The sequence below is a fragment of the Lichenostomus cassidix genome, chromosome 9, assembly GCF_008360975.1.
Source record: "Lichenostomus cassidix isolate B80296 chromosome 9, HeHo_3.0, whole genome shotgun sequence".
Lineage (NCBI taxonomy): Eukaryota > Metazoa > Chordata > Aves > Passeriformes > Meliphagidae > Lichenostomus > Lichenostomus cassidix.
This window is the reverse complement of record NC_139490.1, coordinates 8,288,267-8,409,162: the sequence shown is the minus strand read 5'-3', so window position 1 is coordinate 8,409,162 and position 120,896 is coordinate 8,288,267. Positions and strand designations below refer to the sequence as shown.

General features: G+C 61.8%; 15 protein-coding genes, 1 long non-coding RNA gene and 2 other non-coding genes across 54 annotated transcripts in view; 11 read left to right on the top strand and 7 right to left on the bottom strand.

The window, feature by feature from the left end:
• The first annotated feature begins 1,426 nt into the window (after positions 1–1,426).
• Positions 1,427–5,628, top strand: LOC146433184 (PHD finger protein 13-like). Its single transcript, XM_085069220.1, has 5 exons — positions 1,427–1,680; positions 3,223–3,315; positions 3,621–4,230; positions 4,538–4,576; positions 4,683–5,628. Exons 1-5 carry the CDS (start codon positions 1,579–1,581, stop codon positions 4,907–4,909), a joined length of 1,071 nt encoding a protein of 356 aa, XP_084925346.1. The 5' UTR covers positions 1,427–1,578; the 3' UTR covers positions 4,910–5,628.
• Positions 5,629–5,800: 172 nt separating this feature from the next.
• Positions 5,801–9,337, bottom strand: LOC146433183 (uncharacterized). Of its 4 annotated transcripts, none has more exons than XM_085069219.1 (2): positions 9,216–9,337; positions 5,801–7,662 (listed from the first exon to the last, which is right to left on the bottom strand). In XM_085069219.1, the coding sequence occupies exon 2, from the start codon at positions 7,636–7,638 to the stop codon at positions 6,511–6,513; it is 1,128 nt and encodes a 375-aa protein (XP_084925345.1). In that variant the 5' UTR covers positions 7,639–7,662; positions 9,216–9,337; the 3' UTR covers positions 5,801–6,510. The 4 variants fall into 4 exon arrangements, with proteins under 4 accessions (XP_084925345.1, XP_084925341.1, XP_084925343.1 ...); XM_085069215.1 differs by lacking the exon at positions 9,216–9,337 and adding an exon at positions 8,545–8,696; XM_085069217.1 differs by lacking the exon at positions 9,216–9,337 and adding an exon at positions 8,102–8,185.
• A 106-nt stretch (positions 9,338–9,443) lies between these two features.
• Positions 9,444–23,632, top strand: VWA5B2 (von Willebrand factor A domain containing 5B2). 4 transcript variants are annotated; one of them, XM_085069204.1, is made up of 22 exons: positions 9,444–11,832; positions 15,157–15,312; positions 15,715–15,876; positions 16,207–16,432; positions 16,537–16,691; positions 17,111–17,242; positions 17,348–17,472; positions 17,608–17,784; positions 17,866–17,976; positions 18,101–18,303; positions 18,604–18,718; positions 18,793–18,978; positions 19,081–19,240; positions 19,317–19,606; positions 20,711–20,936; positions 21,022–21,366; positions 21,438–21,575; positions 21,650–21,769; positions 22,015–22,092; positions 22,293–22,362; positions 22,587–22,695; positions 22,986–23,632. In XM_085069204.1, exons 2-22 carry the CDS (start codon positions 15,174–15,176, stop codon positions 23,592–23,594), a joined length of 3,876 nt encoding a protein of 1,291 aa, XP_084925330.1. In that variant the 5' UTR covers positions 9,444–11,832; positions 15,157–15,173; the 3' UTR covers positions 23,595–23,632. The 4 variants fall into 4 exon arrangements, with proteins under 4 accessions (XP_084925330.1, XP_084925328.1, XP_084925327.1 ...); XM_085069202.1 differs by having other exon boundaries at positions 16,207–16,420; positions 17,348–17,784; XM_085069201.1 differs by having other exon boundaries at positions 17,348–17,784.
• Positions 23,633–24,006: 374 nt separating this feature from the next.
• On the bottom strand, positions 24,007–27,123 carry ALG3 (ALG3 alpha-1,3- mannosyltransferase). The gene is made up of 9 exons (XM_085069213.1): positions 26,973–27,123; positions 26,451–26,550; positions 26,216–26,363; positions 25,882–26,042; positions 25,624–25,744; positions 25,153–25,358; positions 24,840–24,916; positions 24,498–24,642; positions 24,007–24,394 (listed from the first exon to the last, which is right to left on the bottom strand). Exons 1-9 carry the CDS (start codon positions 27,121–27,123, stop codon positions 24,205–24,207), a joined length of 1,299 nt encoding a protein of 432 aa, XP_084925339.1. The 3' UTR covers positions 24,007–24,204.
• Positions 27,124–27,127: 4 nt separating this feature from the next.
• On the top strand, positions 27,128–32,476 carry EEF1AKMT4 (EEF1A lysine methyltransferase 4). The gene is made up of 3 exons (XM_085069221.1): positions 27,128–27,410; positions 28,301–28,584; positions 30,986–32,476. The coding sequence occupies exons 1-3, from the start codon at positions 27,239–27,241 to the stop codon at positions 31,286–31,288; spliced, it is 759 nt and encodes a 252-aa protein (XP_084925347.1). The 5' UTR covers positions 27,128–27,238; the 3' UTR covers positions 31,289–32,476.
• Positions 32,343–36,432, bottom strand: CAMK2N2 (calcium/calmodulin dependent protein kinase II inhibitor 2). The gene is made up of 2 exons (XM_085069222.1): positions 36,168–36,432; positions 32,343–33,664 (listed from the first exon to the last, which is right to left on the bottom strand). Exons 1-2 carry the CDS (start codon positions 36,334–36,336, stop codon positions 33,594–33,596), a joined length of 240 nt encoding a protein of 79 aa, XP_084925348.1. The 5' UTR covers positions 36,337–36,432; the 3' UTR covers positions 32,343–33,593.
• Positions 36,433–41,746: 5,314 nt separating this feature from the next.
• On the bottom strand, positions 41,747–45,204 carry LOC146433178 (mitochondrial ubiquitin ligase activator of nfkb 1-A-like). The gene is made up of 5 exons (XM_085069214.1): positions 45,076–45,204; positions 44,495–44,632; positions 44,184–44,271; positions 43,983–44,103; positions 41,747–43,211 (listed from the first exon to the last, which is right to left on the bottom strand). The coding sequence occupies exons 1-5, from the start codon at positions 45,196–45,198 to the stop codon at positions 42,515–42,517; spliced, it is 1,167 nt and encodes a 388-aa protein (XP_084925340.1). The 5' UTR covers positions 45,199–45,204; the 3' UTR covers positions 41,747–42,514.
• Positions 44,179–45,719, top strand: LOC146433177 (uncharacterized). The gene is made up of 2 exons (XR_014854013.1): positions 44,179–44,292; positions 44,534–45,719. It is a non-coding gene; the product is annotated as an uncharacterized LOC146433177 (long non-coding RNA).
• ECE2 (endothelin converting enzyme 2) lies at positions 45,674–55,207 on the bottom strand. 6 transcript variants are annotated; one of them, XM_085069205.1, is made up of 19 exons: positions 53,890–55,199; positions 52,139–52,228; positions 51,614–51,758; positions 51,210–51,425; positions 51,011–51,135; positions 50,720–50,866; positions 50,521–50,643; positions 50,217–50,405; positions 49,671–49,813; positions 49,441–49,555; positions 49,078–49,188; positions 48,788–48,886; positions 48,614–48,691; positions 48,331–48,434; positions 47,906–48,016; positions 47,533–47,600; positions 46,693–46,883; positions 46,524–46,619; positions 45,674–46,411 (listed from the first exon to the last, which is right to left on the bottom strand). In XM_085069205.1, exons 1-19 carry the CDS (start codon positions 54,742–54,744, stop codon positions 46,235–46,237), a joined length of 3,183 nt encoding a protein of 1,060 aa, XP_084925331.1. In that variant the 5' UTR covers positions 54,745–55,199; the 3' UTR covers positions 45,674–46,234. The 6 variants fall into 6 exon arrangements, 5 of the variants coding, with proteins under 5 accessions (XP_084925331.1, XP_084925332.1, XP_084925333.1 ...); XM_085069206.1 differs by having other exon boundaries at positions 52,139–52,225; XM_085069207.1 differs by having other exon boundaries at positions 50,578–50,643; positions 53,890–55,197.
• Positions 55,208–55,307: 100 nt separating this feature from the next.
• PSMD2 (proteasome 26S subunit ubiquitin receptor, non-ATPase 2) lies at positions 55,308–62,563 on the top strand. Of its 2 annotated transcripts, none has more exons than XM_085069199.1 (21): positions 55,308–55,486; positions 56,250–56,306; positions 56,639–56,803; positions 57,019–57,140; positions 57,518–57,742; positions 57,846–58,004; positions 58,274–58,418; positions 58,557–58,617; positions 58,881–59,027; positions 59,201–59,307; positions 59,669–59,796; positions 59,876–59,963; positions 60,304–60,466; positions 60,562–60,663; positions 60,751–60,896; positions 61,113–61,196; positions 61,335–61,503; positions 61,600–61,694; positions 61,861–61,987; positions 62,074–62,192; positions 62,274–62,563. In XM_085069199.1, exons 1-21 carry the CDS (start codon positions 55,352–55,354, stop codon positions 62,454–62,456), a joined length of 2,727 nt encoding a protein of 908 aa, XP_084925325.1. In that variant the 5' UTR covers positions 55,308–55,351; the 3' UTR covers positions 62,457–62,563. The 2 variants fall into 2 exon arrangements, with proteins under 2 accessions (XP_084925325.1, XP_084925326.1); XM_085069200.1 differs by having other exon boundaries at positions 60,304–60,471; positions 60,567–60,663.
• A 1,144-nt stretch (positions 62,564–63,707) lies between these two features.
• EIF4G1 (eukaryotic translation initiation factor 4 gamma 1) lies at positions 63,708–82,338 on the top strand. Of its 19 annotated transcripts, none has more exons than XM_085069181.1 (35): positions 63,708–63,825; positions 64,899–64,959; positions 66,240–66,344; positions 66,441–66,527; positions 66,827–66,859; positions 67,459–67,479; positions 68,011–68,184; positions 68,538–68,637; positions 70,377–70,489; positions 71,532–71,624; positions 71,705–71,771; positions 72,135–73,022; positions 74,141–74,229; positions 74,433–74,619; positions 74,987–75,120; positions 75,374–75,511; positions 75,704–75,877; positions 75,958–76,155; positions 76,417–76,563; positions 76,658–76,894; positions 76,981–77,085; positions 77,495–77,648; positions 77,756–77,853; positions 77,953–78,055; positions 78,177–78,279; positions 78,896–79,152; positions 79,245–79,360; positions 79,538–79,710; positions 79,844–79,969; positions 80,053–80,134; positions 80,352–80,450; positions 80,567–80,701; positions 80,790–80,871; positions 80,949–81,089; positions 81,203–82,338. In XM_085069181.1, exons 3-35 carry the CDS (start codon positions 66,270–66,272, stop codon positions 81,382–81,384), a joined length of 4,911 nt encoding a protein of 1,636 aa, XP_084925307.1. In that variant the 5' UTR covers positions 63,708–63,825; positions 64,899–64,959; positions 66,240–66,269; the 3' UTR covers positions 81,385–82,338. The 19 variants fall into 19 exon arrangements, with proteins under 19 accessions (XP_084925307.1, XP_084925309.1, XP_084925311.1 ...); XM_085069183.1 differs by having other exon boundaries at positions 66,236–66,344; positions 70,380–70,489; XM_085069185.1 differs by having other exon boundaries at positions 66,236–66,344; positions 75,392–75,511.
• LOC146433174 (small nucleolar RNA SNORD66) lies at positions 74,275–74,351 on the top strand. The gene has a single exon (XR_014854161.1). It is a non-coding gene; the product is annotated as a small nucleolar RNA SNORD66 (small nucleolar RNA).
• On the top strand, positions 75,554–75,628 carry LOC146433173 (small nucleolar RNA SNORD66). The gene has a single exon (XR_014854162.1). It is a non-coding gene; the product is annotated as a small nucleolar RNA SNORD66 (small nucleolar RNA).
• A 1,268-nt stretch (positions 82,339–83,606) lies between the features above and the next one.
• On the top strand, positions 83,607–89,915 carry FAM131A (family with sequence similarity 131 member A). Its single transcript, XM_085069177.1, has 6 exons — positions 83,607–84,087; positions 85,708–85,832; positions 86,607–86,700; positions 86,964–87,146; positions 87,389–87,517; positions 87,890–89,915. Exons 1-6 carry the CDS (start codon positions 84,057–84,059, stop codon positions 88,330–88,332), a joined length of 1,005 nt encoding a protein of 334 aa, XP_084925303.1. The 5' UTR covers positions 83,607–84,056; the 3' UTR covers positions 88,333–89,915.
• Positions 89,916–90,108: 193 nt separating this feature from the next.
• On the top strand, positions 90,109–92,109 carry LOC146433170 (heat shock protein beta-7-like). Its single transcript, XM_085069176.1, has 3 exons — positions 90,109–90,296; positions 91,092–91,243; positions 91,762–92,109. Exons 1-3 carry the CDS (start codon positions 90,155–90,157, stop codon positions 91,948–91,950), a joined length of 483 nt encoding a protein of 160 aa, XP_084925302.1. The 5' UTR covers positions 90,109–90,154; the 3' UTR covers positions 91,951–92,109.
• Positions 92,072–104,508, bottom strand: CLCN2 (chloride voltage-gated channel 2). 3 transcript variants are annotated; one of them, XM_085069172.1, is made up of 24 exons: positions 104,349–104,508; positions 99,726–99,870; positions 99,132–99,263; positions 98,889–99,017; positions 98,246–98,379; positions 98,083–98,160; positions 97,896–97,974; positions 97,165–97,290; positions 97,013–97,097; positions 96,796–96,897; positions 96,627–96,711; positions 96,394–96,549; positions 95,887–95,956; positions 95,592–95,702; positions 95,144–95,357; positions 94,913–95,046; positions 94,643–94,794; positions 94,441–94,546; positions 94,299–94,372; positions 93,876–93,926; positions 93,318–93,356; positions 93,001–93,105; positions 92,842–92,928; positions 92,072–92,763 (listed from the first exon to the last, which is right to left on the bottom strand). In XM_085069172.1, exons 1-24 carry the CDS (start codon positions 104,397–104,399, stop codon positions 92,557–92,559), a joined length of 2,652 nt encoding a protein of 883 aa, XP_084925298.1. In that variant the 5' UTR covers positions 104,400–104,508; the 3' UTR covers positions 92,072–92,556. The 3 variants fall into 3 exon arrangements, with proteins under 3 accessions (XP_084925298.1, XP_084925300.1, XP_084925301.1); XM_085069174.1 differs by lacking the exon at positions 93,876–93,926; XM_085069175.1 differs by lacking the exons at positions 92,072–92,763; positions 92,842–92,928; positions 93,876–93,926 and having other exon boundaries at positions 93,000–93,105; positions 94,299–94,546.
• A 2,142-nt stretch (positions 104,509–106,650) lies between these two features.
• On the bottom strand, positions 106,651–116,893 carry CHRD (chordin). Of its 4 annotated transcripts, none has more exons than XM_085069168.1 (25): positions 116,634–116,763; positions 115,664–115,950; positions 114,269–114,551; positions 113,830–113,933; positions 113,192–113,318; positions 112,655–112,792; positions 112,461–112,578; positions 111,480–111,576; positions 111,234–111,375; positions 111,019–111,159; positions 110,432–110,514; positions 110,196–110,343; positions 109,992–110,098; positions 109,792–109,908; positions 109,548–109,704; positions 109,214–109,455; positions 109,014–109,127; positions 108,565–108,777; positions 108,389–108,482; positions 108,209–108,265; positions 108,021–108,124; positions 107,796–107,898; positions 107,523–107,677; positions 107,295–107,388; positions 106,651–107,133 (listed from the first exon to the last, which is right to left on the bottom strand). In XM_085069168.1, exons 2-25 carry the CDS (start codon positions 115,910–115,912, stop codon positions 107,066–107,068), a joined length of 3,255 nt encoding a protein of 1,084 aa, XP_084925294.1. In that variant the 5' UTR covers positions 115,913–115,950; positions 116,634–116,763; the 3' UTR covers positions 106,651–107,065. The 4 variants fall into 4 exon arrangements, with proteins under 4 accessions (XP_084925294.1, XP_084925295.1, XP_084925297.1 ...); XM_085069169.1 differs by having other exon boundaries at positions 113,192–113,315; XM_085069171.1 differs by lacking the exon at positions 115,664–115,950 and having other exon boundaries at positions 116,634–116,893.
• Positions 116,894–120,412: 3,519 nt separating this feature from the next.
• THPO (thrombopoietin) overlaps positions 120,413–120,896 on the top strand; it is a 3,541-nt gene continuing 3,057 nt past the window's right edge. The window contains exon 1 of one of the 2 annotated variants that reach the window (XM_085069164.1): positions 120,413–120,640. The gene's annotated coding sequence lies outside the window, so the exon portion shown is untranslated. The remainder of the gene's footprint in view (positions 120,641–120,896) is intronic. The other variant, XM_085069166.1, reaches the window with a different exon arrangement.

Sequence of the window (120,896 nt, the reverse complement as noted above, 5' to 3'; positions counted from 1 at the left end):
AAAAATCAAGTACAGGACCAGCAAAAGATGATCTGTGTTTGGGGCCTATGACAGTCCGCCTGGTCAGGGTGGTCTGGTGACACAGCTGCCTTGCTTCAGATACGTTAGCAGACTTAGTGTACCTTTGAGTCCTGCATCCAAGTTGTTTATGAAGATTTGAAGAGCATTGGCCTTAAACTTCAGCCCTGCAGAACCTCACTAGTGACCAGACTGATGACACCCCATTCACTATAACCTGACCCCTGAGCCAGTTGCTCACCCATTGCATGACATCTTTATCCTTCTGTGTGCTGGGTGTTTTGTCCAGAACAATCCTGGGAGAGACAGTATTGAAGGCTTTACTGAACTCCAAATTTTTTTATGAAGGCTTCCCTTGATCAACTACTTGAGTCACCTTGTCCTTGAAGGAAATTAAGTTTCTCCAGCAGGATTTTCCCCTCATGAACTCATACTGGCTGTGACTGATGCCTGCATTGTCCTTCAGGTATTTTTCAATAACTCTCATAATAATCTTCTCCATAATTTTACCAGGCACTGAAATGTGACTGACAGTGCCCAGGATCATCCCTTTTGCCCTTCTAGAAGACTGGGACAACATTTGCCAGTTTCCAGTCAACTGGGATGTCTCCAGATTCCCGTGGCAGTTCAAAAATAATTGAGAGAGGTCTCCTGATGACATCCGCCAGCTCTTTGAGTACTCTTGGATGAATTCCATAGGGCCCCATATACCACCCCTATAAAGAGATTCAGCTGGAGCAGCAGATCCTGCACAAGTTTGGGGTTGACTGGGAGTTTAGCATTCTCACAGCCATGGTCCTCCAGCTCAGGGACCCCTAGAGCCCATCACTGGTGTTGAAGGCTGAAGTGAAGAAAGCATTAAACATCTCTGCCTTGTCTATCTACCTGCTTGCTTGTGGGGTGCCCATTCTCATCCAGTAACAAGAAAATGTGATTTCTGGGACGGCTTTTGCTGTTGACATATTTTAAAAAGAGGGAGAGTGACTTTTTACACAGGCGGATAGGGATAAAACAAGGGGCAGTGGCTTTAAACTGAAAGAGGGGACACTGGACGTTGTTAGGATGAAATTCTTCCCTGGGAGTGCGGAGAGGCAGCGGCACGGGTTGGCCAGAGCATGCCCCATCCCTGGGGTTGTGGCAGGCCAGGTCGAACGGAGCTCCCCGGTGTGGTGGGTGTCGCCCCGCCCCCGGCGCGCGGGGACCGTTCGAACGCGGTGTTCCCCCCGAGCCCCGACATTCCATGAGCCGCGACCCCGCGCGGGCGGTGGGCGGTGCCTCGGCGTTGCCGTTGGCGGCGGCGGCGGGTCCGGGCGAGTCCAGCCGGGCTGCGCTCCCGTGTTCGGTACCGGGAGGGGCGGACGCTCACCGGCACCCCCCCGCACCGGGACGATCGGCGCGAGGCCCCGCCCCTGCCTTCCCCGCCACCAGGTGGTCCCGCCCCTGCGGCCGGGGCGGCGCTCGAGCCTCGCTCCCACCGGCGGCGGGCACCGCACCGCACCGCACCGCACCGGGACTGCTACCGGCACCGGGACTGCTACCGGCACCGCCACCGGCACCGGCATGAGCGCCGGCGGGCAGCCGGCGGAGCCCTGCCCCCGCGGCGGGCCGTGCTCGGCGGGGAGCAGCCCCGTGCCCAGCCCCGCGTCCCCGGCGCCCGAGGAGGTGAGCGGGGCGGTGGGGAGCGGATCGGGGTGGGGGGCGGCTGCCTGCTGGGCATCGGGGTGCGGGGCGGCCGCGGGGTGCGGGGTGCCCTCGGGAGGGGGGGGGTCGTCTGTGCTTGTGCGCGGAGGGGGGTGGTGGGCTCGTGTGGCTGTGTGTGTGTGTGCGGGGGGGTCCCCCCTGTGTGTGTGCGGGGGGAGTCTCTGTGTATGTGTGTAAGGGGGGGTCCCCTCTGTGTGTGTGTCCGGGGGGGTCCTCTCTCTATGGCTCTGTGTGTGTACGGGGGGGTTCACTCTGTGTGTGTGTACGGAGGGGGGGTGCCCTCTATGTGGCTGTGTGTGTATCCGGGGGGTCCCTCGGTGTGGCCGTACGGGGGGGCTCCCTCTGTGTGGCCATGTGTGTGCGGGAGGGGGTTGTGGGTCCCTCCGTGTGTGTCTGTGTGTGCTGCGGGGGGGTCGTGTGTCGCGGAGGGCCTCGTGCGGGAGCGCTCTGTGCGGGGGGGTTGTTCTGGAAGGGGAGGCTGGGTTGGGGGGGCTGGGGGGCTCTGTGTGTGTGTGAGTGTGTGTGAGTGTCTGTGTGTGTGCGGCGGGGGGGTGGGGGGGCGGCTCCGTGTGTGCCCGCGGGGGCTGTGCGTGGGAGAAGAGCCCTCGGGGGGCGGCTGTGGGCACGGGTGGGGGATGCTGCCCCGGGGGGGCGGTGGCGGCGCTCGGGGTCCCCACGGGGGGCGGCGAGGCGGCCGGGTGGGCAGGGGGCTGCGGGGGTGCCGGGGTGCGCGCGTGTGTGCGAAGGGGAGCGGGGGTGCTGCGCGCCGGCCCGGGGGGAGCGGGGGGTCCCGCGGCGGCGCGGTTGCCGCGGGCGCGGGGGTGTCGGTTTGGGGGGCGGGGTTCCCCCCGGCCGGTCGGCCGGGGCAGGACCGGCAGCGCGGCGCCATCTTGGGAGCCATCAGGTGCCCGGCGCGGGGACGGGCGGCGGGGGGGCAGCCCCGACACCCCTCCATCCCCGGCCGCCGCACCGGGGGCAGCGCTGCGGCCCGGCCCGGCTCCCCGATCGGTGCGGGGTGCGGGGCTGCCCCGGGGGGCGCTGCTGCTGCCCGCGGCGCCTGGCCCTCCCGCCGCTCCCCCCGCGGGACCGAGCCCCGAGCGCGCCGGGCGCTGCCCCGGGAGCGTCCCCCGGCCCGGAGTCACCGCCCGTGGGCGGACAGCCCGGCACCGGGGCCCCGAGCCTCTGATTCAGGCTCCGCCGGCGGCTGCCGGGCTCTGGGTGTCCCGGCATGTCGTCACGGTGTCGTCGCGTGTGTCCGGCCCTCCCTGCCCCCCCGCCCAGCCCCGCCGCCACCCCGCCCGGCATCTGGGTTTAAAGGGAAGGGTTGCATCTGCCTCGGCGGATGATGAGGAAGAGTTACGGGAAGGATGGATGTGTGGGTGACCTCGATATTCTGTGCTTGTGAAACTGCCGGGTGGTCCAGGGCTGCCGCCAGGGCCGGCTGTGATAGCGGCTCGGTTGGGATATCCCGGGACTTTAATCCACTCGTGGTGTTTGTTGCAGCCACTTCAGAAACGGCGGAGAACTGTGGAGGATTTCAACCAGTTCTGCACCTTCGTTCTGGCCTATGCAGGCTACATCCCGTACCCTGAAGAGGTAAGGGGGCTTGCATGGTGCTCCTCTACAAAGGCACTGGTTTCTGGTCTCCCTGCCATGTGCAGGTCCAGATCCTAATCCTAAAGAATCACGGATTGCTTTGGGTTGGAAGGCACCTTAGCAATCATCTAGTTTCAATCCTGTGCCATGGGCAGGGGTGCCACCTACTAGATCAGGTTGCTCATGGCCCATCTAGCCTGGCCTTGAAGTTTGGGTAGACACTGCTGGAGAGTCATTCTCTCCTTTCCCTGAATATCTGCTCTGGTCTCCCATGCTAATCCTTCATCTTCCCCTCTTGCCACTAGTATGTGCCCTGGACCCACGGAGGCAGCATGAGCCCCCAGAACAGCACGGGGAGCACTCAGGACAGCGATAGCTCGACCTCGTCTCACTCCTCCGATGGCCACATCCCAATGGACAATAGGAAGAGCAGGAATGCTGTGGCCAGGGGGGCTGTGGACAATGGCTTGCTCATGAGCAGCCCTGCCTTTTCCACCGCCTTCTACAGCGTACGGCCCCAGCCAATCAAACGGAAGAAACCACCAGCAAAGAAACGCATTTTGGAGCAGGAGGTGAAGAAGAGGGTACCGCTGACTGCTTGGAAGGACTTTGGGGTGGAGCAGGATGGGGTAAAGCAGCTGGCTGCACTGGCAGGACAGCTGTCTCCTGTGAAAGAGGAGCTATTGGAGCCTCCCCTCAACCTGTCTGGTGACCCCCAGCCCAGCTCCCTCCTAGAGGAGCCGATGACAGAGAAGGACTTGATGTACGGAGCACAGGGAACTGAGAAGCCAGCAGATGATCCTCAGCTTAAGGAGCATGATCCCTTCCCTGGAGAGAGGAAAAGCCCTAGTCCCTGTAATACCTTGGACCAAAGCACAGGGGAAGATACAAGCAGAGAGACCTCCCAGCTCAGTGGTAAGTCTCTGGGGGAGTGCAGAGGGCCCTGTTGTGCTGCAGCCAGTGCCAAACATTGTCCCTCCCTCAGCTGGAGCCACCCTTGCAGGCTACAGGGAGAGCCTGTTGGTAACCCAAACCACTCCCAGCAAGAGCAATACTTTTGGAACCTGGGGGACTAAAGAGCGGAGGGTGGGTGCCCTATGGCAGCTCTGTTCTGCAGAGCAAATGGTGCAGACCTGAAACAGGTCTGAAATGGAGTGTAGGGCTGCTTTGCTCATGTGGTCTTTTTTTTTTTTCTCTTTTTTCCCCCCTTTTGCAACTTTAGCAGCTGAATTTGCAGAAGTTCCGAACACCAAAGCAGAAGGTGAGTGGGGGGCTGTCCCATTTAACACCAGTGGAACTGGCTGGTCTGGTCACAACCTGCAGTTGGTAAGGTGGTGTCTGACCAGTGTCTCTCTCTCCCTGAGCAGACGATGATGCCTGGGATTTGATCACCTGCTTCTGCATGAAGCCCTTTGCAGGGAGGCCCATGATCGAATGTAATGAATGCGCTACCTGGATCCACCTCTCTTGTGCCAAGATCCGCAAATCCAATGTGCCTGACATTTTCATCTGCCAGCGGTGCCGGGATGCCAAGCAGGAGATTCGCCGCTCGAACCGAGCTCGGACAGTGCCCCGCAAACGCCTCGTTGACTGAAGCTCCTGCAGAGCAGGAAGGCTGGGGGTCCCTTTTTATCCTGAAGACTTAGACAATCAATGCACTGGCAGGGGAGGGGCTGGGACACAGGGCCCAACTGTCCCCCCTCACACTTCTGGCCCCTGAAAGCTGCCCTGCGTATCCTCCCTGAGGATCATACTGGCCATAGTGCTCGGTTATCCCAGAAGTGTGTGGGGATGGGAGGGCGGTCCAGATGCGCATCCCTGTGGGTGGTGTGTTAGTGTTTGTGATCTCCTGGGGCCCCACATGCACTAACTGTTGGATCCCACCTCCTCCTCACAGCCCCTCCAAAGAGCCCTGCCCATGTGCCTTCTGCACTTTCCCTGGGGGATGCAGGTCCTGCTCCTTGTCCTGGTGACACTCAGCTCAGCCCCCACCTGCCAGTCCCCATGACTATAATTCTTAACTGGGTTCTTTCCTACTTGCACATCCGGTTACTGTGGGACCACAGCTGGGGGCAAGGTGTGGGACAGCCCCATCACACAGCAGCCCCCAGGCTCGTCCCTGTGCCTCTCTCCTCCTGTGGAAAGCCTGGGCCCCAAAAGTGCTTTATGTTTTTATAGTTAATTTGTATTATAGGTAATTTGTATTATAGTTACTTTGTATTATAGTTAATTTGTATTATAGCGAATTCTGGTCCTTGCCCTGTGGAGTGTGACTGGAGTCTTATGTATATAATAAATACTTTTGCCATAACAGTGGTGCCTTTGGCATAGGTCAGTGACCTTGGTTCTCATGTCCCTCGGGGCCCCAAGTGCTCTCCTGTTTCCCTTCTGCTGTGGCTGGGAGGGAACCTGGTGTAGGGACCCCTCTCAGCCCTGCTACTCCCCTACATAAATCCCATGCTGCAAAAACAACAGGAAACAAGCAGACCAGTGCATCTGTATTTAATTTGGCAATGACCACCACTACTGCAGTTTACAGGGATGCTCCATAGGTAGGTCCTCAGGAGATACATGGCCTGGGGGACAACCTCTACAGTGGGAATCATGTTCCAGAGCCTGCAGGCATCACATGGGGAATGTTGTGGGTTATTCTGCAGAAGCGGCAGGTCCGATGGCTCAGGGAGGAAGGGTTTCCATGGGCCCTTGCTCTGATAATTAAGGCACATCACTGGCTCAAAAGATGAATTTTGTTCTTGGGCTCTGACTAACTTTCCTTGTCTCTGTCTCCACTCTGGAGTGCAGTTAAAATTAGTCCTAACAGCAACTGAGGTGCCAAAGGTTCCAGTTTTCTCCACAAAATAAGCCTCTAATTCCAATAGAGAGATATCATTGGCTTCACTTGCAGATTCAGAGGTGTTCCAGTTTCCATGAGACATGCTGTTGGGACAGGTGGGGGATGCAGTGAGGGTGACAGGACAAGAAGGCTATGAGGGCTGAGTGCTGACCTGGCTGGGGCAGCAAAAAGGCACTGTTTGGGGACCCTTGCCAAGCAGGGTCCTGCTGGTACAACTTTTCAGTCCCAAGACTGTGAACAGTTCAGGAACAGAAACTAACCTGGGTGTAACTTCTATACTAGGGGACAAAACTGGAGTAACGCACTCAACAAGTATCCAGTCGAGATAGGCAGGCAGTGGTCTATTCCTCCTTGGCCCAGACAGAGCTGCTTGCCTTCTCCTCCAGGTGGGGAATCACTGCCTCTGTGTAAAACTTCTCCAGCTTGGGCACCGTCTTCCCCCAGAACTCCCCATCAAACTCCACAGGGACCACAGCAGTCTCCTTGTTGGTGTGCACCACGAAGTCGGCCCGCTGGAAGCCCGTGGTTGCCAGCTGGCATTGAACCTGGGTGAAGTAGGGATGATTCTTCTTCAGGGCATAGGAATCCCCATCCACCTCCAGGCAGAAGTCCTTGTCCTTGCAGGCCTCGCGCACCGTCCTGTTCCTGTGCTTGTAGGGACACTTCACCTCCAGCAGCCCCAGGTCCTTCCCTGTGGCTGCCTCCTTGATGATCCCATCTGGGCTGGCAGCAAGCCAATTCTTCTCTGGGTGAATGAAGAGGCCACAGTCCTCCACTTGCACCGGCTTGCCCCCCTTCTGTGACTTCTGCTTGTAGGCCTCCACAGCCACCTTCTCATTGCGGATTCCCCAGGACATGGCTGGGGTCTGCACCTTGGAGCCAGAGCCCACCACTTCTTTTAGGTAGGACTTGGGCACCTCATCTGTCTTGCTATTGGCAAACTTGCTGTTGGCGATTTTGGGGGCCACGGAGGCAGTGATGCGGTTCTCCCGCCACTCGTACCACTTGGGGTTTTCTCGCTGGCCTCGGGTCTCCTTCTCCACCCTTGGGATGTCCTGGCCCTTTACAGGGGGCAGGAAGCGATCACAGGCCTTGCTCAGATCAGCCCCAGACTGCTTCTTCTGTGGACATGGGTCACTTCTGGCAGGACCAGCAGCTCCCTTGGCATCAGGCGCTTTCTTCTGGGTTGTAGAACTCCTGGCGGGTGCTCTGCTCTTGTCCCCAGCATCTCCTTGGGCTCCGCGGGATGCTGTGGATCTTGGCTGAGCAGAGTCTGCCTTTGTCCCCCGGCCCTGCGTGGGGGTGGCAGCCTTGGCAGCCGGAGTGCTTCGGGATTGGCTGCCTGCAGCGGTGGCCTTGGCTCTGGTGGCTGAAGTGGAAGGCGGGGGAGCAGCGGGAGCACTTTTGGAGGCGGTTGTGGCCGGGCGGGGGGATGATGTTCCAGCAGACTCCTTCCTGGGTCTCCCCATTGCTACAAGTCAGAGGATCTTACACTGTGGACATGGAATAAAGTTTAATGCAGATCTCCAAAACACTTCCTTTTCCTTGGCCCTCCCTGCGACTGCCCCAGGGCACTGTATCTCTGCCAGAGCTGCTGCTCGCACACCTTCCCTCGCCCCACGTGTCACGGTGGAATGGCAGCTGGCCCAGGTGGGGTGCTTGTTCTCATCCCGCTTCCCCGCACCCCAGCCCGGGCCCCACGAGGACACGGCGGGGGCGCAGCGGCTCCCCGGAGCCACCTCCGCCGGGACGCGGCAGCGATGCCCGCGGGAGCCACTTTTGCCCGGGGACCAGGCGCGTTCCCCGCGGGCCCATCCGCTCGGCCGGCGGGGGTGGAGGGAATCCCCAGCACCACCCCGGGCATCCCACGCGCGCTCCGGGACCGCGGTGCGGAGCTGCCCCGGCCGCCCCGCCCGCTGCCGCCGCTCTCACCGCTCCGCCGCCGCCGCTCCGGAAGCGCGGCCCGCCTTCACCACGTGCCGCAGGGGCGGCGGCGGGCGGCGGGCGGCGGGAGGGAGGGAGGGAGGTGCGGGGCTGGGCGCAGCCCTGGCCGAGCCCCCCGCTCCCCGCTAGAGGGAAGCAGCCGCTCGGCCATTCGCGCCGCGGGATCGGCCCGGGCATGTCCGCTCCGCTCCCGCCCGACATCGCTCTGCCTTCCCCCGCAGCACGCCGACCCCGGGGCATCCTAACAACATTTTACTCCGGGATGGGGACAAAACCCTCTGCCCCGGCCCGTGGGCAGAGTCTGAGCCCGGCCCCCGCGTACCCCATCCCCGCCCGAGGGCAGAGTCTGAGCTCGGCCCCCGCGTACCCCATCCCCGCCCGTGGGCAGAGGGCTGAGCCTCTCGGGCTCCACTGTGAAGGGACAGGCTGACCTGAGGGGACCCCGCCGAGCGCCGGTGGCCCAAGTCGATCTGAATCGCCACGTCCCACCGCGAGCAGACTCTCGGGAGATGGGCGGCAGCAGGAAGCTGGAGCGGCAATAGCCACCCTTAGCACCCGCTGTCCGGCTGCGCTGCCGAGTGAGGAGAGTCCCGCCGCAGCGACACACAGCAGTGCCGAGGCAGCCCCACCTCCGAGCCTCGCGATGGAGGAAGCAGCGGCAGGCGTCACCGGCACGGGAGTTTCGGGTTCCTCAAATCCAGGCAGTTTCGTTTTCTCCAGCCAGCCTGGCGCCGCCGAGCGAGCCCCGGCGGGGTGGCTGCTGCGAGATGCCCCACGGGCCCGCCCCAGGGCTGTGAGCCCCCGTTATTCTCGGCTGCCGAAAGCAAACCCAGCAGCCACCAGTGTGTGGCCTGGGTCTGTGTCAGAACCAGCCTCACAGGAGCTTCCAACCCCATCTGCCTGCGCCAGCATCCTGGGAAGATTTCAGCTGGGCAGGCTGAAGTGCTGGCAGCATTCCCAGCCCCTCTCCCCAAGGATCCCAGATGTCTCCACCAGCCATCTCTATCTCTGCTGATGTGTTGTTTCATTTTCTCCCTTCAGGCCCTCTGGAGCTCCCTGCAGCTGGGCAGACCAATATTACACAGGTTGAGCCAAAGTGTACCTGATTTTGACTGGACACATCATTGGCATTCCCATCCTCCTCCATGGCTACCCATCCTCAGGATTTGGTTTAGGAACAGCTAAACAGGACGTCCCTGCCACTCTCCCTGCAGGCAGACCCTCTGCCTGTGCAATCTCCAGTGGGGTCTGAGGAGCTGTAGCTGTGCTGAGTGCAGTTGTTGCCAGCCTGGTACTCCTTGGGCTATTTGGGTCATTTCCCAAATAACTAAACTCACACTAAATTTACAGGCCTTATCAGCAAATTGGGAACTGAGAACATCTGTAAGATCTCTGTGCCCCCTCCAGCCAGCCCTGTCAATGGGTGATAATTCAGCTCAAGGTACAGGTGATTTGGGGATAAATACCCAGATCCTGATTGATCTCTTGGGTTGTGCTGTAGCTGCTGTTGAGAGGTTAGTGGGGTGTGAGGATGCTGAATGGAGCCATTGGGCTGAGCTGGGCCTCTGTTTGCAGGGTTTAATGCATGCCTTAGCTCAGCACTCTGCTGAAAAGCAATGCCAAGCTCTCCAAGTCTGTTTGTGTCTGTGAAGAGCTGCTGTAGGGAAGCTGCAACAGTGCAAAGCAGGGACACAAACACCTGATGCCTGATGCTGCTGGGAGCAGATTGGGATGGAGCCCTTCTGTGTCTCCCTAGGGCTGCTGAAGGTTGCCAGCATGCTGGGGCAGACTCAGCTGTGTCCCCAGCACTGCACATGCCGCTGTTATTCACCTGCTGTCAGGCCAGGGCTGACGTCTGATGCTGTGGGCTGGCCAAGCTCCATCACCCCGGCTGGTGGCACTGAACCAGCACTCACATTTGGATGCTTTTCTTCGCCTCAGCTGGCCTAGAAATGATATATCAGAGAAAAATCAAAGCTTGTGGGTTTTTTCTGGGGCTGGAGTGGCTGCAGCACTTGCTGTGACGATGGGAGTTGGAGTCCCGTGTACATCACAGGCTGTGTGGATGTGTTGTGGCGTGTGCTGGGCCTCCAGCAGCTCCCAGAGCTGGCTGCTGTCACAGGGGAATAACACATGGATTAGCATCCTTCTCCTGTGGTCTTAAAGGAGAGGGAAGGGGAGCAGCTGCACTCTTCATCTCTCCTCTCTGCACAGGGAGGGGAAGTACCATGCTGTGGGGCATCTCACATGGGGGAGAGAATGGCTCAGAGTGCTCTAGCAAGGGCCCTAGGGATGCACAGAGTGCCTCTTGGCCAGATAATTGTTGACTAAAGCTCAGGGTGAGGGGTCAGGAAGGGGGAGTGTGTCTCATGCAACTGTGTGCAGCAAAGAGCGTTTTCCACCAAGATTTCTTTCCCTTGCTCCAGCTGTCTCCTGTGAAACCTGTGTCAAGGAGCTGAAGCTGTAGAGGCATATGGGCCAGCTCAGAGGTGAGATCTAAAAATACCTGCTGAGGACTGGGGATTGCTCCCCTCGTGGTGCTGCTGGATTTTTCTGCCCCAGTTTGTGCCTGGAGTGGCTCCAGGTTCGGCGTGGCTGTGACGGTGGGTTCTGTGGTGCAGGAGGTGGGGGAGACTCCTCTCTGTGTGCTCTATAAAAAGAGCTGCAGCAGCACAGTCCTATCTATCTATAGCACAGGGAGCTGCCTGGGAAAGGCAGGGCAGGGATTAGCCCAAATCTGATGGATTTCTCTGGTCCTGCTTGGGAACGTGGGGCTGTCAGAGGCTGAGGGATTCCCAGTGCGCCCTGGGCTGTGAGATCTCCCTGCCAGGAGACATGTCCTGACTTTGCTGGGATTTCCTGACTCTCTGCACCTTCCCCAGGGGGGCTTCTTGTCACACTTGTCACCCAAAAGCTGGGTTGTCCCTGAATTCCCTCTCTTTCCTGCTCCTCAGGGCTGTGATTTCCCTGCAGCACAAGGAGGCTGATGAGGACAGCCCAGTGGAACCCCAGGGCATCTGGGTTTGGGGTCGATGTTCAGCACCTGCCTGTGCCTGGTCATTTTGTGGTGGTCTCAGGGCAGCTGAGACCTTTCGTAGTGAAGCTGGTTGTGACACTTGTGGCCCACATTATATGTACTGGAGAGTTTGGCTGGCTGATGGGGGCTATTTTGCCTCATGATTTATTTGAGGGGCACACAGGGGGTGGTTACACGTCCCAGTCAGACAAACCCTGTGGTTTTCACTGCTGCAGCATCACCAGGGGTCTCACCAGTACCCAAGTTTGCCTGGACATTGCTATTCTGTGGGTCCAGAGCATCCCACAGCCGTGGACTCTGCTCTTGACTAGTGCCTGTCACCTTCTGGGGGTGTTGGCTGTCCCCTGAGACCCCCAATGCTCCCCGTGAGAGCATTCCCCCACCCCCCCGGGGTGCCGGTTCTAGGGAGTGTGTCTCTTTAATGAGGCTGGGCTTGGAGCAGCTCTGCCGCTGGCACAGGGAGTGAGGGATGGAGCGAGGGCGGTGAAGGAGCCAGTGCCAGAGAGGGAGCCTGCAGCAGGGAGAGGCGGGGAAGGACCGCTCATCCCCCGGGTACCGCAGCCACCCAGACAGAGGGACAGGGAAACCCATCCCCAGGGAAGAGGGCTCTGCAGAAGGCAGGGACCCAGCGGTGCTGAAAGGAGCCTGCAGCCTCTGTGTCATCCTCATCTTCCTCCTCCAGGTAAGGGCCAGGGGCAGGGAGGGCAGGCACCACGGTGGCCTGGGACCCTGAGGGTGTCCCGCAATTCCTCTGTGTCCCGGGGTCGAGCATCCACTGTCGGGGCAGCCCTGGGTCATAGGAGGGGTGAGAGGTGGAGATGAGACAGCAGGGCCACAAAAGTGCTGAAATCACCATCCGGGCAGGGACCGGACAGGGCTGGCTCCAGTAACTGCTGGGAACATACTCCAGGTTATCAGCAGCCACTCCCTGGCCCACACCACAGCTGTCCCGTGCTGGAGGACACTGGGACCCTTCTGTGGGGCTGCCCTACCAGGATTTGCCCTTGTCAGGGGAAATCTATGGGGCTGAGACTTTTCTTTTGAGGGGTGCCTGTGTTAGGGTGCATTGAGGGCAAGTAACTCCTGTTCCCTGGCACTGGGATGTGGTTTTCCAGTGGTTTTAATGGCTCTGGGGAGGCGAGGGCAGCAGTGCAGGTGCTGGAGGTGGTGGTCCTGGATGCGGGGTCGGAGTCAGGGTGTGAGTGCCAGCTTGCACGCGCGTGTGCAGTGGACTGTGCTCTCTGTCCCCACTCCCCAGCAGACAAAGCAGGAGGCACCACAGGCTGGAGACAGTCCTTTGCCCCATCCAGCAATTCCTTTCCGCTTCACTCCTCTTTGGGCTCTGCAAAGTGGTGTGTCCCATGGCTGGACAGCAGTACCGTCACCTCCTGGCTCCATGGCCTTCTCCATGCTCCAGGAGTTGGGATGGGCCCTGCTCTCCTGCCTTTGTGCCCCATGGGATGTCTTGCAGGGAGGGGAGGTGAGGGAAGCAGGGGGTAACTCAGGTGAGCAGAAGGGGCAGCAATGTCTCCTCACTCCAGGCACTCTTGCAGAGGCTTGGGCTCCTCTCCTTCCATCCTTTCTCTTGAACCTGACTGTGTATGTCACCAGTGGAAATTTCCGCTGGGTTTGTCTGTGTCAGGTTTGGCCTCTTCTTTCCCCTGGACCATACTGAACCCCAGTGCATACAGCTGTTGCTGTAGCAGGTGAAACTCTCAACAAATCCCCAGGCAGCAAAGAAGGGTCCACTGTGCTCAGGCACCTGCCTCCCTGCAGCAGCCTTGCTGGGAAACTCAGCCTGCCCACAGGCAAGAAGAGAAACACTGATTTGTTCTGACCTAGGGAAGAGTCAGCTCCTTCTTGCCTTCACAGACGGTTTTTAGCTGCCGGCACAGAGCTGCCCCCAGCCTGCTGTGGCCCTTTCATATCGGGGGTGTTGCTGTTAAACCAGCTCCTGCAGGCAGTAGGTGGAGGGGAGGCAGAAGAGGGGGCTGTGAAGGCACTGGAAATCATGCTGGGGGTGGGGAGAGGGCCGGGGACCTGTTGGTGATGCCACGCTGGCATCTGGGGACAGGTTGCTGCCCCAGGGAAAGAGGATGAAGAGGCTGAGGTGAGGACCATCAGGTCTGGTTTTATTCATTACCACTGGGCTTAGAGCAGCCAGCACGAAGCGTGGCAGGGCCAGATGGGGCCTGTTTACTCTGTGAGGGTAAATGTAAAGAGAAGTGATAAAAAGCAGCCGGGACGGCTTCTCCAGTAAGTCCCTGGTAAACAAGCTGGCAGTGACCTGGCTGGCAGGCGGCACGGCAAATAGCGGGCATGTTGCTGAGCATTAAACTGGGTGCCTTGGGAACAAATTAAACAGCTTTGGGGAGAAATGTGTCTTTAATGGCTCAGTGTGGCTGGGTTGGATGTGTCCTGGTCTCCAGCTCCTGTCTGGGTGCTGTGGTCAGGGCAGGAACCAGCTGTTGATGTTCCCAACTGTGGAGCAGCCAGTGTGGAGGAGCAGCAGGCTGTGCAGGGACCCTGTGCCACCTCGTGTGCTGGGAGCATAGTTTGGGGGGCTCAGCAGTGCATGCAGCATCCTGCACAGAGGGTGGAGGGTTGGTGATGATGGGGTGTGGCTCAGTGGCCAGGATCTGCCAGCATAACCCTGCAATGCCAGTTGAGCAGGTAAATGGCTCTCCTCTAGTGTAATGGACTGATTTTCTTGGGATGCAGCCACATTGCTAATGCACTTTTGTGCTTCTCCAAGGCTCCCTGCTTTGTGCCAGCTGTGAGTTTGGTCCCGGTGCTGCCTCCAAGGATGTAGCCCTGCTCTGCTTTCAAGGATGCTCTGTGAGAGGCACTCCATGACCACACGCTGAGGGCACCCCGAGCTCCCCATTACTGATGTTCTTATGAGCTGTTCCCAGGATGAAGGCCACTGGAGTGGGGGCACCAGATGGCTCAGTTGTACCTGGCCTTGTCCTTGCCCCGGGCACATTGTGTGCTGGAGCACCAGCACACGGTGTTGGGCAGGGGCCTCGCTGCTGCTGGGTCACAGGGGCTTTGGGGTAGGCAGGGGATACAGAGCAGAGGTGCAGACCCACACATCTGGAGCAGACCCCGTGCACACTGTCCGCAGATCCACACAGCCAGGGCTAAGGCTGACAAAAATATTTTACACAAATATTTGGTGGCACAGGGTGGGCTGATGTTGGAGACATGCCTTGACTCCAGACAATTATTTGTGATGGCACTCCTGGGTGTTTTTCCCAAGGGGAAGAGAGGTGTGGAGTGGGTTGGTGCCCTAGCTGGAAGGGATCCCCAGTCTCCTCTCTTCCCGCCAAAGGGTGGGACCCCAGACACAATATTTTCTGGGCAAAGAAGGTGATGATCATCCACTTGTCGGGCTCCACCCTGCAGTGCCTTCCCCTCTGTGCTGTTCTTCCGTGCAGCACTGACCTTGTTGTTAATTATTAAACCCCCAGCAAACACTGCTCGCTGCTTTGTCCTAGTTACACTGTGGGCTTCTCACCCTTCTGGTTGGCTTTTCTTTTTAAACAAATTACCCTGGTAACCTCTGTGGATGAATGGAGATGGGAGCAACAGACACTCCTCTCCCAGCCAGTGCAGGAGATGGCCTGGGGAGGCTCTGGAGCTGCTCTGGGGTGGCTGAGAGATGGGCTACATGTGGCTGGCCATTATCCGTTCTGTCCAGCAGTCCCTGCTTGTCTGCCAGGGCTCGAGGCTTTCATGTAACCACTGCCTACAGGAGTTTTGTAGCCCTCTCTGTGGGCTCTTGTGGCTCCAGACCTGGTGTGCAGGTGGGCTGGGGTCCAAGCAGAGATCTGGGTCCAGGTCCATGTGTTCTGTGGATGCTGAAGAGCACCATGGGATGGGGGAGGGCTGGAGACCTGCTCCCCCTTGCAGGATGGGCAGATGGAAATGGCTTGTGGGCAGAAGCCCCTTCCAGCAGACCCTGTCCCTGAGCATCCAGTGCCTGCCTTCCCTCTGCTCACAGCTGCCCACTGAGGGACCATGCCAGGCCTCTACACCCTCTCGTCCTGGGAAGCTCTGCCCCTGAAGAGCTCCACAGTGAAGGCTTGTGCCAACGGATACTCCCTGAGCATCACTGCTCACCTCGTATACATCAACTCCCACAAGGAGCCTGTGGAAGGTAAGGGGGCATATCAGGTCTAGCAGGGATCCAGGCTGCCTGCAAGGCCCCCTAAAAGCCTCTGTGCTGAAGAGCATCCTGTCTCCAGCCCACCCATGTCCTGCCCCCAAACCTTGCCCAGTTTGGGGAGAAAAGGTGGAAGCTAGCAGAGGTGGGGACACTGCCATGCACTGCAGGCAGGAGGAGAGTGAGACTGAGCAAACAGATTCCCATCAGAGAGGAAAAGGGGGATTTCATCCTCCATCTGGGTTAGTGAGGCTCTGGGTCGCTCCTGTGTCTCACTCGCGTACATCTCAGTCGTGCTGCGAGTCGCGCAGGTTCTCAGCGGGGCTCCCGTGGGCTGTTCCGTGCCACAGCAATGGCTGTGCCAGGATCTGCCTCGGGGCTCTCTCCTGCCTGCAGGCATCTTCATCTACCCGCTGGAGGAGTCGGAGGTGGTGGCTGGCTTTGAGGCAGCAGTGGGCAGCCGGCGGGTGACATTCCAGGTCCAGAACCGGCACAGGGTGCAGGATTGCTGCCTCCAGTGCAGCCCCAGCCCCGGCCGGCTGCGCCACTGTGCCAGTGGTAAGTGCTGTGGCACGGGTGATGCTGTTGGGTGTTCCCTGGGCAGGAGGCTCAGAGAGGGCAGGGGTGAAGTTGGGGGAATACGAGGGGCTGAGAGCCGCTGCCAGGCCATCCCAGTGCCTGGGCGGGGGGGGTCTCTGGGGCTGGAGATTTCAATGTCTCCTTTCCCCTCCCTCCTCCTCTTCTGGGGCTCTGCCATCATTCCAATGGCCCTTGTGACACCTGTGCTCTGCTGTCACCTTTTGGAGCAGTTAAGGCCATTAATGACCTCCTTCACAACCCCACATGCCTCGCTGACCTCCCCCCATCCCTCATCCCTCTCCTGCCCAGGCCACCTTGTCCTGGACGAGGATGTGGAGCGCTCCACCTTCATCATTGTCACCGGCACACTGTGCCCATCAGAGAGCCTGGCTGTCACCCTGAACACGGTGCAGGAGCTGCCCACCCTGCTGGACGGGGCCCTGCGCCTCCTCCTGCCCCCCGTCCTCACGCCCCACGTCCCCGCCGACCCCGAGAGCGAGCCGGCAAGCTTGTGTGACGACAGGTTGGCCCTATGGTGATTTTCATGGCTTCCTCAGTCTCTGCCATCCTGGGGGGGGGATGACAATGCTGGGTGAGCAGGGCACGGGGCAGGAGCCATCACCCCCTCTCCCCTTGCAGCCCCACCAGCTGTTTTGGGGGGCCAGGTACCCGGAGCCAGTCACCCACCGTAGTGCCCGTGGAGAATGTGGACATTTTTCGGGGACGACCCTACAACCCTTTTCCTTATGAGTTTGCCTTCGAGCTGCTGGTGAAAGGCCCCTGCTTGCTGGCAGGTAGGGGTGTTATCAGTTAGTTGTGTAAAACCTCCTCAAAATGTGGGTGATGTCCCTGGTCCCTCCATGCTTCTAGGAGGATGTGAGCCCCTGTCCCCAAGCATCCTCTTGCACTCCCTACAAGTGAAGAAACCCTTTCCCCATTCAATGCCTGGGGCTGGGACCCCTCAAAGTCACCCTGCCTGTGCCTTTGGGCAGCTCTAAGTCAGCAGCCTCCTTCCTGGGAGAGATGTGATGGATGGGGAAGAGGATGGGTGGGGAAGGGATGATGGTTGGTTGGTGGGGAAGTGCTCCTGGCTGCTGGCCCAGTCAATCCCATTAGCTCTGTCAGGAATGAACCACAGCTGTGGGGCCTGGTGGGTGGGGGGTCGAGGAGGGGGTTTGTGAGGGGCTTCCCTGCTGCCTTCCCTTCTCTGCAGGGCTGGAGAGCCCATCCCATGCCCTGAGAGCCGATGCTGACCCCTGGGCCAGCTCTGCCACCACCACCTGTGTCACCCTGGCCGAGCCCCACCGCTACGACAGGGACCTGGAGATCATCCTCTACCCTTGCGGTGAGGGCAGATGGTGCCCTTGGTGGGTTTGGGGCATCACCCCAAAAACATCCAGAGCATCTCCTAGCAGCACAGGGTAGCTCCAAACTCTCCTGTGCTCCCCAGAGCCTCACAGCCCCCACCTGGTGATTGAGGATGGCACCATGACGTACCCTGAGTATGAGGCACATATCAGGAGCCGCCGGGATTACATACGGATTGCCAGGAAGGACAGCAGTGGCGAGAGACAGGTGACAGGGCATAGCTACTGCTGGCCCAGCCAGGAGGAGGAGGAGGAGGAAGGGGGAGGTGATGGGATGTGGGTGAGGAAGACCTTGGCATGGTCTGGGGGGTGTGAGAAAGCCCCTGACCTGGCTGGCTCGCAGGTGGCTTTTGTGCAGAAGCGTTTCCACAAAGACATCTTCTCCAACCCTGTGCTGATGCTGAACTTCTGCCCGGTGGTGGAGAGTGCTCCTGGGGACCTGCAGAGCGTCACCCGCGAGATCCTCTTCCTCATCGACCGCAGCAGCACCATGAGTGGCCCTGACCTTGACAAGGTCAAGGTGAGGCATGGCCATGGGTCCGGGGTGCTCCCTGAGTGGCCAGTCCTTAGCAGCTGTCCCTGGTCCTTGCTGTCACCCCAGGAAGCTTTGTTGGTGGCCCTGAAGAGCCTCCCGGCAGGAACACTGCTCAACATTGCCAGCTTCGGTGCTGACATCAAGGCTCTCTTCCCATCCAGTCGCCTCTGCAGCAACGTGAGTATCACAGGAAAATCCTGCGAATCTGCTAGCCCTGCTCTGTCCCCCTCCGAGCTCCTTGACTTGGGGTGGTGGCTGCTGAGCCGGGGAGCACTGCAAGGCTGGCTTTCCGTGTGGACAGGAGACGCTGCGGCGTGCCTGCGAGCACCTCGGCGGGCTGCGGGCAGATCCCGGCGGCACCAACCTGCTGGCAGCCCTGGGCTGGGCGCTGGCACAGCCACTCCACCACGGCTACCCTCGCCAGCTCTTCCTCTTCACTGGTGCAGCGGCAGGCAACGTGAGCAGGATCCTCCGGCTGGTGCGCAGGCAGGCCAGCACCGTCAGGTATAGCTCTGGCACCGCGGCAGGTCTCGGTGTTCTCCAAATCCCCTGCGCTGCTCCCACTGATTTCTCCTTATGCAGTCTCAAATCTTAACCTGCGCCTGCCCCAAGGGTGTCCTTCACCCATCACATCCCTCATCCTGTTGGCTTGGCTCTTCCCAGGGGCCCCAGCCCAGCATGCAGCCAGAGCAGCACTCTAGCTGTCAGACACCCCTGCCCATTCCTGCTAAAGGGCTCTCCCCCAGGTTTTCCAGCCCTTTGCCCCAGCTCAGCTATGGCTTTCATCCCCTGGCTCTCCTGCAGGTGCTTCAGCTTCGGCATGGGCCCGCGGGCGTGCCGACGGCTGCTGAAGGGCATGGCCAAGGTGAGCCGGGGCCGTGCTGAGTTCCTGAGCCCGGCTGAGAGGCTGCAGCCCAAGGTAACGCCCGGGCAGGGGCATGGGGGCACTGGGGACACTGCCATGTCTGACACTGTCTCCTCTCCCCACCCCAGCTGATCAAGTCCCTGAAGAAGGCGATCGAGCCGGCTGTCAGTGACATCACCATCGACTGGTATGTCCCTGACAGCATGGAGGCTCTGCTCTCGCCCACCGAGCTCCCAGCCCTCTACCCCGGTGACCGCCTCGTCAGCTACTGTGTCCTCTACAGCATCGCCCGCTTCGGTGACAGGCGCCCAGCGGTATGACTGGCACTGCCCTGGGAGAGGGAGGATGGCATGGTGCTGGTGCTACCGGCTTCTCCCCAGCCTGGGGGGCTGATGGTGGCGTCCTCTCTCTCCTAGGGTCGAGAAGGGGCTCGCCAGGGCTCCAGGGGCTCAGCCTTTCTCTCTCAGGAGGACGTGCCCAGTCCTGGGGAGACCCACCAGCCACCCCAGAGCAACCCAGGAACTGGGGATGCCTCCCTGGAACTTTTTCCTGGGAGTACAGAGGTGTCAGAGCGGAGTGAGTGGGGTCCAGAGCTGGGGTGGGCGGCAGTCGTGGGAGCCATGGGCTGACAGGGTATGTGCTCACTGGGCAGGCATTGATCCCGTTTCCGGGGGAGACATCTGGAAGCGGATTTACCAGCCCTCCTACATCCAGGAGCAGTACGTCCTGACACACTGCTCCGTCAGCACCGACCGCAGCCAGGGGCTGCTCTCCCGCAGCTCCACCAGCAGCGAGTCCACTGGCTCCCGGGATGTGGCCCCTGAGGGTGGCTCCTCAGCCCCTGGTGCTGATGTCACCTCCCAGCAGGGCCAGAAGAGCCTGTCGCTCTGTGAGTCCTCCACCAAATCTGCCCCGCTGCCCTCTGCCCCAGCTGGCACCAAGGTAAGGATGCCAACGGGGTGCAGGGGGTCATGGTGTGGGGGTTGTTCCTGGCTTAGCTGGGGTCTCGCTGCCCTGTTGTGCCCAGGCATCTGGTCACTGGACTGGGAACCGGAGTGCTGTAGCCTGGATTTTAAGCAAGGAACAGTGATGGATGCCATTAGGAGGTTCCTTGGGTGATTTTGTCCTACTGAAGTGGGACAGCTGGGGATCAAGTAGCTGATCCCCCAGTGTCCCTGCAATGTCCCCAGTCAGCTGCATGTCTAACAGACCCCTGAGCCAGCTCAGTGACTCCTTGATGCTGCAGAAACCAAATGAAAATAGCTGGGCTGGCGTCACATAACAAATCTGCCAAGCCAGAGAGGAAGGGCTGGCTGGCTGGGTTCCTGCCTGGCCCCTTCAGCCCTCAGCCAATGCTGCCAGACACTTCATTAGCAGTGAGCCACATCCCTGCTGCTTCTTACCTGGGTTTAAAACTCAGCTGGGTCGCTGGGATGGGGAAAGGCAGCTGCCCTGGTGACGATGGCCCCAAGGCTGGGTGAGGCCAGCTGTCACCCAGCACCAGGACATGCTCCTTCCCGATGGCACAGCTTAGGTAACCCGCTCCTGTTGCACAGCAGCACAGCTGGTGACCTTTGCTGCTGAAATGTCAAGCGTAAGTGATTTCCCTGCAGGATAAATGATCCTCCCAGCTCCCTGCTGCCAGGCGAGAGGTGGCATGGGTGCCACTGCCCTGACATGGCTTTTAGGGGAAGCATCTCAATGCAGGGACACCACTCTGCATTGGGGAATGCATCCCATTGTAACATCATCCAGCCTGAGTATCCTAGTTAACCCCACTTCCTGCACACACACAAATCACTGGCAACTCCAGCGTCAGCCTGAGTCAGTCCCCAGGGATGTTTGCAAACTCCTGTGTGGGTGCTTCCCGTGTCTGTGGTGCCAGGCGAGCATCCCTGGGAGGCAGCTGGTGCCAGCCTGCAGCGCGCTGGGGCTGACGACAGCCAAGGCTCCAGCCAGCAGCTGGAGGGGCGCAGGTGGCCCATTGGAGCTCAGTGCAATGTGGGCTCTGTGCTGGCCTTGCCAACAGCCTTGTCCCCACTGCAGGTGACGGTGGCCCTGAGCACGGAGGAGCTGGCGCGGCAGAAGAAGGTGCTGGCACGTGCTGCCCTGACTGGGCGCAGCTTTTCCACGCCACACGGGGAGCTGGATGCCCATCGGCTCTGCCAGGCCCTGGAAAAGGTGTCGCAGAAGAGGAACCAGTCCCTGGAGGGGCAGCTGGATGAGCTGGTACCCCAGACACGGCAAATGCAGCCCGGTGCAGTGGAGTCAAGTGTGTGCTGGCTCTGGGGATGAGGGCAGTGGGGACGGAGCCAGGTACCCCTGTCTTGCTGAGCCCACACTTTGCCGTTGCCCAGATAACCTCCTCTCGCCCACCCACCTGGACTGGGACATGCTGGTGGAGCCCTCCTACCTCTTCAGTGCCTCTCCAGCGCCCGAGCCAGGGCAGCCCAGCCCGGGTGATGCCAGCCTGCCTCTGCGCTGCCAGGTGGTGATCCATGCGCTGCAAGCCGGCAAGCCGGTGTCCTGGGAAGTGACAGCCTCGCTGGAGTCACTGCTGCAGCCCCGGGAGGGGCCGGGCAGGGATGACCCGCCGCGGCGGGTGGCCAAAGCCTGGGACAAGCCACTGCACCGCCTGGCAGCGCGCTCTGTCGTCCGGGACAACGAGAGCGTGGCACAGCGGGAAGCCAAGCTGGAGCAGGGTGGGTGCTGGTGCGTCACCCCCAGCAGCTCCGGCATCCCCCCTTGGCTCTAACCGCCTTGCTCTGGGCAGGTTTTGCCCGCCGGTTCCGCCTGAAAGCCGTGCAAACCAGCAAAGCCTGCAACGTGCCTTCCCTCTACACCCGCCTGGTGCCCGTGGATGGTGCCACGCAGGCAGCTCTGCCCGCAGTCCCCGAGGTGTGGGGCATAGGTACGGACAAGGGGCTGGTGGGATGGGAGGGGCAGCAAGGTGACAGAGGGTTGAGGTGGCATCATCCCTTGCAGCTGGCTCAGCCAACCGGACACGAGCTGCTGTGGCGGGGAACTTGCACCACCGGAGCTCCTCAGCGGGACAGGGCCAGCAGCAGGATGCAAAGGAGCAGGATGAGGCCCCTGGCACTGCAGGTACTGACTCAGACCTTTATATCAACTTATGCTCCCCAGGGACCTGCACTGGGGTCTCTGGGGACCCTCAGTGGGTGGATGTGTGGGGCTGGCCCTGCCTGGAGTGCTGTGGATATCTGGAAAGAGGCATCTGCTCTGTAGTGGGGAGAGGGGAATGGGAGGACAGCATAGCAGCCCCTGACAGCAGCTGTGAGCCATGAGGGTCCCTGGAGACCAGGGCCCCTCAAGACTTTGCTCTTTTGCAGAGCGAGATGAGATTGCCAGGTCCCCAGGCAGCACCTCCTCCCCTACCTTTGGCTGGGAAAAGCAGAACTACTCAAACGGTGTGTCCAGGCTGGAGGGGACCAAGAGCTGGATGAGCAAGGGAGATGGGATACCCCTGATGCCCTGCCACAGCTGGAGCATCCACTGTGCCCTCACTACCCTAGGCACATGGGCTGAGCTGCCCTCCTAGGTGCTGGGCAGTGGGACACACCTTTGGGTGCATCATGTTCCCACTGTGCTTAACTCTTTCCCCTTGCAGGGCCTCCATCCAGTCCCTCCACCACCTCCATGGGCTCCCAGAAATCCACAGAGAGCATTGCAGGCTCCAGGTGACACTGTGGGATGGAGGGATGCGAGGGACCAAAAAATGGCATGTTGTGGGGAGAGGGGGAAGGTGCCACCTTTTGGGAGCTGCTGGTCCCATGTTCCCTGCCAGCTCCTGCAGCATAACTGGCGGGGTTTGGTGCTCCAGCCCCTTCCCTGCAGCAGTCTGGTGTCCAGCTGCCCTTCAGGAATTCTCCCCAATCCTGTTATCTTCCCTGTCATCCCACAGGTTTAGCCTGAGCAGGCGCAGAGGGCCCAGCCTGGTGCTGCGCCCACAGTGCCTCAGCCCGGAAAGCGAGCGCTCCAGCAACCATGCAAGCCACGACTACCTCCCGCTGGTAAGGACCCACTCCCTGTCCCTGTCCCCATCCCAGCGGGGATCCTGCCCTGCTGGGTGCCAGCTGAGCCACCCAGGTCATGCCCGGCAGCACGAACTGTGAGGATGCTCCCAAGTAGGTGCCTGCTCAGCCCTGCCATGTCCTTAAATGTCTCTGGGGATCTTGGCTGGCTTTTTGTGGGGGTATTAGACTGTCTCTGTGTCCCAGGGACACTCCTGCAGCCCCCAGTTTGGGGCTACGGTGGGTCTGCACCCCTGCCTGCCCCAACTCGCCTGCCCCCCTCATTGCAGGTGCAGCTGCAGCAAGCCCGGGGGCCATTCCAGCTCACCGAGAGCTTCTCAGAAGTGGTGCAGATCCCCCTGGACCGCCTGCGCCGGGCATCCCCCTATGCCTCCCACCGTGCCAGCCTCAGCCCCGTGTCCCCGGGGGCCAGGAGCAGCCCTGAGGCAGGACCCGGGGTTGAGGAGGGCGAGGAGCCCATCACAGCCCCGCAGCCCAGCTCGCCCCCATCCCGGAGCACTTGCTCCGAGGTGCCCAGCGCAGCCGTGTGGGCACAGGCAGACAGCGGGCACGGCTCTGAGTCTGACACCGGGCCCCACTCGGCTGCCCCCTCTGAGGCTGGCGTGAGCTGTCAGGACGTGGGGCCAGAGGACCTGGAGAGCGCCAGCTGGGCCACGGCGGTGGCCTTGGCGTGGCTGGAGCATCGCTGTGCTGGCTTCTTTGAGGAGTGGGAGCTGGTGGCGGCCAAGGCGGACGCGTGGCTGCAGGCGCAGCGCCTGCCCGAGGGCGTGGATGTGGGCTGCCTCAAAGGGGCAGCCAGGCACTTGTTCCTGCTGCTGCGTCACTGGGACGAGAACATCAAGCTGAACATGCTGTGCTACAACCCCAACAATGTCTGACGGCAGCCCGAGGGGCCAATAAAGACACCTGGCTCCAAGCCACCTGCACTGGTGTCTCTGATGAGCAGAGAGCTGCCGGCTCCTTTCAGGCCATGCCAGGGCTCACCAGAATCCTAGGAGGAGGTCACGCCTTCCCAGCCATCTCTGGTGGGAGGGAGCAGACAGGGGAATAGGAAAAGCTGTGCTGGAGGGATTCCTGCGCTACATCAAAGCAATTCAAATCTTGAGGCACAGCAGTTTTGCAGATCCTCTGTTTTAACCTCACCCCAGAGGCTGCTGCCCAGCCCTGCTGGGCACTCTTCTCCCAGGGCTGGGAAGTGAGAGTGCCCATGGCTCCAGAGGCTGCTCTGCCTTCCCCCAGGTGGGGCAAGTCCAGGGACAGCTGTTCTAACACCATCACAGCACAAGGATATTGGGGAAGGGCACACAAAGCCCCCTTTATTCAGGAAGTCCTGCCTTTTGGGGGTCACCATGCCTGCCCCCTTTGCACAGTTCCAGAGCTCATGGCCCTCATGGGATTTCTGTGGGCAGTTTCAGAGTCAAGTGGAAAAAGAGCAGGCAGATGGGGCAGTTCCAGAGGCCAGTTCTCACTGGCCAGCCATCCCCACATTCACTGGGCTTTCTTGGACACGGCTGTGGGTTTCCTGCTCGGTGGAGGGGTGTGTGACACTGGCGGAGGGGCTGTGCCGTACCAGAGTTGGAGCAGGATGAGTCCATGGCAGATGTGGAGGGAGAGGGAACTGCAGACTGTGGAGGGATAGGTGTTCCAGCAGAGCTCGATCACACCCAGCAGCAGCACCCTGTAGAGGGGGAAAGCTGGGGGTCAGCATGGGAGAAACACACCAGCCCCACTTGCTCCCAGACCTCAGCAGATGGGTGTTCCCCCTCCCTGGCAGCACATACTTGGGCATGTGGGCGAGCTTGGTGGTCGGGGTGCACCAGAGTAAGTAGGGCAGTGTGTGGAAATACCAGACATAAAACTGGTAGTGCAGGGAGCGGCTGCAGCAGACACCCAGGAAGTTGGAGGAGAAGAGGATGAAGATGATCCATGCACTGGCATTAAGGGGGCAAACATGGGAAGCTGGAAGTGTGATCCCACAACAGCTCCCCAGCTGTCCAGCACAGCACCTTTCCCCAGAGCAGGTTGGTACAATGGAACTGCAGGGCCCAGAACCTAACCAAGGTGCTTCCTTCCCTGCCCTGCCTTTTCCCTGTCTCCTTGCTGCCCACCCTGCCAAAGGATATTGTTGACGGTCAAGCGAGGGGATGCAGGTTTCCTTTTGGCAGGATCCTTCAGCAGAGTCAGGATGTTCTCTTTGGAACTGAGGGGGAAGCACAAACATTGATCCCAGCTCCTGAAAGTCTCTCCCACCCCAACTTTCTCCTGTGAGCCGCAATACCTGGGCAGAACACTCCCCAAAAGAGAACAGTAATTCCCCTCCAACTCACACCTGCAATCCCAGGACAGCAGTACTGCAGGGGCAGGGGAGTCACAGATCTGCATCCTGCACATGGGGGCTGAAAGGGACCAGCACCCATGGGAAACCCCAGGTCTCACCTGTGCCACCGGTGCAGTGCAAAGAGCCCCAGGCCAGCCAGGTGAGCCAGGAGCAGAGCAGCATGGAAAACTCGATTCTGGAAAACCTCTTCTGGGAGGAAGCGCCAGTTCACTGTCCACTTGAACTGGAACTGGCGGCCCAGGTCAAAGGAGCGGGTCAGGTACCCCACAGGGTTCACCAGCAGGAAGGGCAGGCCCAGAACCACCTGCCAGGGACACACCAGGACCATCACACAGCCCTACACCAGGTCACTGTCACCCCAGCCACCTCCCGACAAACCCAATGCCACGTGGGGTGACAGGAACAGTCAGCCAAAGATGAAAGTCCTGTTAATTAGATTATTTATCAACACCCAGCTCACTATGAAGGGCCACAGATGCTGGTGCCACTGTCTCCACCCACAGCTCTCCAGCCTGGCAGGGCAGCCCCACTATTCCCAGCTCCTGCAGCCAGTGCAAGCAGGGACCCACCTGGAGCACGGCACAGATGCAGAGCTTGGGGATACAGCCCAGGAGACCGAACCGTTGCAGGAGGAGGAAGAGGAGTCCAGGGGCGAAGAGCAGGATGTTCATCTTCACAGACACAGCCAGGCTGAGCAGGAAGCTGCATTACCACTGTGGACCCCCCACGGGAGCCCAGGCAGCCCCTGAGCCGAGCGCAGCATCCTCCTGGGGCCGAGCTGGCTCACACAGCCAGCACCCCATGGAGAGTAGCCCCCAGCCCCTCACCTGAAGAGGAGGCAGCCCCAGGACCAGCGCTCCTCCAGGAAGAGGTTGATGGCGAGGAAGAGGATGGCCATGGCCACAGGGTCATTAAAGAGCCGCAGGACAAAGATGGAGTGGATGCGGTATGAGGCGCAGCACATGAAGAAGAAGACATATGGGGGGACCTTGCAGGGGACAGAGACACACAGGGGTTATCAGCAGTCTGTCCTGGACTCCCTGCTGCCACGGAGCCCCTCCAAACCTCAGCCCTGACCCTTGTCCCGTTTCACCGGGGCGAGGGCTCAGCAGAGCAGGGGAGGTCCCGAGGCGGCCGGCACGGACCCTGGGCTCAGGGTACCTTGCTGGTTCTGCAGTAGATGCGGAAGACGAGGAGCAGGTTGAGGAGGTAGAGGCCGGCGAAGAGGTACTGTGCCAGGCGGATGTCAGAGCCGCGGCCCGTGATGTAGTACAGCCCCAGGAAGATGTAAACGAAGCCAGCGGGGTAACTGAGGGGAGACGGGAGTGAGGCGCTGGGCCCTGCAGCCCCTGTGGGAGCTGCTAGTCACGGAGAGCTGGGTGTCCCTGTCACTCACACCAGCGGCCCGGTGTCACCCTGCAGCTGGGTGTAGTCGAGGGTGCCGTTGACGAAACCCTCCACCTCCTGCATGTAGGCCTTCCAGTCGATCTCGGTGTCTGCCGGACGGCGGGGTCAGCTGGGGCTCGGAGGGCACTGCAGGGGCTGTGGGGACTTCCCCACCTCCAAACCCGCCAGCCTGACCCTGTGCCTCCCTGCCATGCTGTCAGCCCAGGTTCTGCCCCGCCGGCCACATCCAGGACCCCCAGCGCAGCCCTGTCCCTCCCTGGCCCCATCCAGGCGCCCCTGCCCGCCCCTATCCCCTGCCCGGGGGATGCTGTCACGCCAGGAGCAGGGGCAGGTCTGCCACCCTGCCCGCACATCCCCACTCCCCGCGCTGCCCCAGGACGAGCTCCCCCATCACCGCCCACCCCGGGGCCGAGCTGTCCCTGCCCCCCGGACCGCCCCGCGCTGTCCCGCACCGGCCCCGCCATCCCCGGGGGCAGCGCCGGGCCGGGCCAGGCCGGGCCCCGCCACTCACAGGGAACCCTGCGGATGACCCAGAGGTTGACGCCGCCCTCGGCCAGGCAGAGGCAGGCGGCCACCAGCGGGGTGTAGCGAGGCTCCAGCAGCGCCGCCCGCCGCTCCCGCCATGCCCGCCGCAGCACCGCCGCCCCCCGCCCGGCCGCCATTCCGCTCCGTGTTTCTGCCCGGAGCGCTTAGCGCGGCGCACCCGCCCGGACCGGAAGCCGCACGTGGGGGCGCGGGCGGCACGTGGCGCCCGGTGCTCCCGCCCCGCTCCCGGGCATGCAGCGGCGGCGCGCGCCCGCCAACCCCCCCCGGTACGGGCGGCGCCGGTTCTGGGACGCGCTGTACCAGCGGGAGGGCGCCGAGACCCGCGAGTGGCTGGGGGGGCTCTCCCGGTTCCTCCCGCAGCTGGAGCCCGAGCTGCGCCCCGGTGACCGCATCCTCGTCCTCGGTACGTGCCCCGTGCCCGGCGTGCCCGGTGGAGGGCGGGCGGGCGGGGCTCGGGGTCCCGCCGGTGGATTCGCTGGCGCTAGCCGCCAGGGGGCGGTGTGGTACCGGGCCGGTACTGGGAGCGGCGCCCGGTCCGGCCTGGCCTGACCCGGTCCGGAGGGGTGGCCCCGGTGCCGGGGGTGCGGGCAGGCGGCGGGGCGGGTATAACCGCCCGTAATCCCACCTGCGGTCTGATCTGCCGCCGGGATTAGGCGGGTGTAATCACCGATCCTGTTAGTGGATCAGCGGCTGCCAGCTGCGCTTAATAGCCCCCAAATCCGCCCCCCTCCCCGGATCCCTCTTGCCCCCCCGGTGAGCTGCCGAGCCCCGGCGGAGCTGCTCCGAGGGGAGTGCATGGGAGCGGGGCTCTCCGCGTGTCTCCCCGTATCTCCCTCTATCTCCCCGTGTCCTGCTGAAACAGCAGTTGTTCATCCCTCTCTCCACCCTCGTTAAACCCCCCGCCAAGGTTGCACTCTTCCCTAATTTTCCACTGGAGTTATCCAGCAGGCTCTTGGGGACCACGGGCGGCTCCTGCCCCACAGCACTGCGGGAGGGAGGACTGGGTGTGCCTCCTGCCCCTCCTCTGCCTTCAGCCTCCCCACGCATCCCACCCCAAGGTGAGGGGATCAGGTGTGCAGAGCTGCTCCAGTGTAGGAGCCCAAAGCTCCCACCTTGCAGGACAGGGGTAATTAATAACTACCCCAACACTCACAAACTGGCATCAAAGCGATGAGCTGCCCCTCTCCAGCAGCCCCACCCGCCCCATAACCTCCCCTGGTCCAGAGGAACAGGGCTGGGGTGCCTGCAGCTGCATGGGCACCCCGAGCCCTGTGTGAGCTGTGCCCCACACAGGCTGTGGCAACAGTGCCTTGAGCTATGACCTGCACGAGCTGGGCTACACCGACGTCACCAGCATCGACTTCTCCCCCGCCTGCATCGCGGCCATGCGCTCCCGCTACGCCTGCTGCCCCGGCCTGCGCTGGGCTGTCATGGACATCCGCGCCCTCACCTTCCCCGACGCCTCCTTCGACGTGGTGCTGGAGAAGGGCACCCTCGATGTGCTCATGGTGGAGGAAACCGATCCCTGGGACGTCTCGCCCCAAGCAGCCGCTGCGATGCATCGGGTGCTGGCGGAGGTACGGGGTGGGGGGAGCTGAGTAAGGGGGCAGAGGATGGACCCCATCCCTGTTTGGGGTGGGGGAAGGTGCAGAGTGCCTCCTCACAATCCTGCTTCCCTGTGGGAGCCCCAGCTGGTGTTTCTGTCCTCCCAGCTGGTGCCACCCCTTCAGCTATGCTGCAAGGGGGTACCTGGGGAACTCTTGGCCCTTCTGGGAGAGGGAGACCACCCCTCTTACACCGCATCATTCCCTCCTCAGGGAGCTGGATGGAGCAGGATGTGTCCCTGGGTCCTGCTGGGGGACTGGATGGCCCCTCTCTTTATTTGCATCCTAAATATGAAGAGTTGGCAGGAAAAATGGGCCCCATCCTAGCGTGGGTGGGGGCCTAGGGGGACACGCTGAGATGGCCCTGCCTGCCCAGGGCAAGGTGATGACCGTGGGGCTGTGAGAGCTCTTGACCTCCCATTCCACCACCCCTCCCCGCCCTAGCTTCGATCACCTTAGCCGGGGTCCCCATCATCTGGTCCGGTGTTGCCATGGCAACTCCCGTCAGCATCGACAGGGCCATGGCGTTGCCACGGGGACGGGCGATGCCTCGGGGCCCCGTTAATTGGCGGCGGTGGGACTGGATTGAACCTGTCCCGGCACAGGGGTACAGGTCCTGGCAGCCTCTCCCACCCCGCGGGAATAACTGCCAGTATAATTAATTGCTGCGCCTCCCTGGCACCCCGGGGTGCAGGCACGGGGTGCTGGAAGGGTGCTGGTCGCTGTTGACAACCCTCCCAATCCTCTCTTGCCTCGCTGAGCCTGTGAAGAAGTGCAACCCCCGGCAGAGCAGTGGGGCTGTGCTCGCTATCCATGCCCTGCCCTCCTTGCCAGCGCTGCTGCCTGTCCTTGTCATTTTGCCAAACGGCAGGGATTTAATTTTCCCTTTTTTTTTCCCTTTTTAATCCTCTGCTCAATCCCTGCCCTCCCCCAGCATCACTGGGTACCAACCGCTGTCCTCATCCCCAGGGGGATTCACTGAGTGTTCCCACTTGCTCACTGCTTTGGTGGTCCCTTCAGAGGGGTCTGGTCTCTCCCTTTCCACCCCCATCCCCTTTCATTAGGGGATTCACAGCCTTTGTCTTGCTCTCCCGGGGGCATGTAAGGACCTGAAAATCCACCCTGCCTGTAGGGACACCCCAGGGACACCCTGTCCCAGCGAACTGGGGACAGTGGGTGTGGCGGGCGCCAGAGCGGGAAGCAGCCCCCCTTGTCCCCCCCTGCTCCAGCTGACGGATAGGAAGGTTTCCTGCGCTCGTCTCCAAGCAACGGCCATTATTGCTCTATTAACGAGGGATGGGATGCGGACATGCGGGATGCCTTGCTCAGTTCCAGCCGGAGATCCCTGCCTGCCCCCAGCTCTGGGGACCCCCAGCGCCCCTAGGTTGAGAAGCTGTGGGGTCTTCCCAGGGCACGTTTTCAGGCGCTTAACAGGAGGGATACTGAGCCAGGTGCCCAGAGAGGGATGCAGGGACCTGCCTTCCCCTTTTCCTGGCCAAAACCAGTAAGATTTGATTTTAAAGCCACCGCTGCATCAGGGGAGGACACACAGGCTGCCTGTCCCCTCCACTGGCCCCAGCCAGAGCTCCCCAGCTGGAGCTTCCCAGCAGGATTAAACCAGAGCTTGGGAAACCCCCCACTTGGCCCCCAGCCCTGTCCCCTGCAGCGGTGACTCTCTGCCCTTGCCGGGGGGGTCTGGGGGTGTCCCCGCCTGGGGCAGGGTGCCGGGGAGGGGGCTGGACGTCTGCCCGCCCCAGGCACTGCCTTTGCATGCTGAGCACGCGGGCGCTGGCCGTAAAAGCCTTTTGACATTGGATAAAGCCAAGCAAGAAAATTGATGTTCTTTTCCATCCTGTTAGCGGGGCTTAATTCCAGCAGGGAGAAAATGGTGATTAAAAGGGTTGAGTCTTTTCCCATCAAACACCCCCCGCACCCCCCTCGGATTCTGGGTGTTGGTGGTGGGATACTGCTGGGTGGTCCAGGGAGGGGTGGGTGGGATGGGCGTCCTATGCTCTGCCTGGGGGGGTGGGGTGCTCTGTGCTTAGAAGGGTAAAGCTTTCCCCCATGCCAGGGCTGGGTTTCCATGCCATCTGCTGTAGGTGGGAGTGAAGAATTTTGGGGTGCAGGGAGAGGTGGGACATGGGGACCCCTGTTCCTGAATGCCACTGGGCTGTGGGTGGGTGGTGTGACCACTGCAGACAGGTCAGAACGAGAGTATATCTGTCTCTTGGGGGGTCAAGGTTAGGACAAGGGATTTGAGGATGCGATGGGAAAGGCTGGGAGGACAGATGGTGAAGGGGTCCCTGGGAACGGAGCCAAAGTAGTGAACCTCACTGTGTTCCCCCACCCCATCCTGGGGGTTCTCCCAACACAGGTGAGCCGGGTTCTGCGCCCAGGGGGCTGCTTCATCTCCATCACCTTTGCCCAGCCCCACTTCCGCAAGCCCCACTACGCCCAGGAAGCCTTCGGCTGGTCCCTGCGCCACGCTGCCTGTGGGGATGGGGATGCCGGTGCCTTCCACTACTTCCTCTACGTCATGCGCAAGGGGCAGCCCCTGGACCCCCGGGACGTGGCCTTGGGGCGCCGGCTGCACCAGCCCCCCCAACCCCCCGCCCCACCACTGCCCCCTGCCCCCCTGGATGATGATGAGGACTATCTCCTTGCCATCCAGCTGTGACCCAGGGGGCTTTCCTGACCTCCTCCACCGAATAAAGCCTTAAAATGCTCCATCCTCGCAGGTGGGGGATAAGGAACCAGTGCATCCTCCTGCAAGCTACCCAGTGATGTGAGTATGGGAGGAAAGAGGGGGATACTTGGTCTCCTCCGGGGGGCAGCAGGATGCTCTGGTGATTCTGTGCCCCCTCCCTGGCCTTTCCTTGCTGAGCTGGAGAGCAGCCAGGACTCCAGGCTTTGCAGCCAGTAATGAAACCAAATCGGGTTTAATTTCACCCATCCATCTTGTGGGGAGTGGCTCCCTGCCCCCCATCCCTTCCCCTTGGCACAGGCAGCCGTGCTGAGGACAGAATGGGGCTGCTGGCACTTGGGTATGGGGGCAGGATCAGGGGTGCCCACTGCTCCACCTCCTCCCCCCCATCCTGCACCAGGACCCCTGCCCCAGCCTCCCTGGCCATGGGGGGTGCAAGGGCAACGTGTCCTTGTCATCCCCAGCCAGGCAGTGGGGGTTCCAGGCTGGGATGTGCCAGCATGGGGCAGGGAATGCCACAGGGCAGAAGGAGCAGCACATCTGTCTCTGTCCCTGTCCATCCCCACTCCTGGCTGGGGTGACATCATGGGTGTGCCGCACACACCTGGCCCATGTTCCCCTGTGCCTGGGGCCAGCAGTGTGGTGACATGCGTGTGCCAGGGTGGGTGACGGTCGTGCCACCGCATGCTGCTGGGACTGGCTGCACATAGGTGCCAGTGTGGCAGGTGCATGGGTGCCACTGGCAGTGTCCCCAGGGGCTCTTTGGGAACCAGCTCCTCCTGGGGTGGGCAACACTGCGGGGCAGAGGGGACTCCTGGGTGGGACGGCAGTGACACCACAGAGGCGCGAGCTGCTGGGCTGCTATTTCAGGCGAAAGGCGTAAGTGGGTCAGCCAGTGGCTCCCCCTGCACCGGGAGCCAGCCAAGGGCTCTGGGGTTAGCCCCCACCCTGGCCATGCCACCCCATCCCACAGGCACCCCAAAAACCAGCTGGCGCAAGGAAGGGACAGAAAGGAGCAGGCAGCTGCTGGCTTCACCTGGGTACATGAATGTATTTTATTCATTGCATTTTGTTCACCAGTACAGTGAAAAATGGCATTTAAATTTACAATGGATCATTCGTTGAACATCATGACACAAGTATCTTTTTTTTCTTTTTGGTTTTTTTTTGTGTTTTTTTTCTCAGTTTTTTGTTTGTTTTTTTTTGTTGTGGTTTTGTTTTTTTTGCGTCGTTGTCTCCATAAATGCCACTCGTAGGTTATTGAAAAAGATGACAAGTTTCTCATGCACATCAGAACCCCCCGAGAAGCTTCTTAAAAAATAAAATTAAATTAAAGTATAAAATTAAAAACAACGACTCAGGCCGGTCCCTGCCCTCCCCACTCTCCCCCGGCACCACCACCCTCAAGCAAGGGGCAGGGTCGGGACCCCCGCCGGCACCCGCAGCTGGCCCCGGTGGGCTCTGCTCCAGTGCTGCCGGGAGGGAGCTGCAGCGGCCGGTGATGCTGCCAAACCCTCCGGTGCTCCTGCTGCCTGCCAGTGGGGGGTCGGGCCAGGGGTCCCTGCTCCCCTCCCTCCTCCTTTGGCTTTCCTTGTGCTCCCTCCATCACTCTTGCCCCCACCCTTTAATTTTTCCCCTCGTTTTTTTCTTCTTTTTTTGTCTTTTTTTTTCTTATGGAAAAAAATATGAACCTTTTTTTGTCGGTCGGTCGGTTGGTTGTTTTCGTTTGTTTTCTTGATGCAGTTACTTCGACATCTCAACGTCAGCAGATCGTTTTTAACAAAGATTCGGATATAAAAATACAAATATGAGGAGTTTCTGTTTAAAAAGAAGCGTGCCGGAGTGGTGGGGCTGACCCTCGGCCCCCGGGCCGGCCGCCCGGGCCACCAAGCTCATGCAAAAAACGATGGAGCAAAAAATGTCTCTGGACAGCAGCGCTCCCCCCGTGCTCATGGGGCCGGGTCGCCCCGGAATTCGGGGACCCTCCGCCAAGGAGGATGGGGGGGACGCGCCGCGGAGCAGGGGGCTGGACCCCTTCCCCGGGGAGGGGGGTCTTCGCCCAGGGTGGGGGGCTCGGCGGGTTGTCCCGGCCCCGGGGGAGGCGGAGGGGTAAAGTGCATGGCTCGGGGGGGGGTGGTGGTGGCTGCAGGGCCCCCCCCCGGGCCGGGGAGGGGGGCAGCGGGCATGGCCTCCCCCTCCTCGTCGGCGGTCCAGCCAGCGTGCGGGGCGGCAGGCTGGAGCGGGGCTCGGCCGGCGGGTCCTGGCGGCGGGTCCCGGCTTACACCCCCGGCGGCGACTTCTCCGTCATGCCCTTGAGCACCTCGTCTATCCGGTCATCCTCGATCACCACTGCGGGGACAGGCGGGGGGCGCGTGGGCGAGGGAACGCGACAGCCTCTGCCCCTCTACCCCGGCTCTCACCCCGTTGGGGCTCCAGGTGTGCCCCCCAGGTGCTGGGCAGCGGGACTAAGGGGGTTCAGGTGGGTGCAATCGGGATGAAGGGTAGGGGATCCTCCCCCTGCCCGGCCTGGGTAGGGGCAGCATCCCCTCTGCAGCCAGCCGGCTGCCTCTGGATGGGTGATTAAGGAAGGGGGGGGCAGGAATAGACCAGGAAGGACCCCCCCTCCTCTCTGCGGCAGGCGCTGATGAGAGCAACAGGACTGGAATGGGTAATGACCCAGCGGGGGGGGCACCGCCTGCTCGGCGGGGGTGGCAGCCAGACCCCCATCAGCATCACCCGCTGCGCAGGACACCCACCCTCACCATCGGCATCGCCGCTGGGGGAGCCGGACAGACCCCCATCAGCATCACCATGGGGGGCCGGACAGTCCCCGCCATCACTATCACCTTCCAGAGAGACCCCCTTCAGCATCACCCACTGGGCAGCCCCCACTCCACCATCAGCATCAGCGGTGGGAGGCTGGGCAGACCCCCATTAGCATGACCAGGGAGCTACACACACACCTTCCCCCCACCCCACAACATGACCAGCTGGGCAGGTGCCCCTCATCAGTATCGCTCTGGGGGGTGGAGGACAGACCCCCCCACCCCAACATCCCTACCGGGGTGGTCAGTAATCCCCCCATCACCATCCTAGGGGTGGATTAAGCAAATCTCCACCCCCCCATCACCAGAATCACAGGGAGAGCAGATGGACCCCCCAACACCCCGGGGGTGCTGCTAGACCCAGCCTCCACCACTGCAAAAGGGGGCAGTGGAGCAAGCAGCAGCTCACCCCCTGTGGGGCTGGGGTGTATTTATGCTGGGGGGAGCTCTTCCCCCCCACCCTTGTCCCTGCAGCTCAAGGGGGGGTGTTTGCCTATGGAGGACCCCCAAGCAGGTGGGATGGAGGCTGCAGGAAAAGCGGGGGCCATTTTTGAGGGTCCCCAAGGCATTGGGGAGGATCAGCAGTGAGAGAACAGGGTGCAGGCAGGAGAGGGGGGCAGTTATTTGGGTTCTGATGGAAGCAGGGGAAACACTGATTGGGGTCTCTGCGGCAAGGGGTAAAGTAGCGGGGGGACAAGACACAGGTTCATGGAGTCCTGGAGGGACATTAAGTGGTGATGGGGGATTTGCTGATCGGCATGGCCAGAGGCTGCCAATGAGGGTCTCTGCGGCAGGCAGAAATGAGAAGGGAGAGAGGTTTAGGGGCCCGGGGGGGCTGTTCCTGGTGATGCTGGGGCAGAGGCTCGTTTATAGGGAATGAGAGGGGCACAGTCCCAGGGGTGATGAGGAGCAGTTCCCAGGGGTCCCAGGGGCACTCATGGAGGTGCTGGGGGATAGTCCCACGGGCAGCCCCAGGGATGCTGCAGGGTAATCCCAGGGGTAGTCCTGGGATGAGGCTGTTGCAAGGCAGCACTGGGGGAGCAGCGCGGGTGTCTGGAGCAGAGGATGGGGGGGCCCGTGGTTTTGGGGGCGGGTGTCAGTCACAGAGCTGGGGAGTGTCAGGGTTGCCGGGGGACAGTGCTGGCGCGGATGTAGGGCAGAGATGGGGATTCTGGGGATGCTGGGGGCAATTTTGGGGTTACTGGGGTAGTAACGCTGGGGATGCTGTGGGGCAGTGCCAGTGGCAGGGGAAAGTGCTGAGGATGGAAGGCAGAGCCGGGAGCCGCAGGGATGCTGGGGTGCAGTGCTGAGGATGTAAAAGCCACTACTGGGGGGACCGGAGATGCTGTGGGGCAGTGCTGGGGATGTTGCAGGGCAGAGACAGGGGTTGCCATGGGGCAGAACGCGGAATACAAAGGCAGAATGGTGAGTCTGGGGATGTCGTGGGGTGATGTTGGGGGTCCCAGGAATGCACTGCCCAGTGCCGGGAATGCCGAGGAATAAAGGCAGAATCGTGAATCCTGGAGATGCTATGGGATGGCGCTGGAGATACAAGGGCCGGTGCCGGGGATGCCGAGGGGCAGAGCCAGGGATGCTGCAGGGCAGAGCCAGGGATGCTGCAGGGCAGAGCCGGGAATTCCAGGGCAGAGCCGGGGATTCCAGGGCAGAGCAGGGAATACAAGGACAGATGCGGGGGTCCCGGGGATGCCGGGGGGCAGCGTCAGGGATGCAGGAGGCAGTGCCAGGGATGTCGCAGGACAGATGTGGGAGTTCCGAGGATTCCATGGGGCAGTGCCGGGGATGAAGGAGTCAGCACCAGGGATAAAAGGACAGATCCGGGGGTCTCGGGGATGCCGTGGGGCAGCGCCGGGGATGCAGAAGCCAGTGTCAGGAACGCCGGGGATGCTGCAGGGCAGATCCGAGGGTCTCGGCACAACCCGGGGATGCCGAAGGGCAGATGCGGGGGTCCCGGGGATGCCGCGGGGCTGAGGCGGGATTGGGGGGGCAGAGGCGGGGGTCGGCGGTACCTCTCTTGGCGCGGCCGATCTGTCCCAGCTTGGGGGGCCGCTTGCCCTGGTTGCCCCCGAAGAAGGCGTTGGTGTCCTGCAGGCGGCAGCTGAAGGGCAGCTCCCCTGCCTCGGGCTCGGCGCCGTAGCGGCCCACCTTGTCCTCGCCGTAGGGCAGCACCTGCGACATGGCGGGGCCGAGCGGGCCGAGCCGCGCCGCGCCGAGCCGGGAGCCGGTCTGCGGCGGCGGCGGCGGCGGCGGGGAGGAAACCCGGGCGGAAGGATGAAGTCATGCATCCGGGGGGAGCGGGGACCCCCCCGGCGGGGGGCGGCTCCGGAGCGCCGCGGCCCGGCCCGGCCCGGCCAGGACAGAGCCGGGGGACCCCCGCGGCCGGTGCCCGGTGACAGCCCGGGTGACATGGGGACCCTGCCGCACCGCCGCCCCAGCCCCTGCCCCGTACCCAGAGCAGGGTGGTCCCCCCCGGCACAACCTTGCCGAGGCGGTCGCCTCGACTTGGGGGTGCCCCCAGCCACGGGGTACCCCTATAGGGAGGGAAGCCCTTGGCACAGCCGGATGCCCCTCGGTCAGACTGCTGAGACCACCAGACACAGCTGGGCCCTCCCCTGGCACGTAGAGGTGATGCCAAACAAACCCCCAACGCCCTGCTCCAGTCCCCCAGCACCCCACCGCCCAGAAAACTCAACTCCTCCGAATCCCAGGCCAGCTCCCACCCTGAGTCTCCTCCAGCACCCCCGCTTGTGTTGCTTCCCCAACATCCAGTCAGGCACCCACTCTTGCAAACCCCCTCAGTGTTGGGATTTCCCCCCTGGAGCCACACCAGTCCTGCCTCAAACCTTGCCAATCGTCTTGGCCCCCACGTGTGCATGTGTTTGTACACATCCTCCCATTCCATATCTCTGGAGGAATGCAGGGGAGCACAGGTGTGATTCTGCAGGTGCCTGTAAGCATGATCACATAGAGACTGTGCCCTGGGATGCCCCTTGCTCCACTGACCCTTCCCTGGGGGGCTCTCTGTGGACAAGGGGAAGAGCTCTCTCCTGTGGGGACCTGCCATGGGGCATCAAGGGGTGACCCCAGTGTCCCCTCAGAGCCCCATTTGTATCTATACACCTCTACCCCAGACCCATCCTGGATCTTTCGTCCTACATTGTTCACTGCCAGGGCAGTGATTGCATTAATTGACATCGGTGGTTCTGAGCACTCTCATTCAGGACCTCCCCCATTCAGGTCATCTGGGACTGCTGGGGGCTATTTAAGCTCAGGCTAAAGTTGGTGCTTCTTGCTTGAACTGTGGGTACAGTCATGACTCCTGGATCTGGGAAGGATGGTGACAGCAGCAGTGGCTATGGCTGGTTGGAAGGACCATCCTGTCTCGGAGCAGCCATGTTCCTGCTGATCCCTCACATCCAGGTCCTGCTGCTCATGTGGGGGTCCTGGGTTGCAGCTAAATCAGAGCCCTGAATGGAAGTGGCACTTCCATTCATGCCAGCCTACAGCCCTATGAGAATATCTTGAGGGGGTAAGAGCAGAGTTTTACAGACAGCTCTGTGGTCCTTCTTGCTATTCCAGCATCTCCATAGCCTGAGATCCTGTTGAAAGGTGCTGTAGAAGTGCATCAGCCTGGCTGGTCCATGAGGGCAGGCAGGTTCTTCTATTCTGGGAAGGCTCAGCCATGCTTTTACCTTTGTGTCTAGCTCTGCAGAATATTGGTCCCTGCTGTCCCCTACCAGAGCCAGGTCGGGGCAGTGATGCCTGCTCTCCTGGCAAGGCAATGCCTTTATTCATGCATTTGCTGGGGAACCAGCTTGAACTTTTTCATGTGAAGGCTTCTGCTCCTGTGAAAAGTGCCTGGGAAAATAGGCAAGAGGCCCACGCTGAGATGTGGCCTGCTTTTCCCATTGCTGAGCCCACGTGCCACTGCCCGTGGGCAGGGACAGGCAGACCGTGGCACGCGCGGGGCCGGGGGTGAGTGAGAAGAGGAGCAGATGGGCTGTGTGGGATGTGAGTGTCACCGGTGCAGTGCTCCAGGAGGGTTTCCAGCCTGGCAGGCTGCTGGGGAAAGGCTGGAAAGGGGTCACCCTGGAATGGCCCCACTTATCCCACACCTATCTATCTGTATCTATCTGTACAGTGCCTCACACCCGGGTGAGATGCTTGACTTGGCTATGGGGTGGGGGGAGCTCTGTGGGTCTGCCTGGGATTTGGGGTGTGGGAAGGACTGTATGCCCATCCCAGGCAGGAGGAGGGCTGGATTTGTGCCAGCACAGCTGGGCTGTGGGTGGGACAGGGTAACTCTGTGGCTCTGGGCTCTGCATCTCCTTGTGACAGCTCTAGTCTCCGGTTCCCCAAGGATGCTGCTTGTCACACATCCCTGAGTGGCAGGGGAGGTACAAGGGACCTGAATGTGAGTGGGTTGGCAGTGGGGCGAATCAGAGACCCCCCTCATCCCCTGCCATTGCACGTCACATCCCTCCTGGTGAGCCAGATGAGCACCCTCCTTCCCCTGGCTCTCATCCCACCTTCCTTATCCGTCTTTTAGCAGCCACGTAATCTCCTTTCTCGCTTCCTTTGCAGCCTTTTGTCCAACACAAAGCCAACTCCATCAGAAGGAAAGGGCTGTGGGAGTGGGAAGCAGGTGGTTCTTCCTGCCCTAGCTCCTTAAACCTGGGCAGCAACCCCTGAGCTGGGACACCTTGGGGATGATGCAAGGGCCAGCCGTGCCCCCCCAGGCAGATATGGGGCTGGGTAGGGGGCACAGTGTCAGGCCCCCAGCCGCAGTGGGGCTGGCAGTGGAGGTTGTGCTATTGGGCGATGCTCTGGGAGCTCACCAGTGCCTGCCATGCCCTAGTTCCACACCTGGATACTGCCCCTGAGCCCTGTACCTTTGGTAGGAATTTGGGTGCCTAGTCCAGGTGCTGTGATGGAGGTGAGGGGTTTTCCTGCAGTCACTGATGCTTCAAGTGGTTTTATGCTGGAAAGTCATCCTGTGCATGTGCAAGTGGTTTGTGGTGGGGCATGTTCTGCCCATGATCTGCAGGGACCCCAGGCAGCTGGAACTGGGGACCACCAGGTGCTCCCATCCAGTCCAACGCCTGGCAAGAACGGGGTCAGTAACCTGGCAGGCAGTGACTGGATGTCAGGGAGCTGAAAGGAGGCAGGAGATATCAGACACAGGACCCAGGGCTTTCTCTGCTGCAGGTCGGGAAAGCAGTACTGTCACCTGGGGCTGGTGCCACAGGGCTGGGGGCTGCCAAAGCATGCCAGGAGGCCAGTGCGGGTGCCTCCATCTGTGTTGCTTCCAGCCCTGCCAAGAAACGTGAAATGGCACTTCTGTTCCACAGCAGTGGCAGCCACAGCCTGAGGGAGCCTCACTGAGCGCCTGCTATTGGCACTGATGCTCTCCCCGAGTCCTGATCCCAGCACGAGGGACTAGGTCACTGGTAAGGTTGGGGATGTGCTCATCCCTGGCTGTTGCTGCTGGCTCTCAGTAACCAAAGCCCAGGTGGGGATGCTGCTTTGTGTGCTGCTTGTGCCATGGTCCAGGCATTTTGGGGGAGCAGAGACACACTGGGGCTGGGTAAGGCAATGGGGATCTCCCTGTGGGATGATAGTTGTGGTGAACATTGTCACCATAGTGCAGAGATACTGGGGGACAGGCATCCTGCTTGACAGCTGTCCTGTGGGTGAGCCCAGGGCAAGTGTGAGAGAGTGGCACGCTCTTCATCTTCTGCTGCTCCTGCAGCTGCTGCTGTGGCAAGATGAGGCTGTGCCCGCAGGGATAGCGTCTTTCCCAGGGAAGGAAGACAGACTGTCATTACTGAGATGAGTTTGTCTGTGTCTGTGCACAGCCTGGCTTTGGGAAGGGGGTGCCCTGTCAGGGCAGGCGGAAGGAGGATGGCATTGTCCCCATTCCTCACATGAGCCCTCTGGGACACAGCTGCGATCCTGGCATCTGAGCAGGTGGAGCACGCCCAGCACACTGCCTGGGGCAGGGGCTTCACTAAGGGTCCCCTGCCCAGACCCGGGGGTGACAGGGGAAGAGCAGGAGGATGAGAGGGTAGCCGCCCCTGCTGGCCAAACAGCCCTGCTGGGGTGTGAGGCTCCATCCTCGCCTGTCACCACATCTCTGGTCACCATGACAACAGACAGGGAGGCAGGCGGAGCGGGCTGGCAGCCCTGGGGGGAGCAGGTGGAGGCCAGGGGCATGGGCTGGCACACAGGGGCACCCTGCGGGTGAGAGGGGGCATCTGTCAGGATGCCTCGCCTGCGTGGTGGGGAGGGCGGCTGGGCTGCTCAGCCCAGGCACTGCGAGCTGCTCAGCGTCTTGCTCCTGACCAAATGCCCACAGGAGGCGCACAGCGGGTTTGTCTGGGGATGCGGGCACTGCAGCGTGGCCGGGCAGCCCCTGTGCCAGCCCCTGTGCCGCGGGTTTGGCGCGGCAAGCTCTGGCTGTCGGTGAGCAGAGCGGGTGAGTCATGCTGCTCCCCGGAGCCATGCCAGGAGGGGCTGGCAGTGGGGTCTGCAGCCAGGCCACTGCTGGGCTGGTGGCCTCCTGGGAGTGGCAGAGACCCGGGTGGGGACAGGCTAGGGCTGTGCCCCAGCACGGGGGGTGGCACCCTCCTTCCGTGTCGTCAGCACAAGGGATATATTCCCTGCCATGGGCACCTTTGGGGGCAGAGGAGAGTGGGGGGCCCCACTCTAATTGTCCCATCCCTGGCTGGCTGTTGGGCTCCAGGGAACGAGGTGAGCAGTCTATGGGAGCAGGGGCACACCCCGCCCTCCCCGGCCCACGCGCCCACTCGTGCCAAAAGCTCTTGGCATGCAGGGAGTGTGTTCCTGGCAGCCCGGCCTTCTCCCATCTGGTATTTATCTCCTTCCCGAAATCCCTCCTGCTGCGGGGGGGATGCCCAGTGCCGGGGGGGCGCTGGGGGAGGCCTGGGCCCCACTGCTCACTCTGCAGCCCAGGGAAGAGGCTGGGCTGAGAAAAAGGGGGGTGGAAGAGAACTCCCCCACACATCTACATCCCCAAAATGAATGTGGGTCCCAGGAAGCCTTATTGGGTCCTCTGGGGTGTCATTTCTGTCTGTGAGTCCTGGGACAACCCTGCAAAGGTACCTTTGCCCCAAGCAAGCACTGAGCCCAGCAGCAATGGTGGCCACTGCCCTGGGGAGGGGCATATCATCCCCTTCCAATCCCAGCTGCCTGGCTGACAGTGGCCTGCCAGCACTGTCCCCCACCCCCAAAGCCTGGGTGCCCCAAAGCTGCAGGAGCCAGGAGAGCCCGTGGGTTGCCTGGGCAACTGCAGCCAGGCAGTGATGGGGAGCAGTCCAGGGGAGCAGTTGCCATGGAGACCTGAGGAGCACAATCACCTTGGCAACAGTCCTGTGTGTCCTGCCACCCCCAATCCAGGGCTGCATCCTGAGGAGATGCACCTGGGGTCCATAGTGAACCAGGACCAGCTCCCTGGATGAGGAAGAAGGGGAGGCAGTGGTGCCCACCCCTCCAAGGGGAGAGCCCTGGCTCCCAACACCCACCCAGCCCCCAGCTTAACGGCGCAAAGGAAGAGGTGAGGCCGAGCTCAGCTCCTTGCCTTTATCACTCCACCACTGCAAGCCATTCCCACACCTGATCTTGTCCGGGAGGTGAGCAGGAAAGCGGGGTGCAGTGGGGCTGGACAAGAGGGCAGGCTCCAGGGCACTCTAAAGCTGTTCTCCCTGCAGGGAGTAACAGAGGGACGTAGCCCCCCTCCCCGGGTGGTAGAGCAGCTGGCAAAGGGACTCATCACTGCCAGACAATGGGTGCCCCCAGTGTAATCTGGGCAGTGGCGGTAGGCACATGGATTGGGGTGGCAGGACAACGGTGGCACCAAGGTATGCCTCTGTAGTGGCTTGGCGGGGTTGGGTTTTTGCCACTCCACTGTGCCTGCTGTATTCCACCAGCCCTGGTCTTGCCTGCATAATCCTCCCCATAAATCCCCACACTGGAAGAAAACCACAAGGGAGAAGTCCTGCGTAGCTCTGGGGGCATCATGGCTTGAAAAGGGACACAAGTCCAACAGCTGGCAGCCGAAGTAATGCCCCAGCATGGGGCTGGGGTCTCACCTCCTCAGCTCAGGCATTGTGTAGATTTCCCCCAAGCCTTGGTGTTTAGAGGGGTCCTTCTGGCAGACAAAGGGAAGATGAGGAGGCTGTAACTCCACACCCCCCAAAACAGATGGAATGGCACACCAAGACCCCTCCTTCCCAACAGGAATTGCACAGCTGCACGTGAGAAGACAGCTGAGATTTCTGCAGGCTCCAGCTTGGCTCAGTTTGTGCTGCCCCTCCCTGGGCATGCCCAGGTGCTCTCAGGCCTGGTAGAGGGGTACCACGCGGTCAATGGGCGCCCGGCAGATGGGGCAGAGGCGGGTGGGCAAGGCCTGGAAGCAGCGGAAGCAGCAGCAGATGTGGCCACAGCCCAGGAAGACACACTCGCGGGGCCGTGCTAGACAGACCACGCAGGAGTCTTCGGGTACTCCATCCCCAGCTTCCTCCCCATCCAGCTCCTTGTCCTCCTGCTGCTGTTTGGGGCGGGAGCGGCGGTAGGCGCGGCACAGGGCGTGCAGGAGGATGGCCAGCCCCGCTGCCGCGCACAGCAACGCTGCCCCCTTCCAGAGCCCGCTGGCTGACTCCAGCTCCGACACCACCGTCTGCCAGTCCCCCAGGCACAGGAAAAACTCGCCTCCCCGGGAAGGAGGCTGGAGGTGCAAGGAGCCATCGGGCTGCAGGGACAGCTCCCCGATGCCCGTCAGCCCAGCCCCCACCCGCAGCATCTCCTCGGTCTCCAGGATACCCTTGGGCTTCTCCCCGATCAGGTACTGGCCCAGCAAGTCACGGAAGCTGTGGGTTGGCTGCTGGAATCGCTCGTACACCATCTCCAGGGGCAGGCAGACGGCTTGGAGTGGGCTGTCCACACTCACCTGTGTCACTGCCTCAGGGCCTGGTGAGGCCAGCAGGAAGGGGACGGTGTAGATCTGCTCTGAGAGCACCCGCTCGCTCTCACTCCTGCAAGTGGAGGGGGTTGGGGTGTGGAGAATCACAGAATGAGTTAGGTTGACTTCTGAGATCATCAAGTCCAACCTATGACTGAACACCAGCTTGTCAACTAGACCATGGCACTAACTGCCATGTCCAGTCTTTCCTTAAACACCCCCAGGGATGTCAATTCCACCACCTCCCTGGTGGTGGAGCCTCCTGCTCCCTGGACAGCTCATTCCAATGTCTAATCATCCTTTCTGTGAAGAAGTTCTTACTAATCTCTAACCTAAAGCTGCCCTGGCACAGCTGCCCTGGCAGAGCTGTCACTGGTTGCCTGGGACTAGAGGTTGACTCCCACCTGGCTACAACCTCCTTGCAGTGGGTAGTAGAGAGTGATAAGGTCACCCCAGAATCTCTTCTCCAGGCTAAACATCCCCAGCTCCTTCAGCTGCTCCTCATCAGACTTGTGCTTCAGCCTTTCACCAGCTCTGCTCCCCTTCTCTGGACTTGCTCCAGCAGCTCAATGTCCTTCCTGAGTTGAGGGACCCAGAACTGGACTCTAGAACTGGCTCTCCAGGACTCAAGGTGTGCCTTCACCAGTACCGAGTACAGGAGGATGATCACTGCCCTGTTCCTGCTGGCCACACTGTGAAGAAGCTCTGGGTTCTTGGGGCTGAGCTAAGCATAGGTACTGAAGCCTTTAACCAAGTTACTTTCTGCCTCTCAAACAGCCCCAGAGGATGGGGGTTTGGACTCACTTGTGCAAGCCCACCCCTGCAGTCCCTTCCCATCACTCACCAGCTTCGGGCCAAGCTGTTCCAGATCAGCCGATGCTCCTTCAGAAGCAGTTTCTGGATCACACCCTGCAGCCCCTCATGGTAGTGGCTGGTCAATGCAGCCTGGGCTGGCAGCACTATGCCTAAGGACAAGGGATGTGTCACGACCAAAAGAGGAGATTCTGGCTCTTGTCCCTCGTGCAGGGCCACAGTGTGTCCTTACCTTCCAGAGCAACATAAGGCAGGCACCTCCCCTCAGCTGCAGACACCAGGGCTGGTAAATCGTCATCGACCTGGAGCTTTGGGGCCTCCTGGAAGAGCATGGACTGAGTGTGAGCATGGGCAAGAGCAGGCAGAGGGTAGGCCAAGAATGGCTCTGTGAAGATCTCTAGCAGTTTGTGGCCTGCTCAGTTCCTGTGTGTCACCAGAGGATGGAGCAGGCTGCAGGCATCAGTGTGTGCACCCAAATCAGACGGTGGAGGGCAGTGGGGAAGGGAAAGTGGGAAAGAAAGAGCATCTGAGAGACAGGGCTACCTGTATGCGTGCCACCACTCTGGCTTTCCTTCTGTACAGGTAGTAGAAGAGGCCAGAGAAAGCGAGGCTGGAGCCCAGACACAGCAGTTCCCCAGGAGTGATGGGTTTGTCCATGGTGCCAGGCTTGGGCGGCAATGCCTGCAAGGTGAGCATGTTGTCTGGGAAATGGGGCCGTGCCACCCATCACAGGAACATCCTCCTGTTCTGAAGGCAGGGGTGTCCCTGCATCCCCGTCCCCACGTCGGAGCTGTCTCACTGCCCCAGACCCCAAGGCACAGATGTCTCTCCGCCCCTGTTCCCAGGCTCTGCCGCCCCAGGGCCAAGCTTGCCCGCGGCCCCAGCGTGGGTAGTTCAGCTCGAGCACCCACAGGCGCCCGGTACCCGGCTCGATTCAGCAACCCCGGCCCAGCCAGGGCCCAGTCCCGCACCCGGGATCGGGCCGAGGCCCAGCACCCGTGACCCAGCCCGGGGCCAGGCCCAGGGTCCCACGCAGGTCCGGCCCCGCCGATCCCTCCCGGCCCAGCCCCCGGTTCGGTCCCGGCCCAGTCCCGCCGCCGCGCCCGGCCCCGACGCCCCCGTACCCCCGAGGAGCCCAGGCCCGGACCCTGGCCCTTGCCGCGCTTCCTGCTGGGGAGTGTAGTCCAGCCCTCACGACGCGGCGGCGGACCGGCAGTGACCGAACTACCAGGCCCAGCATCCCTCATGCCGAACTACAGCTCCCGTCGTGCCCTGCGCCATCCGCGCGTAGAACTACAATTCCCAGCAGCCTTTGCAAGCCCATACGGCCGTGGCCGCAGAGTCCCGCGGGGTCCCGGTACCGGGGAGTCCAGAAGACCCCGGGGCGGGGCTGGGGCCGCGCTGTGCGGGGCGGGACCGGCCGGGGCGGGCCCCGGGGACTCGGAGTGGAGGGTTGGGGCAGGTTGGGTTCACCCGCGCTGGGGTAGCGGGACCCCCGGGCGGGGCTTTACCGGGGACACCCGTGCCTGTGACTTGTCCCCATCAGCCCTGCTGTTCTTCCCTCATTCACGGAATGTCCATCCAGACATCTCACTGCCCGCTCCCCTCTCTCGGGATGTCTCATCTCACACGCGGTCCCCAGCCTTGGAGTCACATCCCCACCGCTCCCGATCCCACCTCTCCCCCCGCCCCGACACCGCGAAGGACCCGCAGCTGCTGGAGTAAGTGGAAACTGCTTTTAATCGTTAAATAAACTCGGCGACAGCCACCCACAGCTGAAGGCACCAGAGTCCCCGCTGCCGCCCGCTGGTCCCAGCAGAGGTGGATGGGGAAGCCAAGCTGGATTGGGAGGGGACAAGGGAAGCGGGGAGCTGGGTGGCCCCCAGCCTCCATCTCCGGCAGGTTGGGGACAGGAGCAGGGGGATCTTGGCTCTAGTGCTTTCCCTGGGACCCCTTTGACCTGTCCGCCTGAGGGGGGGCGCGGCGCGGGGGACACTGAGCTGGGCCCGACTCAAGCACATCAGGGTTGGGGGGCAGAGCTGCGTTTTGGGGGTGCTACAGCCTCTCTGCCGGCCGTGTCCAGCCCCAGGCTGTGGATGGGGCTGCGGTGGGTGCCTGGTGTGGGGCCGTGTGTGCCGGGGAGGGTGCAGAGGTGGGGTGTGCAGTGTGAGCACAGGAGGGGGACTGCTCTCTGCCCATGGCCAGCTCCGGGAGCCACTGAGGTCTGGGGAGGGGGGGCACAGCAGACCATCGTCCCCTCTGTCCCCAGCATCCTCCCCGTCCCTACCACACCTCACAGTGCTTGCCGGGGTTCATGGGGGAGCCCAGGGGGCAGCCGAAGTGTTCGACAAAGTCCCTGGAGTTGCTGAGGGTGCCGATGACACGGTACTTGTCGGGGCTGTGGGGGTCGGTCACCAACCCTTCGTGGGAGCTCTCGGGCGTCCGGACGGAGCACCACACCTGACGGAGCGGGAGCAGCCTCAGGGTTGGGGACAGAGCACCCCCGCTGCACGATGGGGAGCTGCGAGGAGCCAGGGCGGGACGGGAAGCCCATCATCTCGCTCCTCCCTACCTGCGCAAAGCCCACGAAGAAGAGCTGGTGGTTGGTGAGCCCCAGGGCTGGCAGGCGCTTTTCCTCCCCGTTCTTCTGCAGCCAGGACTTGTAAGCCTGCGGGAGAGCTGGCCTGAAGCTCCGGGGAGGGACAGACAGGTCCGTGTCCCCTCCGGATGGCGGCACTCACGTTGTAGGCTGCCTTGAGTCCGCCGTTGTCGGCGATGTTCTCGCCCAGCGTCTGCCGCCCGTTGACCTTCTCGCTGTGGACGGTGTAGCGGCCGTACTGCTCCGTCATGCACGCCGTCCGGTTCTTAAAGGCCTCCAGGGAGGAGTTCTGCCACCATGGCCGCAGATTTCCCTCTTTGTCGTACTCCCGTCCTGCAGGAGCGAGCCGTGGGTTGGGGTGGGACCAGGGGAAGCCGTCCCCCTGCAGCCCCCCCGCTGCAGGGGGGTCCCGAAGCAGAGTGGGGTGTAGTGAAGGAATGAGCTCCGGGAGGTGCCGGGGGACCTGGCACCTTGGGTCCACACCCGGGGGAAAAGATGTGCCCCAGCCCCTGCTGTTGGCAGGCTCTGCCTGGGGCTCAGCCATGTGCTTGGGTCCCCAGGCAGCCCCTAGTGCATTTCTGCTATCCCAACCCAGATCTGTGACCCCAAATTCCCTCATTGACCCCATGTCGGCTCCGGGGTTGTGGTGAAGGCACAAAGCAGAGTGTATAGAAGAGGGACCCATCTCGTGCCCCTGAGGAAGGATGATGAGAAGGGGGCTGGGGCTGCAGACACTGTGTCCTCACCAAGCAGATGGAGCGAAAGCTGCACAGAGAAGCCGGGGGAAGGTATCGGCAGGTGCCACCTGGGGAGACAGGATGATAGAAGGGGGGTGGCCAGGGGGGCATGAGCACACATGATGCAATGGATGGCAAAGCGGGACCCCTGTGCACGCAGGGCACCCCTTCCCCACGCCAAGGGCAGGGGCTGGGGGGGACAGGAAGGTGACAGGACAAGGCTGGCACTGCCTGTAGGCTCTCACCTTGGTCATCAAATGCATGGGTCAGCTCGTGCCCCATCACCACGCCGATGCCACCGAAATTAAGGGCTCTGTGGGGCCATGGGAAAGAACCAGGTAAGTACAGGATGTGTTGGTGATGCTGTTGAAGCCCACCCTGTCTGTGTCTGGGTACCCAATGAAACTCTGCTCCAGATGGGACCCAGCTGGGAATGAGTCCTGTTGGCGACACTGGTGGCCCTAAGGGGGCTTTGCAAGCTGTCTTGGTTGCAGGATGTAAAGTTTTGAAGGACACTCAAGCCTCCAGGACATTCCTTTGTGACTGTGGGGGACTCTGTGGCATGCTGGCCCTAATCCCACCCATGCCTCCAGGAGGTGCCCCCAATGCCAGACTCACTTGGGGTGGTTGCGGGCGTAGAAGGGGGCCTGGAGGATCCCAGCAGGAAAGACAATCCCGTTCTTGGTGGGCAGGTAATAGGCATTGACAGTCTGTGGGGTCATGCTCCACCTAGGGCAGGGAGGTGGGACAGGGGACAGTCAGGGGCATATCCCCTCTCACTCCAACCCCAGCACCCTTCTGTTCCATTGCCCACCACAGGCACTCCTGTGCTGCCTTGCCCAGGGCTGGCATTTTTGCCCCCATGCTGTCACCAAGGAACCTTGTCCTGGGGACAAGCTACAGCTACCACAGGTGACCTGTGCTACCACAGGTGACCTACAGTGCTGTGCTACGTCATGTGGGGGATCCCCTCCCCACTTAACCAGTGCTATCCAGGCACCCAGGATGAGAATTTCTCTCTCCTCTCCAAGCCCTCCGCTTACTGGTCGCGGTTGGGGGGTTTCCGGAGCTGGTCGGCCATCACTTTGGCAGAGAAGTTGTAGAAGTTGAGCATGTTTTGGAAGAAGGAGTCCTCAGAGACCTCATACTGGTGAGGAAGAGGAGGGATGAGGAGGGGTCCACCAGGGTGGTTCCCCACACCCTGGCCAGGATGAACTCAGTACTGGGATGGCTTTGCATAACATCCCAAATAGGGACATCGTTCTACCATGAATCTCCCTAGAGCTTGGCATGCAAGCCTCTGCCCACAATCCAGGTGCCCCCTACCCCATCATAGACATCGTCCAGCTCCTTGTTGTCCAGGATGAAGTCAGGGAAGCCAATCATGTCGTAGATGGCATCCGCCTGTATGGGGAGAGGCCCCAGCAGTGAGATGGGGGGGCTTATCTGGATAGGATGAGTAGGATGAGGTTTCCCATCCACTTCCCTCCCTGGGGTCACCTTCTCCTTTGCAGCCTGCCTGGTCTTCTCATCCATCCAGTCCAGCTGGTCCAGGGACACCTCGAAGGCTGCACGGATCTCACTGATCATCTCCTCAGCCTGGGAAGTGGAGGGAATAATGACCCCCTACTCCCCACAATGCCTTGGTGAGGACAGGGTGGACAGGATACAACCTCCCAGGGGTAGGGGTCCCATTTCCCAGCTCCCCGCCTTCCAGCCTTGGGGCTTGGGTGGGATCAGGATTCCCATGGATGGTGATGGAGAGGGGATGGGGACAGAAATATTCTCACGATAGCCTTGCTGTCCCGGTCAAATGTGGCTTTGACGAAGAGGGAGCCCAGCGCAAAGCCCAGTGTGTCATCTGTGTTGGAGATGCAGGTTTGCCAGCGGGGTGTGCAGGACTGTGGGAGCGAAATGAGGGTCTGTGAGGCCCCCAGCCCACTCCCCAGCTCCCCTGCCTTCACCCAGCTTGGCTCTGCCTCCTCATCAGAGGAGAGATGTGCAGCAGCTAAACCCTCATCCCAGAATATAATCCTTGCATTCCCTCTGCAGCATCCAGGGTTCAGTATCCCAAGGGCATCTCAAAGACAGAAGAGGTTCTTGCTGCTTCCAGGCTGGGGGCAGAGGAGTCTGGTCCCAGGGCCCTCCATTACCTTCCTGGTGCCATAGAGTGTCTCCAGCAGCCTCTCCTGGGCTGTCTCAAAGCGCTGATCCAGGCTGGAGGCTGTCTTCTGCACTAGGTTCCAGATCAGGTAGTTGTTTAGGATACTGCAGGGGCAGAGAGATGCTGCAGCTCACCACAGTCTATGACTCCAAGACTCTGATGAGTTGAGAATGTGACCCTGCCATGGGGGCCACAGCCAGGGACATGCAGGAGCCTCACCTCTTGTCAGTGTCATTGATGAGGTCAGAGACCTGCTGGAGGTAGGTATCACCATACACCACCACGGGCTCTGTGTCTGCCAGCTCCAGTGGGGCCAGGGCGTAGGACAGGTAATCCAGCCAATCAATGGCAGGGGCCAGCACCTGGAGGGGACACAGGGATGTGGCACCAGGGGCTTGGCATGGCTCTGCTGCATACTGCTCAGCATGGAGGGGATCTCCTGGGGCAGGATCTGTGCTTTCTGGGAAGGACCCAAAGTCCCTCACTGCTCCAGATCCTTCTCTGCACCCAAGCACCCCTCCTGCTGCTTTTAATGCTGCAGGACAAGGAGGGGACCCCCAGACCCCACAGTGCAAGGTGGCAGCTTCCCCCAAATGGTAACAGCTGGGGGGATAGGCACTATTCTTCAATACCCACTGCGTGTCCCACAGCAAATGGAGCTACCCAGAGTAGGGACAGCAATGGACATGGACCCCTCGGTGCCCTCTGCACAATTCCCCATATGTCCCAGAAGGGTCTCACCAGACTGCACTGGGCTGTGCCCACCTGCAGCTCAGCGATGCTCATCTTGTGGTAGATCTTCTCATCATCCCGCCGCTCAGCCTGGGGCACGGTGATGTTGGCCAGCTGGGTTTCAAAGTCCAGCACCTGCTGCATCTGGAGGCGGGTGGGCTCTGGTGTGCCCCCCAGCAGTGTGCCCAGCTCCACCATGTAGTCCAGGTATGCTGCCAGAACCTGTGGGACCAAAAGCCCTGCCTCAGTGCCGACCACGGCTCATCCTGCCTCCCTGGGCTGGGCACCCAGTAGGCAGGATGGAAGTGCCAGTGGTGTCCCAGTGCTGCTCGCACACCATTGCCATGGGTTTCCCCTGATTGCTGTTGGCAGCATGCCCAGCGCCTAGTCTCACCCTCTCGTTGGCAGTCTTGTTCAGATAGTAATCCCGGGATGGGAGGAAAAGCCCCGACTGGTCCACCTGGGGGGAGAGAGGGGCTGCATAGACATCCCAATGCCCCACGGTGTCTGCCACCCTTTGGTGTCAAGGTGCCAACCTGGATGACGTTGCTGTTGGAGCTCTTGGAGTCTGCACCCACATACACCGTGAAGAAGGGGGTTGCCCGATATGTGCCTGACACACTCTTGAGTACCTCCATGAAGCTGGTTTGGTTCCAGGAGCCAGTGATGTTCCATCCCCCAATCTGCCAGCAGACAGACCTGGCACCTCAAGCAGGGATGGGGTGCATCCCCGAGGGCTGCACCCTCCCCAGTTACATGAAGAGCGGGGCAGGAGGCATGCTGGGCTGAGCCCTGACAGCTCAGCTAACGTGTGGGTGTCTGCCCACCTTGTCGATGAGCTCCATGAGGGGCTGGGAGCCCAGCTCCTCTATCCTCTGCTCCTTGAGGCAGGACAGGTAGTACCGCTGTGTCTTCCTCTCTGCCTCGCTGCTGGAGTTGAAGGTGGCATTTTCTGTGGGAGGCTGTGGGTCAGCCCCAGTGGCACAGGGGTCACCCCTTCAGTGTCCGTGACCCCTCAGTGCCCACCTAGGAGATGTTTCATGATGGCCTGGTTCTGGTCCCAGATGCTGTTGAAGGTGCTCCACTTGGAGCGCCCATTGGGCAGTGGGTTCCTCTTAATCCAGCCCCCGCATGAGTACTGGTAGAAGTCCTGGCATGGGTCCGTCTCTGTATCCAGGGCCTCCAGGATCTTGCTGGCCACCCGGACACAGGCATCCGTCAGGCACGTACTGTGAGAGGGATCTGGCAGGGAAGGCATGCCTGGGGCTGGGCGAGTGTACTGGGGGAAACCGAGGCACAGGGCGGGGCCAAGCCCTGTCTGTACCCCAGGATGGGCAAAGCACCTGGAACAGGCACCCTGGGCTGACCCATCAGTCCTCATCCTCCCATGTCCTCCCAGGTGTGGGGACACCACTGCCAAGGGTTCCTACCTCTGCGGTACTGGATGGCCAGAGTGATGATGGCAACGCTGAGAAGCAGGGCCAGAGAGACGGCAATGGCGCAGAGCACCAGCTCCAGCTGGCTGCGTGAGGCCAGGCGGCTTAGCAGAGTTCCCGGCCCCTTCCGAAACCCCACCTGGGCAGGAGCAGGACCTGTCATCGCACCATGGAGGGCCAAACATCACTGCCCCCCCTTCCCTCCCCACCGGTCCCCGGTGCCTGGTGCAGCTGCATGAAGAGGTGGGGACCAGGACATCCCTCCCCACCAGCCCTGGCAAGCCGGTGGTGGGTGCTGGCAGCCTCCCCCCGCCGAGCCACAAGGAAGGATGATTGTCTAGGCACACTCTGTGCCGCATTTTGGCTGACTCCCAGCACATCCCTGGGGACAGTCAGGTCTGGCTTGGCTCCCAACGCTGCTCCCAGTGCCCACCTGGTTGCAGACAGGCATCAGAGGGTGAAGAAAGGGGCTAGAGAGGACGGAGAGGGGAAGGATGGAGGAGCCGGGGCAGACCTCACCTCCACGGTGTCAGGAGAGGCGCTACCATCTCCCGCTGGCTCCGGCCCCTCCTCGTCCTGCAGCGTGGCACGCTTGTAGTTGGGCATCTGCTAAGGAGGGAGCGGGCTGGGACAAGGGCGTGGGGGTGGCTGTTCCCCACCCTGCCACACCCTCTGGCTCTTACGGCAGGGGCCACTGCCTGCTCAGTGAGTACACAATGGGGCTGAGGCAGCCCCTGACCCCCCTCAGTGTGCCCAGTGTGCCCCCGAGGTTGTCCCCAGCCCTGTGAGGCCCTGGGAAGCACGGGGAGACCTGCTAATGAGGGGCTTGGGGCCTGTCACCGGAGCATCCCTCTGTGTAGCCATGGCAGCTGTGGCATCAGTCCTGCCGACAGGTGACACATCGCCACAGAGAAATGGTCCCCGTCACCAAGCAACTGTTTCCTAGTACTGCTGCCTCACCCCTCCTCCCCTGACTGGAACTTTCCATGCAGATGTGCAGTGGTCTGAAACATCTGGAAGTGCTTCCAGCCCCATCCTGGCTCCGGGGGTGACCAGGATGCGGGACAGAGTGTGTGAGGGGAGAAGGGGCACTACAGTGGGTACCAGCCAGGAGGGGAGGGTCCCCCTTACTCCTGGCCTCACAAGGCAGCTTGCACAGATGCAGCCGAGAGGGCTGCTGAGGACTCAGCCAAGAGGGAGATGGTGGAGTTGTGCCAGCAGCATTGGAGGGGGGATAATCTAGTATAAAATGCTGGAGGTTTTGGTGCGAGAGAATCAGCAATGATGCTGGTTGTGAGCTATCCTTAGGCTTCAGAGGTAATGCCTGGGTGGGTCGCGGCTCACCCTCCAGTCTGTGCTGCACACTAAAGTGAATGCCCAGGGCTTCCTGCAGGGCTGGTGTCAGGGGCCAGGAATGATGGGCAGAGGGTAAGGCAGAGAGAGTGCCTCGTGGCCAGCTCTGCCCACTGCCACACTGCTGGGATGGGGAGGGGGCATCACCAAGGGCTGCAGCAGGAGGTTAGGATTGACAGTTGGCAGGAGCACCCCATTGAAAAGGGCTCCCAGAAGATGCTGGCATTAGGAGGGATTGCTCAGCATCCTGTAGGAGCTTGGCCAGCCGGGCCTCCCCCACCACCACTCCAGCTCCCTTCAACATGCTCCTTTCCACTCCAGGGTGGTCCTCATCCTGGGCAATAGCCGGCACCCCCTCTCCAGCACCTCCCGTGGCGTCCTCAAGGCAGGAGCCTATTTCTGGGGCTCCTCCTACCCTCTCTATAGGGCTGAGACCCCTGGGGACAGGGCCCCTTGCCCCCTCCAGGGGTGCTCTCTTGGGGGTCACCCTATGAGGAACATCACTGTACCCCAAGTATGCTTTATGTCTCGGTGGAGCAGGGTTTGTGGGGCCATGTCTGAACCACCCCAGTTCCCTCTGTCTAGCCCCAGGCAGTGATCTGGGGGAGTTTTCTTCCCCCACCATGGGGAACAGGGACCCTCTAGCCACTTAGTTCCCTTAGCTCCGGCCCCACACAGCCCCTGCATCCTGCATCCCATAGGTTCTCGCCGCCCCCCGTAATCAGCCAGTCCCCCCCGCCCTCCCTCCCGCACGTTCCCGAAGCCCCTGCAGCCCTTCCAGCTCCTTGAGCTCTCCAGCCCCGGGGTCTCCTGTGCCCCGACCCCCTCCTGCCCCCCTCGCCGCGCCCCTCGCTGGTGCCCCCCATCCCCCCTCCTCTTGCCCCCCGCCCTGCCACACCACTGCCCCGGGCACTCACGGCGTGTCCAAGCTCCTGTAGGGCCACGTTCATCCTGGCCATCCCGGGCCGCCTCCCGCCTAGCTCCGCTCCCCGCCCGGGCCGCGCCGGGCCCCCGCCGCCGCCGCAGCGCCGCCTGCCTCCGCCGCCGCCATGGCCCTCACCGGGCGCCGCGCTGCCGCCAAGATCGGCACCGGCACCGGGACCGGGTCCGGCAGTGATGGGGCTGGGCAGAGATGGGGCCGCGCCGAGGGATGAAGCCGCAAGGGCTGAGACCGGCGGCGTGCGGACCGCAAGCACCGGGGGGGGGCGATGGGCGCCGGCGGCCCGGGAGGGGCTGAAGCAGGGACCCCGGCGCCCAGCCCGGTCGCACCGCTCCTCTGCACTCGACCTGGCCCCGCCACCAAGGTGACCGCCGTGCGCACGGGAGGAGCTCCGCACCGGCACCCGCACTGGTATCTGCACCGGCACCGCCGCTTGCACCCCCACAGAGCCGCACTGGCACCGGGACGGTGAGCAGCAAAGGCACCCGCAGCCTCCCTCACCGACACTGACGCTCGGACCGGCGCCCGCACCGGCACGGGCAGCAGAACTCGGGTTCTCAACCGGCTGCCCGCGACAGGCAGCGGCACACGGACACAAGGACCGACCCCTGTCTCCAGCACTCGGGGGGGCACACGAGCGCCCAGGTACCGGACACTGACACCGGCAGCGAGTAGTAACGGTACACTGCCGCAGCAGCACCTCCTGCTCCGGTACCCGGGCACACACTCCAGTGCACCAGTACCCTGACAGGCGGATGGATGCGCACAAGCACACTGACACCGCATCCCTGGTACCTAGACGAGGGCATCCCGGTGTCACCCTCAGGCCCATGCCACAGCACACGCAGCCGGGGGTGCACAGCCATGGTCAGCGCCTTGGTAGTGAGCGAGGGGAAGGCCATGACTGTGCACAGCCACACACCTCGCCTTGACCTCCCAGTTCTGTGTGACCACCTGTCCGGGACAGGTCACCCAGCCCGGGGTGCTGCGGCACAGAGGGTGACATTTTCCCTGGGGTGCCTGGTGGGACTGCGTGAGGCAGTACCACCTGCCCAAACTGTGGAGCTCGGGACACAGCGTGGCACATGTGAGCAGGAAGGGTGTGTGTGCACACAGGTGGTGGGGCGTCAGGGTGCTCACGGGTGTCTGCGACATGTGGGGGCCACGGCAAACCTGCCAGCAATGCTACTTCACTCGCCCAGCTCGGGTGGCAGCGTGGCCCGTGCCAGGGCGGTGGAGCCCCGAGTGTCCAGCTGCTAGTGCCGCTGCCGGTGTCAGCGTTGCTGCCGGGGCTGCTGTCGGTGCCGGTGTCGGTGTCACTGTCGGTGCCGATGCCCCGGCACGTGTGGCCGCCCCGCCCCTGGCCCCGCCCCCGGCGCGCGGCGGTGCCGTCACGGCGTTGCGCAGGCGCGGTGCGGCGGAAGCGCGGCGGGGCGAACATGGACGCGGGCGGCGGCGGCGGGCAGAGCCGGGTACAGGGTGGCCCCGGGGCGGGCGGCGACGAGAAGCCCACGCCGCCTTGGGGCCGGGACCGCCGGGACCCGCCCGCCGGGCCCGAGAAGGAGCAGGAGCTGGTGAGCGCCGCCGCGCCGCGGGCCGCAGCTGAGTCACGGCCCGTTCGGGCCGGCGTCACCGGCGGGGCAGGACGTCATTCCGCGTCACGGGGTTGGCCGGCATCCCTCCGGGAACGGGACGTCATCCCACGTCACGGGGGCGGCCAGCATCCCTCCGGGGACTCCCTCCAGCGGGGGCGCGTGACGGCAGCGGCGCGGGGGGTTCCCTTCGGCGAGGCGGCGGGACGTCATGGGGTGCCCGCGTGACGCAACCCAGGGGTCCCGTTCCTGGGCGGGGGGCTCGGGGGGCTCAGTGGAGTATTGGCGAGGGAAGCTGTGATGGAACCAGGGTGCGTGTGTGACAGTGGGCGATATGGAGGAGTCCCCACTTTGCCCAGCATGGGAGTGATCTTGGCTTTGGGGGTCCCCATGGGCTGGGGGACCCAGCCTTTGGGTGAAGGGGTGCTGTCACTGGGGTGTCCCCATGTGGGGCTGTGTCTTGACGTGCCCCTCTCTGTGGGGCGGTTTTCATACAGCACAAGGTTGATTATGGGGGTGGTGCATCTCATGCCCTGGGGATGGGGTGATTTCTTTGGGAGGGTAGCCCCAGGAGTGTGAGAATTGCTCCACTCTGGTAGCACTCGGGCAGGATGGCATCCTGAGTGACAAGTGTGTCACTCTGTCCTGGTCCACCCGCGGCTACGGGTGACAACCTTGCCTCTGTTACACTGAGAGGCACTGTGCTTGCACTCTTAACTCTGCTTTCTCCTGTGCATTTCCGCAGTCAGAGGAGGACAAGCAGCTGCAGGATGAGTTGGAGATGCTGGTGGAGCGCCTGGGGGTAAGTCTGTGCTGTGCCCCTCAGCAAGGAGTCCTGGTTACGATTTGAGTCCATCTGTCTCTCACTTATGGCTGTTCCTTGTGCAGTGGAGGTGGGGGGTTTTAGCTTGAGTGGGGCCCCTCCTTGTCTGCTGTGATGTCTTCCAGCCTTGCTGCCTGTCTGACCTGTGCCTGGGGGACCTCTGTGTCCCTGGTATGTGGGAGACTTTCTGCCCTGCTGTGCCCTCCTTCCCCAGCTCTTGGGGTGACCAGTGCAGCCCAGGGTGAGGGGCTGGCAAGGTGGTGGCTCAGGAACAAGCCCCTTGCTACCTGACAGGCATCTTCTCTCTGCAGGAGAAAGACACATCACTCTACCGCCCAGCCCTGGAGGAGCTGCGGAGGCAGATCCGCTCTTCCACCACCTCTATGACTTCTGTTCCCAAACCCCTCAAGTTCCTACGTCCCCATTATGGCAAGCTGAAGGAGATCTATGAGAACATGGCTCCAGGAGAGAACAAGGTAGAAATTCTTGGCCCCACCATCCCATGTGACTGAGGGGACAGTGCTGAGGCAGGCAATCACAGAACCCTCCAGACCCTGTGACTTGCTCCAGAGGATTATTATTTGTTTTGCCACCTGTGGTGGTTTGTGGGCACAGGGAGGGTGTTGCATCCCTGGCTGCCCCTGCTTCCCTGTGCCTGGCCTGTGTCTGGAGCTCTGCACTCTTTCTGCAGCGCTTTGCAGCAGACATCATTTCTGTCCTGGCCATGACCATGAGTGGGGAGCGTGAGTGTCTGAAGTACCGGCTGCTGGGCTCCCAAGAGGAGCTGGCATCTTGGGGGCATGAATATGTCAGGTAAGCCTGAGCCTCTGGGACCAGAGCTTGGGGGAGGGTAAGGGCTTGGAGGAATTTCCTGGAGTGCTTTGGCTCTTGCCTGTCTGAGATGTGCCTTTACTTGCTGATCATGCATTCAGTTGCCTCTGTCACACCTGCATATGTGTCACTTCATTGTCTATCCACAGTGATTTTCTAGCTGCAGAGATCTTGCTGCTATGGCCTCTGAAATCTCTGCTCTTAACCCTGTTCCTCCTCTGGGCTTGTCCCACATAAGCTCTGCAGAATGTAGAGTCTCTGTAAACAGCACACAGCCCTGGCTAACTGGGAGCAGCTGCTCCCCATTCTCATGGCTCAGTGAAACTTTCTGTCGTGGTGATGCTCCTTTGTTCCTGCAGGCACTTGGCAGGAGAGGTGGCCAAGGAGTGGCAGGAGATCGATGAAGCTGACAAGGCTCAGAGGGACACACTCCTCACCCTGGTCAAGGAGATTGTCCCCTACAACATGGCCCACAATGCAGAACATGAGGCCTGTGACCTGCTCATGGAGATTGAGCAGATGGACATGCTGGAGAAGTACATCGATGACAACGCCTACTCCAAAGTGTGCCTCTACCTGACCAGGTGAGGGGGCTTGGCAGGCTGAGGTGCTGGATGGGGCCTGATCTCTGTCGGGCTGAGGTTGCCCGATGTGATTGTCACCCTCATGTCTGTCTCCTCCTTGAAGCTGTGTAAGCTACGTCCCAGAGCCCGAGAACTCGGCTCTCTTACGCTGTGCCCTGGGCATCTTCCGCAAATTCAATCGCTACCCTGAAGCCCTGCGCCTCGCTCTGATGCTCAATGATGTGGAGCTGGTGGAGGACATCTTCACTTCTTGCAAAGATGTGTAAGCAAAGATGTTCCCTGCCCTCTTGGGCCTTTGCTTATCCTGGTGGGGCATGGCTCTCCATCTGGGCAGAGTTGGGTTGAGTCTCCACTACTGGAGGTGTCTGGGAGTTTGGGCTGAGACTCTTGTCTCTGAAGTGAAGGTGGGCAGGAATGGGTCATCTCTGTGTACCCTAGGCAGGGTGTGTTGGCTCACTGCTTGGTGAACCTGTGTTTGTGCTGGGGCTTGCTAGGTTCTGGGCACTCAGGAAACCTCTCCCCTCTGCACAGAGTTGTCCAGAAGCAGATGGCCTTTATGCTGGGCCGCCATGGGGTCTTCCTGGAACTGAATGAGGATGTGGAGGAGTATGAAGATCTGACAGAAATCATGTCCAATGTCCAGCTCAACAGCAATTTCTTGGCCTTAGCCAGAGAGGTGAGTGTCCCAGCTGGGAAAGGCACCCTGGGCTGCATCCAGCTGTGGCTGCCCTGGTTTCCAGGCTCTGGCAAGATTTGAGAAGAAATCCGTCATCCCTGTGATCTGGGTCAGACACCTTTTCCCTTGTCTCTGCAGCTGGACATCATGGAGCCCAAAGTGCCGGATGATATTTACAAAACCCATCTGGAAAATAACCGTAAGGGCTTGTGATATGGTGTTTATCATCCATGCCTATGGGGAGTTACTGGGGCTGCAAAGCACCTCTGAGCCTGTGTGGTCAGTTGTGTATCTCAGGGTGAGCAGATGGCCTGCCCATGGTCTCTGACCTGTGGATTTAGGTTTCTCCTTCCTGCTGGTGGTGGGACAGGTCCTTGTTCCCCTGTGGTGTGGGATGGCTGCACGGTGGAGGGCTGGCAGGGCTTCTCTTGCTGCCTGCCTCACCCTGACGTTGTTTCACAGGGTTTGGGGGCAGTGGTTCCCAAGTGGACTCAGCCCGGATGAATTTGGCCTCCTCCTTTGTGAATGGCTTTGTGAATGCTGCCTTTGGACAGGACAAGTTGCTGACAGATGATGGCAATAAATGGTTGTACAAGAACAAGGACCATGGTGAGTGAGCTGGCTGGTTGGGGCTGGAGATGCCTCTAGGCTTGGGGTTACCACCCTGTCCCTTTTGAGGTTGGGGTGGTGGCTGAGGTAGCCCATGTACCTGGCCGCCACAAGCCCCATGCAGGGTACATCAGTTCAGGCCTGATGTGAGCCCTTCTCCCCTGGAACTTCAGGGATGCTGAGTGCTGCAGCCTCTCTGGGCACGATCCTGTTGTGGGATGTGGACGGGGGGCTCACGCAGATCGACAAGTACCTGTACTCCTCAGAAGATTACATCAAGGTCAGTGAGAGATCCTCACTCTCTGTGTGTGTGGGGCAGTCCTGTGAGCAGGGTATGCAGTTAGCTGGGGAGTGGTCTTTGCTTTGGTCCGCTGTGCAGCTTAGCTCCTGCACATAGAAGAGTTGGATGTCCTGTGTCCCAGGCTTTTGAGCAGCTCACAGCAAGGTGTGGATGTCTTGAGGATGTCCCTGAGGCACTTTGGGGGATCTCCATGTCACAGAGCTACAAGCTTTGGACTGCTCAGCTGGATCCAGAGTGGCATTGCCAATTTGGGGGAGTGGTTGTGATGTGTGAGGTGACATGGCTGGTAAGGAGCTTTTTGCATTGGTGGCTGGTGCATGATGGTCCTTCTGCCTTGCAGTCTGGAGCCCTCTTGGCCTGTGGCATCGTCAACTCAGGAGTGAAAAATGAGTGTGACCCTGCCCTCGCCCTCCTGTCCGACTATGTCCTCCACAATAGCAACACAATGAGGATTGGAGCCATTTTTGGGTAAGGGCCTGGCCCCAGCCTCCCCTTGCTGCCCAGGGTGACGCTGCTTCTCCCTCATACCCCTCTGGACTCTCTGCAGGCTGGGACTGGCATATGCGGGCTCCAACCGTGAGGACGTCCTGACTTTGCTGCTACCTGTGATGGGAGACTCCAAGTCCAGCATGGAGGTATGGGGGGAGGCAGGGTTTGCCTGCAGTTCCTGTTTCCCCATCCAGTCCCCAGCAGCTGCTGGGAATACAGAGGCTGTCCTGCAGCCAGCTTGGGCTCCAAGAGCAAGGCTATGTGTCTGTGCTCAGTGCTGTGCTGTGCCAGAAGAGCATGACCCTATTTTCCTTGTCCGAACTGCTGCCACAATGGGATTACAGAGATGTAGGAGGGTAGGAAACCACCAGGTCTCCCAGTAGCCCATATTTAACCAGGAGGTGGGGATCAAGGGTAGCCAGTGCTGTGGGCCAGCTCACCCTGAGTGGTCCCTGTGTATGACATGACTCCTTCCCCCTTCACCAGGTGGCTGGTGTGACTGCCCTGGCCTGCGGGATGATATCAGTGGGCTCCTGCAATGGGGATGTCACCTCAACCATCCTCCAGACCATCATGGAGAAATCAGAGACAGAGCTGAAGGACACATATGCCCGGTGGCTGCCACTTGGCCTGGGCTTGAACCACTTGGGTAAGGTTGGACAGAGCCAGTGGCTCATGGGTTGGGGTATGGGGTGGGAGCATCTCTCCACCACTGTCCTTTAACCATCTTGCCTTCTTTGGCAGGGAAGGGAGAGGCGATTGAGGCCATTTTGGCAGCACTGGAGGTGGTATCAGAGCCATTTCGCAGCTTCGCCAACACACTGGTGGATATCTGTGCCTATGCGGGTGAGTTGGACTGATCAAGGTGGGGGGAAGCAAAAGCAGGTCTAGGGCCCTCTGCCTGCTGATCCTGGCCCTCCACTTTCTCCCCAGGCTCAGGGAATGTCTTGAAGGTGCAACAGCTCCTGCACATCTGCAGTGAGCATTTTGACTCCAAGGAGAAAGAGGAGGACAAGGACAAAAAGGACAAGAAAGAGAAGGAGAAGAAAGAGAGCTCAGCTGACATGGGGGCTCACCAGGTGGGGCAATGTGGGCTGGGATCTGTGTTCCTGGAGCAGGAACTGCCTTTGGAGGGGTCCCTAAGGCCCTTGGGTCTGAGCTGAAGGAAAACAGCTCCCAGCAGGATCCGCTGCTCACCCTGTCCCCCTGGGCTTGGGGTGGGCAAAGAGGCTTAAGAACTTGGGCGTTGGGCTGGGTGCTCCCTTCCCTGTCACTCAGTGCCCGTGTCCCTGCAGGGTGTAGCAGTGTTGGGGATCGCGCTCATTGCCATGGGTGAGGAGATCGGAGCGGAGATGGGTCTGCGCACGTTTGGCCACTTGGTGAGTGAAGCCATGGGGGCAGCACAGCCAGGAAGGGACCTGGCAGTAGAAACTGGGTATTGCCTCTACTGAGCACATCTCAGTAGACCTTGCTGTGCTTGGTGATCTGGGTCTAACACCCACCTCCTCTCTGTGCAGCTGCGGTATGGAGAGCCCACCCTCCGCCGTGCTGTGCCCCTGGCCCTGGCTCTTATCTCAGTTTCCAATCCCCGGCTCAACATCCTCGATACTCTCAGCAAGTTCTCTCATGATGCTGACCCCGAGGTCTCCTACAACTCCATCTTTGCCATGGGCATGGTGGGCAGCGGTAAGCCTAGGGATAGCCTAGTTTGGGGTTTGTCTGGGGAGAAGGTGGGAGACCCAAGCCTTGTATGCTACTCTGCCTGCACCTCCTTGTCCGCAGGTACCAACAACGCCCGGCTGGCAGCGATGCTGCGGCAGCTTGCCCAGTACCATGCCAAGGACCCCAACAACCTCTTCATGGTGCGGTTGGCCCAGGTGATGATACTGTGCTCACTGCATGTGTAGGGAAGGGAAAGGCTGGGGTCCCTGCCCTGGGTGTGGGAGGGGAGTGGTGTCCTGGGGTGTCACTCTCCTGGTGGCAGGGCTGGGAGTCACAGGGGTTACTCCACTGCTTTTTCATGTGCTCTCTCTACCACACCAGGGCCTGACCCATCTGGGCAAGGGGACACTCACCCTATGCCCATACCACAGTGATCGCCAGCTCATGAGCCAAGTGGCTGTAGCTGGGCTGCTGACCGTCCTCGTGTCCTTCCTGGATGTGCGCAACAGTGAGTAGTGTGGCCTCTGTCCCCCCAGTCCCCGCTGCTCCACAGGGTGGACATTGCTCAGCCCCTTAGCTTCTGTCTTCCTACAGTTATCCTGGGCAAGTCCCACTACGTACTCTATGGCCTTGTTGCTGCCATGCAGCCTCGCATGCTGGTCACCTTTGACGAGGAGCTGCGGCCTCTGCCTGTGTCGGTTCGGGTAGGACAGGTAAGGGGCAGCCAGGGCTGGGGAGAGGCTGCTCTGATGTCCCTGTGTGTCCCTAGCATTGACCTTGCTCTCCTCTCACAGGCTGTGGATGTGGTGGGCCAAGCAGGCAAGCCCAAAACCATCACTGGCTTCCAGACTCACACAACACCAGTGCTGCTGGCACATGGAGAACGGGCAGAGCTGGCCACAGAGGAGCACGTGCCCGTGACACCCATCCTGGAGGGATTTGTTATCCTACGCAAGAACCCCAACTATGACGTTTGAGCCAAAGGGGAGCTGGGGGGTGGGTAGGTGGCTTGGAAGGGAAGGGAAAAAAAACTAGTTTGTTTTTGTTACTGAGAGTCAAGGAAATAAACTATGTGGAGACTCTAGTGCTGCTCTGTCTGTGCTGCTCTAGTGCTGCTGCTGTCCTCTCCTTGTGCTTGGAGTGTGAGCTGGACTCTCATCCCTTTGGGTGTGCCTGTGGTCCATGGGGGCTGGGCACTGTGCAGACTCTAAGATGCAGGGTATGAACACAGGGTTGTGGGGTGCCATGGATGCTCCTAAACTTCACCATCCAACTGTGCCCTGTGTGTGTGCCTGGCAGAGTCACGTGTTTGGAGTGTGCATGGCCTGTCCTTGGCTGGGACTGTCCTCCTTGGGGGGACCTTAGCTGGCAATTTCAAGCTTTCAACTGCCCTTCCAGATGCACTGGACCCTGCCATCATTTGGCACTGCTCCAGAGCTGGCATTGGGGTTAAAATTGGTCAGGGAGTGGGGGGATGGAAGCCACATGGGAAGTATTTTTATCAAAGAGGAAAACCCTGTCCTGTTTCCAAAACTAACTGTGTCTACACCCTGCTGTGTCCCAGCTGGGTGGGCAGGGGAGGCTGGGTCTGGGTGGGAGTGGAGTGCTGAATGGACATTGGACTGGGTGTGTGGTGCTGAGTCCCAGGTGGAATGGGATAGATGCAGGGTCGGGATGAAGTACTGTGTCCTACGGGGTGCAGGGTGGAGACCATGTCCCTTGTGGGTGTGAGGTGCTGCATGGGTAGGTGCAGCTCGTAGCCATGGGAGAGTGGTGGGTGCTGGATGGGTGCAAGTCCCACGTGAGAGCAGACCCTGGGTCGATGGTGGTCCCGGGAAGGGGCTGGTGCAGGCTGGGGCAATGTCAAGTTCTGTGTGAGGGGAGGCCTTGGGTGAGGCCGGGTCCCAGTGGTGCCAGGCACCGAGTGGGACCCTGGGTGGCTGTGGGCCCCGGGTGGTGTCAGGCCCCGGGTAAATGTCCGTCCCGACCCGCACCGCGTGACCCCGCACGGGGTGCGCGGCGGAGGGACGGGCCTGCGGGCGTGGCTGCCGGGAGGGGGCGTGGCCATCCGGACCCTTCCTCCTCTGGGGCGCACCGGGGCTCGCCCCGCCCCACCACGTGACCGCAGCGGTGGGCGGGGCGCGGCGTCGGCGCAACGTGCGGGGCGGGGGCGGGGCCCGGCTCTGCTCCGGGCGTGGCGGCCCCGCCCCGCTCGCCCCACCCCCGCAGCGGCGGCAGGCGCGCGGCCCCATGGCCCCGCCCCCTGCGCGCGGCGCGGCTCCGGAAATGGTCGTGCTGCGCTGCGCTGCGGCTGCGTCGGGCCGCGCGCGCTGAAGGAGACTGAAGGTAACGGGCGGGGGCGGGGCGGGCGCGCGCCCCGCGGGGGGGGGGGCCGCCGGTACCGGGGCCGCGCGTGCCGCCCGATTCCCCCCCCTTCCCCGGGCTTCGCTCCGCCGGGCCCTGTCGCGCCGCCGCCGCCGCCACCACGTGGGTGCCGCCCCGCCGTCGCCGCCGCCACCCCCTTCCCACGCCCTGTCCCGTGCTTCGCTCCGCTGCTGCGCCGGGCCCCGCTCGTCCCGATGGTCCCCACGTCCCGGTGATCCTGCGGCGGCAGCGTCGGTCCGCGCCCACGTGCCGGCCGGTGCGCCCCGCCGCCGTCGCCGCCGCCGCACACGTGCTCCCGGCGCCGCGCCCGCCTAGGCCCGGCGCCGCCGCCGCATGTGGTGCGAGCTCTGCCGCCCCCGCCCCGCCGCGCCCGTCCTCCCGTGCCGCCGCCGGTGCCCGCGGGGCCGCGGCTGCGGCCGGCAGTGACACGTGTCCTTGGCAGAGGCCGCCGCCGCCGCGGGGGGGAGCGGGGCCGCCGGATGCCGCACCGGGCACCGCACCGCGCCCTCCCGCCGCCGCGATGGTGGTACCGCCGCTCCGGGACGGAGCCGGTTCCAGTCGCCGGTTTGGCCGCCGCCTCGGCCTGGGGGCGAGGCAGCGCTTGGGCCTGGCGGGGCCGGCCGCTCTTGGGCCAACGTCGCGGCCTGTCCCAGCCCCGCCGCCGGTGATCCTTGCCTTGTCCCTTAGTCTTCCGTGCGTTCAAGCCGCCCCGGATTGCTGCTCCCGGCCCCGGCCGCTCACTCGGACCGGGTTGGGCCTTCCTGGCCCCCCACCCCGGGCAGAGACCCCCCGCCCCGTCGGCGGGCCCAGCACAGGCCGCGGCCCGGCCGCTCCCGGCGCAGGGGAGGCGGCGGCGAGTCCTGTTACAAACACCCGCGGCGGTTCCCCGTTTGTTCCCCCGGGACGGGACCCGCATTCCCCGGCACTGCCGGGCTGGCCGGCGCCGGGGCAATGCGAGGCCGGGGCCGGGCCGTCTCCCCCCGCGGGGCCTGGCCTGATCTCTCTCTCTCTCCCCCCTCCCTCCTCTCTCCCAGTCAGTCGGATGAACGGTCTCTGCAGGCCCGCTCAGCCGGCCCAGGTTTTTCCCGCGGGGGGGTGAGTATCCTGCTCGCTCCCGGTTGTGTCTGGCGGAGGAGACCGGGTCTGGCTGTCCCCGGGTGTCCCTGTCCCCTGTGAGACAATCCTCCCCCTCTGTTTTGGGGTGACCGGTCTCAAGGCCTAGCTAAGGTGGCTCAGGTACGGGCTGTCCGTGCCAGGCACTTGGATCCCCGGTGAGAAGGGGCCCGAGGGGAGTACTGGGGGGTGCAACTCAGCCCCTGTCACCTCCTGAAACTCTGCCAGGGCCCATTTCCACTGGGGTTGTGACTCGGGGGATTCCTGTGATGGGGTGACACCCCCATACCAAGATGCAGCCCTGGGGGGCTTGGGGTGCCCCGTTTCCTGGTGTTGGTGGGGACGTGCCTGGCAGTGCCCGCAGCGGGGCTGGGGGCCGGCAGCGCTGACGCGTCCGGGCGTCAGATTACAGGAGGCACCAGGGCTGCTCCCTCGGGTGTCTGGCCGGCTGTGGGCTCGCCGGGTGCCATGGGGTGCAGGGGACCCCCGGCAGGGTGCGGGGTACCGCCTCTCATTCCTGCCCCGGCGGCCTTTGCTCTGGGGCGGGGAGAGCGGCACTGGCTGCCAAGTCCTTCCTGGGATAGCCGGAAGGGTGTCCAGGCCACCTGGGTGCCCGCAGTGGCAGGGGGCTGTGGGGTCCCCTGGGCAGGAACGTTGGTGGTGCAGGGAGACGTGGGAGCTGCTCCCTGCCTTCCCTGGTAGGCGTTTGCGGTGTATACCGGGGACCTGGCACCACCGGCAGGAACAGGTTTGGCCGGCCAGGGGAAGCGCTTAGTAGGTCAGCTGGGGTGGAGCTGGGCACGGCTGACGCCGGGGTGCCGCCGGCCCACCCAGCCCCCCGGAGTTAGTGGTGGCCTAGGTGCTGGCGGCACATCACGGGCACTGGGACCCACTTGTGTGTAGGGCCCAGATAGGCTTTGTGGGGTCACCTTGGGTGGATCAATCCTGCTGGTGGGCATGGCTGGGTTTGGGGCTTGATGTGGGGCTCAGCTCTGCTTTGAAGGGTGTGAGGACCTGCTCAGGCTGAGTGACTTGACAGTGCCTACCCCATCTTCCCCGTGGCCCAGTGGGGCAGGCTGGGCTGGCTGGGGGTCCATGCCTTAGTGGGATGCTGTCTGTGGGGCATGACTGATTCGTGGCTGTACATTGGTAGGGTATGGGGCTGGAGATTTGCACATTTCAGGGCTGATGTGGACAGGGGACAGATGTCTGGGGTGCTGCCATCTCCAGCTTATGCCCACTGTCACTGTCCCTTCAGATAGCGAGGGGATCCTTATGCACAACCCCATGAAATGAACAAAGCTCCACAGCCCACAGGAGGAGCCCCGACTGCCCCGCACCCTGCCCCTTCTCCCGGACTGCCGCAGGTAACCTCTGCTGCACGGCTGGGGGACCCAGCTTTGCCTCCCCAGCTGGTGCCAGGGGCGGCAGTGCCATATCTTTCCCTCCCTGCCTTCTTCCAGCCGACATTCCCACCTGGTCAGACGGCACCTGTGGTTTTTAACCCGGCACCAACTTCACAAATGAATACGCCTTCTCAGCCGCGCCAGGTAAGGATTTTGCCTGGAGTTGGAGAGGGTGATAAGGGATATCTAGCAGCTTTCTGCCTCCTGGCTGAGTAGCCCACACCACCATGGAGTCCAGTGGTGCGAGGAGCAATGTGGTGCCCCTCGGGGCTGGCGTGTGCCTGCGAAGGGGGAATTAGCCCGTGATCTGGACCACGACTGCCACTTGAGGACCTCCTGGCCCTGGGGTGGGGGGGCAGGCACCTCCAACGAGGATGCCCACCGAGTGACTGCTCTTCTCTCCTTCCTCCCCTGCCCCAAAACTCCCTCTCCTCCTCTCTCAGTTTCCAGCAGGGCCTCGGGCTATTCACCAGCAGGTACTAACCCACTTCCCCTACCCCGCATGCTGAACACCCTGCCCTGACACTGCACAGAAACACCCACCTTGGGCATGAAGGGGCTGGGAAGCATTTGGCGACCCCAGAGCTCAGGGACAGGCTGGTCTGGGGAAAGTGTGGGATGTCTGCTTGACTTTGGGTAGGTTTCTCTGCAGTGTCTCCCCAGTTCCCACCTTGCATGAAGCCTGCAGCATGTGGCTGTGCCTGTGGTAACTCCAGCCCAGGCTATTGCTTCTGCCTGTGTCCTTCCTCATCCTCCTCTTCCTCCCTACTTTGCTTGGTCTCCCAAGGCCCTGCAGTGCTGTGCAAGGCTCTGGACCTCCATCAGCCCTCTCATGTGGAGGAGCTGCTGGAGACAGATCTGGTGACATCCTTGGCTGTGCTGTCTGGGAGCTCATCAGACCCATCCCTGCCCCTTGGAAGGTCTCTACAGAGGACCTCAGTGGATTTGGGGTGTGGGCACAGGGCACAGGGCTCCCTGGCCTGTTGTCCCTTCCTCTGCTATCCCTGTCCCAGTGCCAGTAATTCCTGTCTCTCTCTTTCCCCTTTTCCCTCTGTATGCGTGCGCTTGCTAACAGGGAGGATTCAGGTCTCTTCAGGTAACACTTTCTCTTTGCCCCGGGGGCGTGTGCGCGGACCCTTCCTTGCCCACTCACCGGGCTGGAGCTGCTGCTCCCGGGGATGCTCTTGCCCGGCAAATAAGCTGGGTCGGGATGAACGGCGTTGGCCGGGGTGGGAATAGCGAGCTCCGCATGCTGTCCGGCTGTGGCATGGCGGGACTACAGGTCCCAGCATCCACCTCGAGTGCTGGGAGCCGGTGCAGAGCATGCCGGGACCCGCCGCCGCTGAGCTGCGTGCGGCCGTGGCCGGCCCCGGGCGCTGGAGCTGCCGGCCCCGGGAGGGCTGGGACGGGGCCGCGCCGGGCATGAGCTGGGTCGGATGGACCCAGGCGGCCCCGCAGGTGCGTAGGGACAGGATGGTGCCGGGGTGGGGGGTGGCCCTGGGGGCTGCCGAGGCAGGGCTGCATCCTGGCGGGGTGGGGGGGGGTGGTGTATTCCCAAGCGTGCGGTGGTGGTGGCGGATGAAGGTGCTGGAGCTCCTGCTGATGCTCTGCCCCATCTCTCCCCAAGCATTTCTACCAGAACAGGGCGCAGCCTCCCGCCAGTGCGTCCCGCGTGCAGAGTAACACGACGGCTCGGCCCGGCCCTCCTGCCCATGTGTATCCAGCTGCTTCCCAGGTGATGATGATACCCTCCCAGATATCCTACACACCTTCCCAAGGAGCCTATTACATTCCCGGACAGGTGAGGGCCATGCTCTGGACTCTGCAAGAGTGAGTTGGGATGGGCACCAGTGGGAGGGTGTTGCCTGGGGTTGGAGCCCAAGTCTGTTTTGGGAGGGTGGAATGGGTCCCGAGACTCCCTGAACACCTGCTGATTTGAGCAGGGTGCTGCTGACTCTGTAGAGAGGCAGTAGGCAGTACTGGTCCCCTCCCCAGCAGCTCCCCAAGGCATCTGGTGTCTACTTTGCCTGTGTCCTGCTCCGTGTCCTGACATCCAGCCAGTTCACAGGCAGGTTTGGGGTTACATCAGTGGTTTGGGGGTATGTCCATGTCCTGCAGGAGACATAACTGACTTTTTTTCTTTTCCATTTGCAGGGTCGCTCCACGTACGTTGTCCCGACCCAACAGTACCCGGTCCAACCTGGCGCCCCTAGTTTTTACCCTGGAGCCAGCCCCACAGAGTTCGGGACTTACGGTACAGACAGAGGGGTTGCTCCACTCCCTGGTGCTCTTTCAGTCCCAGCACTTCCACATTTTTTTGCTCCCCTGCCTCTGGCCTTTGTACATCCCCCCAAGCTGAACACAGTTCACTATGGCTGATTCTGTGACTTCATTGAAGGCGGTTTTGGGGGAGGGGGTGTTACCTGTTGCCCAGCAGCACATTGTGTCCCACTGGTCCATTCACCCCCGTCCTTTTCCAAATCGGGGCCGTTTAATATTTAACTCTCCTGGCGGAGGGCTGGGACAGACTTTATCCCCTGCTCCCCCCTCACTTGCTGTCAAGGTGGTGAGCAGTTCAGTGCTTGCTGACCCCCCTCAGCTTCTCCCCAGGAGCTGAGCTGGGGTGCTCCGTTCCTGCCCTCTCCCGGTGCTTGGGGAGCGTGGTGTGAGCAGCCCCTCCTCCTTCCCCCCGTTCGCATGTGGCCACCCTGGCTGTGACTATATTTAGGCTTGGTTGGTCCTGGGAGGCCTGGCAGACACAGAAATGTGAGCCGAGGCCTTCGGCCTGGCCCCGGCACAGGAGCAAAGCATAACCGGGGCAGAGATGGGCTTCTCCTGAGCCAGGTACGTGCCTGACCTCCCTCCCTCTTGTTGTGGGGCCCAGCCAGCCCCTCAGAGGAGGGAGGTGGCCCCTGGCGGTGGCTGTCTCTTGTGCTTGGACCAGGACACTGCTGCACCTTCGTGCACAGCCCTGGGACATGCTCTGGGTATCTCTTCGAGGTTCCAGGTTGGGTGTGCCCCCCACCTCTACTTTGGGGCTGCTGTGGCTCTTCCCAGGGAAGCTGGCAGCAGCTTGCCTCTTGCCCACAGGACTGGGTGGGAGACCTTGCATGGTGTGCCACTTGACAAATGAGTCAGATCATTCTTCCTGTCTCCTGTCTGGTCCCCAGGGCTAGGCAGCTCTAGGTCTCCTTCTTTCCCCCCATGCCTGGCCCATCCCAGTGTGTGAGGCCCATTAAGCGTCCCTGCGTGTCCTCTGAGCAGAGGGAGGGTCCCTGACTCAGGGATGAGGCAGTCACCAGAGCAACTTGGTTGACTTCCAGGGTCAGTGCAGCAGGGAAGGTGCTGGAGCCAGAGCGGGCCAGGACCCAGCTGTGCCTGTCTCCACACACCCATATCCCTGTGGCACTGCTCTGGGGTGATGCTCATGGATGCCCTGGGAGGAGTGGAGCACCTCTTGAGGGCTGTGCCAGCCCTGGATGGGATCCAGCTCTGCCTCTGGCCCTCAGCATAGCTCCTTCCTCTGGGCTGGGCTCGCCAGGGGCTCAAGCTGCACGGGGAGCCCGAGCCCCTCGGCCTGGGTGTGAATGGAGGCTGCCTGGTGCCGCCCTCGGGCTGGTGCCGGCCCTGGGGAGATAAGGGTGCAGGCAGGAAGGCGGCTGCCTGTGGAGCCAGGACGCCTGTACCTGACATGGCCGAGTGTCCAGGCAGGACTCTCGGTGGCGTGGAGCTGGTGGGCATGGTGGATGCCTGCGGGGCCTGGCTGGGCGTGGGGGTGGCGCGGGGACGCTCTCTGCTTCACAGGGAAAGAATTCGGTCAGGCCTGTCAGGCGGGTTGGGACAATCCAGGCCGGATGCGATGGGGGTTCGCAGCAGAGCAGCAAGGGCTCTCCGGGCTTCTGACAGACCCCTGTGTTTGGGAGATCAGGGAGTCTTCAGGACAGGCTTGGAGGATCTGTGTTGGCTGATCTGACGCTCTCTCCTCTCCTTCAGCAGGTGCGTATTACCCGGCACAGGGGGTGCAGCAGTTCCCAGCGGGGGTCCCCACTGCCCAGGTCATTGTGAGCCAGCAACCACCGATACCCCCAAAACGAGAACGCAAGACGGTAAGGAGCCATCTGCCTCCAGGCAGGGGGGGTGCTCATGTGCAGGAGGGGGTGGTGTCAGCCCCAGGTGCCAGTGGTGTGTGGGATGGGATGTGGTGCAGCATGTCAGGGAAAAGGGGTGGCACAGGGCTGTGTCCCTGTAGGCTGGGGTGCTTAGCGAGGGAGCTGGGGTGCACGGTGGGTGCCGGCAACCTTGGCCGTCCCGGCGGGCAGTGTTGTGCTGAGTCACGGCTCCTGGGAGGGCGGGGGTGCCGCGGCTGCCAACTGCTGTCTGCTCCCGGAGATGCCGGTGCTTGGAGGCCTCGCATGGGGCCTATTTATAGCGGGGGAGCTGGGTGGCTGTTGGCATGGCCCCGTGCTGGGGGGCAGGGGTTGCCACTGGGAAGCGGGGTGCTGGCGTTTCCTCGATAGAGATAGGTTGAGCTCTGCACGTGGTATTCTGTAAGCTGGTTATGTTCAGAAGGTGGAGAGAGCAAGACTCCTGACTGCACTGTGTCCCGCACTGTAGTCCTAGCCAGACCCACGTGTCCCCCTCCAGTCACCCCGGAGTAGAGTGCCCTATAGCTCATGCTGCACTCACAGCAGGCATGGGGCCAGTGAGGCTGTGGGTGTATGGGGTTGTGCCTGGAATAGCACAGAGCTCACCGTGGTTTCTGTGTGCTGAGGCTGATCCCCTGTGTTGTCCCTCCAGTGAGGAGGGTCCCTGCATCCCCTGTGCCAGCACAATGATGCCTTGGGATCCCCTGACTTCTGGACATGGGCACTGGCCTGGGAATGTACTGGCTCCACCTGCTTGTTGCGATGGCTTGCGAGACATTGGGACAGGCCAGTGTTTGTAGGACAATGTGACCTGTGGTGAGGGGATGTGGCACCCACTGGTCCCTAAACTGTGTGTGGCCAGGACAGGTACTGCAGTGAATGAATGTCTCTTCTCTGGAGATGGGTGTCCTGGGAGTATTGGGTTCAGGGAAAGGGGGTGGCCCATGTGCTGTGTCCCACACCCTGCCAACGGCTTCCTCACGCTGCTCTGATTCTTGGACAGATCCGAATACGAGACCCCAACCAAGGCGGCAAAGACATTACAGAAGAAATTATGTCTGGAGCAAGGACCTCATCCACCCCTACCCCTCCACAGGTAAGGGGATCCTCTGACTCCCCAACCAGAGCAGAGGGAAATGCATGTGACCCTGTTCAACTGCCTCTTTTTTCCCTCAGGCTGGAAGCGGTTCAGAGCCCCAGGCCAATGGAGAGACCCCCCATGTAGCAGTTATTGTCAGGCCCGGTAAGTGGCTGTTCCAGGGCTGGGTGTGCCAGCTGGCATGGCTGCAGCAAGGCTCCCTGGTGTTGGCACTGCAGGATGTGAAATGCCAGCCCCACTGTTCCTTGGTTTTTCTGGGGCTTGTGGGGTCTGATGTATTCCCTGCATATCTGGGGACCATGTTGGATCCAGGAGAGTTTATGGGGGCTGTATGCTCACCTCAGCTGTACTCTGGGCACTAGAAGGGTCCCTGTTGTTCCCATCACCCATTTGTCATATGGCTTGGCACATCTGTCCCTACTTCTCCTGAAGATGGAGGGATCTGGGGGGGAATGTGGGGTGAGCCGGGGAGCAGAGAGTGATCCATTAATGCAACCCACCTTGCAGATGACCGCCCAAAGCCCGCGCTGGTGGTGAGCAAGCCTGTCTCCCTGGAGCCCAGCAAGTCGGCATCCCCGTCGCCTCCTCCTCCCCTCATCCCTGAGGTGGAGCCTGTGGTGCTCTCGCCTGTGACACTGGTGCCAATGGAGCCTCCCGTGGACACGGACACGAAAGCGGAGCAGGGCGAGGCGCCACCTGACCCGCAAAAGACGTTAAGCGCCATCACTACAGTGCCAGGGGCTGCAGAGCTACCCCTTGTGCCCACGCCCAACATGGACACGGTGGCTGCGGAGGAGGAGGAGGAGGAAGTGGAGGAGGAAGTTGCTATTCCTCTCCCAGAGCCCACCCCGCAGGAGCCTATGCCCCCCGAGGTGCTGCCGGTGCCCGTTGTTCCTCTGATGCCAGCCGTGCCCCTGGTGCCGGCCGTGCCGTCGCCGCCGCCTGTCGTATCACAGGTCCCTGAAGCGCCCGCCAAACCTGCCTCCCCCAGCCCCCCACTGCCCCGGGAAGAGCCCTGCCCCGAGGCCACTACTGAGGCCAATGGGGTCTTGGAAGAGACGCCTGAGCCGGTCCCTGAGGTGCCCCTGTGCCAGCCAGTGCCGGTTTCTGAGCCGGTGCCTGCACCCACCCTGGACTCCCCCATTGCCCAGCCTGAAGAGCTGCCCCTACCCAATGGGGTGGAGGGCACCAGCAAAGTGGAGCCGAGTGAGGAGCAGCCTGAGTCAGATGTCAGCCCCATTTCAGAGCCTGAGGAGCCGGCACAGCCCGGCACACCTGCCTCCCCACCTGCAGAGGAGGAGGAGGAGGAAGAGAGTGAAGGCCCTGGTGAGACCCAGGAGCGAAGCTTGAGCCCAGCCCCTGCCCCTTCGCAGACCTCGGAGGCGACCGCGCAAGGTTGGGAATGCTGGGCTGCAGGGTGGGTGTTGGGTGATGGCGGGGGCATCATGTGAGTGTGGTGCTAGGCATGAGATACAGGGAAGGTGCTGGAGAGGGGATGGGGTTAGGGGCACAGGACGTGTGGGTATGGGATGCTGAGAAAGACAAGGTGCCTCTGGATGGTGAGATGAAGGAGATGTCTGAGGAGTGCATCTATGGTGGAGGTGTATGGGGTGGGTATAGAGGGGTGTATGGGGGGTGTAATAGGGAATTGTAAGTGTGTTTTATGTGATAACTTGTGTAGGGGTGTAGGGTGGGTACGTCAGGGTTGGATCTGAGGATTTGTCCTCAGTCATTGAGGACACTGGGAGGTGGAGGATTGGAAAGGGAGATGTGGGCCATGCTTTGTAAGGGTATGCAAGTACACAGAGGTGCTTGGGGAAAGTGGGGTGCCCTGGGGATGTGCCAGTGTTTCTCTTTTTTCTTTAAGCACCCTGCACAGGAATGTAGGGGTTATACGTGGTGATGGAGAGTAAGGCCTCACAGGATGTGTTTATATGGAGTGCCTTGTGCAGGGATGCAGGGTGGCTGTAGGAGGGCAATCGGAGGGCAGATACACTTCTGGGGAGTGTAGCTGTATGGGCTGGTGTGTAGGGGTGCCAGGGGCTGGAGTGTGTAAGGGGGCAGAGGTTTGTATGGGAATGTCCCTATCAGGGCTGCCCTGCAGAGGTGTGTGGGTGTCTGCAGGGATCCCCTGATGATGATGGGGAGCTTTGCACTAGGGAAGTGATGTGAATGGGAGACTTTGAAGAGGTGTAGGGTAAATCAGGGTGCAATGACTGGATGGGGAGAGGTGTGGCATATGTCTATACAGGTATATTCTGGGGTCCACGCTTAGGGAGCTGGCTACTTTGGTGGGTTGCATGTAGGATTTACAGGGCTGCACATACCCAGGTGTGTACACAGTGTGTTTGGGGGTAGGGGCCGTGATGGGGTGGCAGGACCACATCCCTGTGGCTCCATCTTGAAGCTCACCTGGTGTTACTGGGGCCTTGCTGTTGATCCCGTAGCTGGTGTCAGGGTACTTAGGGGACTGTGAGTGTTCCTGACATTAATGTCCCTGCCTCTCCTCCCAGTCGCCATGTCGGTGCCAAAGAAGAAGCGAAGGATGAAGGAGCTGAACAAGAAGGAGGCAGTAGGTGATTTGCTGGATGCCTTTAAAGAGGTGAGTGTCCCAGGGGTGTCTGAGGATCACCTTGTGTCCCATCTCCTCCTGTGATGAACTCTGCTTTGTGCCATCGTGTCTGGGCCACTGATGCTCTGTGATGGTAATGAGGATCTGAGGCGGGGTGGACACTGAGGAGTGGGGTAGAGGGGACAGGACTAGGCTTGTGGAAGTGACTGCTGTCCCTGTCCCTCTTGATGCAGTCTCAGACCGGTGATAGTGCCTCGGAGGCAGAGAACAAGCCCCCCACGTCTGCCCCTGCCAGTGAAGCGGAGGATGTGGCTCCTGCCCGTCCTCAGGAAGAGTCAGAAGAGACGTGGGAGGAGAAGGAGGACAAGTTGGCCCCGGAGAAGGGCAAGGCTGCTGGCCAGAAGTATGGCTACAAGGAAGGTGAGCTGTGCGTTGGCACAGTCCTCTGCTGGCAGCCACCACCTCTGGATCCAGCAGTGGGGAAGGTGTGGGTGGCATGGTGCTGCTGTCCTAAACTTCACATTCTCCTCTTGTATTGTCCCCAAGCTTGGCATGGGGTGGGGGACAGAGTTCTCAGCACAAGGGCCCTGGCAGAAGGCAGGGAGCTAGTGGCATCAAGCTTTCTAAGCAAAACAGTGTCATGCTCATGGGATACCAAACTGGGGCAGTTCTGTGGTTGTCTACATCCCACCTTGCTGGTCCTTGTGTGGGTCCAGACTCGCCAGAGCTCAGGGTGGAGGATATGGAACAGGCCACATCAGAATCTCCCTCTTGCCCTCCACTGCAGAGCAATGGAAGCCACTGAATCCTGAGGAGAAGAAGCGATATGACCGGGAGTTCCTGCTGGGCTTCCAGTTCATCTTTGCCAGCATGCAGAAACCTGAGGGGCTGCCCCAGATCACAGATGTGGTGCTGGACAAGGTCGGTGCGGCCCTGGAAATTAGGGAAGTGTGGGTGGTGGTCAGGTGGGGGTCTGGCTCCTTGTTGTGCCTCGTCAAGGCGGAGCAAAGGCATACTTCTGTGCTCAGGGTCCTGTTGCAGCATCTGCAATGACCCTTGAGCCTGGGTTTGGTGGGTGTGGGGGCACCTCTGGGGCCTTTTTTCCAGTTCCTTGTCCCGGCGCTGAGGCTGGGGGATGGATCCGTCCCACTCCTCTGCCCCCGGGCATCCTCAGCCGTGTGTACCTTCGCAGGCCAACAAGACCCCACTGCGGGCACTCGACCCCATCCGTATCAGTGGCATGAACTGCAGCCCTGACTTCACCCCCTCCTTCGCCAACCTTGGCCGGCCTGTCATGGGCAACCGGGGCCTGGTGAGTATCTCCTCGCTTCACTCCTGCCATTCTGCTCTGCCTCTCCGTGATGATCAAGCTTTCGAGCCACTGTGTCTGGGCCACTGATGTCCGTGATGGAGTTGAGGATCTGAGTAGGCAGACTGGGGACTCCCTGGGAGCCAGCCTGGGTGGTCCCAGAGTGGATAGCTGAGTTTCTTCTCCATGTGTCAGCCCTCAGGCTTGGGTCCCCGTCGCTCCCAGCAGAGCCAGAGGAAGGAGCCCCGCAAAATCATTGCTACTGTTTCCCTCAATGAGGATGTCAAGCTGAACAAGGCCGAGAAGGCCTGGAAACCCAGCAGTAAACGTGCTTCCGAGGAGGAGGATCCTGAGAATATCAAGACACAGGTGGGAGCTGGAGTGGGCAGGCAGTGGGAGGGTGTGGAAGGGAAGGTGCCCAGGTCTTGCTGACCCTGCTGCCCTTGCAGGAACTGCTCCGCCGCGTCCGCAGCATCCTCAACAAACTGACGCCCCAGATGTTCCAGCAACTGATGAAGCAGGTGATGGAGTTGTCCATCGACACGGAGGAGCGGCTCAAGGGTGTCATCGACCTCGTCTTCGAGAAGGCCATCTCGGAGCCAAACTTCTCTGTTGCCTATGCTAACATGTGCCGTTGCCTTATGGGGGTGAGCGGAAGCTGGGTGGTCTCCTGCTGAGCAGGCAAAAGTTTTTTTGGCCACCTCTGTTGAGCTTAGCAGTGTACAGGTCCTTCTATGTGGAGTGGGGAAATGGGGTGTGTGGATGGAGGACCAAGTTCAGAGTCTTAGCAGGGCATCACAAAGTTGCAGGGTGGCTTTTCCCTGATACAAGCAGTGTGAACTTAAATGCCCAACTTTTGGGGGAGACACAACTCATGCTTCTTGTCTGGGTCATACCTCTCCCTGCAGCTTAAAGTGCCCACAACAGACAAGCCCACAGTGACTGTGAACTTCCGCAAGCTGCTGCTCAACCGCTGCCAGAAAGAGTTTGAGAAGGACAAGGATGACGATGAGATCTTTGAGAAGCGGCAGAAGGAGATGGATGACGCCAGTGCTGTGAGTTGGGGTGGGAGGCTGCAGCTGAGGGCTGCCATGGGTGTCCTTGGGCTGGCTCTGGACACTGAACTGGCCTGCTGGGCTTTTCCTGCAGCCTGAGGAGAAGGCGCGCATGAAGGATGAGCTGGAGGAGGCGCGTGACAAGGCCCGACGACGATCCCTGGGCAACATCAAGTTCATTGGAGAGCTCTTCAAACTGAAGATGTTGACGGAGGCCATCATGCATGACTGTGTGGTGAAGTTGCTCAAAAACCACGATGAGGAGTCTCTTGAGTGCCTTTGCCGCCTGCTTACGACTATTGGCAAGGACTTGGACTTTGAGAAAGCCAAGGTACTCCTTGCCCTGCCTTGCCTTGCCTTGTTCTGTCCTTCCTTTGCTTTTGGGAGGAATGTGACCATGGCTCTGTCCCTCTATAGCCCAGGATGGACCAGTACTTCAATCAGATGGAGAAGATCATCAAAGAGAAAAAAACATCATCCCGAATCCGTTTCATGCTCCAGGATGTGATTGACCTCAGACGGGTAAGGTTCATGGAATGCTATCCCCTGGAGACTGTCCTCCATCCCTTGCTTGGTCCCTTGGAGCTGCTGTACGTGTCCTCTGGATGCCAGCAATCCATGTGTTCTTTGGAGGGGAGAGGTGGGTATGTGAGCTGTGGGCAGCCCCAGAGACACCATGCTAGCCCCAGCCCTTGGTTATCATGGTAGTGGTAGTGGGCACACAGTAATTGGCGGCTGTTTAATGCAGGGGGGCTCTAGAATCTGAGCCTTTTTGTGCCAAAAGTTGCCACAGTACATGGAAAGCGGTGATGGCCAGGGCAGGAGACCAACCTGAGGCTTTGAGAGGGGGATGGCTGGGAAGGGGGAATGCCTTTCCCTCCATCCTCTAGCCAGCTCAGTGCCCTCTTCCCTCCTTCCTTGCCCTCTGCAGAATAGCTGGGTACCACGGCGAGGAGACCAGGGCCCCAAAACAATCGATCAGATCCACAAGGAAGCAGAGATGGAGGAGCATCGGGAACACATCAAAGTGCAGCAGCTCATGTCAAAGGACAAGAGGAGAGGACCCCCTGGGCCATCCTCTGGTGGTGAGTGCCTGGGCTTGGGGAAACCTGAGGCTGCCAGGGGTGGGTTGCTCCTGTGGGACACTTCTGAAGGCTGGGCTGCATCTTATGACTGTCCCCCTTGTGCTCAGGGCGCAGCAGCCTGGTTGCAGATGATGGCTGGAACACAGTGCCCATCAGCAAGGGAAACCGGCCCATCGACACCAGCCGGCTAACGAAGATCACCAAGGTGAGGTTGGGGATGTGGCGTGGCAGCCGAGCTGGCTGCCTGGCCTAGATCCTGTCTCTCTGGGGAAGGTCAGGTCTGACTGTTTCTCTCCACCTGCAGCCTGGATCCATTGACTCCAATAACCAGCTCTTTGCGCCAGGTGGGCGGCTGAGCTGGGGCAAAGGCAGCAGCGGAGGGTCTGGCGCGAAGCCTGCAGATTCAGGTAGGCAGTGTGGGACTGGCTGGGTGCTGTGGGACAGACTGGGAGGGGAGTGATCCTTCCCCCGGCAGTTCCTGTACCAGGGAGGTGCCGAACTCTGAGACTTCCCTTTTTTCACGCCCAGCATCTGATTCAGGGCGACCAGCCACGAGCACCTTGAACCGCTTCTCAGCGCTCCAGCAGTCAACGCCTGCCGAGAGCTCGGAGTCCCGCCGTGTGGTGCAGAGGTGAGGGGCCAGCCCTGCCTTGATGGATGGGGGTGTGGGGAAAAGCCCCTGATTCAGGCTTGTGGTTGATCAGCATGTAGGCAAGTTAAAATATCTGGACTTCAGGCAAGATGGGGCCTTGAGGGAGCTTGGAGTCAAAGGTGAGTTCTTGTAGCAAGGAAGGCTGACCTCACCTTGGATTTCCTCCCCACTGTTCGGCACTTGGGTGACCACCCCTGGGTGCTGGGTCTGGTCTGGGGGGTCCTGGGACCAGATGGACATTGATGGGCTGGAGGGAGTCCCTTTGAAACTGGAGTGTGAGGTCCCCAAAAAAAGCTGCAATTTGGATTCGTTCTGGAGAAGAGGAAAACAAAGCAGGGCTTTGCCACAGTCTGCATCAGAAGTGGACAAGACAAAGGCGGGCACTGCTCAGCCATGCTAAGGAGGAGAGAGAGAGGAAAAGGGTATGAGTTGGAACAGGGGAGAAATAGGGAAAAAGTTTTCCCCTGAGAATGGTGAAGTGCTAAAAGAGGTGGAGATTGGAGTGGCACAGCCTTACGTTACAGAGCTCTGCATTCAGGTCAGGAAAGGTGGTGATTGGCCCTTCATGCTGTGTGTGGTTTTTTTTCCCACCCAGGAGCAGCTCCAGCCGTGACAGGTCAGAGAAGGCTGGGGACAGAGGGGACCGGGAGTCACGTTCGGAGAAGGGCAGCGACCGTCTGGAGCGTCCTGACCGGGCAGAGCGGGCAGACAGGAACAGGTCAGCCCTCACCAAGAGGAGCTTCAGCAAAGAGACAGAGGACAGAAGCCGAGAACGGGAGAAGCAGGGCGGCCCTGAGGCTGTGCGCAAGGCTGCGAGCATGACGGAGGAACGGGACCGGAGCCGAGAGACCAGTGAGCTGGGGAGGAGTGATATCCCAGGGGCTGGCTGCACCTGCAGCTCTGCCTCTCCCAGGTGGAGCCTGATCCTTGCTCTCTCCTCGCAGTTAAACAAGAACCAACACCTCCTGCAACATCCACCAAGCCTGTGTTGTCGGAAGAGGAACTGGAGAAGAAATCCAAGGCGATCATAGAGGAGTACCTGCACATCAATGACATGAAGGTGAGAGGAGGGGGTGGCCAAGCACCCTAACACACCATATGTGTTCCCATAACATGCCATATGCTTCCCTTCCTGTGTGGTGGCACTGTTGGGCAGGGTTCTGGTAGTGCCTGGGTGTGGAAGGGGGGAGCCAGAGCTGGCTGTAGGGCAGTACTGACCCCCCTCTTTTCCCTGCAGGAGGCCCTGCAGTGTGTGCAAGAGCTGGGCAGCCCCTCTTCGCTCTACATCTTTGTGCAAAATGGCATTGAGTCCACGCTGGAGAGGAGCACCATCTCCCGTGAGCACATGGGAGCCCTGCTCTGCCAGCTGGTGAAGGCAGGCACGCTCTCCAAGGAGCAGTACTACAAAGGGTGAGGAGCCGGGGCAGCCTGGCTTTGAATTTGGCCCTGCCTTGAGTAGGACTCAGCACTGAGACATCCTGAGGTCCCTCCTAGCCAAGGGCATGGGGACTGCTGGATCCCAACAGCTCCCTCTGCTCTTCAGGCTGTGGGAGATCTTGGAGATAGCAGAGGACATGGAGATTGACATCCCACACATCTGGCTGTACCTGGCTGAGCTCATCACCCCCATGCTACAAGAGGAAGGCATCCCCATGGAGGAGCTGTTCAGGTTAGGGCTATGTTCCTCAGCTGGGCTGGCATGGGGGGCCACTTGGGGGCAGGTAGCTCACCCAGGTCTCTTGTACCCCACAGGGAGATCACAAAGCCCCTGGTGCCCATTGGGAAGGCCACCACACTGCTGGTTGAGGTGCTGGGCTTGTTGTGCAAGGGCATGGTAAGTGCATGGGGATGCTGGCTGCTGTTTCAAGGACTGGCATCCTGCTTGGGTGCCAGGTGGGCATGTGGGTATTGAACCCCCCTGCCACCACAGAGGATGGTGTGGGTCATCTCTTTCAGTGTCTGGGTCAGGGGGGTTGCTTGGCCAAGCCACAGCATCCTCCTGCCTGGAGATAGCAGTCACGGTGTACTGATGCAGACTGTCTGTCCCACAGGGCCAGAAGACTGCAGGAAAGCTGTGGCGGGATGGGGGCCTGAGCTGGAAGGAATTCCTGCCTGAGGACCAGGATGTCAACAAATTTGTCACAGAGCAGGTGGGCGCTTGGTGGCAGCAAGGGGCAGAGGTGGGCCATGGGCTGACCCTGGGCAGTGTGAGATTGTGGTGCTCCTGTGTGCTGCCTTTAACAGCTCTCTCTGCCTGCTTCCCCAGAAATTGGAGTACACAATGGGGGACAGCTCAGACATGCCAAGTCGCAAGGAGCTGACCTCAGAGGAGCTGTGCAAGCAAATGGACAAACTGCTGAAGGAGAACCCGAACAACCAAAGAATATATGACTGGATTGAGGTGAGGGTGGGGGCACAGCACCCAAGTGTCTGGAGGCTCCCTCCTGGCTCCCTCTCCACCTCACAGTCCTTTACCCTCCCCCCTCCAGGCGAACTTGAGCGAGCAGCAGGTCTCGTCCAACACGTTTATCAGGGCCCTGATGACGTCTGTATGCCACTCGGCCATTGTCTGTGAGTACCAGGGTGAGGTGGGAGCGGTGGGGGTTCCCCTGCCCACACTGCCCCTCTCACCCCCCGTCCCCCTGCAGTTGAGAACCCATACCGTGTGGATGCCATGGTCATTCGCAACCAAGCCAAGCTGCTCCAGAAGTACCTGCGGGACGAGCAGAAGGAGCTCCAGGCCCTCTACGCCCTGCAAGCCTTGGTGGTGAAGTTGGACCAGCCTCCCAGTGAGTGTCGTGGGTGCGGCTGGCTTGAGGAGGGGGTGGCAAATGTGTTCCCACCCCACCAGGGTGGCTGGTGGCTGGAGAATAGCAGAGGTTCCCCTTTGTCCCTCCTCCAGACCTGCTGCGGATGTTCTTTGATGCCCTTTATGATGAGGACGTCATCAAGGAGGAGGCTTTCTACAAGTGGGAGTCCAGCAAGGACCCAGCCGAGCAGCAGGGCAAAGGGGTAGCTCTCAAATCGGTGACAGCCTTTTTCACCTGGCTCCGGGAAGCTGAGGACGAGTCGGACAACAACTGAGCAGCTGTGAGGAGGAGGAGGAGGAGGAGGAAAGGGGGAGAGAGAGAGCGGGGCAGCCTGGGGAGCGACTCCATCCCCTCCCACCCCTGGCCCCCATGGACTTGCTGATGCCAGGGCTGAGGGATCTGCTATGCCCCTTGCAGCCCCCCTCTCTCTTTTTTTCAGTTCTCCTCTCTCTTCTTTCTCTGTCCTGGTTCTGTTTGTAAGGCCTGTACGAGTTTGTCATGATGATAATAAACAGATGCTGACTGAGGCGGTGGCTGTTGTGGGTCCCCTTGGGGACCCTCCTCGCCCCCCTCCCAGCGCAGGCACACCGGGTCTCTGGGAGTGGGGCAGAGCACCCCCGGATTCATGTCATGGAGAGGGGGGGATGGGATGGGGACATATCTCTCCCCTCCTCTCCCTCCTCCTCTTTCTCCTCCCCCCTTCTTGATGAAATATAGAGAGATTATATATATATAAACTTATTAAATTTGGTTTGGGGACAGGAGCGTGATTTCTCCCCCTCCCCTGTCCTCTCTCTATTCCTCCATCACTGCCTGGACCCCCTCCCCTCTATGGTTTTTAAATTTTAAATATAAATCATTCCCCCCCCAGCTCCTGCTCTGACACCTGGGGAGGGTGCCGGGGAAGAGGGGGGGTGGCCCCTTCTCTCTGGGCCAGGCTGAGTCCCCTCCAACACCCCAAAAGCTCCCATCCTCCCAAACGTTTAAGGCCACAATTGGGCAAGCGACAGGGCGGCCCCCTCATCCGCGTCCCCTGTATTTATAGAGCGCCGGATGTGACGAGCCGCATGTGTAATTATTAAAACAAGGATTCAATTACTGGTCACGTGAATTTGTAAATAATCTTTTTTTTTTCTTTTTTTTTTTTTTTCTTTATGGAGTATTTAATTGAAGATTTAAAGGCATCTTTTCACCTTAAAACTGGAAATAAAAGAACATTGCTAAATAATGCCCCGTGTGCCGCTGTTGCCGTGTCCCATGTCCCTTGTGCCTGGGCTGGTGTGGGGGTGCCAGCCTTGAGCACGGGCAGGGACCAGTCTCCCCTGTCACTGCACGGCAGACGGTAGGTACCCCCCACTCCAGGGCTGGAAGGGTGGCAAGGGGGTTGGATGTGCCTGGAGCCTGGCCCTCTGGAGTCTGCTGGCTGGCACTACCTTGCACAGGGTCTCTGGTGGTGGAACAGACAGCCCTGCCAGCAGCCTGGCTGTGCAGCAGAGCCCTGATGTCCCCAAGTGTACTTTTTTTCACAGGCACAAGTGGCGGAACCTGTGTGGTCTCCTCAGGGTAGGAGATGGGACATGTGTGCCAGGTTCCCCCTACACATTCCCATGTGGGAGGGCATTTTTCTATCAGCCCTTTCCTGCCATGTCTTGCAGTTGGAGTGGAGTTGGGACACAGCTGGCCCTTGCTGTGGTTCCACTGTGGGGATATCCCTGCTGGGGACAAAGGCTGGTCCCCCTTGGGGCTGGATGCTGGTCTTAGCTGCCTTGGGCTGCCTCTTGCTGAGTCACCCTGGCCATGGCCCAGAGGGTACAGAATAATTAACCAGAGGCTGTTCCCCAGATTAGAGGCTGATCTGTCTGAGCTGCAGCCCTGGCAGCACTAATGCTGGGAAGCAGTTGGCAGGGAAAAGGCCTGGGGATGGGGACTGGGCAGGAGCTCCCCCTCACTGGGAATGAGTGAGTAACGAGGGAGGGAGACCCTTTGAGCTGTTTGGGTAAACTGCTTGCCAAGGGAGAGAGAGGGTGGCACCCCAGCAGTGCCCTCCTGTGCCAGGGAAAAGGTACCACAGCATTAATTACCATCAGCGGGTTTCAGAATGAACACAGGCTGACCCATCAGCCTGGCCATCAATTCTGGCCTGGATCTCCTGCAGGGGATGTTGCTGTCAGACCTGATGTTCCAAAGCCTGCGCCCACCTGTCCCCAACCCCGTTCTACCTCTGCCGGAGGCTGTATGCTGCCTCCCGCACAACCAGGCCCTCGGGGGAGGCTAGGAGCAGGCAGGCCTGGGTCTGAGGGGTGCCCTGTTGCTGCAGGGTCCCAGTCCCTTGTCCCCCGACGGGGGCCGGGCGGGCGGGGCGGCGCTGTCCGCGGTGCTGGCACGGCGCTCTCCGCGGTTCCCGGCCTTCTTCCCCTCCTCCTCAGCCCCCTCCTCTTCCTCCGTCCATCCTCCTCCTCCTCCTCCCCGCGCCCCCTCCTCTTCCTCCATCCCCCTCTTCCTCTTCCTTCAGCCCCCCTCTTCCTTCATCCTCCCCGGCTGCCTTCATCTCCCCTTCACCTCTCTCCTCATCTCCCCTTCCTCCTCTTCCTCCCGGCCTCCCTCTTCCCCGTTCTCCCCTTCCTCCCTCTCCCGCATCCTTCATCCCCCTCCGCCTCCTCTTTCTCAGCCTCCCTCCCGCACACTCTCCTCCTTTTCCTCCCGCCTCCCCCTCTCCCTCCTCTTCCTCCCCCAGCAGTGACGTGTCTGGACGTGCTGCTCCCCGGCCCGGCGCAGGCACCGCTCGGGGCTCCGGCACCGCTCGGGGCTCCGGTACCGCGGCCCGGCCCGGCCCGACAGCGGCTCCAGCGGGGCGCGGGCGCTGTCCGGGGCCGCCCATGCGGTCGGGGGGCGATGTGGGCGGCGCGGAGCCGGCGGTAGTGCCCGCACCGGGGCCCCCCCGGGAGCATGGGCTGCATCGGCTCCAAAACCACCATCGGTGGGTGAGCGGCACCGGGATGGGAGCGGGGGCTTGGGGGAATAGGGGGTCCTAGGGTATGGAGGGTGTTAGGGGAACTTGAGGATGGCGAGGGGCGTGTGCGGGGGCTGCTGGGGGCGGCCGAGGGGATGGGAGTGATGCGATAGGGGTGTCGGGGGCTACGGGGGATGGGGGATGTGGGAAGGTGGAGAGCAGGGAGCTGAGAGGGATCCAGGGGATGGAGTGGCTGTGTATGGGGACTGGGAGGATGTGAGGGCTGTGGGATATAGAGAATTATGGAGGTGGGGGTGTACACAGAGAGAACTGGGGTATCTAAGTGTGTTGTGCATACAGAGAGCTTGAGGGCTCTGGAGGACTTGGGCACATATAGGGTGATGGGGGCTATAGATGGGTGGGCGTTTGGGAGCTGGGGGTGCTGCTCTGGGGCAGCTGGGGGGCCCAGGGGAGTGCAGGGAGATACGGGGGCATGCGGATGTGTAGAGGCTGGGGGGATTGGAGCGGTTGGGCTTCAGCTCTGGGGGAGCTGGAGGGTGGGGGTGGGAGAGCAAGAGAACTGGGAAGAGAGTGTGGGACTGGGGTGCTAGTCAGAGTCCTGAGAGCTTATGGGGGTGCTATGAGGGAGACAGAGTTTTTCAGGGGGCTATTGGAGGTTGTGCTATGGGAGCTGGCAGGGGTTTGCTGCAGTGTGTGGGGTACAATGGGGGTGCTGCTGTTGTCCTGGGCATGCTGCAGGAGGGATGGGGGCTGTGATCAGAGGGTGTTCTGGAGGCTCAGTTGGTGGGGGCTAGGACTGTGTTGAGAGTGTTGCAGACGTGCTGGAGGGGCCCTGGGGGTGTTGTTGCTAGGATGTCACCACAGGGTGCCCCTGCCCACAGCTGGGAGTGGGGGCGATCCTCTCTGCAATTTCCCAAAGAAGCCAGGGTGTACCCTCAGATGCGGGTGGGAGGCAGCACTTTTGAGCTCCCCTATATCCCACCTCAGAGCTGGTTTACGTCAGCTAGGCCCACCCTGGTGCAGGGGAAAGGAGGCTCTTGAGGGATACCCCGCCTTGGCTCCTTTGGGACTGGCCTTTTCTGGGAACTGCATTGACAAGAGGCCCCCGGTGCCTGGGAATCAGTGCCCGAGGGTGTGAACACCCGTCCATTAGGAGTGCCAGTGCCAGGAGGTCAAGCTGCTGTGGCGAAGGATGGGTGCAGATGCTTTTACTGATCCTATCCCTTCTTGCTCCTTTCTGTCCTCACCCAGAAGTGGGGAGTTGCAGAGGGGGATTTTGGAGATAGTGGAGGAGCAGCAGTCCCCCGCAAGCATGGCCCCCAGTGCTGCCTCCCTCCACACACCCAGCACCTGGCCCGGTCCAGCCTGGTCCAGCTGCCCCCACCCCTCCCACAGCAGCTGCCAAGCTGGGATGGGTGCCTGGCCCCCTGTGCCAGGCTGGGGCCGTGCATTACCGCTGACACAGGCGGAAGAGTTGCCCGGGCGTGAGTCACCAGTGCTGCAGCAACGAGTTGTGCCTGGTCTCAGACTGGACAAGAAGCTGCCACCACAGGGTCACTGGGTGGGGGACTGAGAGGGTTGCTGGGGAAACGGAGGTGTTGAGGTTGGCCTCAGCTCTTCCTGCAGTGGCCGTGGACACGACGCTCTGTGTGGAGTGGAAGGAGGTGAAGGCACTGTCACCCCTGAGTGCTGCCCGCCCGCTGCCCCGGCTGGTGCGCCAGGCCTCCTTCGACAGCCAGGACTTCCTCCAGGTACCACTGAGCCCGGTCGTGTCCAACCGATGTATCCATGTGCTGGTACCCCATGGCGGGGCACCCGTCCTGGCCATGGCCCTGCCAGCTCGCAGTGGCTCGGGGCTGCTCTGACGTCAGCCATGAGCCGGGCTGTATCCTGGGAGAAATCAGTCCACGGTGCCTCGTTGCCATGGCAATGCAATTTGTTGCGCGCCTCCAAATCCCACATCGCTTCCCCCGTGGCCATGGGCTCAGGGCCTGGCATGGCCGGGATAGCAATTGGGACATACAGCAGGATGTCCTGGCATGGCGTGTGCTGCCAGGGAATGGATGCTGGGGAGTTGGGCTGTGGTGGTCTTGCACGTGCACGTGTGTGTGCACAAGCTGGGGATGGCGCGTTGGCACCAAGTAGCACGGGGCACGTACACATGTGTGTGCACACAAGTGTGCAGGTGCATGTGTGTGTACAGTGAGCTCAGGTGTGAGCGTGCAGGTGTGTGTTTAGGGTCAGTTTGTGTATGAGAGTGCCTGCGTGTGTGTGCACACATGGTTACCTGAACAGGCACGTGCAGGTGTGTTCACAGGGTCAGTGTGTGGCTGTAGTGACACTGTGGGAGTGTGCACACAGGCACAGGTGCCCTGCTGTGACCATCCCTCTGCACACACGTGTCTGTAATGTGTGTGTGCACAATCACCCCAGGCTCCACTGGGTGGCCAAGCCTGCTCCTGGAGTGTGGGGCTGTCAGAAGGGGAATGGTGCAGGGGCTCTGACCACACTGCCCACTCTGGCAGGTCAATGTTGAGGACACTGTCGAGATGCTGCCCAAGTCACGGCGCGCGCTGACCATCCAGGAGATTGCTGCCCTGGCCCGCTCCTCGCTGCACGGTAACTGCTCACCCAGGGGCTCATCTGGGAAAGGGAGCTCTCCTGAGGCGAGGGGTCTGGGCCTCCTGGGGGGGGGGCCTGTGAGTCACCCCTTTGGAGTTTGGGGGGGGGCTCAGGGGGTCCTTGGTGGCACCCAAGAGGAGGGCATGGAGGTGCCAGGTCCCATGGGTTACTGGCAGGGAGTGCTGGGTCCCTGGGTCATGGGCTCTGTGAGGGGACTTGGGGTGCCCCAGGGCATGCTGATGTGGGGGCATATCCTACAGGTATCTCTCAGGTGGTGAAGGAGCACGTGACGAAGCCGACGGCCATGGCGCAGGGCCGTGTCGCCCACCTCATCGAGTGGAAGGGCTGGTGTAAGCCTGTGGAGTCACCTTCTGCCCTGGAGAGCGCCTTCAGCTCCTACTGCCACCTGAGCGAGGGCGAGCAGGAGGCGCGATTTGCTGCCGGTGGGCACCGTGGGCATGGCCAGTGGGCATGGTCCCCACTGTGGCCCAGGGCAGGGGCTTTGGGATGGATTGTCCCCATTCATCCATCTATCCATTCATTCATCCATCCATCCATCCATCCATCCATCCATCCATTCATCCATCCATAGATACCATGGCACCATGGGCACAGAGGTGCCAGGGCGGTGGGATTTTGGGGACACCTCCCTGCACGTGTTTGACCCATGCCTGTCCTGTGTCAGGAGTGGCGGAACAGTTTGCCATCGCTGAGGCCAAGCTGCGAGCCTGGTCCTCAGTGGATGGGGACGACTCCAATGACGAGTCCTACGACGAGGACTTCATGCCATCCACAGAGAGCTCCCAGCCCACCGGTAAGTGCTGTGGGGAGTGGGCAAGTTGTCCCATTGCTGGTGTGGGTGTCCCACCACTGAGGGTTAAATGAAAGGGATGCCTGCTGCCTGGAGCACTGCCCAGCCTGGCCACCCCCATACAGGGCACTGCTTCTGCCTGGCACTGTGGCGAACAGTGCCTGAGCCAGGGATGGGGAAGCCCTTAAATGTGACTGGTGCCAGAGAGTGTTTTGCTTTTCCTTTGGTGGTTACCAGTGCCATGCGTGCAGCAATTGGTGGGCAAAGCAGGCAGGCACAGGGCTGCTCCCAACCTGCAGGGCACAGGGCAGGGGGCAGCTGACATCCCTGGTGCCCTCAGCCCTAGACTGACCCAGGCATCCTGGTTTCCCACAGAGCTGACTGGCACGATGCCCACCAGTGCGCTGCTGCGAGACCTACTGCAGGGCCACCTGTGCCAGCTGGGCGTGCGGCACGGCTCCTGCGAGCCCGAGAGCGACTCCTCGCACACCCTCTCCCCCGAGACTCTCTGCTCCAGCCTCTGCAGCCTGGAGATGGTGTCCCCCTCCGAACTCACTGCCAAACTGCTGGGCTCCCTGGGGGGCGAGGACCTGCTGCTGCCCAAGCTGCCGCCCCCAGCCAGCCAAAGTGCCTTGCGGGGCCTGGCACGGCTCCGGTGCCAGGACTCCCTCTACTCCGTGTCCTACGCCGAAGCCTGTCTCTCGCCCACCGAGGACGAGGTGGTGCTGAGCAAGGACTTCCCACTCCGCCGGAAAATCTCTGACGTCGCCTCCTCTGGGGTGGCATCGCTGGAGGAGGAGGAGGCCGAAGAGCCCTGATGCCTCCTGGGGTGCCCTGCCTCTCCTGGTGGGGGTCCAGCTCCCCTGCCGAAGCCCTCTGGCCAGACCCCATGCTGGGTGAGGGACAGGCCCTGCAGCTGCTCCCCCTCGCTATCCGGGCGCAGGAGGGGTTCAGGGGGCCACTGCAGCCCCCCCAGCCAGTGTGCCCCCACCATGCCCCAGCCCTGCTTGGCCACATCGTTGCCCTCCTGGATTTTTGCATGAGAGCAGGGAAGGGGCGCAGGGAAGGGCTTGGGGGGGTCTGTCCCCTTCCCTGATGCCCAGATGTGCCCCCAAGAACTGACAAGACTAAATAAGTGGGGCTGGTTGTTCGCATGTTCTCCCCCAAGCCACCCTGGGCTCCCCTTTTGGGCACAGCTCCCTCCCCCACAATGGCATGGCTGAAACTCTCTGAGCATCCTGTGGTGCCTCTACCACCCCGAGCCAGGGTGGTGGTGGGGGTTTTGGTGTGGGAAGGGCTTTTCTCCTCTCTCCCTGGCCAACTTTTATTGGACTGAGTTTAAAACTGTGAACTGCTGCCTTGGAGCATGGAGCTACTGGAGGGGTGCTGTGAGGGTGCCAGGGGTGCTGGGGGGCTGCAGATGTGCCGTGGTGCTGGGACTTTCTACACTTTTGTACATGCATGGGGCTGGCACAGGAAAGCTGCAGGGCTGGGTGGGCATGGGCCCCAGGCTGGGGACTTTGGGCCACCAGGACAGCAGCCCCAAGCCAGCCCTGCAGCACGGGGCTCAGCCCAGCCAGGGCCCCCCAAGTCTGCTGTGAGGCAATGCAGGGTGGAGAGAGGAGGTGGGAAGTGGGACAGATGTCCCCGTCGACAAGTCACTCACTCCTAGCAGGGAACCAAGTGCCTACATGAAGGGCAACCAGCCCCCCTGTCCTGGCTGGAGGTGGCACCCCCCCTCGGGGACCCCCAAAGCCCGTGTGAGGGGTTCCAGGCACGTCATTTGGGGGAGGAATGCCGGTTTTTGCCAACGCTTGCGCGCCCCTTCCCGCATGGCACGTGTTTTCGTGGGGCCACTCTCCCCCTGCATGCTGCTCCTCACCCAGCCCAGCCCCTGTCCACTGGCCCTGCACCCCGGGGTGCCCCCTAGCACCCACTGCACCCATACTCCCCTGCACCCCCCAGCACCCCCATCAACCCCTGCCGGGCACAGCTCCTCTTCTCCCTCCCTGCCATGGGGTGCCTGGTGTGGGACTGTCCCCCACCGCCGCTGCATCACCGAGCTGTGAGGGGCTGCAGGGGCCAGCAGGCCTGACACCACACTGATGGCTCCCTGCCACCCGCTACCACTCCCTCCTGAGGGCGGCGGATGCTCCCCACGGTACTGGGATGGGCTGGGGGGTGCCTGTGGAGGGGTGGGGGGCTTTGCTCTGTGTGTGTGTGCATGTGCACACCTGGGAGCGCATGGGCATGTGCACGCATGTGCATACCTGTGGGAGCTGCCTGAGCCCCCCACCCCGCTGTGGCGGTACCTGTGGAGTATCTGTGGGGTGCCCACACTATGGCACCCCCTCCTCCATCCTGCCAGGTCTTGAATAAAGTCAATTGTGCGAGCGCTGCACCGGGCACCTCTTCTTGCAGGTGGGGGGGACACCTCCTCCCCAGGAGGCCAGGGGGGTGGCAGGCCAGCGGTGGTAGGGATGCATCCCCCTCTGCGGCCCCACAGGGTGACGGAGGCCTCGTCCCTTATCTCACATTCCTATGGACAGGGTGCCTAATTATGGGCATCTGGTGATGGTGGCTGGCGGGCGGCTGGACCCTCCCCACGGCAGGGCCTTGGGGGTGCAGGCAGCAGGCGCCATGGCATCGCTCAGCTCAGCCTCCACGTACCGTGCTGAGCTCCTCAGTGCCTTTGGGCAGGGGCACGGCGAACCCCGCTTTGAGGGCGACCGGCGGCACGGACCCTTTGGGGCACGGGCACATGAGGCGTTTGGGTACCCAGGTACTGGGCACGGAGGGTGGGGGGCCCTGCTACCCTGGGGATGGCTCCCCCAAGGGCTAGCCCGATGACCTGTGTCTGGGGACAGTGTGGGACAACCCCCAGCACAGGGTGGGAGGGCTTGGAGGGGAACCCTGACTGCCTCCCATGGCTCTCTGGACTGTCCTTCAGCTCTTACTCCCTAAGTGCTTTTGTGCTCACCCTGTAAGTCCCTGGTAACCCCAGTGTCCCTGCTATCCCGAGGACCACTGTGCTGCCTGCTCCCCCCTCTACAGACCCTTTAGATCCTCCTTATATGCCCAGAACCCTCCATAGCTTTTTCCCCCCGACCCAGAGCATCCTGGCTGCCCTTATGTCCTCAGCTCCCCTGTGCCCCAGAACCCTAGATGTCACCTGCTAGGCCCCCCCTTTCCTGTACACCCCCAATAACTCTAATGTCCTCCTTTCCCCACCCAACACACTCCCCCTAGAGTAGAGTTTCCTGGTCATCCCCAGTGTCTTCAGCCTCCTGTGCCATTCCCCTCCTGTCCTCAGGTTGTCCAGCGCCCCCAGAATGTCCCAGTGCCCTCAGATGCCTCCAGACTACCCGGTACCCCTCCAGGTCACCCAGTAACCCCATACCCCGGGACTCCCTGTTCCCCCTTCAATCCCCCAGCACCTTCAACATCCCCAAACTCCCACTGCCACCTGCTACCCCCAGCCCTCCCTCCCCCAGTGTCACCAGGCTCCCCTACACCCACAGTGCCCCAGCCCCTGGGCACCGTGTCCCCATGCCCAGAAGCTCTCCACTGCCCACAGACTCCCCAGGCGCCATGTACCCCTGCAGCCTGGGCACCTGGGTGCATGCCCAGGGTGACACCTACCAAGTGGTGGCCGACGTCAGCCAGTTCGAGCCTCCTGACATTGTGGTGACCACCTCCAACTGCCATGTCACCATCCAGGCAGAAAAGGTGAGGCACCCGAGGGGCCATGGCACAGTGGGGGTCCTGCCCATGACACCCCCTCCTGTGGGTGGTGGGGGCAGAGTGGTAACTGGGAGTAGCCCTTGCTGGCACTAGGGTAAATGGGAGCTGTGCTATAGTGATGGGACAACAGGTAGGTCCTGCTCTACTGCACCTCTTCTGTGTTGGGGTAACTGGGAACTGCCATCATGGAGAATGGGGCAACTGGGAGGTCCTGCTCCATGTCCTTCTCTGCTGGAGGTGGCAATTGTGAACAGTCCCTGCTGGCACTGGGGTAGCTGGATATTACCTCACATGCCAAGACTTGGGCAGCTGGGACCTGCTTCCCACTGGCAGTGGGGTAACTGGGAACTGTCCCTGAATCACTGGGATCTTCCCTGTTGAGCTCCCTGCTGGAGCCAGGGTGACTGGGAGTTGCCCCATTAGAAGCACTAGGGCAACTGGGAATGTGCTGTGTACCACCATGCCACGCTGTGTTCCACTGCACCAGTGCTGCCTCCCTGCAGGTGGCCGAGGACGGCACTGTCTGTGACACCTTCACCCACAAGTGCCAGCTGCCTGAGGACACGGACCCGCTGTCAGTGAGCTGCACCCTTACTGAGGCCGGCACACTGGTCATCACTGCCCGGCGCCGTGTCAGTGCTGGCCCTGGGCAGCCCCCGCAGCTGCTGTACCGCAGCGAGGCCACGCTGTGAGCGGCACTGGGTGACAAAAAGTTCCTCGCCCCAAGTGGTGCCAACCCCAGCACTGTGGTGAAGCTCAGCTGGTGCCCACTAGCTGTGCCCCTCTCCACCTCTAGCCCCTCAGTGCTCTGGCTCTGTTTATAAAGTCCTTTTATTAAATTAATATAAAAATCTCTGTATTTACATGGGGAGGGGTGCATGGCAGAGCGGCAGCAGGACCCCCTGTTCCCAGCCATGAGGTGCTGAGCACAGGGGGCAGTGCCCACCCATGTCCCCGTGGACACCCCAACCTGATACCCCTCTCCCCCCCGTGCCACCCTGAGCAGGGACAGCCTGGTGGAGATGAGGGCAGTGGCCATTCTGGGGGGCACCAGGAGCTGGGGTGGTGCAGAGGTAGCGAAGTGGGAAGCCCCAAGAGCTGGCAGGTAGCTGGGGAGCAGGGGCTGGCTGGAGGGCATTTAGCTGGTTCCCAGCACAGGGAGGGGGCAGTGGCACTTGATTGAGGGTGCCCACTCCTGTGCTGAGCTTGGCGTCAGTGGGCTCAGGGCAGGCATCCCCCAGCACCTGCCAGGGGGCCTCTGTGGCTTCTGGGGACATGGGAAGGGGACCTCAAGGGTCTCACTGGCCCTTGGGGGCGTCGTCATCATCGTCGCCCCCAGGACCAGCCTCGCGGGGCATGTGGTGGTGTTGGTGGCGGTCCCAGAGCTGGCGCAGGGCGGTGGTGTCAGCCTCGGTGGTGCTGGCGGTGCTGTCGCGGAAGCTGGCGAGCGGTGGGCGCACCTTCACCCCCTTGCCGGTCAGCGAACCCTCGATGGCCTTGCGCAGCTGCGGACACCCCAAACCCATGGGTAAACAGCTCCAGGTGCTGTTCTGTGCCCCTCCAGCCTCCCCACCCCTGCTTACCTCCTTCAGGGACACCATGCCCACCAGTCGCCCAATGCTGGTGACAAATGCATGGTCCAGGCCCAGCAGAGAGAAGATGGTGTGGGTCTGCAGGAAAAGGGAGCTGAGTTGGGGGTCTGGGGGATGCGGGAAGGGGTCTGGGGTGGGGTGTGGGCCCACCTTGTGCAGTGAGGTGTGCTCCACCAGCTGGAAGGGTGCAGGGTCGATCTTGGCACTGCTGAAGTCCACCAGCTGGTCCAGCTGCTGTTCTTCCCACTCCAGGATCTGGGGAGGTGCCATTGGGCAGGGTGATGGGTATGGCCTCCCCACAGGTGCCAGCAAGGGCACACCCACCCTCCCTACACCCAGTCTTATGGAGAAGTCTGGGTCATCCTTCCCCTACCTCCCCACGCCCACCTCATGCCTTGGCACCCCTTTGGAAAGTCTCGGATCCCTGTGAGCAGCAGGGTTCTGCCTGTCTCTGCCCACTCCCTCACCTCTGCTGGGGTCATCTTGTCACCCAGAATCATCTCCTCCTGCAAGAGAGACCTGTTGGAGCAGCCTGGAGGGCAGCAGGCAGTGCGTCTGCACACTGGCTGCAGGCAGGGTACAGCCAGGGCACAGCGAGGGTGCAGGTAGGGCATGGTGAGGGTGCAGGCAGCACATGCAGGCAGGGCATGGGCAGGTCAAGTAACATGATTAGTTGACAGGATATCGGTCACACCCTGATTGGCCACAGTTGGACAAGCCAAGCTTGTGATTGGTGGAGAGAATGCAAGGTGTGCCATGATTTGCTGAGCAAAGGGGGCAGATCCTGTGGTTGTGATGGCTGGGAGGCTCCATGTCCAGATTCCTGGGAATGTCTGGGACAGGGAGGATGCACACCAGGATCGTTGTATGGAATCATAACCATCCAACATGGGTTGAACAGACATAGGCCCAACGCGATTGGCCAAGAAGAATCTTGCCAGACCCCTGATTGGTTCAGAGAACTCCTGCCAGGCTCTGATTGGCTGGCAGGAGCTGTGCCCAGGCTGCGATTGGCTGCAGCTTACCACAATGGACATGCGGACGCGTTTGGCCTTGGGATAGGCTGTGACCTGGGCCTGGCCCGTGGGAGAGACAGCAGTTAGGGGATGGGAGGGGATGGGATGGGATGGGATGGGATGGGATGGGATGGGATGGGATGGGATGGGATGACATGACATGATGTGGGATGGAGTGGGATAGGATGGAAAATGATGGAAGGGGATGGGAAGGGACAGGCAGGGTTGAGCAGGAATGGAAAGGGATGTGACAAGAATGGGCAGGGCTGGGAAGAGCCAGGAAGGGCTGGGCAGGGCCAGGAGGGGCCAGGCAATCAGGGATGGGAAGGGATGGGCAGGGCAAGGCACGGTCATTCAGGAATGGGCAGGGCTGGGCAGAGCCAGGCAAAGCCATTCAGGGGTGGGAAGGGCTAGGGAGGGCCAGGCTCTCACCTCAGTGGGCTCTGTGGCGGCGTTGGCACAGAAGAGGCTCTTGAGGGCGATGCCAGCATGGTCTGTGGTGCCAGCTGCGAGTGGGGAAGGGGTGTCAGTGTGGGGGACACAGAGGGGTCGGGGGGTCCGCATGCAGACTCACCTGGGGGGCTGTCAGCTGGGCTGCTGGGCACCCGCTTCAGCGCCGGCTTCAGGGGCTTGCGGAGAGCAGGGCGGGCAGGAGTGCCTGAGGAGGTCTCTGTGCTGATCTGCAAGAAGATGGGGTGGTGGTGTGCAAGAAGATGGGGTGAGAGTGGTGGGGGGCACCCTGACCAGGCATCCCCCAAGGCAGCTGCACTCCTCACCTGGAAGCGGATGCTGGAATCGGAGAGCCGGTGCCCATCCTCGGAGAGCACCTTCTGCCTCAAGGCCAGGATCCGGCGCTGGGGACTGAGCTGGCTGCTGAGCAGGGCACCCACCTGCGACCGCTCGATGGAGCCCAGTAGGATCATGGACTCTGCCAGACACAGCAAGGGGCCACACTGGTTCCCAATGTTCCCTCTGCCAACCACCCACCATCCAGGCTCACTCCATGGCCATTGTGGGTCCTGGCAGATCCCCTGCCTGTGTCTCACCTGCTGACTCCACCAGCGGCAGGTTCTTCATCTTAGTGCTGTGCAGGACCTGCTGCAGGTCTCGGTATTTGCAGTTGAGTGTGACGTAGTGGATATCCCGCACCATGATGTCCTCCACCCGCACGTTGTATTTCCTGCCCAGGGAGGTGAACAGTGGCTTCAGTGTGATGCCACTCCCTCCCCTTGTGCCTGGTGAGGGGTTTGGGGTTGGGACAGGGGACACACACTCACTCGTGGTGGCCCCAGCCCAGCTCAGGGAGGTAGGGAAGCTTCTTGATGCGGATGATGCTGTCATAGAGGGAGGGCTGGAGGCTCTGGGCCACGGCATTGGCCAGGATGACAGCAATCATGACTGGCAAGATGTGGGAGATCTGTCCTGTCAGCTCGAAGACGATGACAGCCGTGGACACCGTGTGGGTGACAGCACCTGATAGTGCAGCTGCCCCTACAGCCACCCCGAGGAGACACGGAGGAGGCTGTCAGGTATTGCCCACCAGGCTAGGTCCCCACCCTGGGTTCCTCCCTCTAGGGCATCCACCACATACGGAGCCCTTGGGACCATCTGGAGACATCCCCAGCGGTGTTATCACTCCCAGTTCCAGGGATCATGACCTCATCTGCGGGGCAGCATCTCCAAATGATGCCCACCATGGTGTCCCCATTCCAGCTGGGTGCTTACCCACCACGGCGTAGCCCCCCGGCACGATGCGGTAGATGTTGCTGTCCGTGTGGATGCCGTCAGGGAACCAGGCTGCCATGCTCTCCCCCACCAGGCGCCCAAAGGCTGCCCCTGCGTGCAGAGTGGGGCTGGGATCAGGCACAGGGCTCTCCCAGCACCTGACCCAGCCTCACACCCTCTCCTCTGCCTGGTGCTGCCAGGGAAGGGGACACCTGGAGGAACCCACAGGTGTCCAGTGTGGGCTGAGAGGTGGCTCCCTCCTCCCGCTGTGCCCACGCAGGGTACAGGGTCTCACCAATGACAAAGACAGGCATGAAGGCTCCACAGGGCACTGGGATGGTAGTGGCCAAGGCTGACATCCAGAACTGTGGGGCAGACATGCATTAGTTGCCTTCCCTGACCCAGCCCTGCCTCCTGCCCCTGCCGTGACCTGCAGCTAGGTACTGTGAAGCAGCACGTGGGCACCGCACCCTGCCATGGGCATGGGCTCCTCCCAGGGGCACCCTGCCAGCCCCTCCCTGGTGGCACCTGGTGGCATCTGGCCAGTACCTCCCTGGTGGCACCTAGGAGCAAGCAGCCAGCACCTCCCTAGTGGCACCCTGGTGGCTCCCAGCTAAGATCACTTTGGTGGCATGCCAGCAGCACCCAGCCAACACCTTGGTGGACTCTCAGAGCAGCCACCCAGTGCCTTCTGGTGCCACCTTTCAGGCACCAATCTGGCATCTCCCTGGTGGCATCCAGGAAATCCTCTCCACAACCTCCTGGTGGTACCTTGGGGATGACAGGGGCAGGGGGTACCCACCTTCATGAGGATGAAGACAACGAGCGTGACGAAGACGTTGGAGCGGGGATGGCGCCAAGCCTCCAGGATGCCCAAGTATTCAAACTCATCATTGAGCCCCTGCTTGACCCACGTCTGGTTGTCAAAGAGTGTCACCAGGGTGTCCTTCTGGGTGAGCTGGTGATGGGCAGGGATCAGCTGGGGCTGGTGGGGGCCCTGGGGTGGGGACCAGCCTGTCACCCCACAGCAGGTACCTGGCCAGCCATGAACTGCCCAAAGCCGGGCGGGAAGGTCAACGTGGAGATGATCAGCGTCACCAGGGCAGGGAAGAGCAGGCGCCTGGCAGGGTGGCACAGGGCAGGGAGTGATTTTGGTGCAGCCTCAGCTCCACCACCCCACTGCTAGGGACTGCTGGGCACCTACTTCTTCATGAGGAAGCGGTTGATGGTCTTCTGGCGGCGCATGAACTGCACGATCTTGCGGTTGAGGTAGACAAAGAGTGCACCCCCAAATCCGCTGGCAATCCTGGGCAAAGCCAAGGGGTGAGCACCCACGTATTGTGCTGCCACCACCAGCACCACCAGCACTGCCACTGCCACCCCTGGGGCCGTTGGACGGGTGCTGGGATGGCCGCACTCACCCAATGACAGCAAAGGCAGGCAGCTCCTGCAGGTCGAAGGGGAAGTCGAGGCGGAAGCGGGTTTTGAACAGTGCCGTGATTGTCTCTGGGGGATGGTGGGGGTCAGTAGGGCTGGGCAGGGGACCCCTGTGCCCTCACCCTACCCGAGGTACCTTCATCCTTGTTCCAGACAGCAAGGACACGGAAGATGAAGGCGCTGAAGGTGGCAGCGAAGAAGCCGCGCCAGTAGTTGCGGACGGCAAAGAAGGTGGAGGTGACCTCGATGCTGAAGAGGACGCCTGGCATTGGGGGGAATGCACAAGGGAGGTGGAGAAACCTAGGCAGGGTCCTGGCGCCTGGCATGCTTCCCACCCTGAGTCCATGCTCATGCACAGCCCATGGGGGTCTGGCTGCCCCATGGACACACTATGGGGCAGTTGAAGGGCTTCCCTGGAAAAGCACATGGCTGGTCCCAGCTGGCCACAGTGGACGTGGCACAGTGGGCCAAGCACGAGTTGGCAAGAACGAGAGGGCAGCGCAGGGATGCGGGCAGCGACATGAAGGGTGGCACTGGGATGGAGTGGGGTGCACACAGATGGACAGAGGGACAGATAGGGCAGCAGGCAAAGGGCAAGGAAAGAGTCAGACACATCACCAACCTACGGGCAGGGCTCAGCGGGACTGGAGTGGGGAGCTCCCTGGAGCGCAGGGCGGTAGGGGAGAGGACAAGAGCAGACGTTACACATCTGGGAGGATGGTGCCCGCTCCTCCCTTCCTCCTCCCTGCTGAGCAGCACTGCCCTCTCCCATGCCAGCTGTCCTGGGGGTCCTGCTTGCCTCGCCAGGTGGACCCTGCTGCCTGGGCGGGAGGTGTGGGGGTTGTGGGGGGCCCGGGGTGACCCTACCTCCGATGGGGGCGGCGAAGCAGCAGCCAACACCGACAGCACAGGCAGCTGCCAGCATTTCAATGTTTCTTGCCTCATTCTGTGAGGGAGACAGGAGTGAGTGGGCACTGCCCCCCCAATCCCAGGCATTGCCAAACCTTCTGGTGGGCACATGCTGATCCCTCTGGGGCCAGCCTGCCTTGCTTACCTCATAAAAGCCCCCGAAGAGGGAGAGGAAGCGGCTGAGCAGGGCTGCACACATGCTAGCGATGTGGACAAAGGGACCCTGTGAGGAAAACAGGGACTGAGGACATGGCCCTCATCCCCCCTCCCTGGCCCCCTGCTCATTCTGCCCCAGATACTGCCCTCACCTCCTTGCCCAGGGGCATGCCGCTGCCCAGAGCACATGTCAGTCCGATCACCTTGGCCACAAAGGTCTTAAGGGTGAGGTACTCCTTCAGCACGACGCCACGCAGGATGGTCTTCATCTCAGGGATCCCTGAGCCTGGTGATGTGGGAACAGCCTTGACCAACAGCCATGAAGGGGGACACTACTCCATAGTTCTGGGGGTAATCCTTGATCTGCCACAGGGAGACCCCAGAGACACCTCTTCCCACAGCACAATTGGCAGGAACAGCCCCATGATTACATAGGGACAGCTCAACCCATACCCTATGGGGACCCCAATCTCATAGCCCCCAGGAGACCCCCTGAAGATCAGTTTTTTGCCTTGGGAAAACTCCCAAGCCTTCTAGCCTCATAGCCCAGGAGCACATCCATCTCCCTTAACTCACGGGAGACTCTGAAGACCAACTCATAGCCCTCAGAAGAGCCCCATCCCCAAAGCTCAGGATGACATCCAAACCACAGTCCCCAGAAGACCCTGTGAAGACCAGCCCATATCCCTAGAAAGATCCCCAGGACCTCCAGGAAGACACCCAGGCAGCTCCCAAGGCACAGCCCTAGGGAGTGGACACCCTGTTTAGGTTGCAGGCAGCCTCCTGATGTCCTACCTACGGCCTGGGGGGCGAGGATCTGGGTGAAGCCAGCTGAGAAGGTAATGAGCACAGTCGGGTAGGTGACCCAGGCCATGTACTGCAGCAGCACGTTGGTGTCCAGGCCCCCATACATCCACTTCTGAGCTGTGGGAACAGCCGGTCAGATGGCTTGTGGGTGGCAAGGCACATGGCATAGCCCTATGGCATGGCCACTCCCTGCCCTGCCATGGCCCCAGGAACCCACTGGTACCCACTTACCTTGGAGGCAGGTGGCAATGGCAAAATCCATGGCCCAGCTGACCAGTGCCATGACCAGCCCCAGCAGGATGAGGAAGACCCAGTCCTCGCCCACCTTGGAAATGAGGAAGCGCTGGCACTGCAAAGCGCAGACTGTAGACACAAGGGCATGTTCAAGTCTGGATGCCTCAGGGTTTGGCACACTGAGGTGGCAGAGCCAGGCTGGCAGCAACACAAATGCTCAAAACCAGTGGCACTGACTCAGCACTGCTGGTACTGTCTGGTGCAGGAGCACCACTGTGTCCAGCTGTCACAGCCAGCAGACTGCAAAGCCGCACACAGCACCGCCGGGCATGCACCTCCCACCAGCACAGCCTCCCTGGCATGGCCCCAGGTAGAGGGGCTGGGGGCCCCCAGTCCCTCCAGTGTGCCCGGCTATTTTGGGCCATTGTGTCCCTGCTGCCCGGCGGGCAGGTGGCATTGTCCTCGGCGCCGGTGTCCCATGACAGCCAGAGAAACTCTACCCGTCACCACCGTGGTGGGGTGGGCAGCTGTGTCCAGACTGTGCTGCCGCGGGGCTGCGCCCACCTCTGCCCGTATCCCGGTGACCCTTACCACGGCAGGGGGCACAGCGGCCCTGGGTGTATTCCAGCAGCTCGGAGGGGCGGCGGGGCCGGGGGGTGTCGCCCTCCTGCAGCCGCAGCCGGGCCGCCTCATCTTTGGCGAAGGTGCCCAGGTCCTGCGTGTAACGCCCATACATCTGCAGGAGAAGGAGTGGGCAGGGGTGTCAGGGTTGCTGGTACCCCGACTCCTGCACCCAAGTGGGGAAAATGAGTCGGGGAGCAGTGGGCATGCTGGCACGGCCTCCCAGCACCACGGGTGCCAGGTGAGGGAAAAGGCATGGCATCCCAAGGCAAAGGGGTGGAGATGCCTGTGGGCGTGCCCGGCTGCCCTCCGGGGCGTGGGAAGGAGCCAGGCAGATAAGGTGTGAGTGGATCGATGGTGCTTGTTTTGCCCAGGTGCCCAAAGCAGGCAGCTGTACCAGTCTCTGGCCCTGCCCAGGTGCCCCAGGCTCCGGGCTGGGCTGGTGGAGGGTGGGGAAGGGCCTCCAGTGATGGGAGCGTGGCCAGCTTGGCCAGGAGGCTCTCTGAGGGCTGATATTGGGGTTGTGCAGGCACTCTGCAGGCACCACACCCCGACATTGCTAAGGCTGGGATACCCCCAAAAGCAGCCTCGGCAGGTCACATGTGACATGAGCTGGCTGGTCTCAGCTGGCAGCAGGGAGGCAAGAGGACAGTGCAGGACAGGATGTACCCCCAGTTCCAGGAGAGAGGAGGGTCCAGGGCAGTCCCTGGGCTGTGAGGAGGGGGTTTAGGGAGCAAGTGAGTGCGAGTGGCTCTGTGCCCACTCAGGGATCACTTCCCTTTCCTCGGGTGCCTCCTGCCTGGCTGTGGCACGTGGCCTGGCCCTGATGGGGGGTGGCCCTGGCAGTGAACCTGGCGCTGGCCAGGAGCTCTTTGTGCCCGTCCTCCCCGCTGAGCCGGGGGCATTTGTCCCGCACTGGCGGGCACTGCCAAGGACTCTGTTGCTTGGTTTCCGCCTCACTCCCCCCGGCACGACCTGAATGCCAAGCGCCAGAGGTTGGCCCGGCACAAAGGGAGGCTTCAGGGCCGCGGGGGCCCTGCCAGGCTCCCACGTCGGGACAACGTGAGCCCCATGCTGATGGCGTGCCCACCCGCCGTGCCGTGCCAGCGCAGCGCGTGGCTGCCCAGCCGGGGCGCAGCCGCCCTCCTCCCCGGCACGGCCCTTGCCGGCGCCCGGCGGAGGGGCAACGCCACGGGTGGGCACCGCGCTTGGCACGTGGGCAGCCCAGCCCCGGCTGCTGGTGGCAGTGCCCACCCTGGATGCCCAGGTCCCGTTCACAGCCCCCTGGCCTGCTGGCACATGACAGCTCCCCGTGGGGACGGTGTGAAGGTGCACTCCTGACAGGGCAGCGCTCCTGCCCAGGTCCCTTTGGTAGAGAGCAGAAAGCAGCCAGAGTGGCGCCGGGTGGATTCTCTGCTGTCTAATACCCAGGTTGTGCCCAGCAGCGGGAGGGAGGGAGGGTGGGGATGTAGGCAAGGAGAGGAGAGTTAACTGATTTCCATTGCTGACCCTGTCCTAGCATGGATTTCCCCCCAAACTCCTGCTCAGCATGGGCTCAGTGGCTCCTTGCCCTGTGGAAAAGAGCTGGGGGGAAAGGCACGGCCACCTTGAGGGGCCAAATCCAGCACCAGCTGCCAGAGGAGGACCCCGGCCCTGCACGGGGTCTTGCTTTCAAAGGCTCCCTTTGGAAAAAGCTTGTTTGCTCTGGAAGATGAAATGGGCCGGCACCCCAGGAGTGCTGTCACCCTGCCAAACATTTGCCTGCCTGGCCCCACTGCTGACCCATGGCCAGCCCAAACCGAGAGGGGAGCAGCCCCAGGCTGAGTGAACCCCAAATTGGCTCAGTGTCTACATCTTGGGGCTGTGCCAGAGGCTGCCACACTGACCTCAAGGTGTTGGGGCACACGGTGGGATGTCCAGTCCCAGGGGCTCCAGCCTGGTTGGGGGTGGTGGGATTTGCTCCCTGTCTGCCTCACTTTCCAGCTCACCCCACTTGCAACAAGAGGGATGCAAGCAAAGGGGCTGTGCCACCCTGCTGTCACCCTGTGCCACCCCATGCCACCCCTCTGCCCCATGCCACAGCCCCACATGCAGGACATGGGACCCCCACAGGTGGCCAGTGCTGAGCAGCCACAGCTACTGTGCCCACAGCCCTGGCATGGCCATGAAGACCAGTGGTGGGCTCTCTCCTTCCTCCTCCTCCTCCTCCTCCTCCGCTTGGGTTATTTTTCCACAAAGGCCTTTTGAAACACAAACAGCCCCGGGACTCCGGCCTCTGCCGTGAAGCAGCTGAACAATCACAGTGCCGGGCGGGCAGGGAGCGGGCACAGGGGGGGCTGGCGGGGGGCACTCGGGGACACGGGCACGGGCCAAGGCCTCTGTTGGTCCTGGGCTCCTGCGCTGCGGGCACCGGCTGTGCCACAGCCCCTTGGGCACTGCCAGCCCATGGTGCCTGCTGTGCCCGGGCGATGCTGCGCCTGGGCGGGCACTGGCATCTGGTGCTGCCGTGTCCCCGTGCCAGCCTGTCCCATAGCACTGAGCTTGCCTGGCAGTGGTGCCCACTTCCTCGTGGCTGATGCCAGCCAACCTTCCTCCCAGATTTCCCCTAGGGGTGATATTTAAAGGCAAGGGGGTGAGGGGTCTTCTGGGCTGGCAGTGGGCAGGCAGAGGCCAGGGGCTGTGTGTCACGCTGCCCGTCTTAGCCAGGCTCTAATCGCCCTGAGCAGCTCTGCAATGAACAAGGGCAGTTTGTCAAGCTTAATCCCCCCCCAGAGGCCCTTTGCTCCCCACCACAGCAGCCTGGCATGTGAGAGACATTGGGGTGACATGCACCCCACCAGCCTCTGAATGCCAGGGGTTCCCACAGACACCTGTTCAGCATGGGGACCCCAGGGTGGGATGCTGGGGCCTGAGGAGACCTTTAGATCTGGGGCCCCAAGAACCATGGCCAGGGCATCCCAGGGCTGTTAAAATCTGGGGAGGGGAAGGGCATGGGGTAGGGACAGAGAACTTTGGGCATGGCTGGGCACACCCCTGCAGCCTAGCTGTGATGGCTTGGCTGTGGGCACAGGCAGCAAGAGCTGTCTCCAGGGCTGTCCAGCTCAGACCGGCCCATGCCAGGCTCCAGCTGGATCCTGACTCTCCTGGCAGGTGCTGGCAGGAACTGGAAGGAACTGGAAGGAACTGGTGGTGGCTCAGATGCACTGGGAAGGGCTGGGCACTCCTCCTGCCCAGCAGGTGCCCAGGCAGCTCCCAAAATACAGGTGTGAGGCTATAGGACAGGAGCCTGCACCCAGTCTCACCCACGAGCCCTAGGCGCTCTCATGAGCCTCACTGAGCCCACAGGCCATGGGGATGGGCACCATGGAGCACTCAGGGCATGGGTACTACCCTGCCCAAAGAAAAGGAGGGCAAAGTCTGCTGATGCCAAGCACGACTGCCCTGATGCCAGCCCAGCATGCCTCTCCCCTCACACACTGCCCGCAGGCTCCTCCACCCCGTGGTGCCCTGCTGGGATGGCCTCTCTGCTCACCCACCGTGACCAGGGCGCCCAGGGAGGCCATCTGGAGCTGGCGGCAGGGAAAGGCACTGCCACAGCTCACTCCTGCTCCTGCCCCGGACTGCTCCCTGACTCAGCTCTGCCGGGAAGGACTGTGGGGTCAATAAGGTCGTGGAGATGACGGCACGGCTGGAGTTCCCATGGCCCGCTGGTGTCCCACAGCCACCTGACAGCGGCAGGGCAGGGGCAGCTTGGGGTAGGCGCTGAGGGGCACCACCAAACTAAGGGTTTGGGTGCTCGGAAAGACAATGAAGAGAGTATGCAGAGAGCAGCAGTGCCCTGACACTGCCCCATGTGCCCATGCTGGGTGGATAAGGCTCAGCAGGGTCTGCACCACACACAACAACTGGCTCAGGCTCTCTTGGGCAGCCTTGGGCACAACTCTGTGGCCACACAGTCCCTGCTTTCCCGCACACCTCCCTGGCCCTGCCTGTCCGAATGCCTTTGCCAGGGCAAAGTACCGTCCGCCTCGGGCACCGTCCCAAGTGGAGGCCCGGGAAAAGCACCTTTGCCCGTGATGTCTGAGGGCCATGAGCAACGGAGAGCAGTGGAGTGACTGGGGACACAGGGGTGAAGGAGGACACCCCAGGACAACAGGACACCCTGGTGCCAGTGGGGAAGCCTCAGAGGAAAAGGAGTTGTAAACGTGGGGCTAAGGTTGCAGGTGGGGGAGATACGTTATCTTGGGGACAGAGGGCTGGGGACACGCAGTGCCGGGGAGAGGTGCCCGGGCTGAGCCTCTGGGAGCCCCCACGGGTGGGCATCCCTCCCCAGTGATGAGGGTGTTGGCAGGGGACGGTGAGGGTTGTGTGGAAATCCTGCCCTAGGGGTGGGGGCTCAGCTGGGCTCCTCCACCGCCGGGGGGGCTGGAAGTGACACCCCAAACAGGAGACAGCATCCCAAACAGGGCACCGCGGAGCTCTGCTGCCCTGAGCAGGGCAGCACCCCCAGACCCTCAAACCTCCCGGGTGCTACATCGCTCCCCGTCGCGTCCTGTGCCACACCGGTGCCCTCCCGGTGTCCGCGGTACTCACCAGGGTCTGCTCATACTGCAGCGCCCGCTGCGCCTCGCTTTCGGAGGCCATGGTCCCGCCGCTGCCTCCGCTCCGCTCCGCGCCGTCCCGGTGCCGGTGCCGGTGCCGCTGCCGGTGCCCGCGGCGGCCGCGGCTCCTCCCGGACCGTGCGGGGCGGGCCCGGGGCACTGCCCGGGGGAGGGATCGGCCGCGCTCCGCCTCCGCCGGCAGCGCCCGGCACCGGCACCGGCAGGGCCGGGAACCCAGCGCCCGTCTATGTCAGGGGATGCCCGGCCGGAAACTCTGTCCTGCGGCGGGACCCCGTCCACCGTGGGCTTTGCCTAGGATGGCACCCGTGGGCAACCAGTAGGTGCAGGTGAGGGTAAAAGCTGGCGTGGGGTGACCACGGGTCAACTTCCCCCTGGGACACGTTGCTCCCTCTTCCCACAGGTACAAGGGGCTGGCGTGGGGCTGGGCGCTACTTCCCTGTGGGGTTTTCCCCCAATGAGATGTGGGAAGATCGTGCTGGGGCTCTGGAGACCTTCACTCCCAGGCTTATGGCCATGCTTGGCTGGGAGACAGATTGGCAGGGACAGAGTATCTGAGGTCTGTCTTGGCATGAAGGACACGAGGGCACCTGTCGATGCCCAGGGAGGGCAGGGCACCTTGGCACTGTTGGAACTCACCACCCCAAATGGCAGGGAGTTCATCCTTACCGTGATGCTGCTCAGTGTCCCAGAACTGTCAGCCCCCAGGGAGAGAGGTGGGCTCCACTCTTCGTTGCTGAACTCGCTGGGCAGTAGAGTCTCAGTCCTCTCCAGAGAGACACACGGGTAGAGCTTGGCACCAGCAATCCTCGGGCAAGGCACTCCAGCATGGCACGCTGGCTTCTGGGACCTCCGTCTCACCGCCGCCGCGGGCTCAGGGGCACCCGGGGCAGCTGGTGGAGCCAAGCTCACCCTCCTCCCCAGGGCACAGGATGGCACCTTTGTGGCAAGAACTGGATGCAGGGAAAGTCAGAGCTGTGGCACTGCTGGGCTGGTGCGGCGCGATCAGGAACAGGCTAGTTCTCACTGCTCAGGTGCCACCCTCTTTGTTTGACGCCAGCACCCCCAAGGGTGGATGACAATGGCTGGGCTGGGGGCTGGGATATGTCCTGTGCCAGTCTGGGAGGGTTCACTGCCCGACATGAACCAGTTTGAGGCAGGGAGATGACAAAATGGGTTGCCCGCTCATTGTATCCCCAGGCACGGAGCTCTCTCCTTGCTCGTCAGCTCCTGGCACTGCCCCGTGGCAGCAGGGACGCTCATCCGGAGGGGAAGCCCTGTGCCAGGACACATGCTCTGCCCACAGCCACCAGCGTGGCTGGCTGTGGGCCACCAGCACACTGCAAGGCCACCACAGGTGGTGCCACCCTGCTGGCACCAGCACCTGCGTGTCAAAGGATGTGTGCAGGGCAGGACACCCAGCTCAACACACAGGGCTCTCTCCCAGCCTAGTGTGCCCCAGTGGCATTCTTCTATTGCTCTACCACTACTCCAGTCTAACCTAGTGTCACCTTTGGTGCAGCCCCAGTGCAGGCCAGCACTGTCCCACTGCAGCATTGCTGTGGTGCCACTATGCCTTACTGCTATCCCAGTAGAGCCCAGTGTTACTTTCCCTATAGCTCTGATGCTGTTCCAATAAAGCCCAGTATAGCTCTGACTGTCTCAGTTACCCCAGTGTATAACAGCACAGCACAGATGGCCCCAGAAATCTCCCTGTCCTCCACGTTAGGGACAGAAGAGCAGGTGGCAGCATGGGGACTCCCATGGGGCCCCACAAAGCCTTAGTCCAGTGCATCTGTACTGGGGTGACTGGGGTTGTGCTGCCCCAGAGCACGCACAGAGGTCTGCCCTACACCACCGTGGGTGTCTGTGCCCAGCCCTGGGCACATGGCTGGCTGTGGGTGCTGCAGGACAGGGCCTCCATGGGTGAACGCTGGCTTGGGGCCCCAGGCTGAGCTGTTTGTGCCACCATGGAGGTGTAGGAGACAGAGTCCTGCTGTCCCTGTGCCATTGCCAAGCACTCCGTTGGCAGCCTCCACTGTGAGCAGAGGTCAGCATCGTGGCTCCAGCTGTGGGCTCTGCACACTGCTCTGGTCCTCCCCAGTGCCACTCCCCGCCCATAGGGGTGTCCTGGCATTGGCTTCCACACCCCATATCCCCAGATACACATCCCCAACCCCAGCAATGCCAGGGCCTGCAAATTCCCCTGCAGTCCAGCACAGGATGCAGGGGCACAGCCCTGTGCAGGCTGCTGCTAGGAAGAGACATGAGCCAGGTGGGTAATAGCTCTGGTTTTAATAAATACATCTTGACCCCTGTCCACTGGCACCATAAATTATGTGAGAAACCCGGCTGAGACAGGGTGGGTGCAGCAAACAGGGGCCACAGGAACTTTACACTATGTACAACATGGGCACGATGCCCACTGGCCAGGGGGGCTTGGAGGGCAGGGCAGCAGGTGCCCCAACCTCTGTGAGCCCAGCCACTGCCCACTGGCTTGAGTGGGTAGGGCAGTCCTGGCATTGCAGTTGTGCTGAGATGGGGTGCCCAGGCTGGGGGCCTGGCCATGTGCACCTCACTGTGCTCCTCTGTGCCCCCCACTCTGCACAGGCAGGGGCAGTAGGTAGTGGAGCCCCCCCATGCCACCCAACATCGCTGCGTGCTTGCCCCACTCTGGGCAGCAGTCACTGCTCAGTGGCTCCGTGACTCCACCTTGGCATCATGGACCTTCTCCCGTGCATCTGAGGGGGCATCCAGAGCTGTGGGGGAGAAAGTGGGGCTGAGAGATGGGCACAGTAGGTGCCAGGAGGACACTTGGGGTGATTGTGCCAGTCCTGGCTCAGCAGCAAGGTGACTGGGAGGTGCAGGGGCTGCCACAGAGAGTTTGGGCAGTGGTGCCATGTGTGAGCACAGCACTCACCACGGCACTTGGCGCAGCAGGGGTTGTCCCTGGTGGCAGGGCTGGCACAAGCAGATGGGGGGCACTCCTGGCGCTGGCAGTGTGTCTCCCCTGACTGGGGAGCAGAAAGAGGGGCTGAGCACCAGAGTTGGGTGTCCAGGGTGCTGCTCTCCCGCCCATTCTCAGAGCCCTGGGGAGCGGCACAGTGGCACCTTCCCTTCTGCTGCTGCCCCAGGCTGCCACACTCACCACACACCAGCACAGGATACACTTCATTTCTCCAAAGGGGGGCACAGAGGGGTGCCAGCTCTCATTGTTGAGGTACCAGCGGCGCCCAAAGCGGCACGCCCGCGGTGCATCTGCCTGCATGGAGTCCGCCAGCTCCAGGACACTCTTCTCTGGGGCTGCAGGAAAAAGCACTGGGAGGATGCCTGACTGTGGCAGGGCAGCCTGTGGCATTGGCAGTGGGGGCACACAGGGGCTGTGCAGGGAGAGCAGAGGGCAGGAGAGGGTTGCAGGTACCTGGGCACTGCTTGCAGCAGTCGGAGGGGCTGGCGCGCACGGGGTTGGCACAGGTGAGTCGCGGGCACTGCACCTTCTCGCAGTGCACTTCACCTGTGGTGCCCTGCAGGGACGGCACGGGGCTCACAGGAGGTACAGGGCAGTCGGCATTGCCCAGGAACTGAGAGTACCCAGAGGTGCCACACCAGAGTGGGGGGCAGGTACAAATGGCACACCCACACCCACCTTGCAGGTACAAATGGCACACTTGATGAGGCCAAAGGGGGGCACAACAGGGTGCCAGCGAGTGCCAGAGCCTCGCCATGTCTTGTCACCGTCAAAGTAGCAGCCTGGGAGAGGATGAAGAGGAAGTCACAACCCTTGGGACAGCCTTTGCAGAGCAGCCCACCCAGCCCATGCCCGCAAGAACTTACCCTCACTACTGTCTCGTGCCCGCTCCAGCTTCAGCTCTTCCTGCTCTGTCTTCTTTTCTACAAGGAAGAGGAATGCTATGAGGGGGTGCACATGGTGCCAGCAGCAAAGTCTCTGAGAGGGACCTCCACCTTGTTTTCACAGGGAGTCCCCCAGCCCAGGACTCCCCATCCCACAGGTACCTTTACAGATGGGGCAGCAGAGCTCTTCGGGGTGCACCTGGTGGGTGCAGTTGAGGGGCTGGCACAAGATGGGGTCGCAGATCACTGTGCGCTTCTGGGAAGAGCAGGGATGGGGTTCATTGCAGGGGAGCATTATGGATGGGTGCTGCCCCTCCAGCACACCCCCTGGCTCGTACCTGGCAGCTGCAGATGGAGCACTTCTTGTCATAGTCGGGTGCCCAGCGGGTGCCGTGCGCCCGATGCTGACCCTCAAAGAAGCAGGAGTTGGGGTCCTTCTTCACCTGCTCCAGGTCCCTGGTCTTGGTGTTCTCAGAGAGCTCAGCCTCCCCCAGGGAATCCCCTGGGGCCAGGCGGGTCCCTCCTGTGTGGCACTGGTTGGGAATGTGCACCTGGAGGGGGACAATGAGCAGGAGGTCACTTCCCATGCTGATGCCAGGCTTCCCTCCATGGTCAGCGTTGGTCAAGGAATCATCCATGACCACAGAACACATCATGCTGTACTGCTGGGACCATGTGACAGAGTGATCCTGTGTCCTTCCATCCCGCTCCAGGCAGTGACACATGGCTGGGGACCCCAGATAGCAGCGGGGATGGGTAGGGGTGCCCTGCCCTGATGAGGACCTACCCGTCCCCGCATCTCCCCATTGGGGTGTGCTTTGGTGCTGACTTGCAGGAAAGCAGTGCCCTGGGCCAGGTGCTGCAGCAGGTCAGCGTCCAGGTCCTTCACTACCCCCTGAGCCTGTCGAGGCAAGAGGACCACCAGGGTGGGGATGAGGTCTGGCCCAGCCCCTGCTGTGGGGTGCCCCAACAGGGTGCCCACCTCACCTCAGTGCTGTAGAAACCCTTGAGCAGGCGCTTGTGCTGATGGGGTCGGGTGCCCATCTCCCCCAGCTCGGCCACCCCATGGATGTGGGCACTGACAGTGCCGTCGCTTGGGCGTCCCAGCCCCGCCACTGAGATCTCGTAGTGCAGGTGGCAGTGCTCATCCAAAGAGAGCCAGGCGTGCCCCCCAGCGCCGCTGTGCACTGGTGGGGACACCAGCTGTCCTGCCAATGCCACGGGCATCTCTGCACATAGACAGGGACCATGGGATGAGGTGGGTGGTGTGTGGGAGGGCTGCCCCATTGCCCCCCATTACCACCCCGTGTGTCCCTGGTACCTGTGTAGCGGGCAAGCAGCCCACTGTAGGGCAGGGAGATGATTTGGCCCCGCAGCTCACCCTCTGCCCAGTCCTTGGTGGCCACGTTGAGGAAGAGCTCATTTTGTAGAAGCATGTGGGCATCACGGGCGCTGGGGCTCTGCCAGGCACCGCAGGCCTGCCACCGGTGGGACAGAGTGCAGGTTGGTACAGGGACTCACCCAAAGTCCCTGTGCCATCCCTCCTAGTGACAGCTAGTGCTCACCAGCCCATCCTTGTAGCTGGGTGTCATGTCAAACAGGATGTTCCTCTTGCTTTTCCGCCGGGGTTTGGTCTCCAGTGTGATGCCCACCACCTCGCTGGCAGTGCCTACCACCTGCACCTGTGGGCAGGGTGCCAAGGGGCAGTGCCAGGGTGGCAGGTACCCTGGGGCCCTTGGGAGGGAAATGGGTGACCACCCCTTACCTGGTACTCCAGGGTGCCATTCTCATGCAGTGCCAGCTTGGCCGAGCCCACAGCCCCTGTCTTGGTTGGCAGCAAAGCGTCCGCTCCACACAGCACACTTTGGATGGCTTCAGCCAGGGGAGAGAGACACAGGGGTGGGTGAGGTTGGCATGGAGGTGAGCACAGTGACCCCCCTGCACCCCAGGGTGCCTGCCCAGTGCTCACTGTCACAGCTGCGGCGGGTGGTGATGGTGCCAGCCAGCTGGCGTGCATGCCGGCCCTCTGTCTCAGCCATGATGCGGAGCTGCCCCTGCACCAGCCACTGCAGCTCCTGGGCAGACAGATCACTCAGCACCTCCGCGAAGTCAGGGTCCTGACAAGAGAGGTAGAGTGCCATGGATCAGGCCTGGTGCTCTGGGCACCATGGCTGTTGGGGCACATGGGGGAACAGAAGGTTTTACCTCCACAGTGATGTTGGCATGGACCTCCCGTAGTGTCTGGTCCTGGTGCAGGATACGGACCCTCAGCGGGACCCAGGGGGATTCTGGACATGGCAGAGGGGAGTGGACCCACTGGAGCAGGGGTCTGCAGCCACTTTCAAACCCACCCCTCTCTGCCTCCTGCCTCCAAACCCCAGGCACCTTTTTGCCAGCTGCCTGCCCCTGTGTTCCTGGACCCCCACCGTTCCCTCCAGCACCCCCGAAATCCTTGCACACCCACATTACAAGCCCATCCTTCTTGCACAGTGACCCTCACACCCCATATTCTCTGCAGCAACCCCAGTCGCCCCACATAGATGCATACCATCCCCTCTCCCCATGCATACCCCAAACCACACGACATCCAATTTATGCACACCTCACCCTCCACCCCACACCACACACAGTCCCCGTACCCACCCTGAGCCCTACAGCCAGCTCAGCCACATATTCTGACCCCACAGATGCTGACCCGTGCATTCTGAGCTGCAGACATGCCATGCACCCCTTCAGCTCTATGCAGCCCCCTCTGGGTAGTGCCTCACTCCCCTTCCCCTCCCAGCTCTCACCCCTGGCTCCAGGCTCCAGCAGCCCCCGGGCCATGAGGATGAAGTGCAAGTTGTTCTCGGTGTCACTCAGTGTCAGCATGGCCATGCCCCCAGCACCCAAGTGCAAGGGGTCCAGCGAAGTCAGGATAGCACCGAACGTCTCTGTGCAGGGACAGGGGCCATGAGGGACATTCTGGTGGGCACCCGCTGCGTGTGCATGCAGGAGCTGGACTTACCTGCGAAGAGTGCCCGGTGCTTGAGGATGTGCCCGTGGACCTCTCCGGAGGGCTGCGCCCGGGTGACGAGGGATACGCGGAGCTGTTCCCCCCGCAGCAGCTGGACGTTGGCTTTGGACACCGTCCTCCACATCCCGCAGAGCTGTGGGTGATGGGTGGAAGGGCTGGGCGGTGGCTCAGGGGCACCGCAAAGCCGGCAGGGGTCAGAAAAGGCACTGTGCCCCCTGCCCTCCCAGCCCCTCTCACCATGCCATCCTCGGGGGCAGCGCTCTTCTGCACGGGGTGTTCAAACAGCACGTTACCCTCGGGGTCACTGAAACGCACCCGGCTCGGCCGCCCCAGCCTGCGGGCATTGGGGGGGTGAGCAAGGGCCACGTAGCTGCCCTCCTCCCCCCCTGGTGCCACCCTCACTCAGCATCAGGCACAGCGGTGTGTCGGGGAGGGCACACGGGGGATCACCAGGGATTTGGGGTGGGTAGGAGAAGGATGACGTTCCCCTGCGGTGCCAAGCGCCAGGCTCTGCCCGCCCATTCCAGGACTACCCAAGCACTGCTGTCCTGCCAAATGCCAGCTTGGCACGGGCCCTCTGGGCTCCCCTACCCTGCAGCGGTGTCTAACTGGCATAAAGCAGGATGGGGGTCTCTGCCGGGAAAGGCACCAGGGCAGGACCCGCTCGGAGCTGAGTACTCAGGCTGTAAATAAGGAGCATTTTCGGCTCCGCTTGGCTCCCCCTGTCAGAGCTGGAAATTAGTCACCACTTTACTATGCAAAGGGGCCTGGAAGCGAGAAAGAGCAGAAGAAACTGGAGCGGGAAGGAGGGAGGGAGAGGAGAGGCTTTGCTGCTGGAGGGCATCCGGGGAGGGCACGGCAAGGATGGGGAACCCTGGCAGCCGTGCCAAGGCACTGCCCACCGGCAGAGCCTGCAGGGTGGCACAGCAGTTCTGCCAGCTGCACCCACGGGAGCCCTGGAACCGTTCCCGTTTGTTCCCAGTCCAGACCTGGAGGCAAATGGGTGAGGCTGGGCCGACACTGTGGGTGTGCCGAAATTCTGGCCACTGACCTAGGCTGGAGCCCCAGCACACTGCCCCCCCCCGTCCCAAATCTCTCACTCTGTCAATGCAAGGCCGTGGCACCATGGGGGGATGTCAGAAGGGAAACAGAGGAACAAGCACTGTTGCATCCCCCGCCTTTTCCAGAGAGCTGCCTGCTGGGCTGGGCTGGACTCACCGCTCATAGCTGATGGAGAAGAGCAGGGAGGAGCGCAGCAGGGTGAAGCGAGCCTTGGCCACTGCGCTGGACTTGGGGTGCCATGGCTCTGGGCCACTCGTCAGCAAGGCCACGAACTCTGGGGAGGGGATGCTGCTGATGAGGGGGAGCATGGGAGTTGCCCCACGCTCCTGCTGCCTGGGCAGGTGGCTCACCTGTGCGGGCATCATCACGAGCCAGACTCTCAGAGCTGAGGTAGGAGCGGTCGTTGTAGGGCTTGTCCAAGTCATCCTCCTTGTCCTGGAAGTACTCGAAGGTGTCGAAGCGGGGTGCAGGGCTCTTCTCTGGGGGGCCTAGCAAGGTTGGCATGGGGTGGACAGAGGAGGAGACCATCATACCAGGCTGTTTGTGCCCAAGAACTCGGGGTGGGGGACAATAATAAATCCCCCCCTCAAGATAGACCAAGATGTGCCCTGTGAATCACTGTGGGGCTCTCAGCTGGGGTTGGGGTCATGCTGTGCACAGGCACATGGACAGGCAGGGCATTTATCCCTGTGTGCCTTCCCTGCACTTCTTCCAGGCTGTCCCCATCAGGGCTTCCCCCTGCCCATCATATCGTGGGCACTGGTGACTTTCCTAACAGATTGATTAGCCCTTTTCAGAGGGCTGGTGCAGTTCCCCCTTTCCCGGGTCAACGGGGGATGTTGGAGAACTGGGGGGGCTCCCTGCAGGGAAGCACCCACTCTCCTCACCTTTGGGGCAGGTGTGGCAGCAATGCCCAGGCAGCAGTGTGGCCCGGGGACAGGCAGGCACGGGGCAGTCCTGCTTCATGTTCTTGCAGTTCACTTTCCCCACAGGCTTCCCCCGGTGGTTCCTCTGCTGTGGGGGGCCAAGAATACCCCAGGAGAGCCTTGCCAAGGTGTGCCAGGCCATTCCAAGGTCTGCCAACTCATGCCCTCCTGGCACAGCCAGGCTTCCCCCATATTTTTCCATCTGGAGCCCCCGGACACCTTGTGCAGTCCTCAGATGCCTGTACAGCAGCCAAACCCGGGCCCCCTCCCCACGGCCCCCAGCCTCCTGACCAGCTGTGCGTGGCCCCGCCAGCCCTGGCCTCGGGGGGCTGCTCGGAGGGAGGGAGGGGGCCGGAGGCCATCCCCGAGGGGTGGGAGGAAGAATGAAGCCTGATCCTTTAAACCCCCCTTCTCCTCCCCTCTGCCGCGGGGGAGGACATCCAGGTGTCCGGCTGGCTGAAGGGATCCCGCTTCCCTCTTCCGTGGGTAGGAGAGGAGTGTATTGAACAGAGGGGTCGAACTCCCTCCCTGCCAGCCCCCTCCCCAGCAGGGCCGGGTCCTGGGGGGCTCCCAGGGAGAGGGGTGTGTGGGGTACTCACCGGCTCGCAGTGGCAGATAACGCAGCGCATCACCCCGAAGGGCTCCCCCAGGTCCGGGTGCCACGTCTCCTCCAGGGCATAGAAGTGCCCCCCGAAGGCGCAGCCTGCGGAGACCCCACCACCACCCACCGCCGTCCCCGGTCACCTCCGGGCCGCGGGCACCCCCCTGCCGCAGCCCCCGACCGGCCGGCACCGCCCCGCCGCCCGCCGCGCTCCCGGTGCCGGTCCCAGTGCCGGTCCCGGCCGGCCGGGGGGCCCGGGGCAGAACGCGGGGTGCCAGAGAAGGGGGGTGCAGGCATGCGATGAACAGACGGGAGTGCGGGTGGCAGGGAGGGGGTGCCCGACGCGGGATGCGCGATGGGGGGTGCGGCAGCGGCTTGGATAGGACCGGGGGTGCGCGGAGCGGGGGAAGGAGGGGTGTAGGGCAGGGGGCTCCTACCTGCCGCCCCGCCGGGGGGCAGCGGGTCCGTGTCGGGCCGGATGGGCAGGGCGAGCTTGGGGCGGGCGGCGCGGCCAGGCAGGGGCCGGAGCGGGAGCAGGGCGAGCAGCAACAGCGCGGCAGCGCGCATGGTGCCGGCCGGCCGGGGCGGGCGGACCGGGACCGGAGGCGGCGGCGGGGAGTGGGGGCCGGGCGCTGCCGGGCGCTGCCGCCGCCTCTGCCCGGCTGCCGGCTCCGGCTCCGCTTTATAGGCGGCGGCATGGGCAAGCGGGAGCTGCGAGCCCTGTGCAAACAAAGGCCCCGCTAATGAGGCGCAGGCAGCGGCCGGCCGGGGGGGATGCGCCCCCCGCCGCGCTCCGACCCCCCCACATTCTCCCCGGCCCCGCCGCCCCCGCCTGGCACGGGCCATCCTGTCCTGTCCCGTCCTGCGGCAGCCGGGGCACGCTGCTGCCCCGCCGGGGCATGCCTGGGCATCTCCGCACTCGGGATGTCCTGGGGATCCCCCCATTCATTGCTCCCCCTCTCCCCGGGATGCGGTATCCCCGAGTGCAAGAGCATCCCTACTCATATGCCAGCCCCAGGGCATGGGAAATCTGAAGGATGGGGCTTGGAACTAGATGATCTTCAAGGTCCTTTCCAACCTAGCCCAGTCTATGATATGATTCTATGATATAACCCTCCCTCAGGGCATCGGGAACCCTCAGAGTTTGGGTATCTTGGGGACACCCCATTCCCTATAGCCCTCTGAGATACAGGCCACTGTGGAGACACCACCGCCACCATCCACACCCCTTCCACTGAGCTTGGGGTGTTCCTGAGCACTGGACATCCTGGATATATCCCTATTCACATGCCCCTCTTCAAGGCCATGAGCCCCGCGGGAGTTTCTCATCCACATAAGCCCCCTCGGGAATAAGGCCTTTGCAGGGCACACCCCTTCAAACGCTGGTCTCCTCAATCCGTATACTCCCCCTGACATGGGACATCTCTTGGGCACAGAGCATCCTGGCACCTCCTCATCCACACCATCCACCTTCAGTCATGAGCCCTTCCAGAGCTCATTGCTCCCCACTCCCCAGGCATGAAATATCCTGGGGACTACTCCATCCTCTCAGTCCACTCCCAGGCCACTTGGCACCCCAGGACACAGGGCACTGCAGTGCACTGTTCATCCACAGTCCCCTGTGGGACATGGACTCACACAAACTTCTCCTCTGCACCCAGCCCTTCTTCAGGACTGAGGATCCTCCATCCACTCAGCACCCCTGAACACGGGTGCTCCCAAAAGAGCCAGATCCTCCCCCAGTCCACATTGCTCTCTGCAAGGCACAACCAACCACCCCCCACCCCAGCTTGTGCCTTCCACATTCCTAAATTTCTCTAGCTCCTGCACACCTTGGGCAGAACAAGGCTCCAGAGTGGGACCCTGGGCTCCTGCCCACCTGTGACAGTGGCTGCAGGAGAACAGAAGCTCAGAGTCCTGGGTTTTGTTGTCCATGGAGGGAAGGGGCATCTGGAGGGGGTATGCTGTGAGAGCAGCACCCAGCACCAGTCCCACTCTTCACCCATGCCTGGGCTGCCAAGGGTGGCAGAGGTTGGCAGTGAGTAGGCATCATGGAAATATTTTCGGAGAACATCATTCATCTGGGGAAACTGAGGCACGAACTCAGGGGAGGGGAAGCCTATGAGGACTAGGGGCAGCGTGTGTCACCCATGTCCCTGTTGCCACCCCCGCCGAGGGAGAGGCTGAGGGTGGTGGGTGCGTGGCAGGCGGGCGCCCAGCAGGGGGAAGGCGGGTGGGGAGGGGAGGAGGGGGAAGCTCGGGGCTGCCAAAATCAACTCCGGGCGGTGCAAACACCCGGCCAGCTGCGCGGTGTAGCTAGGGAAACACGGCACAGCTGGAGCACAACAGGCCCCTGCCTCCCCAGAAGGCTCCTCCTGGGCCTCCCCGCAACCCAGCGAGCAGCTGGGGGGGCTGCAGCCCACCGCCCCGTGCCCCGTGGGGTTGCCCATCCCAGATTTGTCCATGGCTGTCCCATCACATTAACTGCCCTGGCTTGCCACATGTCTCCACGCAGCGCGACACCTCTCCCGGGGGGGAGCAGTGGGGCAGGTGGCCTTGGCCATGTCAGGAACCTGGTCCTTGGCAGGAGCTGGCAGAAGGCAGCAAGGGGTAGCCGGGCTTACCCCAGCAGCACAGCCCGCCACGGCTGGGACACTGCCAGGACCTCGGGCATCTCCCCGGGCATGGCTGTTCCTGACACCCTGCCGCTTGCAGGCACGTTCTGCAAGCAGGGACCATGCCTGGCAGCAGGGCACCCCTTGGCCCTGTGCCCTCCCCGCTGTCCCCAGCTGTGTCACTGACCTGTCCCCTCTCCTCTCTCCCGACGTCCTCTCTGGCCGGGAATCCAGCGGCGCGGAGGGCAGGGAAGGGCTGGGGTCTGTGTGGCTGTGCCAGCGTCGCTGCACGGTGCCCGCTGCAGCACGGCAGCGGCCCTGGGGACGGCGGGACGTGAGCGGGGCTGAGCAGGGAGGAGGCGGGCGATGGCTCCCAGCTGTCCCGCCGATGCCAGGAATCCGGCGCTGGCTCTGTGCACCCAGAGCTCGTCACAGTCTCCTGGCTCGTCTGCGGGACACGGGGAAGCGATGAGGGAAGCTCCCTCCCCTTTCCCGGGGAAAGGAAAGAGAGACGGGGAACCAGCCTGGCTGCAGCCCTCGGCGTGGGGGAATCCGAGGCACGGGGTGAGGGAGGGGGGTGCTGCAAGGGTGTCCTGGCACTGCCAGGCAGGGACCAGGGTGGCATGGGGCATACCAGGCCAGGAGAGTGCTGGGCATCCCTGCCCAGGGAAGGGCTACCGCAGTGGGGGCAGGGAGGAAAGAGATGATGCAGCCTTGCCTGGACTTCCCTTGTCCACAGCCTGGGCTGCCCCTGGAAATGCCAAGGGGTGCCCTTGTCAAGAGGCAGAGGTGGCTTGACAGAGCCTCAGGGGTCCCTGTGCTCTTGGAAAGGGAATGGTGCTGGCCAAGGGCAGCGCTGGGAAAGTGTCCTGGTCCCACCAGCTGCTTCCCAGAGCCCGCACATGTGTGTGAGCAGCAGTGCCCTGCACAAAGGCACCTCTGAGGCTCCAGAGCTGGGTCTGGCGCCGGCACATCCCCAACGGGGCTGCCAGCTGTGGGCAGCTGGAGCTGTACCGGGATGGAGGCAGCTGGTCATGGGCAACCTCAAGCCTGGCACCTTCACCCCTCCACCACCTCTGCCGAGGGTGGGCACTGGCTTGTCCCCGGTGGGGAGGTGGTGGTCCCATGGAGTGTCTCCCATCACAGCAAAGCGCAGGTGGGATGCCCCAACAGTGCCCTGCAGAATAGCCTGCAGTTCCACCGGGGCTTCATGGGGGTGTGCTCTGCCCAGCAGTGAGGGTCCCGTGGAGGATTCCAGAGGGTTGTGGTGCCAAGGCTGTGCCATGCCTGGTGTGGGGGCGTCTCAGCAGGCCCTCGCCCGTGCTCTGTCCCACGCAGCTCCCATTGTCTGCCCTCATTAGCTGCTGTCTGCTCGCGGCTTTGAACATGAGCCTGGCTCAGGGCGACAGGAAGGAGACTCTGCTCCCCGGGGATGGGGTCGTGGTGAAACTGCATGCCCTGGGCCCCCCTTTCCACAGCTTCCCACTGCCTTCTGGGCACCCCAACACTCCCTCCAGGCATGAGTCCGGAGCCGGGAAGGCACGTGGGGCAACCCCTCTCCATAAAAACAGCCCCCCTGGACTGCCCCGCCCCGTTGTGGGGCGCAGAGAGCCGGCAGCCTCCCCAGAGCTTTGTGCCGAGTGCGGCTTGTGCCTTGTCTAATCCCCCCGGCCTCACACACACGCGGCGGGGTGGGGGGGGCTGTCGTAATGGGTGGAAATATCTCATAATTCACGTTGGACACAGGGATTACAGCCGTTCCGGCAATATTTGCTCAACTGGTAGGCGACTTGCAGGGCTGGGCCATCCCAGATGAAGGCCAGGGGAGTCTGGCGGTGTAGACAATTTTGGGGGTGGCAGGTACAGAAGAGGGATGCAGTTTGGGGGGGCGATGGAGGCGGGGAGAGCGGCTGTTTTCTGTCAGTGAACACGGGAAATTTATTATGGAGGGTGCATTGCTGACATTGTGGGGGTGGCTGGGGCTCTCGCCTTTGTCCCATCCCACTGTGGTGGCCACGGCTCGGGGAGCGGAATGGAGACCCCAAAACAGTGTCATCTGCCATGCCAAACAGATCTCTGCAGTGTCCCTGAACAAGATACCTGCTATCAGTGCCCTGTCGACCCCACAGAGCTCCCTGCTCATAGGAGCACCCAAAGGTGCTGGTGTCCCCCTGACCCCAAATGTCCTCTCTTCAAAGCCTTGGCGGGGTGACCCCAGCAGGAGGAAGGTGGGGGCCATGTGGGGCATGTGGAGGCCTTGTTTGGCATGGGGATTAGCAAACTCCCAGAAGCGATGGTGGTCTCCCCCCCTCCCCACCGGACATGCAGGCAAATATTTGTGCCCAGACTTCGCAGGACAGCGAGAAGGAATTTCATTCTTGCGCCCACCTGCGGCTCGGCTGCCTGGCATTAACCCCTTCGCCTCTCCATGGGATGGAGGCAGAGGGACAAGGTGCCCTCCCAGCACACTCCGTGCCCTGCATTGGGGTGGGGAGCTCGGCTGAGAAGCAGGATGGCAGAGGAGGCACAGTGGAATCGCCCCAGATGCCAGCAGAGCCACTGGCACAAGGTGCTCTTGCCCAAAGCAAGGAAGGTTTGCAAGGACATCCTCTGGGCAGCACGCAGGGCTTTGTGCTGAGGTGCTGGGCAGCATGTGGCTTGCTGGGAATTGGGAAAGGTAAAACTCTGCCATCCTTCATCCAAGGCTGCAGCATCCCTACCGAGGTGCCCCTTGCAGGTCCCTTTACCCGGCAGCGTGGGTGTTCTCCTGGGACGGCTGTCTGGGAGCATTGCAAGGACCAGGTTGTGCGAGGAGTAGGATTTTGCCCACGGATGTTTATTGGCAATTTGCATATGTAGAAAATAAGCCCGGAGGGTCCAGGAGGGACCCTGCTCCCTGGGACTGCCCGTGCTCGGGGAGGAGTAGCCCGGGTAGAGGGTCCCCCGCTGCTTGGCACCCGTAGAGCCCCGCTGTGCTCCTTTCCCTGGCCCCGGAGCCAGCTGTGCCCTGAGCAAACGGGGCTGTTTGCTCTCGCCGGGATTAGCCGCTCTCTTTGTTCCTTTGACTTTCTCTTTCCTTTACGCCGGACCCTTTTATGGGGGCTTCAAAGGGGGCTGGGACCCCTATCCCTGCCCCTGGAAGGCCAGGTTTGCTTCCCATGCTTGCACTGACATCCTGGGGGTGCCCATCGAGCACATCTGGGTGGCCTGCGGGGACAGCAGCTGTGCCAGCGATCCACGGTCTCTCCCCCACACTCCGGCTTCTTCCTCCTCTTCCCCCCCCTTCGCTGACTCCTGGCACCTCCTGCTGTCTTCAGCACCTTGGCAAAGTGGGTGCGAACGGCTGTCCCTGCAGCGGGATTCCCAGCACTTTGCACCCTGTAAGGAGAGGTGGGAAACTTGGCACCGTGATCCGGCCAGCTGTGCAGCCCCGCGGCCCCCACCTGGCTTCCTGTCCCCTGCCAGAGTCCTGGTTGCCTGGCCGGAGCCCCCGTGTCCCTCTGGGGTCCCTGTGCCTCACTCACTGCCCCCACACTCTCCCTCTACAGCACGCAACATCAGTGGGATCGGGCTGGGGCCAGCAGCAGGGGCTCTCCCCCGCATCCTCCTCTGCCCCCTGGCACGGGCAGTAAATGCTGGCATTGCCCTTTGCAGCAGAGGAATACCAGTCTGCCCACGGGCACAGGCTTACGCTGCCTGCCAGCTTCTGGCATTGTTGAAAAGGAGTATTTTGGAGCAAAGGGACTATTGTGGGCACCTTAGGATGCCCATGGGGGTCCATTAGACTTCCAGTTTCCAGTTGCTGTCCAGTTTCCCCTGGGTTTGTTTGCCTAATCGAGAAGGAATGCAGGGCACCGCAGCTCTCCAGCCTGGCATTGCTAATGACTTTGCACCCCGGGAAGGACAGGGAATGGGCATGGTGGGGCCATGGCAGGGACTGACATGGGGCGGGTGGCCGGCCCGAGGCCAGCGCTGGCAGAGGGGCTGAGGGTGCTGATGGGCGTGATGACAGGCATGATTGCAGCTTGTCACGTCCGCAGACGAGCCACGGCCCTGCTGGGGAAGCCTGGAGGTGTTTGACCCCTGTACTAACGGGTCCCGTTGCTGCCAGCTGTGCCCAGGCGAGCCGGGCTGCCAGTCTCATCCCTGGAGCCGTGGTACCCGCTGGACACCCCCATCCAGGCACCCTGCAAGGTGGGCTGTTGTGGGCTGAGCAGGGCATGGGACAGGTGGAGCGGCGCTGGGGTGTTTACTTTGACTGTTGTCACCCGGCCAGACGCTGCCGGGAACTGCTGTCCACAGGGACAGGGGTGGGAACGTGCGACAGTGTGCGAGAGCAGGGGTGTGAGAAGGAAAGGCAGGGAGACCGTGAGCGAGAGGATGTGGGCTGGGAGCGGGGTGTCCCCCGAAGGGAAGCGTGTGGGGGGCTGCTGGGTTATCTGAGCGCACG

Coding starts and splice junctions, on each gene's coding strand:
- LOC146433184 (XM_085069220.1), top strand. CDS start 1,579: ATGAGCGCCGGCGGGCAGCCGGCGGAGCCCTGCCCCCGCGGCGGGCCG. Junction 4,231..4,537: donor AGAGACCTCCCAGCTCAGTG/GTAAGTCTCTGG, acceptor TTGCAACTTTAG/CAGCTGAATTTGCAGAAGTT. Junction 4,577..4,682: donor TCCGAACACCAAAGCAGAAG/GTGAGTGGGGGG, acceptor CTCCCTGAGCAG/ACGATGATGCCTGGGATTTG.
- LOC146433183 (XM_085069219.1), bottom strand. CDS start 7,638: ATGGGGAGACCCAGGAAGGAGTCTGCTGGAACATCATCCCCCCGCCCG.
- VWA5B2 (XM_085069201.1), top strand. CDS start 15,174: ATGCCAGGCCTCTACACCCTCTCGTCCTGGGAAGCTCTGCCCCTGAAG. Junction 18,979..19,080: donor TCGGTGACAGGCGCCCAGCG/GTATGACTGGCA, acceptor TCTCTCTCCTAG/GGTCGAGAAGGGGCTCGCCA. Junction 19,607..20,710: donor CTGCCCCAGCTGGCACCAAG/GTAAGGATGCCA, acceptor TCCCCACTGCAG/GTGACGGTGGCCCTGAGCAC.
- ALG3 (XM_085069213.1), bottom strand. CDS start 27,123: ATGGCGGCCGGGCGGGGGGCGGCGGTGCTGCGGCGGGCATGGCGGGAG. Junction 24,917..25,152: donor GCACTGCACCGGTGGCACAG/GTGAGACCTGGG, acceptor CTTCCCCCTCAG/TTCCAAAGAGAACATCCTGA. Junction 24,395..24,497: donor AAGCTCGCCCACATGCCCAA/GTATGTGCTGCC, acceptor CCCCCTCTACAG/GGTGCTGCTGCTGGGTGTGA.
- EEF1AKMT4 (XM_085069221.1), top strand. CDS start 27,239: ATGCAGCGGCGGCGCGCGCCCGCCAACCCCCCCCGGTACGGGCGGCGC. Junction 27,411..28,300: donor TGACCGCATCCTCGTCCTCG/GTACGTGCCCCG, acceptor TGCCCCACACAG/GCTGTGGCAACAGTGCCTTG. Junction 28,585..30,985: donor TGCATCGGGTGCTGGCGGAG/GTACGGGGTGGG, acceptor CTCCCAACACAG/GTGAGCCGGGTTCTGCGCCC.
- CAMK2N2 (XM_085069222.1), bottom strand. CDS start 36,336: ATGTCGCAGGTGCTGCCCTACGGCGAGGACAAGGTGGGCCGCTACGGC. Junction 33,665..36,167: donor GATCGGCCGCGCCAAGAGAG/GTACCGCCGACC, acceptor CTGTCCCCGCAG/TGGTGATCGAGGATGACCGG.
- LOC146433178 (XM_085069214.1), bottom strand. CDS start 45,198: ATGAGGGATGCTGGGCCTGGTAGTTCGGTCACTGCCGGTCCGCCGCCG. Junction 44,633..45,075: donor CGGGCCTGGGCTCCTCGGGG/GTACGGGGGCGT, acceptor CTCACCTTGCAG/GCATTGCCGCCCAAGCCTGG. Junction 43,212..43,982: donor AACAGCTTGGCCCGAAGCTG/GTGAGTGATGGG, acceptor CTCCACTTGCAG/GAGTGAGAGCGAGCGGGTGC.
- ECE2 (XM_085069205.1), bottom strand. CDS start 54,744: ATGGGCCTGAGGGTGACACCGGGATGCCCTCGTCTAGGTACCAGGGAT. Junction 50,406..50,520: donor AGGGGAAACCCATGGCAATG/GTGTGCGAGCAG, acceptor TTGGTCCCACAG/GTTCTGGCAGCATACCTGGA. Junction 49,556..49,670: donor ATCAATGACACTGACAAGAG/GTGAGGCTCCTG, acceptor CTGCCCCTGCAG/TATCCTAAACAACTACCTGA.
- PSMD2 (XM_085069199.1), top strand. CDS start 55,352: ATGGACGCGGGCGGCGGCGGCGGGCAGAGCCGGGTACAGGGTGGCCCC. Junction 58,618..58,880: donor AACCCATCTGGAAAATAACC/GTAAGGGCTTGT, acceptor GTTGTTTCACAG/GGTTTGGGGGCAGTGGTTCC. Junction 59,964..60,303: donor ACTCCAAGTCCAGCATGGAG/GTATGGGGGGAG, acceptor CCCCTTCACCAG/GTGGCTGGTGTGACTGCCCT.
- EIF4G1 (XM_085069181.1), top strand. CDS start 66,270: ATGAACAAAGCTCCACAGCCCACAGGAGGAGCCCCGACTGCCCCGCAC. Junction 75,121..75,373: donor CAGATGTGGTGCTGGACAAG/GTCGGTGCGGCC, acceptor GGGCATCCTCAG/CCGTGTGTACCTTCGCAGGC. Junction 79,711..79,843: donor AAGGAGCAGTACTACAAAGG/GTGAGGAGCCGG, acceptor TCTGCTCTTCAG/GCTGTGGGAGATCTTGGAGA.
- FAM131A (XM_085069177.1), top strand. CDS start 84,057: ATGGGCTGCATCGGCTCCAAAACCACCATCG. Junction 85,833..86,606: donor ACAGCCAGGACTTCCTCCAG/GTACCACTGAGC, acceptor CCACTCTGGCAG/GTCAATGTTGAGGACACTGT. Junction 87,147..87,388: donor GGAGGCGCGATTTGCTGCCG/GTGGGCACCGTG, acceptor GTCCTGTGTCAG/GAGTGGCGGAACAGTTTGCC.
- LOC146433170 (XM_085069176.1), top strand. CDS start 90,155: ATGGCATCGCTCAGCTCAGCCTCCACGTACCGTGCTGAGCTCCTCAGT. Junction 90,297..91,091: donor TGAGGCGTTTGGGTACCCAG/GTACTGGGCACG, acceptor CACTGCCCACAG/ACTCCCCAGGCGCCATGTAC. Junction 91,244..91,761: donor TCACCATCCAGGCAGAAAAG/GTGAGGCACCCG, acceptor GCCTCCCTGCAG/GTGGCCGAGGACGGCACTGT.
- CLCN2 (XM_085069172.1), bottom strand. CDS start 104,399: ATGGCCTCCGAAAGCGAGGCGCAGCGGGCGCTGCAGTATGAGCAGACC. Junction 99,264..99,725: donor CCGCTGTGCCCCCTGCCGTG/GTAAGGGTCACC, acceptor TTGTGTCTACAG/TCTGCGCTTTGCAGTGCCAG. Junction 99,018..99,131: donor CATTGCCACCTGCCTCCAAG/GTAAGTGGGTAC, acceptor CTGTTCCCACAG/CTCAGAAGTGGATGTATGGG.
- CHRD (XM_085069168.1), bottom strand. CDS start 115,912: ATGAATGATGTTCTCCGAAAATATTTCCATGATGCCTACTCACTGCCA. Junction 112,793..113,191: donor CTGCCACACCTGCCCCAAAG/GTGAGGAGAGTG, acceptor CAACCTTGCTAG/GCCCCCCAGAGAAGAGCCCT. Junction 112,579..112,654: donor TCGTGATGATGCCCGCACAG/GTGAGCCACCTG, acceptor TCCCCTCCCCAG/AGTTCGTGGCCTTGCTGACG.